The sequence below is a fragment of the Eulemur rufifrons genome, chromosome 30 (assembly GCF_041146395.1).
Source record: "Eulemur rufifrons isolate Redbay chromosome 30, OSU_ERuf_1, whole genome shotgun sequence".
NCBI classification, from domain to species: Eukaryota; Metazoa; Chordata; class Mammalia; order Primates; family Lemuridae; genus Eulemur; species Eulemur rufifrons.
In genome coordinates this window covers 63200381-63318822 of record NC_091012.1, presented here as the reverse complement: position 1 = coordinate 63318822, position 118442 = coordinate 63200381, and the positions used below count along the sequence as shown (strand labels likewise).

Genomic DNA, 118442 nt, shown 5'->3' with positions numbered 1-118442 from the left:
AGCTTATGAAACCAGACACTACCCTTGCACTTCTCAAGTGGGCCTTCCTTGGTGCAGACACTAGAACCTCAGCATCCAAGCCAATTTAGAGGGAAGGGCAGCAGGTGGGAATAATGGTTGAGAGAGGGATCTCTGGAAAGAAACTTAACAAGAGGTCATGTCTCTGCTCTGACACCAGGAACCCCAGAGCCCTTGACTGGGAGCCACTGGAGGTTGGAAGACAGGGATGCCTTGCTGACTCTGCTGTTCTGAGTGGGCAGCAGTCTAGTGTGGGCTCTGATGACCACCACCTGGCAGCCAAAGCACTTTCAGATCCACCAATTTCACTGTATCCTCCTAATACCCCAGTGAAGCAGGTCTTTTACAGCAGACAAAATGGAGGCCCAGAGTAGTTAGTAAAATCCTCCAAGTCAGAGTCTGAACATAAGCTTGGAAACTCTTCCCACAACAATGTGGGTCCAGGATTCTGGTCTCAGAAGGTATATGAGGGCCCGTTGCTCTTCATACTCCTACAGCCTCTGTGTCCCTGTCTGCCACTGGAATATGATGGCCTTTGAGAAAAACAGGGCACAGAGCTTTCCTTCATCTTAGGATGAGGCTGGCCTGGGTGATCCTCCTACCTTTGTTAATCTGGGAAGTTTCAAGGGAAGGAGTTAGTTTATCCTCAACTAGAAAAACCAGGGAATACCTGACAAAGAGCAACCATTCCCTTTGGCTGGTTGAGCAAGAAAAGGTTTGCTCTAGTTTCCTCGAAATCTTCCTGAGTCCTGCCTGGGTCCAAGGTGAACACCTTTCAGCTCACCCCATTACCTTCCCTCATAAAGTAATTTAGATTAGCCATAGACCTAGGGGATAGCGGAGGCCATTGTGTTTGTGCCCCAGCCTCATGGCTCCGACCCTTGCACAAGGAGAGATGTTTCTGCCCTCCCTCGTTCCTCTGATAATAATGTGACTCATGCTTTTTACCCCCTGGAGCCCTGGTAACCCACTGCTAGGTGATCATTAGTGGGGGACGGAAAGACTGAAACTGGTTTCTTAGTGGAAAGGCAAGTTCCAGGTTTCCAAGAGACCTTCATCCAGCCAGTCAAACTGCCATTCAAATAGCCACCTGCCAGCCTATGCTAACTGAACTCTTACTCCATGTCAGGCAACAAGCTAAGGGCTTTGAGGGTGACAAGAGTGAACAAGGTAAAGTCTGTACCTTGTTAAGAGTTGACAGCTGATCTAGGGGAGATAAGACATGCACACTTAACCATGGTACAAGGCAGAATACGCACTGTCCTGTGAGAGATAGGGGAAAAATGACGTTAAGATGTTACAGCAAGTGTTACAGCGAGTGGTCCCGAGGACAAACGGAGCGGCACACGGAGAGTCGGAGAATCAAGGTTTATTCGCCGGCGGGCTCAGAGGGGTCTCGCCACCAAATTCTGAGCCCCGTCTACCCAATTATTCCCATTTTTATTAAGTTGGGGTGATCCAAGGGGTGGGGTCTCAAGTGACTAATGCGCCAGGTAAAACAACAGGTTAGGTTAGTTTCTGCACCAGGTTTAGTGTTATGCTGATGTGCCAAATGTTAGGTTAGTGATATGCTAATGTGCCAGGTGTTAGGTTAGTATTATGCTAATGTAGGTCTTCCGTGAGGGGTGGGGGTCTCAGGTGGCTGCTGTGCTAAGTAATAGATGGCGGTTTTCCTTATCAAAGATAAGAGGTGTCAGGGGCTGAGAAAAAGAGTGTAAGTCCCCTTAAGTTCCAATCCATATGAAATGAGGGCCTGACACTAATTGAGCTTCTAGGGGAAGGATGATTGAAAGAAACTGCCTTCTGAAGCTGAAAGACTATGGGATATCGAGAAATAGGGTGGAGGGCAGTGCTAAGGAGGCAAAAGGGAACTACTGCACATCTAACCCAGAATCCTTTTGAGTTTGCCTTACAGGGCCCCTAAATGGCTCTAAGAGAGAGAGTGACACTGGGGCTCAGCCTCTCCTCCCTCATCCCCTTCCCTTGGGCAGGTCTCCAGAACTTGCTGACGGCAGCGGAGGCAGTGCCCATCTAGGTAGCCGGTAGCCTCCTGGCTCTGGCCCGGAGGAGACTCAGGCGTGGGAGAAGGGAGAGGGGACAGTAGGGGCTAGTGCTAAAAGGAAAGCAAATGAGGCCTTGCACGGTCAACTGTTCCCTCCCACTCAGCCCTAGGTCCTTGGACAAGGGATTCTTTCGTGCCTGCGGCTGCCCACTCTAGGACACAAAGGCCCCAGGCTGGGAAGCGCATGTGCTCCTCAGCTGGCTGAAGTCTGGCTTTCGCCCAGACTGGTCTCCCTGCCCAAGCGGTTCCTGGCTTTGATGAGAAATTCTGTTATCTCAAGAGGGAAAAGAACCTCAAACAGGAAGTCCAGCAGGTTATCTCTCTCTTCTGCCGTAAGAGGTGGCTCACTATATGCTGCTGCGATGTGATCACTGATAAAATATTAACAGGCTGTTATCAGGCACAGTGATAGAGGCTGTAATCTGACCACCTCCTCCCACCTACAACCCACCACTTGCCTGGGAATTGCAGCTCAGGGATTCCTGGTTAACTCTCACCTACAGTTCCCTGCTCTAGGCCTCACTGCTCCAGAAGACAAGCAGGAAGCCACCCTGCAAGGGCACATCATCAGGTCCCTTTTAGGAGGGAGCTGCTGCTTTCCTGTCCTCCTTGAAGTCCCGTTCTTCCAGAAAGGTAGCCACCTCCTGGTGACTTTGAAGAACTTTTTTTGCAAATACTCATGATTTTGTGGCGCTAACACTGGGAATGCTCACAGGCTTTTAAAAAAATAGTAGGGAGTATAATGGGATGTGAAACGAGCTGCCAAATGAGCAGTGTGGCAGGCAATGCAGCATTTGAGTGGTTGCTCCTATTCTCCAACAGCACTTTCAAAGTCTAATATTTGACAAAGTTATGTGGGGGAGAAAGGCCAGTTACACCAAAGGTACAAAGATAAGATGCTCTTTGCAGCCTCTTCACCTGAATTTATTTCTGGAATTACCTAATGGGATGCAAGAGGATAGATCAGCATCCCCACAAGGGTTGTCTGATGCTATTGTGAAGACCCTACTCCCTTGGTTTAAAGGTATGGAATGCCTTGATTAAAAAGCAAGTATGTTTTCTGGGAAGAGAAACACATTGAGCCACAGGTCAGATATTAACACCAGAATTTGCCCTAGTTTCTCAGTTTAGCCCTACAAGGAGCCAGAAGAGGAATCCAATGGCTTTAAAAAATAGAACAGTAATTCAGAAAAAATGGACCCGGGAATTTAGGGGATCAGAGGACTTCCCCGAATAACACACTCTTCAACTAAATGATTCAAAAATGGAGATGAGGTAGAAATCAAGAAAAAGGCAGACAGGATGAGAAAGGTGTGCAATCTTCCTGTTAGCAATTCCAGAGGCACCTCATATGGTTAATTTTACTCCTATGTGTATAATAATAAACCAATATGTTCTCAAGTATCACTTTTTCCCCAAGAGACTTGTCCAACTCAGCACTGTCTGGGGAGGGAGGATTCAAAGCAGCCAGTGAGAACAAACACCCTTGGGCAGAGGACAACAAGTCCAAGACCTCCTGGAGTGTAAGAATAGGATCTTGATGACTGTTTTGTTATCAGGAAAGCTGCCAAGCAACAGCCCTGAGTGAAAAACCCAGTCAAGAGGAAATGAATTTCCACGTTCTTTGGAGGGATATTTGTTACATAAGTGAACAATTTCCTGATCATGAGGGCAGTTAAACATTGTGTGGTTCATGGAACTTTCTTCCTTGGAAATTCCTATTAATGTGGGCTAGTTTTAGCATTTTCCCATCAAAAGGAAGAAGATGAGACTAATAATTTTCAAGACAGGCAATATGGTGTAATGGGCAGAGAGTTTGGGCTCTGGAGTTGGACACATCTGGGTTTGGATTTTGCCTCTGCACTCTCTAGCTGGGTGGCCTTGGGAAAGCCACTTCAATTCTCTACACTTTAGTTTTCTCATCCATAAAATGAGGATGACACCTGCCTCTCAGTGTGGTCATGGCATATAGTAGGTCCTAACAAATGATTAACTGTTATTACCTAAGTATATTGGTGATCTAAAGGATAGGGTCAAACTCACACCAAAATGTGTGCCTTTGAAGGATGGGAGCAGACAACAAAGTGTATTATATAACAGATTTGAATCTACATTAGCAAGAGATAGTCTTCCCCAGGCCAAAACGTCTCAAGATTCTTCCCAAATGTCTAAATACCTTGAAGACCTCAGATAGGCTCCCACTCCTAAGATTCTTCTAACAGAAGCCAGGGGAAAAGCAGACTTGAGATGCTGGAGAGGAAAGGGATGGTGATGGCTCTGTTGCCTTTATCCAGATCTGTGGAAATCTGGGGTGGAAGAAAACCACGATTAACCAGTTCCCATTGCTAGAGAAAAAAAGCCCAGTCTAAGGCAACTACAGACTGGGGTTAATGTCTCAAATTCAGGGACAATTGGGGAGATTTCAATAGCCACTTTCCTACTGTTAAGCAGATTTAGTATAGGCTCCATTCTGTTCCTTATGCTCCAAATTGGATAATTTACTCTTGGGTGTTCCTGTATTTACCTCTACTCACTTCTGTGACTTTGCTCACCTGGAAAACTCTTCCCACACAACTCCACCTTTCCAGTCTTTCCAGTTTCCAGGGCCTATCTGGAAGACCAGACCTTCTGGGAACACTTTCCTGAGCCTCTGCCTAAAGTCATCTTGCCTGCCCCTAACCACACAATGGGCAGATTAATAGAAAGTGTTTGGCATGTAGAAAGTATCCAAAAACATTTGCACTATTTTATCTAAAAGTGGGTTGGGGATTTCTGGTGATGAACATCAAAACTTTGGGCTTAGGGCTGGGCGCGGTGGCTCACGCCTGTAATCCTAGCACTCTGGAAGGCCGAGGCGGGTGGATCGCTCAAGGTCAGGAGTTCGAGACCAGCCTGAGCAAGAGCGAGACCCCGTCTCTACTAAAAAAAAAATAGAAAGAAATTATCTGGCCAACTAAATATATAGAAAAAATTAGCCGGGCATCGTGGCACATGCCTGTAGTCCCAGCTACTCAGGAGGCTGAGGCGGTAGGATAGCTTAAGCCCAGGAGTTTGAGGTTGCTGTGAGCTAGGCTGACGCCACGGCACTCACTCTAGCCCAGGCAACAAAGCGAGACTCTGGCTCAAAAAAAAAAAACAAAAAAACACTTTGGGCTTAGGGCTGGAGGCGAGTAACAAAATAAATTTCTTCTGCAGATTTTATTTTTCATTAGAAGATGAATGCTATTTATGTCTCAATGACTAAAGCTTTCGTATATACAAGACTATCTGATTCAGCTCTTTTTCCAATTATTTAAGTGTATTAATCCAAACATATGCCTTAAATTTTGATTTGGAAAGTATAGTTCCTGAATGTTCTCTCTGCCTAATATAAGTCATGAGTTAGGGATGTCCTTGTCATGAAGCATAAGTCATTCTTTTGGGAAAATTACACTTGACTTAGCCTGAGCTCACACCAGCACTCCTGAGTAGACCCCCATGTTTCACTCCTAATAAAGTACTACAGAAAAGGGTTTTAATTCATAGTACAGAATCCTAAAGAATTCTACCTGGAGATTGCATGTGAGAGCTAAGAGCTTGCTAATTAAGCCTCTGCCTATAAATTTTTAGCTCAGATGATTTAGCAATCACTGAACCTGGACAAGCAAATCTTCCTGTCCCCTGGGGCCACAACATGTCTGGCCTAGTCCTCTGGCAGGTGCCCATTCGTTCATCTGACAGGCATGTACTGACCTCTTAACGTATGCCCAGAACTTGTTTCCTTGAGACTTGTTTTGTCTGTCCTTTGCTTGTGGATAGCTCCTCCTTCTTCTCTTGACGTAAACTATCACCACTCTCAGAAAAAGTGAACAGAAGCTTTCTCAGAATTTTTTCTCCTTTTAGTTTTCACTCTCAAAATCTGGTCTCTACAGCCTTCTCCTGGTTACATTCTGTCATTCTATGTATTTAAAGATTGCATGCTAAAGGATGGGCACGGTGGCTCATGCCCATAATCCCAGCACTTTGGGAGGCAAAGGCAGGAGGATCACTTGAGGCCAGGAGTGTGAGACCAGCCTGGAGAACACAGCGAGATCCTACCTCTACAAAAAATGCATGCTAGGGAGCCTCATTTTGATAATATTCAGAATATGTGTAGTAAGGAATGACCATATTCCCTTTCTCCTTTGGTAGCCTTTTTAACTATTCATATCAAAGATCAGCTAAAGAGAAACACTAGGGCACTCCAGCTCACAATGATGGCCCCTTATAACCTGTAGCACTTAGTCTCAGTCTTTCATTTTCCAAGTTTAATGTCCAGGATTCTTCTATCCCTCATTCATACTGTATTTATCCAACCACTTCTATGAATAAGGCACTGTTTTAGGCTCCAGAGGTAGATGAAGATATGAACAAAACACAGTTCCCATCATTTACTCATTCATTAACAATCATTTGTTGAATACTTACTATATCCCAGGTACTATGATAAGCTCTAGAATACAGTGGTTGGCAAAAACAGGCATGACCCTTCCCCCTCATGGAACTTATTAGTGAAGGAGGCAGACAGAGAGCAAGTGTGTTGCCTTTACCACTGTATATCATACAGCACATAGTAGGTACCCAATAAATGCCTGTTAAGTGCAAATAAATGACCAAATATATAACTATAAATTGTGAAAAGTGTTATGAATTGAAAAAAACAGGAAACAGTGATAGAATGAAAGGGTATCTAGGGACAAAAGGCTGCCAGGGAAGGCCTGTATGAGGAAGGGACACTTAGACCAAGACCTGAAGGATGAGGATAGCCAGCCATGCCAAGACTGGAGATGGGAGCATTATAGGAGAGGGAGCAGTATGGGTAAAGAGTGTTCCTGGCTGGGCACTGTGGCTCACACCTGTAATCCTAGCACTCTGGGAGGCTGAGACTGGAGGATTGCTTGAGCTCAGGAGTTCGAGACCAGCCTGAGCAATGGTGAGATGTCTCTACAAAAAAATAGAAAAATTAGCTGGGTGTCATTGTGTGTGCCTGTAGTCACAGCTACTTGGGAGGCTGAGGCAGGAGGATGGCTTGAGCCCAGGAGTTTGAGGCTGCAGTGAGCTATGATGATGCCACTGCATTCTAGCCCAGACAACAGGGTGAGACTGTCTCAAAAAAAAAAAAAAAAAAAAAGTGTTCCAGGAGCAGCAACAGTAGGGGTAAAAGTTCTGAGGTAAGTAAAAGCTTGACATGTTTCAGTGGGAAAATCACAGTGAGCCAGGGGGAAAACGGTATATGATGAAGAGTCTCATGAGACAAAGTAGAAGTAGGCAGGGGTCTTGTAGGACATTGTAAGGGGTTTGGATTTTAAGAGCAACGAGAAGTCATTTAAGGGCTTTAAACAGAGGTATCACATGATCTGATTTGTATTACTTTAAAAAGTCACTGTCTGTAGTTATACAGCAATTGTGAGAACAACAGTGGGTGCAAGGACTCCAGTTAGGAGTTACAAAAATCCAGGGGAGATGATGGCAGTTTGGACTAAGGTAGCTGTGGTAAAAGTGAGTAGAATCAAGACATACTTTGGAGATAGAACTGACAGACTTGTTGACAGGCTGGATGTGGGGGAGAGAAAAGGAAAATTAAGGATGACTTCCAGATTTCTAGCTTAAGCAACTGGGTGGGTGGAGGTGCCATTTTCTAAGACAAGTAAAACTGGGGAGCGGGAGGGACAGTCCCACGGTATGTCACTGTTTAACATGTTTTATTTGAAATGCTAGTGAGACATGTAAGTGTAAATGTCAAGTAGGCAGTTGAATATCTGAACCTGGAGCTTCTAATAGGGAAGATGGTACAAGGAAGCTTGTGATAAGAGCCTTACAAATGACAAAACTTAAGTGTTGAAAGAGAAATATCATGTTTAGCTGAGTTAATCAGAGGAATTTGCAGAAAAAAGTTGGCATTTGAGCCAAAGGGAAGATGATGAGGGAAAACATTCCAGGCAAAGGGAATGAAATGGTAAAGGTGAAAGAGAAAAAAAAATATATGTTTTTAAATCTTCTGTAGAGACAGGGGGTCTTGCTATGTTGCCCAGGCTGGTCTCAATGGCTCCTCCTACCCCAGCTTCCCAAAGTGCTGGGATTACAGGCATGAGCCACCACGCCCAGCAGAAAATCTTAAAGTGTGTTCAGAAACTGAAAAATAGTTTAGTCTGGATGGAATGTGGCTTGTGCTTGGAATGTTGCAAAATGAGTCTAGAAAGGGAGGTTGAAGCCAGATCACAAAGGGCTTTGCACACCATGCTGGGGAATTTGTATCGCATTTGGTGGGCTATTGGGAACACTAGCAAGTCTTTGAGCAGAGGCATAACCTGATGAAGTTGTTAAACACCACTTAGTGACACACAGTAAGATAGATTAAGCAGGGAGAATAGGAGGGAGGGAGGCCATGAGACCATTTAATTTAAATAATTTGACTGCCACACTAGAAAAATTTTTTTTTTCCCTTGGGCACACAGTGTTTTATTATGAAAATAGAATAAAAACTTCAAAAACAAAATGATCCTTTCTAATCTAATGAAAATTTTTTTGTTTTCTGTGTTATATGCAATTAGATTGTCAGTATTAATTGTAACAAAAAGAACATCAACAAGTAAGATTTTCATTAACCAACTGCAGGGTTTTGCCCAGGGTGCCACCCATCATGTAACACGTATGCTACAGCATGGTAGCGTGAGCTGCCTGCACACCACACGATTCCCAAGGTAAAGAGGAGTATGAGTTAATATATGCTTCACGAGGCCCTGGGCTCAAAACTAGAATGAGTTAAATACAACTCACATGGCAGTTTATGTGTTCAATTTAAATAATTTTATTTAAATGATGAAGGCGTGAGGTAATAAGGGTGTAAATGTTGCTAATGGCAATAGAAAGTTCAAAGGCAAATGTGAGAGATATTTGAAAGGAGAATTACAATTATGTTAACCTAACACGAAAGCTAGGAGGAGACACCCGCTTTTTTCTTCTCAATGTCTTTTGCCTCTACACTAGATCATAAACTCTGGAAAGGCTGGGATACTTTTCAACTCTCCACAGTGGCATTTAACACTAGTCAAAGAGACCTCACGCTGGTATGGTTTCATAGTAAATAGGTAACAAAAAGGTAGCTCTGGTATTGAAGTGAATGGAGTCACACAGGTAGCTGGTGCTTGTACAAGCAATGTGGGGTCAGCACCATGGGCTGAGAGTAAGCACTAGCAAAGATAAATAAAATTTCTTCCACCTTTTTCCTTTTAAAGCCTAACTGCCTCTTCTCCTTCCTACTCTGCCCGCTTGCTCATTCAACACTCACTCACACAGGCTGAACCTTCAGTGCTCTGAAGTTTTCCCTCCACCAGACTCCCATCCATATTATCCATCTCTGTGCACAGTCCCACCCTCACGGCCCCCATCTGATGAGCTGATGAACAAGCATCAGGGAGAGAATGGATGAATATGCTCCCCTTCCCTCAGTAGTATTTACATTTAGAAAATTGGGGCCTTGACTATTGTAATCCAAATGTCTAACAAGAAAAAATTAATCATGTGACAAGCTAGAGCTGGGGGAGGTGGAGGGTAAGGGGCCAGGGGATATCGTTAAGTACTTATTCTGATGGTGAACCCTGGCTCTGGCCTCCCCTTATTCCTGCGTCTTACTGGGGTATCTGTTATGGGCCTCCTTTCAAAGGAGGTAAAGTACATCTGGAAAAGTCTTCTGGAGTAACTCTGCAAAGGAGAAACAGTATGACTGTCCGAAACATTTCCTCTGGACTAGCTAGTCCTTTTGCCATTGTTTGATCCCACCTGCCTTTTATTGTTTCTCCTCTGCTTCCTATTTTTTACTGTTGGTGTATTTTTATGTGTTCGTTGTTCAACGTCTTTTGATGAGTACCTTGAACTTGTTGGAGAGTATGTGCTACATAAATATAATAAAGCAATGAATAAATAACATGTCTCCTTTATAAGAGTATAAGTTTTACTATTTCCGATAGTATGATGTCTACCCTTCACTAGCCTGAAAAGCAGGCAGGTGTATTCTGAGGGACATCAGAGAGACGATCTTGCTCTAAAATACTTCCACTATACCCAAAATTCCACAATTTTATGATACATATTTTCAAAATTTGAGCCTTGAAGTTTTTTCTCCCAAGAATCCCTTATTAAAATGCAAATGCCAAGGGGGATGGGTGGTAGGTGGGTCATGATTTAACCTTAGTTCCCTTTACATTACCCGACCACTCCTACCAAATGCATTTTTCACATTCTGAATTTTCCCGAGCCTTTGTTTATGCTGTTCTTCCAGAGGTAATGCTAACAGTAACATAAACTACAAATATAACATTACCTTATATTTTCACAAGTCTCTCATTTGATATCCAAATCCAAGCCTACTTGGTATTTTTAAAAACATTTTATTTTTTCCAATGTAAAAAGAACAACAAGTTTATTATAGAAAATTTGAAAAAGGCAGGAAGATAGGAAGAAGAAAAAAACATCAACCATAGTCCTACCACCTAAAGAACACTCCTTTAACAGTGTGGTCATGCTCATTCTTTAAACCTCAATTTAGGTCCCATTTCTGGTGTTATGCTTTCCTTGAAATTCCCCCCACCCAAGATCTCCTATGTCATGTTTGTACCACTCACTTGTACACATCAGACACTTCTGTGTATAGTTAACTTGGTATATGTCCTGTATTTCCAATTAGATTATTAGATCTTTGAAGGCTGAAACTGTTGAGTTACACTTCTTGGTTTATCCCAAAACACCTGGTACATTGGACCCAGTATTTGCTGACTGATTTAACCTAAATGGATATAAACCATTTCAGAAAGAATATGAAATAGGCCAAGTATCTAGGTCATGAAAATTAAAGCTTTTGGGTCACCTAGCTTGGTGACTATTGCTTTTCTGTTCCTAGACTCTTGAAAGCCTATTTAACTGGTCTCTTTCTCCATACCAAAACTGAACAAGAAGCAGACTGATTAAGAGCCAGGATTTACACAAAGAATCTCTATATAAGGCATAAAGGTGAGAGAGAATCTAGAGAGAGATGTGGAGTAGGGGGGTGAAGAGGAGAGGAGAAGAGAGAAGAGGAGAGTAGGGTAGAGAAGAGAAGGGTACAGAAGAATCTATAGAGTCTGGTGCTCAGTCCAGAATGTGATTTGCCTCCAGCACTGTGTACAGGATCCCATCCACTTGTTCTGAGTCATACCCGATCTCTCGAAGCTCCAAGTGAGGGAGGACAGAAGTAAGGAGATAGCTGACGTGGATACGCAGCCGCGTAAGCTGTGCCAAAGCCCTGTATAATGGAGTGAGGGGGCAGGAGAAGAGATGACAAGAAGTCATTAGCCAACAGAATAAAATGAAGCCCCTTCAAATTAGGCCTACATCTCTCAACAATTATGTTTCCATTAGCTGGAAAGAAAGAAGGAAGCACAATGCCACCAAGCACAGGGAGACTGGCTGTAGCTTTCTAAGAAGTAATTAGTCCTTGGTGGCCTATGAATTAAGGCTTCCTCCCTTGTCTATGACTAGTAACTGGGGGTCCTAAGGGATGCTTCCCATTAGCACTCACAAGCTGATAACTAAACCCTAGTAATTAACCTTTCTAGGTCATCTCCCTCTGGGGTCCGATAGGAGACCTGGGCCTTCTGCAGCATTTCCAGGTGTGTCTCTGCCTCTTTCAGTTTCTCTTTTAATTCGTGCTTTTCCTCTTTGGTTCTATCTAGCTCAGCTTTCAGAATCTGTAATTCAGCCTGGCGATAACCCATGTGTTTCTTGCTCCAATACAAGCCTTCCGTCTCCTGGGTACTGTAGGTCACCAATTCATGTTGGACTTTCTTGAATTCAGAATGCCAGTGATTCCTCTCCTGTTCTAACTCCTCCACCTGCAGGTCAAGAAACAGAAATTCAATGACCCCACACACTACTGAAAGCTAAAGAGACTGCCAAAAACTCTTCCTAATATAATCACCCTGCGATTCCACTATACATACTCCTTTACTTATAGACCTTTTCAATCCCAAAATATGGGAAAGAAGCCTATTATGGTTCATTCCATCTGAAATACACCACAGAATAGTTCAATGAACTGTTTAAAGGCCTCAGAACATGAAATCATTAGAGCCCCAATGCCCCGGTCCCTTGGTTACAATGATCTCTTATCCCCAGTAAGGTATTGCCTTAACCTTTTGCTGAAACAAATTCCTTTCGGCCAAAACACGTTCCAATTTTTCTGTAGTTCTCTTCAATTCTTCCAGCTCTCTCTGGTTCTTCACCTCTGGTGTATTACGACCTCCACTCTCCTCATTGCCTCTTCTTTTCTCTCCAATGGCTGCAGCAGGGACTGCAGCAGAGGCCACAGAAGAATAAGGCACTGGGTTCCAGGACTCAGATGCTTCTCTTCGTCTCTCAGCAAGCCCCTCTCTGTCAACAGGGATAAGCTGAATGGGAGCTCCTGAATCTTTCACACCTTTGGCAACACCGACAATAGCTACAAAAGGTCCCCTGTTTATTTCTTGTTTGTTTATACTTGTGCTACCTCCGTTAAATTCTTCTGCTACTAATCTTGGCATCTGATCTTCTAATTCTTCAGGAAGCAAGGACCCATGGCGTTGGTCTTGGGCCCCCGGATACAGAACTGGAACATCCCTACTCTGAACCGTACTCTTGTTTGCTTCTGGGTATTCTGGGGAAAGGTATGGTGGTGTATTTCTCTCAGAACTGGATTTATCATGGCTGTTCTCCCCTTCTGGGTAGGCAACAGCTGCCTCTACCCTCTTGTAAGGACCAGGCACAGAATAATGTAAAGGAGGTATTATCAGCTCATTCTGGAGTCTTCTTTGTTTCTTCACAGGTTCCTCGCCTAGGATCCATTTGTACTTACTGCAAGAAGAGGAAATTAAATTGTAAGCTATCACAATACAGACTAATTATGTTCTTAGCCTATGGAGCCCCTCCTCAAATTTCTCATATTAAAATTGCCTCTAGATGTTACCCACAGATCATTTCAGGTTAGGAATAAAACTTTACACCCAAGCCTCAACCCCTTTGCTCATGCAATTGGCTGAGTTAGCAACTGATGTTAAGGGAGAGGTGAAGGTGAAAGGTGCGTAGGGGCCGGCATCTGGATATAGCAGGACTAGGTTTACCTTGGTAAGAATTCTAAAAATAGGATTCAAACCAACCCAAGTTAAATGTTTCCTAAATGTGCAAGTAAAGGAAGACAAACAAAACACACACAAAAGCCCCTAATTTAAGAATGAGATTAAAAGGTCATAAAAAGCCTAGTGCAGTATGCGGAGAATAGAGCCAGTTTGTTAATTTTACAGCGTCACAAAAACTTTCCAGTATCAAGGACTTAAATACACACTTTTTATATTGCAGCACAGCACCATACAATTCTTTGCCAGCCCACTGGATTGTGGCTATTGCCCATTATTCACTTGTAAAAGTTAATTAAAACACAGGGCCCTAGTCAGAAACAAAGAAAGTAAATCGGCCAATTCAAGTCACTTCCCTTTGTGACCAAAGAACTCCCAGTGCTCAGGCAGAAGCCGGCACTCTCTCTGTTCTTCAGGATAGCCCAGGATGATGGCCTCAAATCACTTTCCATTTTTGGCTGCTATACGCACTTATGGTTAAAGGAACTAACAAAATGTCACCAGAGAAATCCATAGGTAATTTTGTATTATGCAACAGGACAGGAAGGAACTCTATTTTAACCTTATAACTAACTATTCTGCCCTCTCTCTGCATTAACAAAGAAATTTCAAGGTAAAAATCAACTTTCAAATTTTCAATGAGAAAGAGTCAGGCATTTTTTTAGCCTCAAGGCTGTACCTCAAGGCTGTCCATATTTCTCTGCAATTTCTGAGAAGACAAATCAAACCTTAGCTTCTTATAATGCCCCACGTGTTCTTCAGAAATACAACTGGTCTATCTTAATACAACCTGTGTTGGCCTCAGGGGAAAAGCAAAAGGACTTAGGGGCTATGTAAGAACAAATATATTCATCTTTAAACATGTATAAGGGTACTACAGATGGTCCATTTAGCTGTGGTATCGAGGAAGATAGTAAAACAATAAGTTGGCAGGCATGAAAGAAAGGAGTATAATACTAGATATCAACAACAAAGTTTTATGAAAGGCAATTAAAGTCATATTATTTGCATTCTCTTCATTTTCCCACCTCTGAGGGTTCTGTCCTTAACAATCTTCTCTTCTGTCCCTGTATTTCTTCTCTTTGGTAATCTCATACAAACTTTTGGCTACAACCTCTGGACAACAATTCCCACTTTCTCCCAAGCCCTGACCTCCAGTACTAAATTTCTAACTGCTTGTCAACACATTTCTTCCTGGAGGTCCACTGGTATCTCAAACTCAGTATGTATAAAGCCAACCTTTCAATTTGACCTTCAAATCTGCTCCCTCTCCTATGTTTCCTATATGTGTTACAACACCAGCAAACTGTTAGCAATTTTTATACAGTTTTATATAGTAATTTTATATGCAATCAATAGTCAAATTCAAGCTCTCATTATCTCTCCTGGACTATTGCAATGGCTTCCTCCAGTCTCTGGTCTCCCCTTCTCTCACTCCAGGTCACTCACTGCCAAGTTAATTTTCCTAAAAGCATTGCTCTGATTATGGTACTCCTCGATTTGACGTTTATTGCCCCCCAAAAATAAAAGCTCATATGTCTTAGGTTGGCATTCAAACTTTTCCATGTGAAGACACAGGAAACATTTATTGAGCACTTACTGTGTGCCAGATAGCGTGAGATGTGCTTAATGTGTATTGTCTCATCTAATTCTCCCAAAAACCCTGAAGTAGGTGGTATTACTGTCTCCACTGTTTTAAGCAGATGCTCAGGAAGAGGTTAAGTAACTATCTCAATGTAGCTAGTAAGTAGCAGAGCTGGGACTTAATTTAACCCTAGTTTTATCTCTCATTATTCCCTTCACAAACACCAAACTGGATGCCCTGTGATTTCTTATGCTGCTCCTTTTGACTGGAATCCCCTTCTCCTCCCTAACACTGTATGCCTAAATTCCTGTAGCACTTCAGCAATCTCTTATGACATGCCATCACTTAGTACCCTGTGTGTGTGTGTGTGTGTGTGTGTGTGTCTTAAAGCACCTTACAAAAGTATAAAAGTATAAGGTCCTTGACGGAAGGCAGCTTAACTAACTGTGCTAGATGAGGATGAGGAAACAAAATGTTCACCTAAGAGGCAATCAAAAAACAACCATTATGTGAATGAGAGAAAATAAGCAGATTTTACTTATTGGTTCTATACATCTCCAGAGAGTCTGGCTCTTCCCTCTAAGAGCCGATTCTCATACCAGACTTGTATCCACTCATTTAGAAAAGATTAATTAGGGGTTTTAAACAATAGTAATTCTTTTTCCAACTACATAGTTTCTTCTCATTTCTTTTCGCTCTGTCATATTCCTCCATTGTCTGTCATTTTATAGGTAAGTGCATTTTGAATTTTCTCTTTTAGGTATTTTACATTTTCTCAAAACATACACATATACCATGCTTCTGCTCCTTCAAAATGCTTTTTGAGGTTTCTATATTTGACCATATCAGTTTAGTATTTCACTAACCAAGACAGAGAATGCTGTACTCAGATTAGGATATTTCATTATTTTTTTACTTGCTCATTCCACAGATGTTGTCTGCTATGTTTAAGTCAGGAATAAAGATCAAAAAACATGGTCCTTTTTAGAGTGCATAGTACTTCTTCCAGAAGATACATTTTTAAACATCTTTGTTGAGATAAAAATGACAAATTAAAGTGTACAATTCAGTGGTTTTAGTACACTCACAGAGTTGTGTAACTATCACCACAATCTGTTTAGAAAATTTGCATCATCCCTAAAGAAACCTCCTACACATTAGCAGTCACTTTCTATGCCTCCACCTACCTCTATGCAACCACTAATCTACTTTCTGTCCCTATAGATTTGTCTATTCTAGGCATTTCATATAAATGGGATCATGTAATATGTATTCTTTTGTATCTGGATTCTTTCCCTTAATATAATGTTTGCAAGGTTCATCCACGTTGTAGCATGTATCAGTATTTCGTTCCTTTCTATAGCTGAATAATATTCCATTGTACAGATATGCCACATTTTACTTACCCATTCATCAGCTAATGGACATTTAGGTTGCTTCCACTTTTTGGCTACTGTTAATAATGCTGCTATAAACATTTGTATACAAGTTTTATATGGATGTATGTTTTTAGTTTTCTTGGGTATAATCTTAGTAGTGGAACAACTGGGTCATGCAGTAACTGTTTAATGTTCTGTGGAACTGCCAGACTGTTTTCCAAAGCAGCTGCAACACTTTGCATTTATACCAGCCATGCATGAGAGTTCCAATTTTTCCACATCCTCACTGGCACTTGTTATTGTCCATCTTTTTGATTACAGCCATCCTAATGGGTGTGAAGTAGCAGCTCATTTTGGTTGATTTGCATTTCGTTAATGACTAGTGATGTTGAGCATCTTTTCATGTACTTATTGGTCATTTGTTTATCTTCTGTAAAGATATTTCTATACAGATCATTTACATATTTTTAATTGGGTTGTTTGCCTTTTTATTAGTGAGTTGTAATAGTTTCTATATATTCTGGATACCAATCCCTTATCAAATATAATATTTCCAAAGTTATTCTCCCATCCTGTGGGTGGTCTTTTCATTTTCTTGATAGTGTCCTTTGTAGCTCTAACATTTTTAATTTTTATGCAGGCCAATTTAACTTTTTTTCTTTTTTGAGACAGGTTCTTGCTCTGTTGCCCAGGCTAGAGTGCAGTGGTTGTCATCATAGCTCATTGCAAATTGAAACTCCTGGGCTCAAGTGATCCACCTGCCTCAGCCTCCCAAGGTGCTAGGATTATAGGCATGAGCCATTAACTATGCCTGGCCCAAGATATGACCCCTTGGTGTCATATCTAAGAAACTATAGCATAATCCAAGGTCACAAAGATATAATACTCCCATGTTTTTTCTAATATTTTTACAGTTCTAGCTCTTACATTTATATCTGTGAGTCATTTGGAGTTAAATTTTGTGTATAGTGTGAAGTGGGGACTCAATTTTATTTTATTGCATGTGGATATCCAGTTGTCCCAGCACCATTTACTCAAAAGACTTTTCTTGAGCCAGGCATGGAGGCTCACACCTGTAATACTAGCAACTCAGGAGGCTGAGGCACAGGGATCACTTGAGGCCAGGAGTTCAAGACCAAACTGGGCAACATAGCAAGCCCTGACTCCAAAAAAAAAAAAAAAAGAAAAGAAAAGAAAGAAAGAAAGAAAAAGAAATTTAGCTGGGAGTGGTGGTGCACACCTGCACACCTGTTGTCCCAGCTACTCAGGGGGCTAAGGCAGGAGGATCCCTTGAGCCCAGGAGTTCGACACTGACACTGTAGTGAGCTATGATCATGCCACTACACTCCAGCCTGGGAGACAAAGCAAGACCCCATCTCTAAAAAATAGAGGAAAAAAGTCTGTTCTTTTCCCCATTGACCTGTTGCCTTGGCACCTTTGCCAAAAATCCAGTGACCAAAAATACGGGTATATTTCTTGACTGTTCCATTGATATATATGTCTATTCCTTATACCAATATCATACTGTCTTGATTACTATAGCTATACTGTAGATAACTGCAGGGAAGTATTAATATAAGTCCTCCAACTTTCTTCTCTTTCAAGATTGTTTTGACTATTCTATATCCCTGACATTTTCATATGAATTTTAGGGTCAGGTTGTTGATTACTACAGAAAAGCCAGCTGGTATTTTGATAGGGACTGTATCAAATCGGTAAATCAATTTAGGAGTACTGCCATTTTAACAATATTAAATCTTCTGATCCACAAAGATGAACCATCTTTCCATTTACTTGGGTCATCTATAATTTCCTTCAACAATATTTTGTAGTTTTCAGTATAAAGGTCTTGTTTGTACCTCTATTAAATTTATTCTGAAATATTTTATTTTGAAGCTATTATAAATGGAATTGTTTAATTGTTTTCTTAAATTTTGTTTTTCTTTTCAAGGAACCAGCTTCTGGTTTTACTGATTTTCTCTATTTTTTTCCTGTCTTCCTATTTCATTTCCATTCTAATCTTTATTGTTTCCTGCTGCTTGCTTTGAGTTTGCTCTTGTTTTTGTATTTTTTTAAAGTAGGAGTTGACATCTTTCTTCAATTTTAATGTAAGCATTTATGAATACAATTTTCCCTCTGAGTACTTCTTTAGCTTCATCCCATAAGTCTTGGTATACTTTGTTTTCATTTTCATCCTTTCGAGATACTTTCTAATTCCCCTTGTGATGTTTTTCTTTTACCTACTTGTTATTTTGAAGTGTGTCATTTAATTTCCACATATTTGTGAATTTCCCAAATTTCCTTAGGTTGATTTCTTTTTTTTAATTTAATTTAATTTTTTATTATTATTTCAGCATATTGTGGGGGTACAAAAGTTTAGGTTACGTATATTGCCCTTGCCCTCCCACCCCCCACGTTTGAGTCAGAGCTTCAAACGTGTCCATCCCCTAGACAGTGCGCATCGCACTTATTATGTATATATACACTGATGATTTCTAATTTAATTCTATTGTGGTTGAAGAACATCCTTATGTGATAACAATCCTTTTAAATTTTTTAAGAGATAAGTTTTATTTTATTTGTTCTTGATCAAGATGCAATTGTGAGATTATGATTGAAAATTAAATTTTCCACTTTTATAACTTTATGCAATGTTACATCTTTTGAGGAAGCTAAGAGAAGAAAGCAGAGCAAGTACATATTTACATAGTTTCCTGTATTAACCTTCTTATTTACCATTTTTTATTGTCTTCATTTATGACTGTGGGTCTGAGTTACTCTCTGGTATCATTTCCTTACTCCAATAGAGCTTTGCTCCCATCCACCTCCTTTGTGTTGCTATTGTCAAATAGTTTACATTTGTATATAAGGCCACTGATGATATACATACATGTAATTACGCACAAATATGCATTGCTTATGTAATTATTCTTTAAATCAGTTAGGAATAGAAAGAAGAAGAAATATGCTAATATACTGTCCTTCATAATTAATTATATAGTTACCTTTATAAGCACTCGGTGCTTTTTCATGTGAATTCAGAATACTGTCCGGTATCACTTGCTTTCACCCTAAGGAACTTTCCTTAGTATTTCTTGTAAGGAAGGCCTGCTAACTACAAATTCTGTCAGCTTTTGCTTACCTGGGAATGTGTTTATTTTACCTTCTCTTCCTAAGGACAGTTTTACTGAAGTTAAGATTCTTAGTTGAGTCTTTCATTCAGTACTTTGAATATGTCATCCCACCACCTTCTGGTTTCCATTGTTTCTGATGAGAATTCAGCTTTTTATCTTATTGGGGTTCTCTTATATATGATAAATCATTTTCTCTCTCTGCTTTTAAGATCTTCTCTTCACCTTTCAATAATTTCCCTATGGTTTGTTTGGCTGTGAATCTCTCTGCATTTATACTATTTTGAGTTTGTTGAGCTTCTTAGATGTATAGATTAATGTTTTTCATCAATTCTGGAAAGTTTTCAGCATAATTTCTTTGAATATTCTTTTTACCTCTTTTTTTTTCTCTCTTTCTCTCCACCTTATACTCCTCTTATACATATTTTGGTGTACTTGATGGCATTCCATATTTCTCTGAGGCTCTGTTCATTTTTCCTCATTTTTTTTTCTGCTCTGTTCTTCAGATTGCATAATCTATAATTGATCTATCTTCAAGTTTGCTGATTCTTTCTTCTTCCAACTCTAATGTGCTGTTGAGTCCCTTTAAATAATTTATGTTTGTTATTGTACTTTTTACCCCCCAGAATTTCCATTTGGTTCTTTTTATAATTTCTGTCCCTTTATTGATATTCTCAAGCCATTGTCATCATACCTTCTTTAATTCTTCAGACATGGTCTCCTTTAGTTCTTTGCACATATTTATAATGGCTGCTTTGAAATCTTTGATAAATTCAACGTCTGTGTCTCTTCAAGAGCAGTTTCTATTGCCTGCTTCCCCCCAACCCCATGTACAGGTCGTATTCTGCTGTTCCTTTGCACGTCTCATAACTTTTTGTTTACAACTAGACATTTTATTAGATAATATAGATAATATATAGAGAATATAGATAATATAGTATAGCAATTCTAGATACTGATTCCCTCTCCCTGAGACACTGATTTTCTTGTTTGCTTGGTTGTTTATTTAGTGACTTGGCTAAATTGACTCCATGAAGTCTACTTCCCCTGCAATGTGCAGCCTCTGATGTCCTTGCTCAGATTTTTTTCTTTTTTTTTTTTTTGAGACAGAGTCTCACTCTGTTGCCCGGGCTAGAGTGAATGCCGTGGCGTCAGTCTAGCTCACAGCAACCTCAAACTCCTGGGCTTAAGCGATCCTACTGCCTCAGCCTCCCGAGTAGCTGGGACTACAGGCATGCGCCACCATGCCCGGCTAATTTTTTGTATATATATATTTTAGTTGCCCATATAATTTCTTTCTATTTTTAGTAGAGACGGGGTCTCACTCTTGCTCAGGCTGGTCTCGAACTCCTGACCTCGAGCGATCCACCCGCCTCGGCCTCCCAGAGTGCTAGGATTACAGGCGTGAGCCACCACGCCCGGCCAGATTTTTTTCTTGATTTTAATTTTTTACCTCGCAATCTAGGGTTTATCCCTGGTTCAGCATAGGCCACTTATTGGTTAAAGCCCCATCAGCCAGTTAGGTTTTTGCCCCTTACCATTAGATGCCTATGTGGCTTGGAGGCTACTATCAAAGTTCAAGGAATTTGTTTCTGCCCCATATTCAGCCAGGTATTAATAGCTTGGATTTTTCCTTTTGATCACCCCTCAGAGGACACAGCCTTGAGCATGCACACCATCTTCCACACTTCCAGGAATGTGTGTGATTTTATTTTTAAGCCTGGCTTCCCAGGAGTTGCCCCTGGTCAGAGTAGCTTGTTGTTCACCAAGTGGTTGGTCAGAGGTTGTGCTTAAGCCCCTAGTGCCAGTGAGGCTCCTGCTCTTTGTTGTTTGATCTGTATACAGCTCGGGGACTGCTTTCAAGTCCAACTTATGTCCTGCTCCAATTGCTTCTGAGTGGGTATAGCCTTGTGTTTATGAACATCCTTCCTGATACCCAAAATTGATTATTATCCCAGGAACACTCTTCCTGACTTTCTTTCCCTGATTCTCTCTGTTACCAAACTTCTGATTGCTTGGCCATTTTTCTTGCTGCAATTTGTATCATGGACATATGAGCACACTCTTAATTGTTTTTCACCAAGATTTCCATTATTTTTGACAATGCCCTTAAGCATGGAATTCTTCATGTTCTATTCCACATAAAGTCAGGGCCTTCACGTAGAGCTGTGGAGTTCTTCATCCTTAAGGACCCTCCTCCCTATAAGCAGATCCTCTGGAACACTGTACAAGAGCTGGAGACAAGGACAGTGGCACACTTCTCCCAGAGTGAAATCTCTTCTTTATGAATGGGTGCTGGTGTAGCTTTTGGCTTGCTTCATCCAGCATAAACTTCTGACCTATGATCAAGCTCAGGCTGGAGCAATAGGAGCATAGTATGTTGGCTTGCTGTTCTTGGGTGAGTGCTTCCACACTGTAAGGGAGTGCTGTTCTTGGGCTGTGTAGGGGAAGAGAAGGTTGGGTAGGAGAAGAGTCTTCTTGGGTCTGTCTGGAATAGAGCTTCTACAAAGCAGAACTGGAGTAGATGAGAAAAGCAGAGGCTTTCCCCTCCTGGGTAAAACCATGGTTCTAGATAGGAAACTAGGGGAAGAGGGAGTCCTCATTTTCTTGACCACACCCACCTAGATTAGAACTCCCTTGAGTAGTTTTCATTGAACAGAGTTTGGAGGTGGGTAGGAACAGGTTCGTGGTTCAAATGCCACTGACTCTTGCTGTTCTTTCTGATATTTAGTAGATTTTCTTGAATGAATATTTCTCCATTTTCTGTGTGCCTCTAGGACAATTTCCAGAAATGTTGATTTAAAAAAATTTTTTTCAAGTTAAATGGCTATTTGTTGGTGAGAGTCCACTGTGCTCCTCATTTTTCCATTCTAGAAGTCATGCTTCCAGATCATATTTTTAAATGTTAATAAAGGCCCCTGAATTAACCATATTTATTTGTAATACTATTCTTCTATTTCTACCCATTGTTTGTTATTTCAAACATTCCTTTAAATGTATTAGAATTCTATCCTCTTCCTTCACCATTACAGTGTAATTCAGATTTTTTTTGGTTATCCTTTGAAAACATGAACTAATTAGCCTTTAACATATAGCTTAACTCAAAATATCTAAATATCCAAATAAATTACAGCCACTAATTCTTGCCTTTGTCCATATGCTTTTGGTTACTTTAAATTTTATTTTGTATAAGAAAACTAGCATGTACTGGGGATACTCACATATAAAACTTTGACTAAGCTCCTTCATCTTTGATCTATCACTGCCCTAGAAACAGTGTCTTTCATACAGTAAGCATTCAAATACAGTCATGTGTAGGTTAATGATGGGGATACGTTCTGAGAAATGAATCATTAGGTGATTCTGTCATTGTGCGATCGTCGTAGTCTACTTACACAAACCTAGATGGTATAGCCTACTATATACTTAGGCTATATGGTATTGCCTATTGCTCTTAGGCTACAAACCTGTACGGCATGTAATTATAACACAATGGTAAGTATTTGTGTATCTAAACATAGAAAAATGTTTAGACATCTACAATAAAAATGTGGTATTGTGATCTTATAGGACTATTGTTGTACATGTGGTCTGTTGTTGACTAAAATAGTTATGTGGTGCATGACTATATATGTAGAATGAATGAACAGAAAGGGATTATTTCTTTTAACAGAAATAAGCTGTCTTCCCCTAAAAGGTCATGCCTGCTTACATACTGGCTGAACCTGTTCTTTATTGCAGGTAATCTCCTCCCCTTGCTAGATTTGTGAGACTCACAAAGCAGCTGCCAGTAACACTTCTGGAGCCCCTGCTAACTTACCCCACTAGAACTTTTAAAGTTTTCTTGGATAGTGTAGGCTTTATTTTATCTGGAGTTAGTAAGCCAACTACATGACCCAAGGATCCTTATCAGTATCAGGTTTTGATAATAACAAAGTACACCTTTATAACTCTTAATTAAACCTATTACTCCATTAACAATGTTTTTATCAGAAACTCTGTATATTTTACTGAACTCTTGAGCAACTCCATTTTCCCCCATTAAAAGGCAGACTCTCCTCAGTCAAATTGAACCCTCCATATATGTGTAGCCTGAAATGACACAATCATCATTTACTGACCTTACATAACACATGACATTAGCATCAACTGTCATGTATCTCATATCTTTCTCTTAAAGAATTTTATTCTCAATAAATTAAAATTACACAACAATGGTCAAGGTATTTCACCTGTCCTCTATAGCCAAAACCTCACTCTTGACATACAATCCACACTCATACAAACATCCCAGTAAAGACTGACAAAGTATGCCACCCAATGGACATTCTATTATACTGCACTCATAAAATGTTCATAAATTAGCACTTGCAATCCTCTTGAGGTTACCAAAAACCACTAGAGAGTTATAAAAGAAACATTGGGAAAAAAAGGAAAAGTGATCATAGTAGAAAAAGGACAATAGGCTTCAAGAGCGATGACACCTGATACTCCAGTGGTAATGATGATATATGAGCATCTCCAGGAGACCAAGGTGGAGAGGTAACAATGCTTCAAAAACACCTAGTATTTACTGTGCACCCCTCCCAACCTGCAATGGAAGTTTAAAAAGTATGGATGGGAACAGGGTAGAATTAGGCTCAAGCTCTTGAGACTAAGGTTAGACTCTATTTCTTACCCCCTTGCTACACAATTCAATCTTAGAAATTGCTCCTTCAATATGACTCAGATTCAACCATTACTTATTGAGTACCTACTATATTCCAAGGCACTGTTCTAGATGATTTCATACAAATTCTCATTTAACTCTTTTAGAGCTTTATTAGTTCTGCTCCTAAAAGCTTACTTCTTGAGACTTTTGCTCATGTTCAGGGGGTCATGGGGTTCTTCCAGTATCCATGGAGCTTAATTGTGGAAGAATCAAGGAATAGGGGACTTGCACATCTCTAAAGATGTTTATCTATGTGAGAGCCTGAAAAGATCAACCTAAGAAGCAAGAAACAGGGAGAGAATAAGTGACATTGGGGAAAGAAAACAAACTAGGAGTCATTTTACTCTATTATGTATTCCATTGACTATCCTACAATATGTTAACAAGATATCCAAACTGAAAAGTGTCATTGAAAAGTTCACATCCCATCATATAATGGTTACATTACTAACAAATGCAGAAATTTCTATTAGAAAGCATCTCTGTGCCTGTCCCATGGCTTGGCCCTACCAGAGTGAGCAGCACAGTAGAGAGGAAAAAGCAAGGAGTCATAATTAGAAGCACTGGGTTCAGTCTCATGGCAGTATAGGGGCAGTCATATCTTTCAGTTCTTTAAATACTCCTGGTATTTAAGAAAAAGAACAGCTAGGCTCCTTCTCGTTAAGAAGATTCACAAAATAACATTGATGAGGTGCTAGAAGATGAACAAATAAAGCCCAAGACTAAATGTATACTAATAATTTACTCTAGGAAACAATAAATGATAAAGCTTACCCAATGGCACAAATTTCTAATAGTTATTTTTATGTGTGGCCAACACGTGCTAAGCCTATGAGTCCCCAGACAACTTCAATATCCATAAATTTAAGAAAAGGAACAATGTTTACCTGTGTAACATTATCTTATTTGTATGGTATTTTATGCTTTTCAAAGAGTTATGCCCATTATTTCACTTTCAAAATTCCCTACAAAATGTGAACACATAATACATAAGAGTATCAGCAAATAATCACCTCAAAAAAATATACAGACTTGACACAGCAGTTGTAATGTTGAAAAGTTTGGGATATATGCAACACACAATTATATCAACCTAAAATTTTGTTTCTCCTTCTAAATATAGACATGGTACAACATAGCAACTTACTCTACAGGAAAGTGGACCTTGAAGCTTACAATTGACAAGAAACTATGTTTTCTAGTCACCTGGAAAACTGAAAAACACTGGAATCCATAGGCTTAAGTTGAAGAGGTGATCTGCTTTCTTCTCTAATGGCTGGAAGCAAATTAGGGCTATGAATTCCCTCATATCCAGCTGTCTTGGTATTCAATCCAGCCATATCTTGAACAGTAGGGATCTTTGGTGGATTACTGAATACCTAGAAAAGAAAGAAATGATTTATAAAAATCTCCAGTTCAAACTAAACGTCAAAGGATGAGTCAATCCTTTTGATGCTAGGAAAGAATGCTTGGCCAAATAAAAAGAAACTTGTTTCCTACACAAAACAAACAGCGCGCAGTAATGTACACTAGAACACTGAACCCAGGCACGTTCAGTTATCAACCTTATCAGCTGGACACCAAACAGACCTTCCCCAACTCACTTATTGGCTCCTAGAGTCATCCCACCCCCAACATTAACCCAGGCCCCCCTAATCACTGTCTAACTCTCTCTTGTGACCTAGTTTAAGGCTGAGAGTTTTCACTCCTCTGAGACATGTGATGAGGGTCAGGGTGGAGGGAAAAAGCATTGCAGCAAGTGTCTGTTCTGGTTTTGGAGAAATGCATGCGAGAGACTAACACATATTCATAGTACACACATACACACACACACACACACACACACAGAGACATGCGGCTGGATCTTGTGGGAGAGCCAGCTTATGCAGATGGTATGAATGATAAAGGTGAGGGAATATACAGGGGAGGTAAACTGAATGAGGAGAGGGCAGTCCTAGGAAATCTCCCAATCTCTACATCAGACTATTAAGCCAAAACATTAGGATACGAAACCTGATAATTCATATGCCTGGATCTTGGCAGGATATCAGAAGAAGAATTAGTATTCAATCACCTCTATCCTCACCAGTCTGACCTACCCTGATTGAGTGGGTGGAAGGTGAATCTAACATGCGACTAGCAGATCTCTCTGGGAAAGAGGGTCAAGAAGGAAATCATGCAGAAAGGCAAGGTTGGGTAGGGAAGACATATGGGTGCTACGGTGGCTGTCAGGAAAGGAGAGTCCCTGAAAGGACGGCCAACCTTATTGCACCCTTCAGCGTCCAGAGCTGGGCAACCATGTCCGAGAGACAGTGCTCCTGAAAATTCAAAACAGCAGAGAGTCTTTATAAAGCCAGCCAGCCTGAAAGCAGGGATCGGGCAGGGGCACAAAGAACCACCCCTTCTTCCCAAGAGGGAGGAGAAAGAAATCACCTGTGAATCCTGGAAGAAAAGAGACAGGAAAACCAGACACTCAACAGGAGCAGCCTAAGTGAGGATCGAACACAACTCTGAATATTCTGTGATACTAAATGTGACATTCACACTGTCCAGAGTCAGTACTGGATCCAAATATGGAAAATAAATGATTTGACTCTTCTATTTTTAGCGATCTGAACATCAGTAACAGTGGATCAAAGCTAAAGCAAAAGATCCAATGAAACAAAGACCACCAGAAGAAATGGTTTGTTATTTCTATGTAGCTTTCAAGATTGCTGCTTCCTTCAACCTGTGTCCTCTGTTGGGGAAAGTTTTGTTTGAGGAAAGGAAGGGTGTGCACTGTCTCTCACCTGTTGTCTTTCATTTTCTATAAACATCTTCTTCTTCTCAACAGTTTGATCTCTAGGAGAAGATAAAAGTGCTATTTAGTTCACTTGTGAAACTTCGCAGTTTGAAATGGATTACCAATTGTAGATTTAGGTTATTATGTTCCCTCGAAATTAGAAATACTGTGAGCCTTACTAAGTGACTAAGGGTGAGATTTCCAGTGCCCCACCAAAGAGTAGAGGGAAGGAGGGGAGGGGGAGAGAGACTAAAGATAATCACTAGTTGAGATGTTCAAGAGATGGTTAGAAGGAATAAAGAATTGGGATAGCAGAGAGGTGAGGAAGGAAATCACTAAGAAATAAAAATCATAAATAAATAAAAATCTCTCTTCTCAAAACTCCTGTCCTATTAGGAAGGGTCAGGCTCCTCTACTCTATGATATAGTAGCACCATCTCATGTATACTCAACTGTTTCTTAGCTTTGCTCAAGTACAGGTCTTCATCAATGAGTTCTTGTTCCTCTGGAACAGAGCATCTCCTGCAGTACAGAGAAGACATCATCCTTCGGAAGCAAAATGTATCCTTTGCTTTTACCCTTTACTCTCCTCACAACTATGACAGGCAGGTTAACAACCGTCTAACGTTACAGAGTTCAGATCCCACCCACGTTACAAAACCTTGTTATATGTAAATCATGAGGAAGAGAATTTTAGGAGTAAAAGCTGAAGGGAATACTAAAAAACTTATTCAATGGTCAAAAGTAACCCTAGAAACAAACAAAATTAATAACAATTGGAAACTATGTTACAACCATTTTATAAGGAGGTAAAGTGGCCAGGAAAGCTATGTCTCTTGGACTAAGAGTAAACAGAAGATAAAGTATTCAAAACTGACACTTCCAAGTACTCAGTTCCATATTCTAATCACACAATTCCATTTACTCTCCATGGAAAGGTAGCTTAGGCATATCTGGAGACTAGGAGACTAGGAGACTAGGCTTACACATTATGGACCTAGATTTTTTCTATTTGATTTCCTCCATTTTAGGCATTTCCACCCTAAAATGTGTATACATTTTAGCACTTTTTTTCTATCAGCATTTACCCTGCAAAAAAAGAATTTTAAGAAAGTCACAGCTGAATTAAAATACAATGACTTATTATTATAAAACTTTGTGATTACTGAGTCAAATTAAAAAACTATTATATTAAAGTCAATGCCCATGGATATGCCAGGCACTATTTAGATGTTGGATGCTGCATATGGTATATTAGGAAGACAAACACATACACAAACAGCACTGAATGTACAATAGTTACTACTATATAATTGATTCCATAGACATATGAAGAAAATTATTGACTCAATCTGGAATATAAATACTTTTTTCTCAAAGAGTTTACAATCTCATAAAGAACCAAAGCATACACATATGAAAAACAACTAAAAATACAAAGCAGTATGTGAACAAACATCAAGAATCAAATACCGTAAGAAGTGAGAGTAAAATCACTATAAACCATGGTCAACAGAAAAAGCATCACACAAAAGACTTAAGCTCCCCAGGTGGATATGATTGGCTAGGCAGACAGAACGTAGGTCATTGCAAGCAACAGGAAAATGCTATCAAAGTCAGGGAGGAGAGAGTAAGCATGGCATGTGTGGGGAAGTGAAGCTACAGGCCAGGCTCAAGTACAGGGTTTGTGTTAAGATACAATGAAATATGAGGCTGTATAGGTCAGGTGGGGCCAGTTAGCATAAGGGTTTGAATGCCAGGCTGAAGGGTGTGGACTTGAGATAAAAAATGTTTTAGAATATAGAGACAAATCAGGAGTTACGTTCAGGCATAATACTGAGTCCTGGAACCTTACTTGTACTGTGGATGGGAATTATAATAACAAAACCATCTTGCAGGTAATGAAGATGGATCAACGTTGCCAGGAAGCTTTCTCCATTTAAGACACTCATCACACTGTACCCATGTCTGGTCAGGAATCTTCCTGAATGAAGGAAAACAGAAGTGTGACTGTATATCCCAGCTCTGTGCTTTGTCTTAATTAGTAAGGCATAGCCTAAAAATAAAAGAACCTAATTTTCTATATAAAATGTGTCAAAAATGTTATAGTCTAGGTGCCTAAAATATATATATTTTGAACTAAACAGATATAATAATGGAACTAAATCAAATATGGATATGAAAAATAATAACAAGTATTAACATGGTGAGCTGTCATTATTCATGGAAGTCAATATTTATCCTGGAATCTCTTGCTCTAGGCAAACAATAGGATAATTTTTAACTCTAAAATTTATTAACTTGGAAAAAATTTTATGTATATGTTACTTTATTACCAAGAAATAAAACCCATAGAACTATTTTATTTACTTCTGTCCAATCATGTAACAAGTTTAAAATGCATTTATGGGAGTCATTGAAACACTGTCATTAAAACATCTCCCCCATTTCCCTGCAGAGACACCCTATTTCTCTTTACTTTTTGCCCTCTCAAAAAAACCTTTTGTTTATAATATTTCCTTTTTTTTTCTTTTTTGAGACAAGTTCTCTCACTCTGTTGCCCAGGATAGAGTGCAGTAGTGTCATCACAGCTCACAGCAACCTCAAACTTCTGGGCTCAAGCGATCCTCCTGCCTCAGCCTCCTGAGTAGCTGAGACTACAGGCATTGCCACCATGCCCAGCTGGTTTTTCTTATTTTTGTAGATATGGGGTCTTTCTGTGTTGCCCAGGCTGGTCCCAAACCCCTGGCCTCAAGCAATCCTCCCACCTTGGCCTCCCAAAGTGCTGGGATTATACGCATGAGCTACCACACTCCGCCCTGTTCATAATATTTCAATCAAAACTGTACTAGGTTGATATTCCCAAAAGTTAATCTTAAAAAGTAATATAAATTTGATTAAATTTCATAACTAAAAATGGTGGTTCCAGACCAATAATTGGGTTAAAAATTAAGATAAAACTCTTCTAGAGTTCAACTCTTAAAATGCATACCCACTCCCATCCCCCACCCCAGACAACATAACCCAGTCACATACACCTTAGAGTGAATTTGTTTCTCTGTGAAAAAAAGATGGCCTTTATATGGTAGAAGTAGTCAGTACCTAAGGTATAAATGGTAGGTTGAAGTGGGAAGGGGGAGACTAGAGAAAAGGTACACAAAGCAGGTAAAGGGGTACCTTGGCCAATTTCACTAACAGAATTTTTTAGTGTAGGATGGGTTTTGTATATGTTACATTTATACTGCTCTTATACTAGATGTCTCAATAGAGTGGTGTGGTTCTTTTATGTCTTAGTTCAATAATTTTCTTATCATCTTAAATAGTGCTTTTTTCTAAAGATAAAAGTAATATAAGCTCATTATGGAAAAACTAGAAAATACAGAAAGATATGCAGAAAAAAATAAAAGAAACTCATAATTCTACCACTCAAATACAATACTCTCTTCTTTTATAAAACTCTGTTTTAACAAAAAAAAAAAAAAAAAGCTTGTATATATTTTTGGATCTACAGCTTCCCATCTCCTAGCTCCAGGCTGCTCCTGCCTTGCAATCTCTAAGCTCTAAGCTCAGGTCTGACCTCTGGTGTCTACATATTTCTAGACAGCCACTGTTTTACTTAGAGCCAGAGCCAGCAAAAAGCTGCTTCAGTACTAGTGGCAGGGGAGAGGAAAGGTCATATTAGCTTTGGTTCTACATGCATATGCCCCGAAGAGTCTCTTGCAAATGCCAGTATTATACTCTCAGCGAGAAGCACGCTTAGAGGCAGCAATTCTTTGCTTCAAGTTACATGCAGGCCATGGTAGATCCTTCAATCCAGGCAGATAAAAGAGGCTTTTAACAACTCATGCTTGCAGTAAATAGGTAGTTGAGGAGGCTGTACTATTAGTATATTCCCTTCACTGCATCCCTCGAGAAGGTATAACAGTTAAGAACTTAGGTTTGGGGAACCTGATTGGCTATATTTGAACCTTGGCTCTACTACTTCCTACTTGTCTAAACTTGGGCAAGTTTCTTAAGTTCTCAATGTATCAGTCTCTACATCTACAAAGAAGTAATAATAATATCTATTTCATAGGGTTGTTGTGATGATTAAATAAATTACTACACGTAAAGAACTTAGAATAATGCCTGGCATATAGGTACTCAAGAAATATTAATAACCATTATTACAATTCTGCCTCCAGCACACACACTCTCTCACAGTATGTAAACAGCTGCTTCACTGCATTAATCATTGCTGATCTGAAAAGCAAAAAATGGCATGATCTTAATTTGCATTTCTTTGAAAACCATGGAGGATGGTCATGGAGCCGAGATCTTTAGAATAAGATGATGATGATATACATACAGCCATAAGGTTGCATTTGAAACAAAATTTTATATCATATATTTGTCTGATGATTTTTATTTTAAAAAAATCAGTTGCTTACCCCAAAATGAACTTTTAACACTCTAATCTTTGTCTTGAGGGTGATGTAACTGACTATATATGTGTTCTTATACATTCTAGCCTCTGTAGAATGCTCCTTTTCTGACTTACTGAGGTAGGTCATCCTGTTCTGTGTGTAATTCCCTGTCTTAGATTCGATAAATTCTATCTTTTCTATAAAATTTTAGGTTATTTATTTCTACTCTCAAATACTGGTGCAGCCCCAACACTAAAAATAAAATATAAAATATTCACTAAAAATAAAGAGAAGGAAATACAACGTCTGAACACCTACTTTATGCCAGGTACTGTGCTAAAAATGTTATGTCACCTAATTTAATATTAGGTGAAGTAACTTACTAAGCCAAGCACACCCAACTATTAAGAAACAGATCCAGATTTTCAACCCAGGAGTATCTGATTTAAATGGCCATTATCTTCCACTATATCACACTGCCCGTACTAAACTGACAGTACTAATCTCTTTACATTTATGATCCAAACCACACGATTGTTAAACCAGAATTAAGAGGTTTAGAGAATGATGCAATTAGTACCTATGAGTTCCTATTTTTAAGTCAATTAAACTTCCAAATGTGAAAAGCACCACCTTACCCTGGTTCCTTCCGTTTGATTTATGAACATTACCTCTGATACTTTCTTTTTTTTAATAGTTAGCATACTTTTTTATTATTCTTTTTTTTAATTTCAAGATATTAAGGGAGTACAAATGTTTTTGTTATAAGAATACCTTGTATAATGCTTCAGTCAGGGTTTTTAGTGTGCTCGTCACCAGAATAGTGTTCATTGTGACCAATAGGTAAGTTTCTAATAATTGAGAGCTAAACAATGGGCATACATGGGCCCTGGAACTGTCATCTTCTATATTCATTACTCACGGTATTGGTCTGGCTATGGCTGAGGTCTCAAAATTCTCTTGAGATGTTTTTTCCTTCCAGTAAACATTGAGCTTCTGGGCAAGGGCATTTATTGTCATCCTGAAAGAAAATGCAGGAAGTATGTCAAAGTTCAGCACTTAGGGAACAATTTTTCAATCTTTAAGAAGCTCCCATTTAACAGAAACCAACAATTTAGCAAATTTGGTACAGTTTTGAATATCTACACTTTAAGAAACTAAGACGGGAATCCACTGCCTTTGAAAACTACATGTCAAAATGACAAAGTCATAATGTTGAATAGTAACTTTGATTGAAAAGATGAAATGGTCACAAGTACTAAAAAGTAGAGTTCTACAAATATTCAGGGCTTATTGAATCATGGAGGGGGTAGATAAGTTGACATCACAGACTATGACAGAGGACCAAACTGCAGAGCTAGGACAGGGCCAAATACTGATAAGTTGATTGTCAAATGACTGCAGGTAAATAATTCAGGAATAAGATGAAAGTCAAAAGATCAAATACTGCACCCTATCTATTATAAATAAAATAATAACTTCAATTTGTCTATATAGTTTCTCTTCATCCAAATGCTGATCAGAGCAGTTAAAGCACCAATGGACAACAAACACTCTGCAATATTCTTAGAATATACAGCTGTTGCTGGCTCTTGCTCTTTCTCCTTTACCTCCCTTCCCAAATGAACAACAGTAGACCCAGGGTCAACAACAAATTTAATTTGTAAAAGTCAAAACCTGAATTTTACTTGTAAAAATTGCTAATTTTCTAATTACTAATTCCTATTTAATTCTACAACCCAGGATTACAACTGAATATAGAGCTATACACATCTGGAATACTGTAAACTTAGAAATTTTTTTTGAGACAGGGTCTTACTTTGTTGCCCAAACATGAGGGCAGTGTCATGATCATAGCTCACTGCAACCTCAAACTCCTGAACTCAAGTGATCCTCCTGCCTCAGCCTCCTGAGTACCTGGTACTACAGGCACGCACCACCATGCTCAGCTCATTTTTCTAGTTTTTGTAGAGATGAGGTCTCACTTATGTTGCTCAGACTGATCTGGAACTCCTGGCCTCAAGTGATCCTCCCGCCTTGGCCTCCCAAAGTACTAGGATTATAGGCATGAGCCACCGTGCTTGGCCAAGAATTTAGAATTTTTGCAATCTCTTAACCCTCTAGATTGTTCCCCAAGTATTTATGCAGAGCTCTTCTCTTTTTAAGAGGAACTCTTCCTTTCCTCCACCTTAGTTATATTAAATTAGATTCTCACTACATAGAAAAGAGTAATCATATAAGCTCCCCTATAAATTCCTATTCCCCTTCAACCTGCCAATGTTCCTACCTCTATGTTTAATGTTTATATCCTTCCCTCAAGTCAGATGAAGAAGTATTCCTTATTTTCTCTTAAACTCTACTTTAAAAAGAAGTAGGTTAGATGGGCTTCTGGGAAGACGGCAGAATAGGAGGCATGTGGAATCTGTCTCCTCACCTAGATAACAAGTGCACTGGAAAAATCTGCTTGATGTCACTATTTTGGAACTCTAGACTTGATTGAAAGCTTGCAACTTCCAAGGTAAGGCTTAGATGCTAACTTGTGGTTAATTTGGGTCGATTTCAGTTTTTAGCCCAGTAGCAGCTACCCATCCTCCACTCCCAACCCTGTGCCAGACAGCCCTGCATGTGTTCCAAGAGCAGCTTGTAGGAGCCAGGATGGGCAAAAGGGATGATGTTCTCCTCCAAATATTATAGATTTGTGCTTTGATCACTGATTGCTACTTCTGATCACAGAAGTGCAGACAAAAAGGCAAGTAGCCGTTGTATACCTCCCCATTGTTGTAAGCGTCTCCTTCTCCAGCTGAAATGAATCCAGAGGATTAAAAGGCCTGGAACATTTTTTGTCCTCCTTCATTTCTCTCTTTTTCCCCTTTTGGGAGCCATACATAGAGACTAGCACATTCAAAAGCAATCACACATATGGGGAAAATCAGAAAGTCACTATGAATGCCCAGGGAAAGGAGCAGGCTCAGAAAAGAAGTGAGAAGACCTTAAGTTTACTTCTCAGGATGATCCTCAACACAGAGATAGCCTACAACAATAAAATAAAAGCAAAAGCGAAAAATAGCAACCCCTGAGAAAGGAGGAGAATCTGATTTCCAGAGTTACCATATTATTAGATTCAACGGTCCAGTTTTCAACAAAAAAAATCACAAGGCATACTAAAGAAACAGGAAAATATGGCCCATTCAAAGGGAAAAAAGAAACCTTCCCTGAAAAAGACCCAATAATGGATCTACCAGACAAAGACTTTAAAATAACTGTCTTAAAGATGCTTAAAGAACTAAAAGAAGATGTGTAGCAACAACAAAAATAAATAAATGGGACCTGATTAAATTAAAAAGCCTCTGCACAGCCGAAGAAACTGTCATGAGAATAAATAGACAACCTACAGAATGGGAAAAAATTTTTGCATGCTACACATCCGATAAAGGACTGATAACTAGAATCTATTTAGAACTCAGGAAAATCAGCAAGAAAAAATCAAATAACCCTATCAAAAAGTGGGCAAAGGACATGAACAGAAATTTTTCAAAAGAAGACAGAAGAATGGTCAACAAACATATGAAAAAATGCTGAACATCTCTAATCATCAGGGAAATGCAAATCAAAACCACAATGAGATATCACTTAACTCCAGTGAAAATGGCCTTTATCAAAAAGTCCCATAACAATAAATGTTGGCATGGATAAGGAGAGACAGGAACACTCATACACTGCTGGTGGGACTGCAAACTAGTGCAACCTCTGTGGAAAGCAATATGGAGATACCTCTAAGAGATACAAGTAGACCTACCATTTGATCCAGCAATCCCATTACTGGGCATCTACCCAAAAGAACAAAAGACATTCTATAACAAAGACATCTGCAGCCGAATGTTTATAGCAGCACAATTCACAATTGCAAAGATGTGGAAACAACCCAAGTGCCCATCAATACATGAGTGGATTAATAAAATGTGGTATATGTATACCATGGAGTACTACTCAGCTATAAGAAATAATGGTGATATAGCACTTCTTGTATTTGCCTGGATAGAGTTGGAACCCATTCTACTAAGTGAAGTATCCCAAGAATGGAAAAATAAGCACCACATCATCAAATTGGTTTTACTGATCATCACCTAAGAGCACATTGAGGAATAACATTGATCGGGTGTTGGGCAGATGTGGGGGGGGAGAAGATGGGTGTATACATACATAATGAGTGCAATGCGCACTGTCTAGGGGATAAACACGTTTGAAGCTCTGACTCGGGGAGGGGGGGGCAAGGGCAATATACGTAACCTAAACTTTTGTACCCCCACAATATGCTGAAATAAGAATAAAAAAAGAAAAAAAATAATAAAAGAAGATGTGTAGAAAGTCAAGAAAACAATGCATGAACAAAGTAAAAATATCAATAAAGAGATAGATAACCTAAAAAGAAACCAAAAAGGAAGACTAGAGCTGAAAAGTACAAAAATGGAAATAAAAAAAAAAAATCACTATGGGAATTCCAAGGCAGATGTGATCAGGCAGAACAAACAATCAGTAAAGTAGAAGATAAGAAATGGAAATTATTGAGTCTGAGGAACAGAAAGAATAAAAATGGAAAGTGAATGGAGACTGAGGAACCTATGGGACACCATCAATGGTCCAACATATGCATTGTGGAGTGCCAGAAAGAGAAGAGAGAAAAGACAGAGAGAACACTTAAAGAAATAATGGCTAAAAACTTCCCAAATTTGACGAAAGACATGAATATAAACATCCAAGAAGCTCAACAAACTCCAAGTAGGATGAATTCAGACACATCATTATCAGAACCAAGACACATTATAATCAAACTGTCAAAAGACAAAGACAAAGAGAGAATCTTGAAAGTAGCAAGAGAGAAGCAATGTATCACATTCAAGGGATCCTTGGAGTTTGTAACTCCACTTTTTGCTTTCTACATGATGTAAGAAAATACATTTAAAAGAAAAAAATTATGAGTCTAAAAGCTAGTATTATGGTAACTTTAGTCTGTAACTCTACATTTGTTTTCTATATAATTTAAGAGACTCATGCATTAAAAATTATTTACTCATGATTTTGGACACACAATTTATAAAGATGTAATTTTGTGACATCAGCCACTGAAAGGGGGTGATGGAGCTGTTAAGCTGTTAAAGGAACGAATTTTTGTATGTATTTGAAATTAAGCTGGCATAAATTTAAATTAGAGTGTCATAACTTAAGGAAGTTAAATGTAATTCCCATCATAGCTACAAAGAAAATAGCTATAGAATATATACAAAAGTAAATGAGAAAAGAATTTAACTGTTTTGCTACAAAAAAATCAAGTAAGCATAAAAGATAACAATATAGGAAATAAGAGACAAAAAAGCTTTAAGACATATAGAAAATAACTAGCAAAATGACAAAACTCTCCTTATCAGTAATCACTATAAATGTAAATATATTAAACCCAGATTCACAAAGATATGATGTAATGAAAAGGAATGTAGCAGATTTTGGTACCTGGAAGTGGAGTGCTGCTATAATAAATATTTATTAATAAAAATATGTAAGTGGCTTTGGAACTGGCAACTGGTAGAGGCTGGAAGAATTCTGAGGAGGGTGACAGAAAAAGCCTAGACTGCCTTGAGACTGTTAGTAGAAATATGGATGTTGAACACTTCACTGGTGATGACTCAGAAAGAAGTGACAAGCATGGTAGAGAAAACACAAATTGCCTTAGAAAATACTCAAATCATCATGAACAGACTACTGGTAGAAATATGGATGTTAAAGACATTGCTAGTGAAGCCTCAGAAGGAAATGAGGAGCATGTTATTGGAAAACTTGAGAGAAGGTGATCCTTGTTACATAATGGCAGAAAGCTTAGCAGAACTGTGTCCTACAGTTATGTCGAAAGCAGAACTTGTAAATGATGCAACTGGATATTTAGCTGAGATATCCAGGTGAAGTGTTAAAGGTGTGGCCTGGTGTCTTCATGCTGCTTATGTAAAATGAAAGAGGAAAGAGATAAGTTGAGGGAAGAATCATTAAACAAAAAAGAACTAGGACTTGATGGTTTGGGAAATTCTCAGCCCCTCCAGATTACAAAAGATGCTAAAATTCAGGAAAGCATGCTCTAGAGAAAAAGAGACAGTGGGATTGGACAACCTTTTGCAAATATCTTGGAAAAATCTAAAGGTCAGAGTATTCAGTTGCACAAAAGGATCTTTGAAAAGATTAATCATGTGACTCACAGATCTCCACAGCTAACTAAGCTGAAGCCAAGAATAGATACAGAATTATCTAGGAAAGACCTGTCAAGTGCCTCTTGTTGGATGGCATGAATAATCCATTACATACCTGGGAGACCTACAAAGTTCTTGAGAATGGCACAATAACATAAAAACTTCTAGCTTGTACTAAAAGAAATGGAAAGAACCTAAAACGACAGAATGCTGTTGGAACCTCAAAATTCTATAGTAAGAAAAAGTAGGCTGATGAAACTACTCTGCTGCAAACACATGAAAAAAGAAAGATGACTTTGAGGGTGAAATCGTAAGCCCAGAGGGCAAAGCCTCAAGACTATAGGGTAGAGGCCTTGAAATTTAATGGAATTTGACTGGCTGGATTTTGAAATTGCTTGGGACTTATGACTCCTTTTTCTCTTGCATTTTCTCTCCCATTTGAACTGGAATATATATAACTAGTATTCTATGCCTGTCCCACCACTGGATTTTAGCTGCAAAAAAAAAAAAAAAAGACATATCCACAGATGGAGAAAAATTTTGCTCCAAGATGCATCATACTCAGAGTATCACTCTTACGTGATTTAGATAAGGAGATTTGGGACTTGTGAGCCAATGACATTCAGATGAAATTTTAGACTCTGAGTTGATGCTGTAATGGGTTGAGACTTTTGGAGACACTGCGATGAGGTGAACTTGTTTTGCATATGAGATGTAAGTGAATCTTAGGGGACTAGAGGGCAGACTGTGGTAGACAGAATAGTAGTCTCGCACAGATGTCTAGGTCCTCATCCCCAAAACCTATGAATATGTTAGGTTACATAGCAAAGAGTAATTAAGATGAAATTAAGATTACTCATCAGCTGACCTAAGATAACAAGATTATCCTGAATTATCCAATGTAATCACAAGGGTCCTTAAAAGTGGAAAAATGAGACAGAAGAGTCAAAATCACAGAATATGGCCCTACTCTATCCATTTAACTTGCTTTGCCTTCACTTCAATAACATCCCATTATCCCCATTCCCCAAATCCCCACTCTATAAATCTGTTCACTGATTTCAAATATTTTTTTTGGAACAAACTTCAAACTCCTTTCTTCCTTCAACATACTCAGTAACTTCAGATCCACTCATCTCTTTTCATTAAGATCAATTCTAAAGCTCTTAGTTTCACCAGAAATATTTTACCAAATGACTCCCACGTTCTTTCCATAATTTCTAAAAGTAAGGTGTGTCTCAGCTAGACTCCATATATCAAGCATCAGTAAGCTTTAACTTTAAAATGAAATAATTTTATCCCTACTCTTGGAATATAGATTCGAAGTAATTCTCAGTTAACTTATCTAACTGATTTTTTAAGATAGTTTTAGAGATTTTAGAGAGTAGAATCATATCTGAACAAACTATCAGAAGCACCTGAGGTTGGAAGTGACTCACCGGTACTCCTTGGTGTACTCAAAGTCTTGTTTGTTGTAGGTAGGTTTTAGGAAATTGCACTCAATGACTCCAATTACTCCCACACCTTCTCCACAAGTTGGCTTAGAAGAAAAATATTAATTGCAACACATACATTACTGTTGACTGCCTGGAGGCATTTCCTTTTGATTCCAAACAATAATAGAAAGGTTGCATAACGTTTATGGGTAAGAAAAGGCCATATCAAGATCTAGAGAAACATTTGGAATATACTTCAATACACTGCAAGTATTACTTTGAACTGGAAACTCTGACAAAAATCTAGGGCAGAGATTTTCAAACTATGATCCATAGATCCCTAGGATTCTTCAGGGATTAAATAGCCATCTCTACTTCACCCATACTACCTCTGCTTTAATCTGCTTTATATTCCAGGATTGGTATAAGATTTCAATTGAATAATTATACTGCTAAAAAATCAAGGTTATATATTATTGTTCTAAAGAAATGGAATAAAAACTCATCTGAAAAAATTAAGGATGCTGTGTGATCATCATATCCTATAAATTAAAATAAGCAACATTTCCATATATATAAGGCCACCAAACAACTACAAAATAGACTTGCAGTGATCATTAATTACAAGTTGATTCGAGAAGATTCTGGATTTAAAATCATTTTTTTAATTCTTTAATGGAAGAAACTAGCACACAAACACGGGTTACCTAAAGATGCTATAACAAGGAAATACAAGATAGGTTGAAAATTAGCTATCCTGGGCTTTATATAACTCTGCCTACTACGTAACATAAAGCAGTTTATCATTTTTTGTACTTTATTAATCTTATCTGTAAAGTAGGAATGAAATGGATACTTGTGGAAATTACTACTTTAAATAATCATTAAAATATTAAAGACAATGGTAACATTTGTATAGTTTGGTTTTAAAAATATTTTCAATGCCCTGAGGAAAGACCATGGAAGAACACAGCTGGAAGGCAGCTGTATACAAGCCAAGAGGAGAGGCCTTAGAAGAAATCAAACCTTGACCTTGGACTTCCAGCCTCCAGAACTAGGAGAAAATAAATTTTTGTTGTTTCAGCCATCCAAAATAATAATAAAAATATTTTCACATAACTTATCCCATTTAAATCTCTCAAACCTGTAAGCTGTGAGGTAGGTTAAACAGGTAATATTATTATTGCTGTTTCTATTTTACAGGTAAGGAAATGGAGCCTCAGATAAATTAAATGACTTATTCAAGGTTACACAGCTTGTACATGGAAAATTCAGGACCGAAATCCTGGTCTTCAACCACCAAATTTTATGCACCTTCCACTATGCCTTACTGTCTCCCCAAGAAAATGGAAAATGCTACCTAAAACACTATAGGCTGGTATACATGGTGAAGTTGCTGGTGTTCTAAATCTACTTCTTATTAACAGCTACTTAGAAAATGCATTTAGTAAAGTTCCTGGATTAACATCTGTGAAGAATGAGAGGAAGAAAGAATTTTTCAACACAAGACAGCTCACTGGTAACACAAGAGTTCCAGGATCAGAATTCAACAACCATTATAAGTTGGGAGCAGAAGCCATTAATGAGCCTATCCCCTTTGCAAATTTTAAATCCTCTTCCTATTCTTTTTAGCCTCCTCTGACAAAGAAATATTAACCACTCACCTTCACCTGGCATCCCACCTTCTCAAAAGGCTTTATGAGTCGGTTGTTATGATACATCATTATTCCAAACTGGTTACTATTCTTGCAAGAGAACCCAAAAGTGATTGTCACTTGCTTATTCTGAGAAGAAAATCATTAAGGAGACAAATACATACCAGGGGCTTCAGCAGACAAAATTTTGTACTATATTATAGCAAAAAAAAAAAAAAATCAAACACCAATGGATATAAATTGGTACAACTTTTCCAGAGGGCATTTTAAAAATCTGTAGCAATAGCTTTAAGAATATTCTTAACCTTTGACTAAGTAATTCTCTTTTAAGGAATTTATCCTACAGAAACAGGGGAGCCCACAAAGGTTTATGAGTTACAGAGATTTTCCAATTAGTTGTAATAGCAGGAAAAACATAAATAATTAACATGTTCGACATAAGGGAATGATTAAATGTTGGTATATTCACATGGTGTACTATGCAGCTCTTAAAATTATGTCCCTGAAAAAATATTTGAGAACATTAGGAAATGCTCAGATTATAATAACAAACATTATCTAAAAATATATATAAACACACATGCATAGAAAACACTATGAAAATATACCAAAAATATCATCAGTGATTAAAAATTCATAATCACAAAACATCTTAACCCTTGCTAGTTGCTCAATTTGCTGCTAAGGCTTACAGGTTCCGATCAGAATGGGAAATGGTATAATACGAATCTGCATCATTATATGCAACAAAGTAAGTCCTGCTAACCATAGAAAACATAATGAAAGCAAAAGTAACAAAACCAAAATCATTTTCAAAGATAAAGGACAATGAATAGTCCTGCAGTAATAAATTTCATAAGCTTAGATGAAATTAAGAAATTAATTATTATAAGTAAAACATGAATACAAACTAGTTTTTAACAAGTCCTACTCAATTTAAAAACCAAGGTAAGTAAGAAAGATAAAAGTGAGACAGAGAAACTGAGATTTTCATTAAAACAATTACTAAGAAACCTTCATGTCCAAATGAGTTGAATAAAAAGTTACTTTTGTTACTTATTCAAAAAATGATCTTCATTACCCCTCTAAATGACAAGTTACTGTCATCAAAACCATATGACAAATGGGCCAATATGATACAAAGGCATGATACAAGTGAGTACATAACACAGTAATGGTTGGCTCAGAACATACAATGTTCTGGGCTCCAGAGGCTCAAAGCAAATCTCAAATAAGACCTATTCCAACACAACAACAAAACAAAACACCCCCTTATAAGCAAAACAAAATTCCATACCACAAAATTAACTTTTTTTTTTTTGAGACAGAGTCTTGCTCTGTTGCCCTGGCTAGAGCACAGTGGTATCAGTGGCATCATCGTAGGTCACTGCAACCTCAAACTCCTAGGCTCAAGCAATTCTCCTGTCTCAGCCTCCCTAGTAGCTGGGACTAAAGGTATGCACATCACCATGCCCAGCTAATTTTTCCATTTTTTTGTAGAGACGGGGTCTCATTCTCGCTCAGGCTGGTCTCAACTTCTGGCCTCAAGTCGTCCACCCACCTTGGCCTTTCAAAGTGCTAGGATTATAGGTGTGAGCCACCATGTCTAGCCTGTACACTTCTAAAATTCCAAAATACGGGGTTGGGGTACATTGGGGTAGGAGAGTCCCCAAATTAGCATAAGAAGAGTGAACAAAGTAAAAAGAAGAGGACTTTGATAATTGAGAAATAAATAAGTTATCATCAATGATCGTGTTCCTCGATGACCTTGGGGGAAATTTTATTCAGAGTTTCATTTTACTCATGCCTATAGTGAATCTGTTTGGTCCAAATTGTAATCTGGGAAGGTAACTGGTTTAATGAAAGGGGACTGACAAGAGTTGAGGTACATATGGAATGCATGCAGAGGAGTTGCCCTGACAGAAACCCACAAAAGAAAGAAGCTAGAGACAGAAATATGTTATATCCTAAAACAGTAGTTGTAAAGTACTTCTTTAGACTGGCTCTGTTAAACCTACAGCACTAACATCCTAGCCTACATACAGTGATAGTATAACCAACGTACCTACAGATAGATGCTAACAATGCTAGCTCTGGCTCTGTTAAGTTGGGTTTGTTTAGGACTTTAAAAGAGTTTCCTAGTAGACAAGACATATGTTCCCCCAAAAAACAAAATTGATCTGCTCATGAGTAAAAACTATATGGCTTTTAAAAAGGGGAATAACAATTTCTCATCTTTGGTCAGAAAAAGAAACACAAAGCAAGCTAGACAGTGCCTTTGATAAAGCAAGCAGAGTGTAAACACGTTTCACTCTTGTTTCTTGGGCCAAGAGTGATGCTTAGCTACTAGGAAATAAATTAAAAGAAAATTTCTTCATAACTGCATATGAGTTCTCAGCCTACAAAGATATTTTGCCCAAAAAGCCATCAACAAAGATGTACCTAATTTCCATAGTTCATCTTAAGATTTTCTCTAGTATGTGAAATCCGTTCCCAATGCAATTGAGGGTAGAAGTGAAAACAAGTAATAGCTCCTCCAAGTAGTAGCTGCCATTATGAGAAGTACTAGGAATTTTATGTGAAACCTGTTGAAGATTCATCTCACCCTAGAAAATCAACCTTTAATTTCCACTCTCCTAATGTCAACCAATGTAAGTCTAGACCTGTTACAACAAAAATCACACTATATCCAAAAGATTACTAAGCTCTAGTCAACATTTTATTTCAATTAACATAATATATTTCAAAATTCCAATATAAACTAAATGATATGGATTGCTCCTTATGGCACAGATTTTCAAACCTGGCTGCTCATTAGAATCAGCTGAGGATTTAAAAATAAATAAATATTTCTTATTATTTAAAAAAAAAGGGATTTTAGGCAGGGTGTGACAGCTCATGCCTATAATCTTAGCACTTTGGGAGGCCAAGGTAGGAGGACTGCTTGAGGCCAGGAGTTTGAGACCAGCTTGAGCAAGAGCAAGACCATCTCTACAAAAAAAAAAAAAAAATTAGCAGGGCATGGTGGTGCATGCCTGTAGTCCCAGCACTTTGGGAGGCAGAGGCCAGAGGATCACTTGAGGCCAGTAGTTCAAGACCAGCCTGAGCAACACAGTGAGACCTCCCAGGACCCTATCTCTACAGAAAAACAGAAAAATTAGCCGGGCATGGTGGCACGCACCTGCAGTCCCAGCTACTTGGAGGCTGAGGCAGGAGGCTCCCTTGAGCCCAGGAGTTTGAGGTTGCAGTGAGCTATTGTGATGTCACGGCACTCTACCCAGGGCGACAGAGCGAGACTCTGTCTCAAAAAAAAAAAAAAATTATTTCAGAATCTACTGAACAAGAATCTCCAAAATCTCAGGACTCTGTATTATTTTAATAGTTTCCAGGTGATTTCCAATAAAACAGGTATATACATTAACATTTAAGAAATACTTCCTTAGAGTACACCATGATAGGATTTGTACCACAACACACATTTTTTAATTGGAGAAGCAAAGTTTTTATTTTTCTGTGCCAACCTGAAATGAAAAGGTCAATTTCATGTAGTTGTAAGGATACTGTGAAGGTAGGTTTATATATATCATATCCTACATTGGCCAGGCTCTTGGCAATTATCTGTGTAGTCACCTTCTTTTGACGCAGAAAAATTTTCATTCGTGGCTTCATGTATAGAATACTACAAAATGCCTATGAAAAAGTTAAGGGAAAGTTATTATGTTATATTGCCAATTCTACTGACATCCCCATAAAACAATTCGAGCAACTGATGTCCATTCTGGGCAAAGATTTGGCTCAGTTTCTAAACCTTGTTACTCTACATCAACTACCACACTGAAGTGCTGCTGACTATATTAGCTAAACTGTTTCAGCGGAGACAGTGCAAAGGAATCCTAGAAGAAGGTTAAAAGGTTGTCATCTTTATATAATTAAAATGAGATCCTGTTCTATAATACCTTCATGTTATAAGAAATCTTACCTCTCTTTGTTGAAGAAAATCCATTCTTACTCACCCGTAAAGAATATTCTGTTTCTGGTAGTTGAGAGGTAACACCACCAGTCTCTTTTTCTTCTGTGTCATAGTCTGATACCAGGATGTCATATTGATCTGTGTCAAAGTCCAACTCAGACTTTCCATCTTTATTTCTGGGTAAAAGAGACAAGGACCAATCTAACAAAACTGGCTCCAAAGGACAAAAAATGCACTAGGAACCCAAGAGAAAAGAAACAATATAAACCAAAACTCAGGTATCTATTTCTTTCCCTGACTACCAGTGCAAAGGAACTACAAACTACTTGGTTTGAGGATCACATAATATTTAAGGGTATTTCCATTCTAAACAAATTTACTATGTTTCATAGAGGTAGTGATGCCAAGTTAATAAGGAAAGAAACAGAGAAAGAATGTGCAAAGTCCGTGATCTGATAAATCAAACAGAAGTCAGCTATCCTCAAAGTAGGATCTTAAAACAGATTCCAGCTTTCCTCAGTACTGCTAAGTAAGTCACTCAACATTACTTTTCCCCACTGAATAAATAGATAAAACCTACTTCTAACTTCAGACTAATAAGATACCATGATTTCCCTAGATCTAATCTTATTTCTTAGAAGGAAAAAATTGTTATAAAACAGCACATATTTACAGTCCTCTAAAATATCATTTATAGAATTATTACTTAAACATAACAGTACTAATATTCTTTTCATAAGGACCTTTATTCTTCCCATCTTTTTGGACCACTTAGCTTTGGTCCATTCCAACACCCTGAGCTATATCACTAACCACTGCCAGGGGAAAAAGGTAAGAACCATCTTTGTTCCTGGAAAAAAACTCAAAAACAAATGATGGACTTTAGCGAAAATGTATGTATCAGAACAATAGTTACCAAAATTTTTTCTGTGAAATAGTGAAACAGTGGTCCCTCAAGATACTCTTAAACAAGAAATAAATAAAAGTTGTATAATCAAATAAAATTGAGAAACAATTCTTACCCTCAGAGTCACCTCATGTGCCAGTGATACCTTCCCCTAATACTTCAGGCTGCACAAGCTCAAAGCTGCTGTGTTGAAAATGTACTTCCTTTTTCAGGGCTGGACCAGAGCCACTATGGTATATAGCCTTAAGAAGCCCATGTCACTGTACAATATTAATAACATATTCTGGATTTTCCTGGATAATCCTGATTCTTACTACCTCACCCTACCCTAATGCATAAACCCTAAGGTTCCTTGTCCTCCTTGTCCCTGTCCCTGACCTTCCCCATCTAAGAAAAAGAAGTCTGAATAAATATGTTTAAAAATTGGGAAATATTGCACACTACACTGCTCTCTATTTTCAGTGCACATTAGTATATATATAAAAGTCTCTGGGAAGTCCTAGAGTAAAACAGCATGGTAAACTTTATTTAAACCAGCTTTTCCCAAATTTATTTGACCATGCAATCTTTTATTTATACAGGTTGAGTATCCTTTGCCTGAAACACTTGGGACCAGAAGTATTTTGGGTTTGACATATGAAAAAAATGCTCAACATCTCTAATCATCAGGGAAATGCAAATCAAAACCACAATGAGGTATCACTTAACTCCAGTGAGAATGGTCTTTATCAAAAAGTCCCAAAACAATAAATGCTGGCATGGATGTGGAGAGATAGGAACACTCATACACTGCTGGTGGGACTGCAAACTAGTGCAACCTCTGTGGAAAGCAATATGGAGATACCTTACACCGATACAAGTAGACCTACCATTTGATCCAGCAATCCCATTACTGGGCATAAAGAACAAAAGACATTCTATAAAAAAGACATCTGCACTCGAATGTTTATAGCAGCACAATTCACAATTGCAAAGATGTGGAAACAACCCAAGTGCCCATCAATACATGAGTGGATTAATAAAAGGTGGCATATGTATACCATGGAGTACTACTCGGCTATAAGAAACAATGGTGATATAGCACCTGGATAGAGCTGGAACCCATTCTACTAAGTGAAGTATCCCAAGAATGGAAAAATAAGCACCACATGTACTCACCATCAAATTGGTTTCACTGATTATCACCTAAAAGCACATTGAGGAATAACATCAGCCGGGTGTCAGGCAGATGTGTGGGGGGAGGGGATGGGTGTATACATACACAATGAGTGCGGTACGCACCATCTAGGGGATGGACACACTTGAAGCTCTGATTGGGGGGGGGAGCCAATGGCAATATACGTAACCTAAACTTTTGTACCCCCATAATATGCTGAAATAAAAAAAAAAGAAGTGTTTTGGGTTTGGGACTTTTTTTGGAGTTTGGAATATTTGCATTATACTTACCAGTTGAGCATCTGTAATCAGAAAATCGAAAACTGAAATGCTCCAATAAGCATTTACTTTGAGCTGTCATTTTGGCACTCAAAAAGTTTCAATTTTGCAGCATTTTGGATTTTAGATTTTCAGATTAGGGATACTCAACTGGAAATACCTCAGGAAAAATGATCCTTTGTAATACAAATTATGTTACTTGAGGTTTTCTCAGGACACAGGGAAGATCTTAACTACCAATGTGTGAGCCATTATACTTTTTTTCATTTTTAATTATAAGTACAGTACTCTCTATACAAATGGGGTCTCACTATGTTGTCCAGGCTGGACTCAAAGTCCTGGGCTCAAGCAATCCTCCCACCTCAGCCTCCTGAGTTGCTGGGACTTACAGGCGTGCACCAGCTTACCAGCACTATTTTTATGTAAGTTTTACCCAGCTAAGAAATGAGACTAAATACTTGACCAAAAGAGAAAAGGAAGAATGAATATATCTGACAATCTGTTTTATTAAACATACCAGTAATACATCTCTATTTTATATTAAAGGTTTTTAAGTTTTAGTGTTTAGGTTTTAATCCATTCTTAAATGTATTCCATTCCGCATGCCAAGATTAAACAAATGGCATATTATAGAGTATTTCTAGATTGTTTTATTAGTTCTAAAGACATGATCTTAAGCCAATCTCATTATAGTTAAAATTCATCTGCATCATAGATTTTTCTACTTCTAAGCCAGCTACTCTGAAAGCACTAATACAGAGGTCCTTATTTTTTATAGATCATGTTATTCATTGTTACTCTTAATTTCTCTTTTTCATACTTCATTTTCATTATCAAATAGGTAAAATAACTATCACTTACCAATCTCAAAACAATGACTATGAATATGAAATAGATATTTATAAAGGACTCTGAGTATCTTAGAATAATGTTGAACTGTCCTGATTATTTACGGCAATAGCCTCAGGATATGTGTTTCCACCTTAAACATGCCACATTTTACCAATAAGAACCATTATCTCAAACAGAACTATGGTTCTAACAGAAAGTTATGGAAAGGTATACAATGAGATAGAAATATGTATCAAAATTCATCTACTCTGTTTCTCTAGAAACATTTATTAAAATGTGCTTCATCATACTACCTTTCCTTATTAGAATCTCTCACCCTTGGAATACTATACCTGCGGATATTCCAAATGAGAACACGAGTGCCTTTTTTGCCTGGGATGGCATCAAACTGGGATAGCAGGTCATTTTCACTGTTGAAAATTGAATAGTTCAAGATGGCTTCTAGGCTGGGCAAGGAATCCTCAGTCACAATCATTTTTTGTAAAACCAAATATAGTCAAAGAAAAATTAATATTTTAGGATGTTATTGAGTATGAAGATCTACCTTTTGGGTTGCATGTTTAGACAAAACTACGGACATAAAGCATGGGCATTATTGCCAGGGAAGAAAGGAAAGGGGGAAAATGGAGAAAGGTTGTAGAGACAAACACCAAAATCAGTTACCCCTGAAGAGTATAGCTTCAAAGATACAATGCAAACAAAAGCCTGTATTTAAGACAAAGACCAAAGTCTGAATTTTAAACTCTTTGGAAGCAATGAGTTCAAACCTTGTTGCTATACTGTTCCAGTGAAGACAACCTGGTGTCTAACAGAAATAACTATACAACTGTTATTTGTTATAGTGAAATGAGCCATTTTATCAGATAAGCTGATAAATAATATGTTTCTAGGAGTATGAATGCCTATGTAACTACCCCTAGGGGGAAAAAAGGGAAGGCCCTGGGAACTTTACCATGGGGGTGGGGGTGGGGGTGGGGGAGAGATATACTATATAGATCAAGTAGCATGACAATGAAAATTTCAATATACCAAAAACATTTCTAAGCTTCTGTCAATGACCCACTTATTTTAAAAATATTTAATAGAGGACAATTCCAGTTAAATTTAAGACATTTGAATACCCCTTTATGAAAACTTTTGATAGCTACATTTGACCTGAAGTGGTTCCTATCAAAATAGATTGAACTAATTTTTAACCAACATTCTCCATTTCCAGAAAGGATATTGTTTTGCTGGTTGAATGGAACGATTGGTACAATAACTGCCTGGGCCTGGACATATTCCAGATAGGTCTGTGACAGGAGTCCAACAGTGAGAGTACTCCCATTCTTGGTGAAGACAAGAGCGTCCTTTCCTAGCCGCATGGAGCCTGATTTGAAACCATTACCAAAGACCCCGATGGGACACTGGCTCTTCCTTATTTCTTTATCTGTAAAGCCAAAGCTGTAATTACACAAGAAAAAAGAAATCAGAAAAAAGAAATCAGAAAGGTAAAAAGCATCCTAAAATAGGTGACAAGCAGAATGTTTGGCTTACAAATAAAGAACACTTATAAAAAGTCTCTCCTGTTTTATTCCTTTTGGTATTTCTGGGCAAAACTATTAAGTTAAAAACATAGGAAATTACTATGGGGTAATGAGACTGATTTTCCTGTGTGGTTTGTGTGTACATAAATAGTTCCACTACGTTAGAGTCACACTTTGTAAATGTAAAGAAGGCATCTTTTCACTGGCTAACAGAGAGCTGGAGGTGGCCTTGGGCAGCTGCCTTTCTTGTCTAGATAAAACAGCTCTGATTGCTAGAAGTTAGGGTAAGGTGAAAAAAAGTACTTATCCAGAGAGGATAACAAAAGTACCAGACAGTGGCACTGGTCAGAAGTACTAGACTAGGCAATTCCTAAACTGGTTATATCACCCTCCAGAAATCTGAAAGTCAGGGATCATATATCTTGACAATTTCAACTCTCCACCCAAAGGATACCCTTCCAATTCTTATGATCTGCTCCATCTGCTGGGACAGTTCATTGGAATAGGACCAAGGGATAAAAATAGGTAGTTCTGCCTCTGAATATCTGCAAACAGCTGCAGTATAACGTCTTTCTTGTTCTATTAAGGGCCTATCACTGAGTCACCTCAACAGTCTCTGCAGTCCTTTACGATCAGCTTAATGTGGGAGCCAGAACCTTTCCTTTTCTTATATTTTCCATTCAGATACACACCAAAAATAACAGAACCTGAAAAAAATTAAAGATATCCAATCTAGGAGATGATTATCTTCCCCTTATATCATCCCTCATCACTGAAAAAACTAATTTTAAGGATCGTTTCTCTCCAGGTTGACTAATTTTACAATGCTGTATACTACCATTCATTCAATATATATTTAAATTGAGCACTTACTATATGCCATGCATTGTGCTAATAAGCACTTAAAAGAGACACTGCACATGATTCTTGCCCTCACGGTTTCTAGTGTAAGGAAGAATTTCATATATAACAGATTATATGCTTCTCAACATCAATTAAACAGATACTCTATAGGCCACGACTTAGCAGCCTGGTCTTGACTTCTACTCTTTTCATCAGGGTAGACCATGTGTCTGATTTCTGCGTCTTAAAGGTTGTACTTTTGTGTTTACTCTCTAAGAAAGGGGACCATCTTTTAATTTTCTATTTCAAAGTGTTATACAATAATACCATGTCTTCCTAGAGTGGATACTTTATAGGAGCTTTGTGTATCCCACAAGTAAGTCTAATGACAGAGAAAGGTAATTTCTAGGGCAGTGATCCTTTGAAAAAACCAAAAGAACATTGAGATTATGCTGTCTATGGACCTTAGCATTCTAGGAAATAGACTTATAAGTTGGTAAGATTCAGGCATTCCCATTCCTCTTGTGGAAGAATTGGCTAGAAAAAAACGGTCATTATGAGGATTAAATTATATACCGCATGTAAAACATATTAATTATAAAGTAGTAATCAAACTTTAATTTTAAACTAACTCTGGAAGTCATTCTGAGAATTGTCATGTGCTATCCCCTACTCCTACTTCAGATCTAATGTCACATCTAAAATGCAGGCCTCGTCATAAATTGTAATAATCTTACCTATCATTTGAAATGAATTTGTATGGCTAATTGGACCTAAACTATTTCTCTAATACCACAAAATCTTCAATTAGATGGCCACGGGAAAGTGGTAAAAATAGGGAGATAATATTAATCCCTTAATTTCCTAGCCTCTTCTGCCACCCATTTCTTCTGCCACCTCTTTTTCCCTTTTTAAGTATTAACCTTCATTGTGTTACTTAGTTTGGGGAGACCAAATGACAATATAAGGTTGAGAAGATAAGTAGTAGGGCAGGGCCGGGACCAGAATGGAAAAGAATAAGAATAGTGAAAAGAGAAGAGGTGGAAGCTCTGGATTTTTTGGTTATTGTTATGTTTCGCTTGATTCTTCCCATATGCTCTTTTATTCTACCTAAGTTCCCATGTTAGGTATTCTATTTAACTTCAAATTAATCCCAGATACCAATCAAATAACCACCTCAGCATACATAGTAATAGACTTGTACTTTATATAATTTGATATAGCTCAATAGTTTTCCACAGAGCTATCTTGGCTTAGACGGGTGGTTTCTCTTCACTAAGTCAGTCCTGTTCTATCCTCTCCTGTAAAAGACAACATTGTTTACCCACCAAAGGGGCTTGGATACCACCTCTTTGAGTGGAATCCAAGAATACAGCAGTTTGCTCTTGAGTACCTTAAAATGTCAAGAATCTAGAGAGGTAAATTTAAATTGGGACTCTGATCAATGAAACAAACCTTAGCAAAATCCATGGACAAAATCCAGGGCAGGCACTGCTGTTTCCTAGATATAGTAGTGGTATAACATGTAATATAAGAGAATGAAAGACTGCTAAGTAAACTGTTATTCTCTGGCTGTTGTTTTAGAAGAATAGACCTACTAGGAAATGCACTTCTGAGCACAGGTAACAAAGACCTTCAAATCTGTGGCTCTGTGGCTATTGTTAATCCTCAACCTTTGAAAGAGATTTTCCACCTTGCTGAAAAAAGGCAGCTGAATACATAGACTAGCTGATTCATACACTATCCCCAGAAGCTAAAGAGAATTAGTTGTGGACTGTAAAGGAATTTAATCATAGGTTTTTCCTTTTTAATTTGATTTGCATGAGATTACATGTTTATGGAAGAATTATTTTATCAGCCTGAAAATAGAAAAGAGTAGTATGAAGAGTTGGAAAATGGAAACAGGGTAACAACAAATGTTAGAGGTCAAATGGAATTTCTGTAGGCTCAACAATTTTGTATAATTACCTCTATTACTTTTTCCAAATACAAAAGTAATATGCCCACAAATGAAAAACAGAAAAATTAATATACCTAGTAATAATTTTCAAAGCTACCTTTAAAGTTCAATTATTTAAAAAGAAATTGTGATAAGTGGAATCCTTGGTTAGAAGTTAGGATCAGACTAAATGTTCTCGTTTAAATCAATGGTATCCTCTCACTGATTCAAGTTAAGATATAATTGCAAATAAAATATAGTACATATATTAATACTACATTAAGGATTCATTAGAATAATTTTTTAAAATTAATTTTTAAATATGACAAACAACCACCCAGTTCAAATTGGTGGGAAACATTTGGTATGGTAAGGAAAATGCAAGTTTCTGCTTCTTTTGCTCCTGGGGTAGAGAACAAAAGTTTCAATGGATGATACTAATCCTTCATATTTCAACTCAAATGTCATTTCTTCAGGGTACCCTTTTTTGAGAATAGATTAGATCCCTGTGTTATATGCTCTCAAAGAAACTGTGCTCTTCCTTCATAGCATTTACCACTGGGTAGAATAGCCTATTTAGTTATATTACTAGCCAATTCTTTTCTTTTTCACTAAACTGTCAGCCATTTGAGAGCAAGGATCATGTCTGGTTCACCACTTTATCTCCAGTGCCTTGTACACAGGAGCTCAGGAAGAATTTGTTGAATGAATAAATGAATGAATTTATAACAAAAATTATTGCAATTATTTTGAAACCATCCTCCACCTCCCTCCTACCTTATAACTACTAACTTTCACAGATGTAGTTCCACAAACAAAATGGAAGGTGATCAGATTTGCTGGGCCCACTATTTGACACCCATGTCACTGGGATAAGGTGTAGGTGGAAGGAGTCATTAAGTAGATATGCAATTTTAGGGGGAAAAAACTAGTATGTACATAATTAGATATAAATATTTTTGTTCCATCCCATCTAAAATTCTATTTTTCTTAATACATAATATTAACTTTAGGAGATACAACTGATGGTGTAAGCTGAAAAATAGGGCCAATTCTCTACCTTCACCAACATACTAGTCATATTCTTGTCTCACTTCTAGAGGCTTTCCCAAAATAGTCTTCTAACTAGGAGGGTCTGAGACAAGGTAAACAGACTTCTGAGTGGTAAAACATAACCACTCACTTTGCCCAAATTTCTTTTTTTTTTTTTTTGATGGATCAAAGCTATTTCCCTACAAAACAGGGCTACTGATTTAGAATACCTACAAGGAGAACTAAAACCAAATGAACTGGTTTTCCATTTTTACAGTTCTGAGCCCTTTCCCTCCTCCACAGCACCCCCCAATGTTATTAGTGCTTCACACACTCTGGTGCAGGAAGCCACATGGAGAGTAATCAACCTCATCTGCTACAAATAGAGCAGGAAGGAGTTGAAGAAACACTCATCTTTCACTGAGTGATAAGTGAAGATGCTATACTACAAACTTACATTCTCAACTCACCCTTTTAACGTAATTAAATGAATTGAGTGGCAATAGAAATCTACCGCCAACTGCAACAGCTAGAATTTCCTAACTTTGCAATTCTACTGCAAAACCTTCAATGATTATGTGTGTGAATGCCTTCTATTTATCTTTCACGTGGCTTGATTATGCCTAGATACCTTCATGGTCTAATCCATAAATCATCCCAACTCCAATACTTCTGATTTATGAGTGAGTTTAGGTTAATATAAATCAGAGAAGGCCTCAGACTAGTGAAGGTCTTCGGGTCTTTATACTTGTTCTCTTTGCCTGAATTCTCACCCCTTGCTCCCTGTCCCTTTCTCTAGTTAAATTCTACTCACCCTTAGATCTTAGCTTACATATAATTTCACATAGGAGGCTCTTCTTAACCTCTGGGATCAGATTGGGTTCCCCTGTTGACTCATGCCATGTATCCTATACTTTCCTATCATTATGCTTACAGCTTTTTATAGATTACTTGCTTAATTGTCTGAATTGTCAGCTAGGTTGTAAATTCTGTGAGGGCAGAAATAGTGTTTATTTCATGACTAGTGCCCTGGCACATAAGAGATGCTTAATAAATATAAGTTGAATAAATAAAGGGAAAGCAAAATATTAAAGAAAACTATTATGCCTTAAATAGGGTTCATGAACTCAAGATAAGAAAATGAAGACATTTTTACCTGAGCATTCGGTGTAGTTTATGAGGTGTCATCCCACATCCATCATCAGTAAAGGTCAAACAAGATTTATTCTTGACCTCCTCAACATCTATAAAGACCGTCCTGGCCGATACATCTGGATCTACAGCATTATCTGCAAAAGGTAGAAATCTGTGATACGAGATCCCCTTTTTTTTTCAATATTCTATCAAAATTTCTAGTTCGGTGCCTCTAAGACATAGAAACTATCCTTTATTCACCTCACTTGGATGTCCCAGAAGGTGAGAATGGAGCATTAATGGCAGTGCACTTACTGAATTACAAAGAACAGATATAATGGCAGATGGGGTTACAAAGCTGATTTCTAGATTTCATATCACTAATGTGCAATCTGCCATTCTATCTTCAAACTTTAGGGTCTGTGGGAAAAGTATTCCCATATACAAAGCATTTTGCTCCATTCCTGTCTTATTACTTCCTTTTTGTTTGTTTGTTTTGAGACAAGATTGCTGGCTAGAGTGCAGTGGTGTGACCACAGCTCACTGCAACCTCAAACTCCTAGGCTCAAGCGATCCTCCTGCCTCAGCCTCCCCAGTAGCTGGACTACAGGCACACACCACCATGCCCAGCTAATTTTTTCTATTTTTAGTAGTGTCTCGCTCTTGTTTAGGCTGGTCTCGAACTCCTGACTTCAAGCAATCCTCCAGCCTTGGCCTCGCAGAGTACTAGGATTACAGGCATGAGCCACAGTGCCCAGCCATATCTCATTACTTCTTATCTTTTAGCCACTTTACTGCTCATGAATACATACAGTAAAGGGTAGCTACCGAGAAAAGTTGAACCAGCAATTTTAGTAAAAGTAGATGCATATTACACAGATTATAGTTTGTTATAATTTTATCTTCTACTTTTTTACATCATCTCCTCTATTAAAGAACACAGATACTATCACCATTCCTGTTTATAGCCTAAGAGGCATTGAAAGAGTTAGAGGTTAAAATCAAAACATTTAATTTCCTTTCTAGAGATCTCAGTGATGGTAGCAAGCATACTTAGAAGGAGTGATTTTTGCTTAGGTATTTTGTAATAGTCTTAAAGGGGAGGCAGGCTGTCCACCCTTATGAAATGAAGACCATAGAATTAAAGCAGAAAAAATATATAGAAAGGTTCACAATTTCTTCTGAATTATGTCTTCACAACGGGTTAATTATTTAAGATTCCAAAGACATCAAATATAGTCATATTCTAACTTATGTGCCATGTCCATAACTCCAGGGATGCCATTGCCTAGTGGCCACATCCTTTTGCCACAGGCACCAATTTACTGTCAATCACTAACACCTGTGGCTCATCGGTCCCAGTGGAAGAGCAGTCTGTACAATCTGTTGGCTAGATTCCTTAATCATTCCTGTCTCTTTAAGGAAAACAGAATCCTTCCCTTCCACCCCTTCCCTTTCCCTGACATTCTATACTGTTTTCCTGATGCCACATAACTGGGCTGAGAGCCAGGTAGGGTCCTGGTTGTATATTCATCCCATTACTACTGATCAAATCATGGTATTTCTCTACTGAGAACATCCCTTACAACCAACAGTATTACACATACTCAAAACATTCATTTTTTACAATACAATTAACAGTATCAGTTACAACCACTTGGATGTGTGGAATGTCCATCAAATAAAACAAGACACAGATTAATTTCAAGGGCCACAATGGTGTTGTCAGAGTCATTGATAAAACTGTCACTGATTGTAACCTGTATAAGTCTTAACAGCAGTATAGCATCACCAGTCTCAGAAGCGAGTTAAGAGGTCTGATATAGTTAAACTTTTTTTTTTTTTTCACAGAAGGTCCCAAAGGAAAGTTTATTTTATATGGGTAGCAGCCACTTCTTTTGTTTTCATTATTATTTTTAATTGACACATAATAATTGTACATATTAATGGGGTACCATGTGATATTCTGATACATGCAGACAATGTCAAATCAGTGTCATTAGCATATCTATTACTTCAATCATTTATCATTTCTTTTGTTGGGAACATTCAAATTCTACTCTTGTAGCTATTTGAAAATACACAGTAAATTGTCTTTAATTATGTTCACCCTACAGTGCTATAGAACATTAGAACTCATTTCTCCTAACTAGTTTTGTATCCATTAACCAACCTCTGGCTATTCCCCTCCCCCCACCTTTCCTAGTCTCTAGTAACCACTCTTCTACTCTCTACTATAACTTTTTTAGCTTCCACGTATGAGAACATGCAGTATTTGTCATTCTGTGCCTGGCTTATGTTGCTATGAATGACAGGATTTCATTCTTTTTATGGCTGAATAGTATTCCATTGTGTATATATACACCACATTTTCTTTATCCATTCATCTGTTGATGGATAATATAGTCAATCTTTAAGGACCAGATGGAGCCTAAGGCCTGTGGAATATGGCAAGACAAATGGGCTAACTTTTGGCAGGAGTTACAAGTCCGGCATGCAATGGCAGCTTTATCAGAAATATAGTTCTTTACTTTGTTGAGAGGCAGAAGTTTTTTTCTGTAACTGACAGAAGGATTCAGCATTGTATAGCTGCCTACATCATTTCAAGAAACTTTACTTGGCAAGCAGGCCCTGAATTGTGTTGGGATTTATCAGTCTCTCCTGCTGACAGATAGCCAAAGTCATTGTGACTGATACAACCTGTCAACTAACTGGACATCATTTATACATTGAAAACTTTGGACACAGAGGAATTTTTTCTAACACTGTAAGGACATTCACATTTCAAACATGTAACACATATCAACTGCAATTACACATTTATACAACAGTACATTCAATGAATCAGCCGGAAGGCCTTTTGCAAAATCATTTTAACCTTTTTCCTCTTTACTGCAAGTTTTTCCCAAAGTTTACTAGGTATGTTTTTACAGGAACACACCAAAGCGTTTTAACACAGGCACTTCAGGAGTTATAAGATAGCTGTCAGGAGCAGCTAGATATTTTATCTCCTTGGCTGGAAGGTCTTAGAATACAGGGGGGAGACGGCACGCAAGGGGTCAGGGTCAGCTGGAGCAGCAAGGAGAAAGAGATCAGTGACAGGTACCAGCAAGCACAGTTTTGCACTTACTTTCACAGTTTTCCGTGGCCTTTTACTTGGCCTCAACAAATTATACTAACAAGGTCGGCGTCAACATATGATAATAAGGCACCAATCCGGCAGCTGGTTTCAATCCTACTTCTTGCTACTTAACCCTCCAAAAATTTACCAACTTGTGGCATATGCTATCAGATCCCAGGAAATCTATCTTCTCCCCTAACCCAGTCCACCCAGCCTAGGAACAGAAAGGACAATGAGAGAACCCTTCCCCCTCTCCCCTCACCCACCACTCAGGTGAGAGCTGCACTGTCAGATCCTGGAGTGCCTTCATCCCCTAACCTGGCTGCACAATCCCACATATGCTACCAGATCCTAGGGAGTCTTATCTCTCCTAACCTGGCCTGTTCTATCCCTTAGTGGGAGAACCTTATCTCTACTTTCCCCTTGCCCACCACTTGGGCAAGAGCATGAGAAACCAGATCCTGGAGAATCTATCTTTATCCCCTAGTCTAGTCCACTTGACCCCTTGTCTTCTAAAAAATCATTGTAACTGATGCCTCAGACCTCAGCAGACCCTGGGAAGCAATGAGAAACGATTCCACATCAGCCTCCCAGTCAGCCTCCCGGGAGAGAGAGGATGGCAAGTGGGAGACAAGGGCTTTGAGGTAGCACTTCACAAGCTTTTTATCCTTTCCTGTTCCAGTAGGATCACAAGGCTCCCATCCTCACCTGATCTCAGAGGACAGCCTATTTGGGCCAAGCGGTTGCCCTACAGGCATCCTGCAAGTATCTAAAAGTATTCTTGCCTAAAAGGTCATTGAAGGAGCTCAGGAAATTTCACCCCAAAATACCACTCCTAGCTATAAAGAATATTTTGAACTAAAGGCCATTCAAGATAAAAAAAAAAAAAAAAAAAGCACTGGAGGGGGCTTTCCCTCTATCTGCATAAACTGGACTGACCGGATCAAAAGATCAAAGGGGCAACTGACTTCCCTTCCTCCCCCTGTTATCTCACAGTATTGCAGGAAAGAAGATCAAGAAAGCAACCAGACCTGGCAGAAATCATTTAAATATAATACCTGTCTCTTAGGTTAATTGAATTTGCAAAGAGAATCATTTACAAGTCTATCTCTTTCCCCCATCTATTCATCCTCCCTTTTGCCACTGGCTGCCCCCAAACAGAATTATCTGTACTTTTCATCTCCCCCTCCCCTCCAAAAGGTCAGGTATAAAAAAATCTGAACTTCACAGGGATATTGAGTAATCACTCTGTGATTTTGTATGGCAGAGTTGATCTTTCAGGGAACATTTTTGGGGAGAGGAAGAAAAGGGGAAGTTTCCCCTCACCCCCACATCATCAACCTCTGTCACAAGTCTATTCTTTTTCCTCTGTTCCACATCCCCACACATACACACAGCACTCAAATGACCACAAATTTGAAATTTAGAAGTCATTTTTTTTTCTCTCTCCCATACCCTATATACATCCCTTAGGCTTTCTCATACCTTGCTTTTTCTGTTCCCATTGTAATTCTCTTAGTTTACAGAGTTTATTCTTTCTCATCTGGATTATTGTGATAATCTCCTAGTAGTCCTTCAAAGCCATGTCTCTCTCTCCGGCAATCCATCTTATACACTGCTACAAGATTAACTTTCCTGAAGCACAGCTCTGATTATGACATTCCCCTGTTCAGAAAACTTTAGACTAAAAGGCCAAATACCAGAGCCTACCAGTCACATCCTGATCCCAGATCACCTTTTTAACCTCATTTCCTACTTGGTACTTGGAGTAAAAAAAAAAAACAAACCTGTGTTTTAGTCCTGGATCTGCCACTTACTACACATGTAACCTTGGAAAAGTCAATTAAATTCTCTGAACCTCTGTATCATCATCTGCAGGATGAAAAAATAGTAATACTGTTTACCTCAATGGGTAAAGTTAAAAAGGTATTTGTGAAAGGTCTTTGTAAACTTTCTAAGCACCTATAGATTTTACTATTTGTGAACTCCTTGCTCTAGTTAACCTCAACTACTCAGTGTTCTTCATGCTTTTGTTCATGCAGTTGTCCCTTGTGCCTGGAATGCCCTCCCCCCCATATCCACATGTCCCAATCCTTCAAATCTCAGCTCAAATGTCACCTCCTTCACAAAACCTTTCCTAACCCTCCTCTTCCTGATAAACTGGAAGTCATTCCTCCTTCCTCTAAACTCCCACAGCACTTGTTTATATCTTTGTTGATATATCACTTCCTATTTTGTTGTTATACAAAACATAAACCTTCTGTACGTATTTTATCTCCCCTACTAGAAGAATGAATCTGTGTTGTATTCATTTTTGTACCTACTACAGTGGACTTGCACATAATGGGTGGTCAATAAATATTTACTGAATGAATGATTCACTCGAAAATTAATGCCTAGGTAGAGAAAACTATTGAAGGAAAACCTAAAATGCAAGCTTTGGATTACCAGTTAACACTGTGCTCTCCCTTTTCCCTATTATTAACATTATCACAAATAGCTGTGATCTTATTTTAAAATCTGTATACATATGTGCATGCATGTGTATGTATAATACACATACACACTTGCACTCATATTGGACATCTTAGGCCAGGCTTAATGTAATGCTTAAGACAAAAATCACATATATTAAAAATTACAAATTGAAAACTCATTAAATCACCTATAAAGTAAGTTAAGCACAGGTACATGTGGTTTTACACAGTTCAAAGGTGAGGGAACAATATATTTGTCTCCCATCCCCCACTATGTAAACTGTTGCTTTTTCCTCTCTAGGCCTCTCCCTCTTTTTTTAAAAAATTAAAGCACATAGATTGTATTCTACTCTCCAGAGATTTGCCTGAGGCATAGTGCCAAACCTTAAAGATACAGTCCCTGTTCTCTAGGATTTAAAACACATCAACACCACTTTTCCTGCACCTTCTAAGTAAATCACACATCTTCTAAAGCATTAGGTGTTATAGTCAAACTAATTATCAAAGTTGTCTATCACCTTTTCAAATTAACTCTCCTATCTCCTGCTGCCCGCTGACTTCCTGCCCAAGACAACTCTCATGGCATGGCCACAAGCGACTGCTTAAGTAAGGACTGGGGGCTCATTTGGAAAGCTTTGAAACCATTTTCAAGATTTTGTTCTGTGCTACCTTGCCCCATAAACATTTTTTCCTCCTTTCAATTTTTGAAGTATTTACAATGTGCTCTGTATGCTGCTGCATTTTATGCAGGACTGCTTTTCTTCTTTGCTTTCCACACAGCATTTAGCACACTGCTGCTGGTGTACTTGGCTTCAAGAGATCAACCGAAAATGCTTTAAAAGCAAACACAGGTGGAGGGAGAGGTTAAGTCCTCGGTATTCATTCCAGCGGTGTGAGGGCGCTCTTGGACCACGGATCCAGCCCTCCGCAGTCGCAAGGAGCCAAATGCACTCGTGTCATCTCTTAAGAGATGTCCCATCATTCCTAGACTTTCTCGTTTCAAAAGTTAAGGAACTCCGTTTTCCAGACTCTAACCTCTAACCCGGTCCCCAGGACCCTAACCGATCCTCTAACCGTGCCCCTTTGCCAACTGGGCATCCTCCGTTGGTCGCCAGCCCCCGCGGAGCCCAGCTGCCTCGGGGCCAGGTATTTTTATGCATTTCCTTTTGATTATTAACTAAGTTATCCTAAAGTGCCCGGAACATCACGACCCAGAGAGAACAAGCACACAGGGGTCCTGACCCCTCAGACACACCATGTTTCCTCAGCTTTATTCTCGGAACCTCGTCCCTGGCGAGAGAGCCATCCCCCTCCTCCGTCTGCGGAGCCGGGCCGGTCCCAAGGCCCCCACCCCGGCCCCGACCCGCCCCCGCGCGGCTCGGCGCATTCCTCTCGCGTCCGCGGCACCACGCTGGCACCACTGCCTCGGGCGATCGCGGCCGGGCCCGCCCTCGCCACTCACCTAGCAGCTCCGCGATGGCACTGAAGGGTCGCGTGTGGCTGCTGGAGTTGCTCTGTAGGTAGCGGGGGCTCATCTGGGGGCGAGAGAAGGTCCCGTCCCGCTTGAGGCCTCGGACCGCTGGGCCCTCCCCGCGCGCCCCCCACAGCCCCGAGACCCGCGCGCGCGTCCGCCCCCTCGGGCCCCCGACCTACCGTGCTCAAGCGGATTCCGAAGGCCTGCGGGGCGCCGCCCGGCCGGGCCAGCCCGCAGCCGGACGCGCCATGGCCCCCGAGGGCCCCTCGGTGCAGCAGCATTTTTTTGGCCGCCACGATGCTCGTTTGCTGCTGCCGGACTCCTCGCCCGGCCGTCCCGGACTAGCCCTCACTCACTCTCACTCACAGCTGGCAGCGGCCGTCTGAGACTGGCCCTCGCTCGCTCCGACTCGCAGCTGGCGGAGGCGGGGCACGCTCCAGCCACCTGTCCCGGGCGGGAGGGGTGAGGCCGGCTGAGCCGAGCGGCGGCCCCGCCCTGTCAGCACCTCACCCGACCCACCGACTGCTGGGGCTGCTTCGGGGCCGTACAGAAATATGGCGACCTCCTGACTGCCGCTCCTTGATCCCCGCCCCTAATTAATTCTTGGCGTTTGCCATAGGCCAGATCGCCGAGCGGGAAAGCACGGGGGGGGGTGGGGAGCGCGTGGGAAGGGGCGGGAATGAGGCAAGAGGAGGGAGAGCGTGTATGGGATTTCTGGAACGGAGTCGCACTGAGGCTGCATGACTAACGGGCAGGATAAGACAAGTCTTTCAAGTTCTGAAGGCTGCAGTTTTGCTATCTGGGAAGATAGCAGACTCCCGTGATGGGAATATATTCTGACTACTCTAACTCAAATGCTTCCAGAAGCACCTAGAACTTTCTAGAAGCACCTAGAACTTTCTAGAAGGCAATTGGCAAACTAGCTCCAAAGTCTTGCAAGCTTGCAGGGAGACTGTTTGTAAAGATACCGGATTCACTTAAATACCACCAAGTAGGGGACTGATTAAGTTTTAGAATATCCATAAAGCAAAATACCATGCAATTCTTAAAGGCCATATCTGTAGATAAATATTTATTGATGTAGAAAAATATTCATGAAGGCATTAAGGTAATGAGAGAGTATGACATATTGTGTGACATGTGATACCTTTTTTATTGAAAAAGTATGTGTGCATATATATATACATATGAACATACATATATATATGTATGTATACACACAGTGAAAAACATTTGGTATATACCAAGATGATGTCTCTGGGTCTAGAATTACGGATTTTTTTCCTTTTTCTCTTATCTGTATCTTCTAATATTTATATTATAAACATACACTGATTATAGGAAAGTAGATTTTTAATTTTTAAAACATATAACATTCTATGGCATGGATGAACCATAATTTATTTGACCATTCCTCTATGATAATTTAGGTTGTCTTCAATTTTTTTTATTTTGACAATGCAAAAATTGCTGCCTCAGACAATCTCATGTACAAGGTCATTAATTTCTGGTACTGTTATTTCTACAGAATAAATTCCAAAAAGTGAGATTGCTGTGTCTAACAGCAAGTGCATGGTTTAATTGGAATAAATACTGTAAGATGAAGAGGATTTGACCTCCCACCAACAGTCAGCTCTTTTGCCATGTTCGTAGCACTAAATGGTTCCAATCTTTTAACTTTGTGCAAGCCTTTTGAATAAAAAATATTGTCTCCTTGTTTTTATTTGCATTTCCCTGACTGAATATCTTTTCAAATGTTTATTGTATATTTGCATCTCCTCTTCTATAAGTGACTATTTATATCCTTTGAGCATGATTTTTCCCCTATTGAGTCATTTGCATTTGTCTTTAGTTATCTTTTTTAATTTTTAAAAATACATAAAAGTACAGAGAACAATATAATGAACCCCATTTACTTATTACTCAGATGCAGTAATTAGCAAGACTTCCATACCTGCTGCAATGGACTGAACATTTGTGGCCTCCCAAAATTCATATATTGAAATCCTGCCCCCTAATGAGATAGTATTAATATTAGAAGATGAAGCCTTTTGGAGGTAAATAGGCCAACATGAAGCCCTTAAGAATGGGATTTAGTGCTATATCAAAGGGACCCCAGAGAGCTCTCTCAACCTCTTTCTGCCACATGAGGACACAAGAAGGAGCTGGCAGTCTTTAGCCTGGAAGAAAGACCCTACCAGAACCGAACCATGCTGGCTGGCATCCTGATCTCAGACCTCCAGCCTCCAGAACTGTGAGAAACACAGTTCTGTAGTTTAACACATTGACTGCTACACTAGAAAAAATTTTTTTCCTTGGGGCCACAGTGTTTTATTACGAAAATAGAATTGAAAACCTTGAAAACAAAACTACAGTAAAGAAATTAAGTGAGGTGGGGTTAATCAGGGATGATTTGCAAAGGAGGTGGGTTTATGCACTAGGTTTGAAACTACTGATGAATATGGATTAACAGATCAAAGAAAGGGCTTTCACATGTGTAGGAATGATACATTCTGAAGTCAGGGGGCTACTTCCTGGAAATAGTCAAGTGGATGGGAATAAAGTGGATGAGGTAAACAGGAGATGACAATCATTTGTAAGGGTTTATTTCTTAAACACGGTGGTAAATGAATGGGTGTTCATCATACTATTCTGTATACTTTCTATACCTGAATAGTTCATAATAAAATATTTTTAAAAGAGAGAGAGATTGGTCTTTCCAGATGGGGGAACTGTAGTAAGCGGGACATAGAAGCAGGGACAACACACGTCTATTCCGGAGATGTTTCAACCAGCACCCTCATGTCTGGATGGAGCACTCAGAGACTTCCGCAAAGTGATCCGCTGCCATTTCTTCCTCCCTAAGAAATGGCAGGGATTTGGCAGTGCATTTTGAAAGCCTTCTTAGGCCCTCACTCTTATTTGATTCAAGGCTCAGCACCTCTAGAAATGCCCATTTCCTGCCTTCTTCTAAGATGTGCTCCTGTGGTCTGTCCATCTTGCTTGCTGTCGGACACTGAATGCCGCCCTAACTATCAGCATGTTTGCTACTTGTGGGATTCGGTGTTTAAACAAAACCTTTGTGCCCTCCCAAGTGATTGGTCTCCTGACTGGCAGCTGAGGTCCGGGCCCCTCCCAGGCCATCTCCAGCTCCCCATGGCAGAGGCAACCCTGAGGGGCCAAGTGAGCTGCCGAGGTTGAGGTTCGAGGTTCGGGACTTGGCCTCCCTAGGCCTTGCGGCCAGTGCATAACAATAAACAAAAGCAGCAAATGAATCCACCCAAATCCCATCACTGTGGCTGCACAGGGCCATAAAAAGGCCATAACTTGAGGTCCCGTGTGTGTCACCACCAAACGGGGCTTCAGCAGCAGCTAGCACGTTTGTGAAGGAGGATCCCAGTGAATAGATCCTGTCAGTTGGCGCAGCCTGGGTGCCAGTTGGGACACCCTGGGTTTTGCTGCAAAATGAGGTGCAGGGAAGTGCTTCGGCAGGGTGTGGCGGAACCCTCCGCTGACCGCAGCGTGCCTCTGTCTGGGGCCAGGATTTTAGACCTCCAGGCCGGCCTTGCCCTGGGCCAGGGCCTTGGGTCTGAGGCGCTGCACAGTCTACATTATCTGTTTTATTTCAAGTTGTCCCTTCTCCTGGTCCAGGCTGAGTTCCCTTAGCTGCTCTCCCAGGCACGTGGAGGAGCCACAGAGGCGCTTGGCATTTCCTCCTGGTCAGCTAACCTGCGACAGGTAGCTCTAATTGTTTGACACACGCACATAAACATTACCATGCAGGGCGCTCCAGGGTGTGTGCGTGTGTGTGTGCGTGTGTGTGTGTGTGTGTGCACGTGTGTTCTGTTTCTCCTAGCATCTTTTGACCCATTCTTTAAGGCCACTTGTCCCAAGTTCCTGGTTGGATGTGATGGAGAGAGCCTAGGAGGTGTCCGGGTGGGAGGTCAGCCAGGTGTGGTAGGAAGGCTGAGTCAGGAGGCACAGATTCCTGTCCTGACTTCTCCACTGAATCAGCCTGTGACCTTGGGGAAGGGGCACAGGCCATGTTCCCAGGGAAGCAGACTCTGAGCAGAGCTTTGCGGGCAGGAGGTTGAAAGGGGAGCCCTCTCAGCACCGACACCTGCGACACCTGCGGGCAGTGGAGACAGCAGGACTGGGCGGAGGAGGAAGTGGAACTGCGACGCAGCCACCGCAAAGGGATCCCACGGGAAGCTCAGAGTTGTCCTGAACTGTGACAAGCCAGACATGTATGCTCCTGCATCCAGCAGTCTTTGGATGCTGGTCACCACCTGGGAAGGTTGCACCACCCTACGCATGGCAGCTCTCTTTAGGCAAGGGCAATTCCGAGACACGGACTCAGCTTTGCACCGTTGGCCACCAGCACTCCCCACAGCTGGGGAAATGATGCTCAGGTGCTAAAGGGGAGAGGTGGAGCCGGGCAGGGCCCCACAGCATCCAATTCAGCAAGTTACTTCCCCTCTCTGGGTCCCAGTTTTCTCACCTGTAAGATGAGTGACTAGGATGAGCTCTAGGATCCCTTCCAGCTGCAGGGCTGGGATTCCACCAGCCACCCTCTGCTCCTACCACCACCCCTTCCTCTTAAGCCACGCCTAGTTCAGCGTCCTGCCCTTCTTAAATGTTTGCAATGACTCCTCATTGACTACGACACAGTACACACTCCTGAAGGGACTTCAGCCTCCCTCCTCGTGACTTACCCTCCACGGTGAACATGGTGTTTCTGTCACACTCTCCCCTCCTTTCCTCTGCTCTTGCAATAAGGATGTGTCTGTTATGCACTCATGAGCAGGGTATAGCGGAAAGGGCTTTGGAACCAGACCTGGGTTGGAATCCAGGTCCAGCTCTCATGAACTATGTGACATTAGGCAGGTCACTTCAGCTCTCTGAGGCTATTTCCTCATTTGAGGAAAAAATGTAGTTATTGATGTCTTCTTCCTGTGGTTGTTGTGAGAAGTAAACGAGATAACATGGGTCAAGAGCCCAGTGCAAAGCTCACTAGAGCTTGATGAATGTTAGTTCTCTTCCCTCCTCCCTTTGTTGAAATAGCTGTACCTGAACATCATCACCCCATAACTCTGGGGCTGGGCCTGGCATTCTGTGTGTCGCCCCAGGTGATTGTGACGCTGGCTCAGGTTTGAGAACCACAGTGGATCGGGGCTCATCTTGGACCACGTGCTCTGGGGTCCCCTCCACTACCCTCTCCCCACCCGAGAAGAGGGAGGCATGACAGCAGGAGCCAGACGACTCCAGAAGAGGTTGAACTTTTGACAGGAGGCCCTGGGAGTGACCTGTGCTCTCTGGCAACTATAGGAGCCCTGGAGCAGGCTGCCGAGTTCTGCCCGGGGCCTGGCCTCACTGAACTAGAACCTCCCCCAGGTCACGGGGTGCAGCCCCTGCCTCTGCGTGGGGCCTCCCGGGACCAGAGACCCCTGAGCTTCAAGCCTACTCAGTGCAGCCCCTAAAGCAGTGGTTCACAAAGTGTGGATCTCAACAGCACCAGGACCCCCCTGGGAACATATTAGAAACACAAATTCTCAGGCCCCACACCAGACCCGCTACAGACTCAAGTTTGAGAACCACAGGCCTAGACTTTGCAAACTAGTTTAACTTCATCTGCTTTTTAAACTTTCCCATCCTCTAGCTACTTCTTCCTTACTACCCAGAAGATAAAAAAGGAAGACAAAAGCATGTTGATGGAGAGGACATATAAAGCCAGGTTTCCTAGTTAGAGGAAACGCCCTTTCGACTTCACCGTTTGCATTTATCTGTGCTGACCAGTCATTTCGAATGGGACCTGTGGCTGGTCTGTCTTGATTTGCACTCAATACCTATTTATTTCTCCAATAGTTGGTGCTACTGGTAAAAGCTTCAGCACACAAAACAGAGCATTCATAATTTAACATAAACAAGCATTGTGAACAGAGATTTAAGCCAGCCACTGGTTTAAATTTCATTGCAGCCACTGGCTTGGTGCATTTTACAGCTCTGATTTCAGTTCCAGTCGTGAAGACTCAGGAAAGGCCAACAGATTTCTGAACATAAACAAAGGAAACAAGGGGCAGAGGTGGGGGAGGTCTGCTCCCAACCGGCAGATCAATTAGAGATCTAAGTAGATCTAGGGAGTGTTAAAAGAAAAACCTTAGACAAATTATATTTAAGAGAGTTTAATTGAGCAAAGAGTAACTTACAAATCGGGCGCCCCCCTCCCCCAACCAGAACAGGTTCAAAGAGACTCCAGTGCTGCCACATGGTTGAGGAAGATTTATGGACAGAAAAAGGAAAGCGAGGTACAGAAAACGGACAGGTACAGAAACAGCTGAACTGGTTACATCTACAGCTGCATTTGCCTTATTTGAACAGGTTTGCACAGTTGGCTGCCTGTGATTGGCCGAAACTCGGTGATCGCAGGAGAGTAGGTTAGAGTCTGTTTACACATGCACTTAGGTTACAGTTCAACACGTATGGAGAGCCCTTTAGGACGAACTTAAAATATGTCAAGAGGCAGCTTTAGGCTAACTTAATTTAACAGGAGCTAAATTAGGCCATTTTATAGCGAGGGGGACCGGGGACTGTGCTAGGACATGACTGAGCTGTGGAGCCCTCACTGGGGAAGGAAGGGCTGGGGCACAACAGGGCTGGCTGAGGGCCTGCATAGGGGACACTGGGCACTGGGGGCTCTGTGGGAGAAGCCCAGGGAGCACAGCGGGGAGCGGGGGAGGGGGTCAGGCCTAAGGGCTGAGGGTGTAGACTGCTAAAGGACTTCCCTTCCCAGCCAGGGCGAGGGCTGTATCGGGGGTGGGCAAAGGTGTGCCCTGAAAACAGAGACAAGAGACTTGCTGCCAGTCCCAGGAACAAAGTGTTAAATGAGAGTCTCCTCCACCCCACTCCCAGCGCCCTTGCACCCCAACCAGCCCTGCCTGGGGCTCCTTCCCCCTGCCCAGCAGACAGGGGCCAAGCCAACCATTCTGGGCTCCAGACTGTGTTCCTCCAGCTCAATGGCAAGTGCAAGATCTCCCTAAGGAAAGCCTCTCTCCCACTTGGGTCTTGTTCGTTTTTTAAATGAACTCTCTCTTTCTCTTCCCAGGGTCTTAGTAGGGGCCCAAGTGGAGCTGCCCTGAGGACTTGGGCCTTGGCTCAGCACAGAGCATGTGGGCTCAGTGGTTTCTGTTTCCCATCTTGTCACATCTGGGCAGCTGCCTCCTGGCTCCGGCCTGACAAGGATCTCAGAGCATCTCAGGGGGAAAGAGAGGGAAGCTCCAGCCACCCCAAGGGATGAGTGAAGGGAAGGGGGCTGCTGCCGTGGGGGGAGGTGTGCCCCAGACCAGGCAGCAGGGTGCTGTTAGCATACCAAAAGCTGGCTGTCCCTGGGAATCCTTTCTCTTGGCGCCAGCCGGCCCAGGTGCTAGCCTTAGGCAGTGAGTCAAGGACATGAGTCAAGGGTATGCGGCATTCAGAGGGAAAAAGGCACTTGTCTAACCTACACACAAAGGACTAGATGAGTAGCTTGTTAGCGCACACCGGCGGCAGAGCTCATCCCAAGCGTGCACGTGTGTGTGTGTGTGTATGTGTGTTGGTTGGGGGGCCGCACCTAAATGGTATGGTACATGGTTTGTATGCATTTTTAAAAAATCATCAAATGGTACACTTAAAATTTGTGCATTTCATTGTGTGAAAATTTTACCTAAAAAATTAACTAAGAAGAAACTTTGATCTCTAATGATATACATGCTGAAGTGTTTCAAGGGAAGTGTCCTGAGGTTTGCAACTTACTTTGAAATGCATGAAAAAATTAGATGAGCTGATGGATGGATATAAGAATGAATAAATATGTGACAAAGCAAATAAAAAATGTAAATTTTAGCATCTAGTTTGTGTTTATATGGATGTTCGCTGTCCTTTTTGGAAGTTTGAAAATTTTCCAATAATGACATATTGTGGAAAATAATACTGTATTTGGCAGGGAGGTGTGGAAATTAGTATCATTCTTAAAATTCTAAGCATACAGGGCTGTTAGACCTTATCATATCTACATTCAATTCACTAATCTGACCCCTGGGGGGGGGAAATCTTCACAGACTATTGTAAACTTAACCAGGTAGAGGTCCTAAATTTCCACCACTGTGCTAGATGTGGTATATTTGGAGAGCACATTAACACAGACTCAGGTATATAGTATATAGCCATTAATTTGGTGAACGTGTTTTTTTCCATACTATTCAGGAAAGAAGATCAGAAACAGTTCAGATTCAGCTGAGACAGACAAGAATATACATTTATAGTTTTACTACATGGCTATGTTAACACTCTTGCCCTCTGTCAAAATATAGCATAAAGAGACCTGGATATCCCACAGAACATCACAACGATCCACTGTATTAATGAAATCATGCCAGCCAGACCAGATGGGCAAGAAGTGGCTTGCACATTGATAGCCTTGGCAATGCACAATCACTCACAACACGGGACACAAGCCTTATGAAGATTGAAGGGCCTGACACATCAGCACATTTTTTTAAGGAGGCCATTGTTTAGGGACATGCTGAGCAATCCCATCCAAGGTAAAAGACAAATTATTGCACCTTGCACCTCTCACCACAAAGAAGGAAAGTGCAACATGTGATAGGCCTCTTCAGGTTCTGGATGCACTGTATTTCTCACTTGGGAATACTGCTCTGACCTATGCACTGGATGATGTGAACAACTGACAGCTCTGAGTGGGACTCAAAGTAGGAAATGTTTTGCAGCAGATCTATACTACAGGGCAAGCAGGCAGGCTTCTTGGGCCATATGACCATAATACCACATGGTATTAAAGGTAGTAGTGGTGGGAAAATATTCTATGTGGAGTTTATAGCAAACCCCATGGAATAATCACAGTGCAGACTGCAAGGCCATGTCATCTTCAGAGGAGAATTATATGCTTTTGAAAAAAATCATTCCATGTGCTTTTGGGTCTTGTATAAGTGGAGCAAGCTGACAATGGGACACCATGTAAACATATGGCCACAACTGCTCATTATGTGTTCGGTTCTGTCAGACTCACCAAATCCTAAGGTCAAATGGGCCTAACAAGCAGCTGTCATAAGAAAGTGATAAAGCCAGCACAAGCTGGACCAAAGGACACAAGTAATGAACAGGTGACCCAGTCCTCCATATTATCCACCACTATTTCACCGGCACCTTTGCCTAAGCTCACATTTATGGTGTATGGGAACATCCCTCATGACCAGCATACAAAGGAGGAAAAAGCCTGAGCTTGGTTCACGGATGGATTGCCATGGCATGCCAGTGTAAGCCAAGACCAAATGACAGCTACATTATAGCCACACTCATCATGGCCTTGAAAGAAGATGACAGATAACTCTGAAAGGCTACTGTAGCTGAGACTGTGCTTTTGACCTGCATCACAGATCAATTTTTCCCTCTGCCCACTCCTGTTTCCTTCCTCTCTTTTTGGTGGGTGTTGATCCAAAAGTTACTTCTTAATTAACATCCTGTGCATTAATACCATCTCAGACTGCTTTCTACTGTGACAACGTGCATTTTTCTTTTCCTTCTCAATTTGTAAGATCTCTTTGTATGTTAGATATATTATATGTGGCACAGATATTTTCTTAGTTTGTCTTTTGTCTTTTAACTTTGTTTACAGTGTCGTTTGCAAAACAATTCATTTTTGTAATTGAATCTGTTCATCTTTCCCTACATCTACCAAAAGATAATGACTGTGATGTATAAGCATTAACCTGAAAGGAACCATAGAATATTGTTAAGAGACAAAAGCAGGTTGCAGAATAATGTATAGAGCAGCACTTATCAAACTCTTCTGATTATAGGACTAACCAAATTTCTTCTTGTAAAACTCAGATTCAATAAGCCCAGGGTGGGGCCCAGGAATCTGTATTTTAACAAATACTCAAGGCAATTCTATGATCAGATAAGTTTGTACATCAAATATCACTCCATTTTTGTAAAGAAAAAAGGAACTCTGTGTGTGTGTGTCGGTACATACTATATGAGCATAGAGCAAAGTGTGTAAGGATTCATACCAGATTAATATTGGTTACCCCAAGTAGATGGAACCAGAAGAAATGAAAAGATTATGTGTTTATTTATATACTTTTGCTATACTTATTACAAGGGGCATGGATTACTTATGACTTTTTTTTTAAATCCAGTAAATCTTTTAAGCCATTTTTAAATTGCCTTTTTTTTGTTTACAAGAATAAGATAAGAAAAAGAAGCATTCAGGAGAGTTATCTTAATTCTTGGCTAAGGGTTCCCTTCCAATTCCACCACAGCATCAGGAATTTCCCCTATATTAAGGGAGCTAAAACCTGGCCAATGGTTGATGAGTTTTACACCTATGTGACCATGAAATAGTTAACCGAGTTTCTATGTTGTTAAAATTTTGGTTCACACCAAAAATAGTTTATACAGGTTGTGTAACAGCTGCTGTTGCAATTATGTCTAATGGAAGGTTTTGATTCACACCAAAAACACTTACATGTGTTTTGAGTGGCTAAAACTTCTGGTTTCCTAGGAACTAACTACACAAGTCTCCCCTGGGGACTCTGAAATCATCCTTCTTACTCTTGCCTGGTTCACTGCCTTGGAAACATTCAAAACAGATTGCTGATCTGCTTCTAGGCACTGGGATTATGAGACTTGCTTGTCCCTTTTATTGAGAAAAATGTTGTTCTGATTATACAAGTAATTAAAAGCTCGCTGTAGAAAATTTGAAAAAAATAGAAAAGTACAAAAAGAAACAGAAGAATCACTCATAACCCTACCACTCAGAAGCAACCACTATTATTCTTTTGGCATATTACCTTCCAATTTTGTTTCCAGGCACTTTTTACAAAGTTGAGCTCATCCTTGACATATAATTTCATATTCTGCTTTTATCATGCAATGTGACAAAATAAGCAATTTTTGATAAACCATGCTCTTATAACATTCCATTTTATTAATATATAGATGCTCTCTGGTTTACTTTACTATTCCACTTTCATTCACATTTAAGTTGTTTCTTTTGGAAAAGTAACATTGAGCTTATATCTTTGGGAATAAAACTATCTGAATTTGAAAACATCTCCTGTTTCTAATGCTAGTGGTAGTGTTTCCTAACAGCTGTACTCTAATAAGGTATTCATAAATTTTCACCTTGTAATCGTCACAGTGAATTCCAGGATATCTTAGGCCCACCAACTAAGACGCAGCTCCCCTGAAATAAGGGACAAGGATACAAGTGAAATCATAGCTTCAATGACAGAAAGGACAAACATGTTATCCTAAAACCCAAATATACCGAACTTCCAGAACAGTGACAACAATGGTATGCATTATATTTAGCCAAAACTCCTATGTATCTGTTTCTGCATTGTGCTTTGTTCTTATCTGAAGTGTTCAGTCAAAAAACTTTTCCATTTTGATTGTTTTGGCAGAACTCTTTTAAAGGGAGAAGGGCCACAAGACACCTTGTCCAGCTAAGTGGTGTATTGCCATAAGAGAAATTTCACTAAAACTGAAATAGTTTTAAAAAATCATGTTGGCAATTTAATTGGGGCTAAAGACTCATGAGGTTTGGGAGGACATATACTTTCTCATTCTAATCTTACATTCCTTCAAACCTTTCTCAAAAATAAGACCATAGTTTTTGTTGTTGTTGTTGTTTTTAAGACTAGTCAAGTGCAGTAGTGAGAAGGGGAAGACCATAGTTGCTTTAAAGTACTCACGAATAAAAGATGTGGCTGTATGAAGAAATAGATAAAATTAGTAAAATGTTGCTAATTGTTGGAACTAGATGATGGGTATGGATTATACTATTCTCTCTACCCTTAAATATTTTCAAATTTTCCATAATAAAAAATTGAGAGAGAGAGAAAAAAACCTAAAAGGCATCTAAAAATTAAAAGTAAAAAAAAAAAACAAAAAACAAAACAAGCATAAGACACCCTACAAATGGTAACATTTGATCTTGTTTGGGCTAGAATATTTTCACTTGTAACTCACTTTCTTAATTAGCTAGGAAACCACACATACAGTTTTGTATGTATGTATGTATCAACATTTGATTATGTCTATTCTTCTTTTTTTCTTTTAACTCCTCATCAGTCAACTTGAAGATTATGCAGTTTCTTGCCTATAATAATTTAGCTATCTTTGACAGACAAAAATCCTGTTGGTCCCTAAATGATTGATGAACAGATATTGCATTGGCTTAGAAACTTTACTTCAATTAATGACCACTGCCTTTCACACCTTGCAGAAGGAAAAGGTAGATGAACATGACTGACTTCACAGTTTTTCAGAGGCCAACCAGCCTTACTACCATCTATTGCACACAGAAAGACAGACATTCCAGCAGCATGGCCACAGCACAGCCCTGGAGGTGCCTGTGTAAAATGGCCTCCATTTAATGCTGGCTCCCTCAGCAGAACCAGTTATTCTACACAGTTTTTCCAAGTCTCTGTCCCAGCATCAGGCATGTGATATTAAATCTCTCTACTGGTCTTTCTTGCCCTCTAGAATGCTGTTTCAAAGTCAAGGCTGTGTCTTATTCCTTTTTTGTTTTCCTAGTACCCGATGCAGTCTCTGGAAAGTGGTAGGGAACATAAATTTATGATAAATGAACAAAGGAATAAATATACAAAAGTACTGGAACTGGAGTATGCAAATGGAGGGTTAAGATCTGTTTTATATTCCTTAGTTGTTATAGTCTTAAGAAAGTTTCTTAACCTATGTGTGTCTCAGCTGCAAAATGGGAATTACAGTGCCAAACTTTCCTACTTCACAGTGTTATTTCAAGACTCAAAATCAACCTGAAGTAGTGAATATGAAAGTATTTTGGAAACCAAAAAGAGGGAAGGCCACCTGTGTTGCGTTAAGGAGCGTTAAGGAGGGAGACAGCATAGTGTGGTGTTTATGGCCCCTCCTGTTCGGTTGCTGTGAGAAAAAAATGTGGTGATGTATGTAAAATGCTTGGCAAGGTACCTGGGACAATGTAAACTTTCCAGAGATGGTAGCAGTCTCGATTATTCTCTTGTATGTGAAAGATTTCAGGCAGCTGAGGGTGATGGGATTATATGGGAGCCAGCCATATGGACCAGATGTCCTTTAAAATGACCACTTGACCTTCATGATGCCGTGGTAGGCTATTTGGAATCCTTCATCATGTCTAAATGACATTGGACTCACACACAGGCTCTCTATGACTGGCTGGTGCCCTCACTGGGCCTGAGAGTGGCCCTTCCATGTGCATATGTATGTATATGTGTATATGTTTGTGCATGTATCTGTGTATATATGTTTGTGTTTCTATGAATGTATTGTGCTGGGCCTGAGGATGTCCCCAACTGAAGTGCACATATCCCTGTGTTTGCCTGTGTATATATGTGTATCTTAGTATGTTAGGGCTGCTATAACAAAATACCTTAGGTAATTTATTTATTTATTTATTTTTTTGAGACAGAGTCTCGCTCTGTTGCCCGGGCTAGAGTGAGTGCCGTGGCGTCAGCCTAGCTCACAGCAACCTCAAACTCCTGGGCTCAAGCAATCCTCCTGCCTCAGCCTCCCGAGGAGCTGGGACTACAGGCATGCGCCACCATGCCTGGCTAATTTTTTCTATATATATTTTAGTTGGCCAGATAATTTCTTTCTATTTTTTTTTAGTAGAGACAGGGTCTTGCTCTTGCTCAGGCTGGTCTCGAACTCCTGACCCTGAGCGATCCACCCGCCTCAGCCTCCCAGAGTGCTAGGATTACAGGCGTGAGCCACCGTGCCTGGCCTACTTTAGGTAATTTATAAACAATAGACATTTATTTCTCACAGTTCTGGAGGCTGGGAAGTCTAAGGTCAAGGCCTCAGCAGATTTAGTGTCTGGTGCAGACCTGTTCCTCATAAATGGCGCCTTCTATAAAATATGTCCTCACAGGGTAAAAGGGCTAACAATCTCCCTCAGGCTTAGTAATCTTATTCATGAGAGGTCCATTCTAATGACCTAATCACTCCCCCAAAGCCCCACCCTTTGATACAATCACCTTGGTGATTAGGTTTTGTCTTAATCTGTTTAGTGTTACTATAACAGAATACCTGAGACTGGGTAGTTTGTAAAGAAAAGGAGTTTATTTGGCTCATGTTTCAGGTGGTTGGAATGTTTAAGATTGGGCATCTGCCTCTGGTGAGGGCCTCAGGCTGCTTCCACTCATGGTGGAAGGCCTTCATGGAGCTGGCTTGTGCAGAGATCACATGGTGAGAAAGGAGGAGAAAGGGGGCAGGTGCCAGGCTCTTTCTAACAACCAGCTCTCCTGGGAACTAATAGAGTGAGCATTCACCCCAAAGGGAGGGCATTAATCTATTTATGAGAGATCTGACCCCATGATCCAAACACCTCCCACCAGGCCCCACCTTCCAGCATTCCCACATTGGTGATCAAATTTCAACATGAGGTTTAGAAGGGACAAACATTCAAATCATAGCATTATGCCCCTGGCCTTACAAAACTCAAGCCCTTCCTTCACATGCAAAATACAATCATTCCATCCCAATAGTCCCAAAAGTCTTAACTAGTTTTAGCATTAACTCAAAAGTCCAAAGTCTCATCTGAGACTCAAGTTAAGTTCCTTTCAATGATGACCCTGTGAAATCAAGACCAAATTATTTACTTCTAAGATACAATGGTTGTACAGGCATTGGGTAAACATTCCCATTCCCAAAGGGAGAAATTGGCCAAAAGAAAGGGGTAGCAGGTCCCACACAAGTCCTAAATCAAGCAGGGCAGACATTGAGGCTTAAAGCTCCAAAATAATCTCCTTTGACTCCATCTCCCACATCCTGGGCACACTGGTGCGAGGGGTGAGCTTCCAAGGCCTCAGGCATCCCTGTTCCCATGGCTTTCCTGGGTATAGCCCACATGGCTGCTCTCTCAGGTTTGGAGTCTAATGCCAGCAGCTTTTCCAGGCTGAGCTGGCATGCTACCAGTGGTTCTACCATTCTGGGATCCAGACAGCGGCCCCATCCTTGTGGCTCCATTAGGCATTGCTTCAGTGGAGACTCTTAGTGGTGGCTCCACCCCTGGGTCAGGCTTCTGCCTGGTCACCTGGGCTTTCCGTAACATTTCCTGAAATCTTGGTGGAGGAAGCTACGCCTCTGTAGCTCTTACATTCTACAGGCCTGCAGAATTAACACCACGTGGACTCCACCAAGGCTTAGGGCTTGTGCCCTTCAGAGCAGCAGCGTGAGTACTTGTCTTTTGAAACCATCCAGTCCTCCTAAGTCTCTGGGTCTGTAATGGGAGGGGCAGCCTCAAAGAAAACAGGCCTTAGGGTTGTTTTCCCATTGTCTTGACTATTAGCACCTGGCTCTATTTTAGTCATGCTAATCTCTTTAATAAAGTGTCTCTCATAGCTGCACCCTTGGATTTCTCTCCTGAAAATACTCATTCATTCTCTATCACGTGGCTACCTGACTATTTTAAAGTCAGTCTCTCATATCCTCCTTTGAATCTGCTTTATCATCATGCTGGTTCCCTCAATAATTTGAATAAACCTTTGCACATGCCCACTACTTTTTAAAAAAAGGCATCGATTAGATAATACTGGGTATGTGGATTAACTTGACCTCTCTGGAACATGAATGTATGAACATCTGTTCTGCAGGCATATAACTTTAGTAAATTATTATGAAAATGTTAAGTTACAGAAAAAGCTGTAGATGTAGTAATTTGTATACACTTAAAAATTTGTTAGGTTACCAACTGTATACTTTGGAAAAGGCTTGCATATTCTCTCAGAACATGCCAAATACAGTAGACTTTTAAAAGGGAAGCCTCAGTCGAGTTTTTGAGCTAAAATATTCCAGTTGAGTCACTGAAATGTTTTGTCTGTAACTCAGTTATATACAGAGGTAAGAATTGGAGGTCTAGGCAATTGTTAGTAAGTTTGATAAATGTAGTCACCAAACAACATCAGGTTTTCTTTAATTGGAATATCTGTCTGTGAATTATTAAAACTATTCCCTTTGTGAACTAAAATAAAATCTTAAACCCCCTAGCTGACTGAATGGACCCCTCTTGGCCAAGGGGACCTCAGAAAACCCTAAAGCTGAGTTGCAAGCCATGAGAAGGGAGCCTTGTTATGCCCCCCTCCCTTCTTGGAGATATTCTTTGTAACTCATTAATAGGCCTAAGGCTATACAAGACAAAGCTTAAGCCTGGGCAATAGCAATGGAGTCTCTACAAAAAATTAAAAAATTAGCCAAGCATGGTGGTGTATGCCTATAGTCCCACCTACTTGGGAGGCTGAGGCAGGAGGATCACTGGAGCCCAGAATTTGGAGGCTGCAGTGAGCTATGATGATGCCACTGCACTCTAGCCCAGACAACAGAGCAAGACCCTGTCTCAAAACAAAAACAAAAACAAAAAAAGCTTAAACCACACCTGCAGGCCATCACTTTACTCACAGTTTACTCAAGAGATCACTCAAGTTTTGGTAAATGTTCAGTGGCTTGTCTCTGATTAACAGACATCCTTAAGTTAAAACATTCCAAGCCTTTAGACAAAGCTTCATTTCTTTAACCAATTACAAATCAAAGAATCTTTAAACTCACCTATAACCTGTAAGCACCCCCCACCACCACCTTTGAGATGTCCCACTTTTTTTTGGCCAAACAAATGTACACTCTCCACTTACTGACTTAGGGTCTTATGTATAGTTCCTGTCTCCATGAATGTATAAAACCAGACTATAACCAGCTACCGCAGGCACATTTTCTCAAAACCTCTTGAGGCCATGTGCTCCAGGCCTGTCACACATATTCAGCTCAGAATAAACCTCTTTAAATTATTTTACAGAGTTTGGGTCTTTTTTCCATTAATACCTTCAATGTTTTGGGGGAAAAGAATGAATTTGGACCCCTACCTCACACCATATACAAAAATGAACTCAAATGGGCCTAACATCTAAATGTAAGCATTAATTTTTGCAGAAAACATAAGAGTAACCTTCATGACCTTGGATTAGGCAATGTTAGATACAGCACCATAAGCACAACTGACAAAAGAATAGATAAATTGGACATCATTAAAATTAAAACATTAAAATTAAAACAAAGGACACCATCAAGAAAATGAAAAGAAAATCCACAGAATGGGAGAAAATTTTTGTAAACTATATATCTATAAGGAATGTATACCCAGAATATATAAAGAACTCTTACAATTCAATAATAAAAAGACAAATTACCCAATTTTAAATGGTCAAAGGATTATTTGCTAGTTCTCCAGATAAGATCTACAAATGGCCAATAAGCACATGAAAAGATGGTCAATACCATCAGTTATTAGGAAAATGCAAATCAAAACCACAATGAACCATTTCACATCCACTAGTGAGACTATAATCAAAAAGGCAGACAATGACAAGTGTGAATGAAGATGTGGAGAAATTGAAACTGTCAGACATTGCCGTGGGGATATAAAATGGTACAGCCACATTTGTAAAGAGTTTGGCAGTTCCTCAAAAAGTTAAACGGAAAGTTATCATTTGATACAGCAATTACACTTCTAGGCATATACTCAAGAGAAATGAAAACATATATACAAAAAATTGTACATGAATGTTCATAAGAGCCAAAAGTTGAAACAAACAAATGTCCATCAACTGATGAATGCATAAACAAAATGTGGTATATATCCATATAATGGAATATTATTCAGCCATAAAAAGGAATGAAATATTGATACATGCTATAACATGGATAAATCTTGAAAATATTATTCTAAGAGAAAGAAGCCAGACATAAAAGGCTACACATTGTATTATTCCATTTATATGAAATATCCAGAATAGGCAAATTTATATTGAGACAGAAAGTAGTTGGTTACATAGGAGTGGGTGGTCATAATGGGAGAAAAAGTGAACTGACTGCTAATGGGTATAGGGTTTCTTTTAGGGAGGATAAAAATGTTCTAAAATTACTAATACATTGTGATGATAGTTGTTCAACCCAGTGAATACACTAAAAACATTGACTTGCACACTTTAATTGCATTATTTTTAATGTGAAATATAGCTCAAGAAACTATTTTAACAAACAGTTTGATGTTGAAATGATCCTGAGACTAATGGAACAAGTCATAACCATTATTATGTGACTACAGATACGTGTTAAAATAAAATGAATATTCTCTCCTGGTTTATAAGAGAGGCAACTTATTGTATTAATTCAGTGTTCGCCCTCCCATCCATGCACAGTGGGTGTCGGGCAGATGGGAAGGGGCAGGAGGAGATGGGTATATACACACCTAATGGGTGCAGTGCTCACCGTCTGGGGGATGGACACGCTTGAAGCTCTGACCTGGGTGGGGCAAGGGAAATATATGTAACCTAAACATTTTTATCCCCATAATATGCTTAAATAAAAAAGAATAAAAATAAAAATAAAAATGCAAAGCACAGTCAAATAGTTAGGTAACACAGATCATAATTGGGTCTTGAAAAGTTGTTTGCCCTAATGAGCCTGGTACTCTCTGGGAATAAGAAGGCCCTTGAATTTCCCCTATGTCACACTTTAAAGGGTGTATAAGTTCAAGTACAAATAGTTGTGGTAATTTGTGTGTACTTTATCAGCTATTTTTCAGAGCTATTTTTGCCTTTTATTACAGTGGGGAAAATGGAGCCCAATAATGCATGCTATTTATAAGGCACCCTTTTCTTTCCCTAATGGTCATTACTGTTTTCTGCTTTTGCACTCTACACTTGCTCCACTTCACTATCTTACTCTGTAACCTTCCTCTAATCTTTCCACAATCATGTTATGTTATAAGAACACTTAACAATGACCTTGGATCGAGAATTGTGCCCCTTGAGCTCTTTGGCTATTTTCAAGCACATCAGTGAACTGCTGTAGTCAAATAGTCTTGATTTCTTTTTTCTACCTCCTTTGCCATATGTTTAATGCTAATTGGTTTATGCCTTATAATTAAAACCCTCCTTGGTTGAATTCACAGCCTCTGCACCTCCTTGAGCAGTACCTTCTTTCTGATACCTTGAAAGTGATTCTCCTTGATCTGTAAGTCTCTTATCATTCCTAAATTTTGATTCTCAAAAACTTCTTTCAGGCCCATCAGGTGGGAGCTGGAAGGGCAAATGCTATGATATTTTCCCAGAACAACATCAAGCCTGGGGTCTCTAATGGGATAGGGAAACTATATGTTCATTTCTTTTAGTAATAACAGGGATAAAATGCTAGTTAAAATATTGTTGTCATAATAACAATAGCCACCAATATAGGACAGGATCCCCATGGGCAACCCTTGCTGTTGCTCCAGGTCCACTAGTGCATCCCCTAAATAAATGCAATCCAGGCAAAGAGTTTATATTATGCATCTTTATGAAACTTCATAAAGATAGTTGTCAAACATCTCTGTTTTTCAATGAAGAATTCTTCTCACCCAATAGCAATCCTTTCTCTCTTCTCCTTCTTCATGAAAACTATTATATTTCTCAAGATTAGCCCAATTTTCCAAAGATAACCTACTTTTACCTTCATCTTGGCACTCCACTTAGCAAAAGAAAAAGCCTAGTGATCAGTGAAGAAGCAACAATCTACTCTTAATAGTCATGCCTCATGAGAATCTTTCCCAAGATTATTCTCACCTATCTTACACATCATTTTATGGAAATATTACTGTAGTGATAAGCCTTTTATATACATTTACAATATTCACATGTTCAATTTTAGCAGAGACTGCCAAAAGGTTTTCCAAAGTGATTATATCAATTTTCATTTTTACCAGCAATATATGAGAGTTCCTGTTGCTCTATATCCTCATCATTTGCTATTGTCACTCTAATTTCCACATTCTGGTGGATGTGTAGTGGTTTATCATTGTAGCTTTAATTTGAGCTTCCTAATGATTAATGGCATTGGACACTTTTTAATGTTTATTGGCTATTTGTGTATCTTCTTTTATTAAGTGCCTCTTCAAGCCTTTTGCCCATTTTTTATAGCATTATCTGCTTTTTTCCTACTGATTTATAGGAGGTGTTTATTTTGTACTGTATAGCAGTCCTTTGTCAGTAATGTATTTGCAAATATCTTCTACTCTGTGGCTTGCTTTTTCACCTGTTAATGGTATGATTTGATAGTTGGAAGTTCTTAAGTTTAATATATTCCAATTTATTAAACTTTTCCTTTAATGGCTAGTGTTATTTTTGTTTCACATTTAAAAAATATTTGCTACTGCAAAGTAAAAAATATATTCTATTATGTTATATTCTAGAAGTTTCACATGTAGATCTACAACCCACCTTGAAATGATTTTTGTAGAGGTGTGATGTTGGGGCCAAGATTCATTTCTTCCTTCATTCCTTCCATTGACACAGCACAATTATTTTAAAAGAATTTCTTTTCCCAATTTTCTGCAGTGTTATCTTTGTTATAAATCAGATGTCCATATGGTGTGGACCTATCTCTGGACTCTCCTCTGTTTTATTGGTCTATTTATTTATCATTTTGAAAAGGCCACACTTTCTTTATTAGTGTAGTTTTATAAGTATTACTATATGATTGTGTTAATTTTCCATTTGTTCTTTTACTTTAGGATTGCCTTGGCTATTCTTGGCTCTTTGCATTGTTTTGTAAATTTTTGAGTTAGCCTGTCAATTTCAACCAAAAAATATAACATGCCAATTTTGATTGGATTATATTAAATCTATAAATCAATTTGGGTAAAATTGACATCTTTACAATACTGAGTCCTTCAATCCATGAATTTAGTAAATGCCTCCATTTATTTACATCTGCTTGAACCTCTCTCATTAATATTTTATAGGTTCTTGCGTAGAGGTCTTGTAAGATTAGTTCCTAGATATTTTATGTTATTGTAAACGGTATCTTTTAAAATTTTTCATTTATAGTTGCTTATTGCTAGTATATTAAAATAAGATTGATTTTTTGTGTATTGACTTTTTATTCAGTGAAATTGCCAAATTCACTTATTAATTATAATATTTATCTGTAGATTATACATACATATTCATGCAGTCAATACATTTTTTTCATGAATGTGTGTATGTGTATATGTATGTAATACAAATGTCCACTGGGAGACTGTAGCCAAGGGATGCCTCTCATATGACTACAAACTAATCTATCCACTGTAGTTACCACTGAGCATTCACTCTGTTCCTTCTTCCTTTTCTGAATCCCATTGTCTGCATTTGCTGCCTGTCAAGCTACTCAGAAAAGCATCACCACTGACACCACCTCTAGTGTCAAGTAGACTGTCTCTGCATGCTTCAAAAATGCCCAATCTTTAGGGTATCAGACCTGTACTGGGTCCTATGAAGAGGCAAAGAAAAGGGTTTCCCTATTCTGTGTTACACTGTGTTGCCTCAGATCTAAAGCTAACCTGCGTGTGCCCAGAATTTCAGAGCCTTTCTTGAATACTCCCTGCAGCTCTGGCTCTCTCATCCTCTAACAACAAGGGGTAACTCAGTCCACAGGGCTGGGGACAAATCCTCTATCATCACCTCTATCTTCTTTCTTCATCTCTTTTGATTCCATTCCCCAGAATAAAAACAAAACAAAACAAAACAAAACGGAAAAAAAACCTTCTCATAGTTTATGAATGGAAGCAAATGGATACTATTAATAGCATGTGGAGGGTGGAGAGTAGACAGGGAGCTCCTTACACTAGCTGCAGCCAACATAAGTTCCCATTATACTTTAGCAATAGTAAAATCTTTGCAGTCTCTTAATTTAATTGATCCTTCCCTAAAATGGTGTGTGTTTTGGGTGGAGTTGCAGTCACAAATACAGGCATACCTCAGAGATATTGCAGGTTTGGCTCCAGGCCACCTCAGTAAAGCAAGTCATAAATTTTTTGGTTTCTCAGTGCATATAAAAGTTATGTTTACACTATACTGTAGGCTATTAAATGTACAGTAGCATTATGTCTAAAAAATGTACATATCTTAATTAAAAATACTTTATTGCTAAAAATGCTAATGATTATCTGAGCCTTCAGTGAGTTGTAATCTTTTTACTGGTGGAGGGTCTTGCCTTGATGTTGACGGCTGCTGAGTGATCAGGGTGGTAGTTGCTGAAGGCTGGGGTGGCTGTGGCAATTTCTCTTTCTTCTTTTCTTTCCTTTCCTCTTTCCTTTCCTTTCCTTTCCTTTCCTTTCCTTTCCTTTCCTATTTCCTTTCCTTTCCTTTCCTATTTCCTTTCCTTTCCTTTCTTTTCTTTCTTTCTCTTTCTTTCCTTCTTTCCTTCCTTCCTTTCTTCTCTTCTTTTTTTCTTTTTCTTTCTTGCTTTCTTTTCTTTCTTGCTTTGTTCCTTTTTCTTTCTTTCTTTTTTAAGACAGTGTCTCACTATGTTGTGCAGGCTGGAGTGCAGTGGTGCAATCACAGCCCACTACAGCCTCAAGTTCCACACCTGGCTAGATTTTTTAACTAGATACGGGGTCTCGCCATGTTACCCAGGCTGATCTTCAACGTCTGGGCTCAGGCGATCTTTCTGCCTCAGCTTCCTGCAGTGCTAGGATTACAGGCGTGAGCCACTGTGCTCGGCAGCAATTTCTTAAAATAAGACAACAATGAAATTTGCCACATCAATTGACTCTTCCTTTCATGAAAGATTTCTCTGTAGCATGCAATGCTGTTTGATAGCATTTTCTCCACAATAAAACTTCTTTCAAAATTGAAGTCAATCTTCTCAAATCCTGCTGTTGCTTTATCAACTAAGTTTATGTCATACTCTAAATCCTTTGCTGTCATTTCAACAATGTTCACAGCACCTTCACCGGGAGTAGTTTCCATCTTAAGAAACCACCTTATTTGCTCATCCATAAGAAGCAACTCTTCATCCATGAAAGTTTTATCACGAAATTGCAGCAATTCAGTCACATCTTCAGGCTCCACTTCTAATTCTAGTTCTCTTATTATTTCTGTCACATCTGCAGTTATTTTCTCCACTGAAGTCATGAACCCCTCAAAGTCATCCATGAGGATTGGAATCAACTTTTTCCAAAATCCTGTTAATATTGATATTATGACCTCCTCCCATAAATCACTAATGTTCTTAATAGCATCTAGAATGGTGAATCTTTTCCAGAAGGTTTTCAATTTACTCTGCCCAGATCCATCAGAGGAATCAATATCTATGGCAGCTATAACCTTATGAAATGTATTTCTTAAAAAATAAGACTTGAGGCCAGGTGTGGTGGCTCACACCACTAATCCCAGCACTTTGAGAGGCTGAGGCAGGAGGTTCAATTGAGGTCAGGAGTTTGAGACCAGCCTGGGCAACACAGCAAGACCCCATCTCTAAAAAAAAAAAAATTAGCCAGGCATGGTGGTGTACACCTGTAGTCCTAGCTACTATGGAAGCTGGGGTGGAAGGATCAATTGAACCTAGGTGTTGGAAGTTACAATGTGCCATGATCACTGTACTCCAGCCTGAGAGACAGAATGAGACCCTGTTTCTTTAAAAAAAAAAAAGTAAGACTTGAAAGTCAAAATTACTCCTTGATCCATGAGCTGCAGAATGGATGTTGTGTTAGCAGGCATGAGAACAATATTAATCTCCATGTTCATCTCCATCAGAACTCTTGGGTGACCAGGTGCATTGTCAACGAGTAGTAATATTTTGAAAAGAATCTCAAGAGTGGGATTTAAAAAATATCCAGTAAATTGTGCTGTCATCCAGGCTTTGTTGTTCCATTTCTAGAGCACAGGAAGACTAGATTTAGCATAATTCTTAAGGGTCCTAGGATTTTTGGAATGGTACATGAGCATTGGCTTCAATAAGTCACCAGCTGCATTAGCCCCTGACAAGAGAATCAGTCTGTCCTTTGAAGCTTTGAAGCCAGGAATTGACTTCTCCTCTCTAAGTGTGGTAGTCCCAGATGGCACCTTCTTCCAATAGAAGGCTGTTTCATCTCCATTGAAAATCTATTGTTTAGTGTAGCCACCTTCATCAATGATCTTAGCTAGATCTTATGGATAACCTTCTGAGGCTTCTACATCACCACTTGCTGCTTCACCTTGCAGTTTTATGTTTTGAGATGGTTTCTTTCCTTAAATTTCATGAACCAACTTCTGCTAGCTTCAAATTTTTTTCTGCAGTTTCCTCATTTCTCTCAGCCTTTACAGAATTGAAGAGAGTTAAGGCCTTGCTCTGGTTTAGATTTTGACTTAAGGGAATGTTGTGGCTGGTTTGATCTTCTATTCAGACCACTAAATCTTTCTCCATGTAAGCAATAAGGCTGTTTCTTGTTCTTATCATTCATATGTTCACTGGACTAGCACTTTTCATTTCCTTCAAGAACTTTTCCTTTGCAGTCACAGCATGGCTAACTGTGGGCTGCAAGGGACCTAGCTTTTGGCCTTTCTCAGTTTTTGACATGCTGTCCTCACTAAGCTTAATCATTTTAGCTTTTGATTTAAAGTGAGAGACATTCAACTCTTCCTTTCACTTGAATACAGAGGCCATTTTAGAGTTATTAATTGGCCTAATTTCAATATTGTGTCTTGGGAAATAGGGAGGGTCGAGGAGAGGGAGAGAGACAGGGGAACACTATTTCATGGAACAGTCAGAACACACACTACATGTATAGATTAAGTTCAACACCTTATATGGTAACCCAAAACAATTAAGACAGTAACATCAAAGATCACTGATCACAGATTACCAAAACAGATATAACAATGAAAATGTTTGAAATATTGTGAGAATTACCAAAATGTGACATAGAGACATGAAGTGAGAACATGCTTTTGGAAAAATGCCACCAATAGAGGCAGGGTTGCCACAAACCATCAATTTGTAAAAAACACAGTATCTATGAAATGCAATAAAGTGAAGTACAATGAAACAAGGTATGACTGTACACAGAAAGTAGGGTAACAGAAGAGGGTATTTGACATGCAGCTGTAAACAGACTACAGAGACCGGGACTCTTTTGGCATACTAACTCATAGGAGTTGTTTTCAAATGTTAGACTGATGGAAGTGGCTTCCCTTCATTCCATACTCCATCCTCATGGATTTAAAGCCCTTTCCATCTTCAATGAAAGAACTAGATGGAACAGATAACAAACAATCTGAGTCAAAGACTAAAGCAAAGAAAATGTAGGAGGTCAGAAGAAGAAAACAGAGGGGTTTAAGAGCAGGAGGGGGCTGTGGAAGGATAAATGAAGAGATAATGACTCCAAGAGGGAAGAGGTTCCCTAGGAGAAAGATAACTACCTAGGGTTATCTACGTGGGTGGCCCCAAGAATCAAGACAAAGATTCAACACACCTGTTAGAAAGCAGGCAGGTAGTGCAGAAAATCTACTTCTAGTTCTCCTGGAAGGAGAACTCTTCCCTGCACATTCTTCTGTGCTCTGGGCATGTGACTAATCTGCTAACAGTAAGGTTTGTCTTTTTGGGAATGTATCTTATTGTGCTCTGTGGGAGTACTCAGAACATAGTAAGGAGGTTACGCCCACCAACTCTAAGAGTGTTTGACTTGGAATGGCTTCCAGTGAATCTGCTGTGTTGGCAATGTTCTTCACTGACTGCAGAAAGTAGAAGTTTCACATGTGACTCTGATGCCCTTAGCCATCTTCAGCCCTAGTTAGGTCCTATGTCCATAATTTTCCCTGCCCAAATGGCTAATACCATCTTGTAAAACTCTCAAAACCATGGGACTAGCATTCCTGAGGTATAATCAATTGTATCTGTTGCCTTTGCACATGATATGATGTAATATACCATTAATCAGTACCCATTTATGCTATTCTTCAAGCAAAATATTTATTCTTCTGGTGATAGCTTATATAATTTCTCCTAGGAGGCTTTGGTTTTTTCTATTAATCAGCTACATTAGCTTGCATTCTATCCATTGTCCTTTCCTCTGGGTCTCACTTCTAGTTGGAACACTGACAAGTTGCCATGACAACAGTTAATCCCCACCATAGACCCAGTCTTTGGAGGCAGCTCCAAGCTTTCTGCTATTTTCCACTCAGAAAAGTGTCTTACACTTTTTTTTTGAGACAGAGTCTCTCTCTGTTGCCCTGGCTAGAGTGCAGTGGCATCATCATAGCTCACTGCAACTTCAAACTCCTGGGCTCAAGAGAGCCTCCTGCCTCAGCCTCCTCCCGAGTAGCTGGGACTACAGGCATGCACCACCACACCTGGCTAATTTTTTCTACTTTTTGGTAGAGGTGGGGGTCTTGCTCTTGCTCAGGCTGCTCTTGAACTACTGACCTCAAGAAATCCTCCTACCTCGGCCTCCTAGATTGCTAGGATTACAGGTGTGAGCCGCTGCACCTGGCCCGTGTCCTACACTTTCGGAGCTACAGATGGCCCTGAATCCTTCATTGAAGATAGCTTGTAGTTTTGCCTTGTGAAAGACAGCATCAACATCTTAGTCTTGAGCCCAGATCTATAGAAAATATCATATTGAATCATAAAATTAACATGTTAGCACTACTGCTAATAGCACCTATCTTGGCATTGGTAAGTACACAGATAGGCAGTACATATGAAAAGGCACATAATAAAATATTCTATGTAAGAACTCATTTTAAAGTGAAGAACAATATTTTGCAAATAAGATATTGAGTCTCACCTTCAGACAGACTTATACTGGTAATAGCTACATGTATTCTCTCTTCATAATTGTCCTAATAAACCACAATCCTAACATAAAAAAAATGGTAAATACAAGGTTTGGTGAGGTCAAAAAATAGTAGGACAGAAGCCTAAGCAGGTCGCCAACACCTGAAGTATTTATCTATAAGCCTTTTCTGGCCAATTCTTAAAGGGGTAGGATGACCTGCCTACCCTATATCTGATCATTGAACTTACCCCATTTTTACTCTGTTAACTATAATTCAGTTCATAAAAAGGTTTCACAAGTCTATAGTGCCCAATGAACCCCAAGAAGATCCTTAATTTCCTATAATTGGTGAATAGGGCCAATTGATAAGAGTGAAAATTTTTTAAAAAATCTGTGATTGTCTGAAGTTGTGGTATAATATGCCCTACATAATCCAGAACTGGTAGAATTGGCATTTGACAATGGATATTTTCAGGCTTGCATTTTTTTTCAAGGGGTTCCATATTAGAAGTAGTCCTCCAAGTTCCTGGCAAATATGGTTATGTCACTTAAATAAACTAAAATTTCCAGATAATTCAAATTATCAATCATTTTTCCATCAACTGCTGGACTATAGTAGCCCCTTCCCCAGGATAACTTGGGGCAGCCTTACAGACAGGTAAAATCCCACAGGATAGATGAAAGCTTTCTTTTCATTGTTCACTTTATCCATAGGAATTTATTAATACTTACACCTCCAGTCCAACAAATATTAATTCATTACAACCCTAAATGGTAGTTGCTATTATCCCCTTTTACAGATGAGGAAACTGAGGCACATAGAGTTTAAGTGATTAGCCCAAGCTCACACCCTAGTTAATAGTGAAGCTGAGATTTGAACCCAGATCCAGAGTCTGCATTCTTAATCTCTACTTTTCAGTCTTGCTAGATAGTTTCTTAAATGAGTAAAGACCCCTGCAACTTCATCTTATGCTTGTCACCTTGAGTACAGCCCACATTCCATTGACAGAGGGAGAAAACCCTATTCTTGGCTCAGAACTTTCTCTTCAGTCTTACCATCCTCTCTTCAGATGTCAGTGAGTTTCCCCAATTAAAACTCCATGGATTTAATTAACCTAGGGGGCCACAAAGCGTTCTCCTCCAGGATAGAAATATGGGTTGGGGAAATGGGACAATGCCAAAAGAGAATTTTAAAAACCATCACTACACTCAAGCCAAAATGAGAAAGGGTACAAATCTACATATCATTATCATAGCCATTGGCATGTAGGCTCTGCTAAGTCTACTGCCTGGTTTGCAAATGCAGTGGAATTGATAAAAGAACCATTGAGAAGTTTGTGAAGGCAGTAGCTAAGATGGGAAAAAATCCTTCAAAGAAACCTGGGACTTGGATAATTGAAAGTTAAACATGAAAGTGGTGGCATCACCAATATCTTTCTGTGGAAATTTAAGACCATGAAATCCTATGTGATCATCACTGGTGTTTCAAGACACAATTTTTTTCCTTAAGTATAATATTTACATAAACACTTTAGACTGATGGAACTGACTAATGTGAAACAACAGAGTGCCAGTTTTAACAACACAAATCCCACTGAAATACTCCACAACCACGAAATATATGAGGAAATTATCAAATGATCCAATCCTTACTTTTCAAAAACTGGCTACAACCCAGACACTATAGCATTGTTCTAATTTCTAATTGGATTGGGAGAAATATGCTGGAGTTGAGCTCTAACATGACTCATCAAATGGGTGAAAATTAATATACAAGGATAACATTGCTCGAATTACACTGCTTGAAGTTTTGGGTTCCATCCTGGAGGAGGAAACATCTCAACATTGTCTAATTTAGCAATGGAAGTTTAAGTATAAGACTAATTAATGATAACAATGCATTGTAAAAGCTTTAGATGGAAAGAAATATTTTGTGGATCATTTATTCTATGGAAGTTTGTAACAGACTATGTCAATTTCCCATCCAACAATTACTAGTCCCATTCCCTTGCTGGTGGTGGTATCATCAATAATATATAGGCCAAAACACCTATATAGGAAAAATTATTCATTCCAATCAATACCTACGCTTTGGGGAAAATACCTTTATTCTTTGCTGGAGGTGTTCATATCTGCATGTGATAGGTGAAACTACTGTAGCAATTTTGCAATCATGAAGGGTGATTGTCACTGATATACTGAGAATGGCAAAACTTAAAGAACACCTGAGTCTCTGATGGCATCAGCTGCTGCACCAACTCAGGAACCATCATGCATCTTTACTTATTACATAAGATGATAAATGCATTTATTATTTAAATTGCTTTAGGTTGGGCATTATGCTATTCCCTGTTATGGGCTAAATTAGGTCCTCCCCAAATATTACTACATATATTGATGTCTTAACCCCTGGAACCTTGGAATGTGGCTGTATTTGTAGATAGGGACTTGAAGGAGGTAATTAAGTTAAGATGAGGTCTTTAGGTGGGCCCTAATCCAATATGACTGGTATGCTTATAAGAAGAGGAAATTTCAACGCAGACAGGCACAAAGGGAAGAGGGAATACCATGTGAAGACACAGGGAGAAAACATCATCTGCAAGCCAAGGAAAGAGGCCTCAGAAGAAACCCATCCTCTGGACACCTTGATCTCAGTGTTAGGGTGGAAAGCTAGTGTGGAGCTGGTGCACACGGGTTTGAGAAAAATTTCTCCAGGCAAAGATTAGGATAAAAGGAAGAAATTTATTTTACTTTCCCCAAAGTGGGAATGGGCTGAACATGAGGGAAAAAAATGGAAAAGTGTGTGGGCCTAGAAAACCGGCTACTCAGACCACTTGTGTGGAAATGTAAATGAAGGGATGAAAGGTAATTTATGGTTGTAATCAAATTAGCAAGGTGTTGTGAGCTGCCCTACCCACTCCTCTCTTCTTAATTGCAAGCAAATAATAGAATGGGCTGTGTGAAACTGCCCTATCCATTCTTTTTCTTTAGCAGTAGACAACAGGATTGGCTGTTAGAGATCTTGTCTGCGACCTTGCCCTCAAGATATGATTTTGGGCAGGGTTTGATGTCTGGAGTTTGTCCCCCATGCTGTCATCCAAGAGCGTCTCAGGAAGTACCCCAAGCTATGGAAATAGATGCTAAAAGGCGGTTTTAGTCAATAGGTCTAGCAACTGTAAACAGAAAAAAATTTACATTTCCTTTTTGTCTGCTAGGCTCCTGTTAGATGTGAAAACAGAGCTCCCCAGGGTGCCTTACCTGGGAGAAGAGGCGGTGAGAGAGCAGAGAGACAGCAGAGAGAGATTAGAGAGCTGATTTATTTCGCTTGCTAGACCCACCGTCCTTTCACTCAGACTTCTAGTGTCTAGAAATGTGAGAAAATAAATTTCTGTTGTTTAAGCCACCCAATCTGTGGTACTGTGTCAGCAGCCCTGGAAAACTAACACATTGCCCCCCAAAGCACCATAACCAAAACATAATTTAGTTATTAGTTTATAAGATTGGTACTTTAAAAATGGAAATAACTTGACCAAAAGTTGCCACAGTTTGGGGAAACAATTTAAACAAAGTTAATGTAAAAACAAAACACAAACAAACAAAAGATTAGGTGGTGGGCGTCTGGCCAGATTTACCATTCCACTTTAAACAGCTATAAAGCAGGACAATACAAAATAATGGATTTCAGACATTGTACAAAGGGGAAGTGCAAGACAGTTATATCCAAGAGAAAGAAAAAGAAAGAGGAAAGCTCTAAAATTTCCCAGCTTACTGTCTGGTAATTATCCCTGAGTTGAGGAAACAGAATTCAAGGAGACCAAGACACCTAGGATTTGAAAGGCACAGTACTGGAGATGAGACAGGTGAAGGAGGTAAGGAGAGGAGAGGGAAAGAAAAATGAGGAGGAGGTAGAGGAAAAAGGGAACAGAGTAGGAAAGAGGAAGGGGGGGGGGAGAGAGAGAGAGAGCGAGAGAGCGTGCAAATGCCCATGAGCATGAGCCAAAGTGTGAGCATGTGAGCACTCCAGAGATCTGCAGAGGTTTCCTTAAATCTTTATCTGAGCACTGATCATGCATGTGAGGAAACTACCTGAGGCTAAGGGGAAGAGGAAGGATGCAAAGGAGTAGGAAGAGCAATTACTCAGCGCTCATATGGGATGAGGAATATTTTATATTCTCACCAGCCAGAATGGAAAACTCCATAATTCTAGGGCATCAGGAACCACAAAGGCATTACCTCAGCAGTGGGGATGAACTAGCTCTAGACTAAAAGCTGCTCTGGTCTTACCTAACAAAGTTTAAAAGTAAGCCTCAGAAGTATCACAGGACTTCCAAGTAATTTAACACCACACTAGACAAAACACAAAAAAATTACGGAAATTTAAAAATTCCATCACTCATCAACAAAATATTCAAAATGGCTGACATTCAATAAAACATTACCAGGCATGCAAAGAAGCATGAAAATTCAACCCATACTGAGAATAAAAGTGAATCCATAAGGTCAGGAATGGTGGCTCATGCCTGTAATCCTAGCACTTTGGGAGGCTGAGGCGGGAGGATCACGTGAAGCCAGGAGTTTGAAACCAGCCTGGGAAACACAGCAACATGCTGTCTGTATAAAAAAAATTTTTGTAACTTGCTAAATATTTTTACTTTTTTAAAGGTTTTTAAAAAAAATTCAATGTATTATGGGGGTACAAATATTTTTGGTTACATGGATCACTTTTGTAATGCTTGAGTCATGGTTATAAGCATGTGCATCACCCAGATAGTGTTCACTGTACCTATTAGGCAGGTTTTCAACCATCCCCTCCTACCTCTTCCCCCTGCTTAATTTCTGTTAAATTTTACTTCCCTCTATGCACGTGTGTGCTCATCAGTTAGTTCCAATTTATTTAATAATAGTGAGTACACGTGGTGTTTGTTTTTCCATTCTTTAGATGCTTCACTTAGGATAATGGTCTCCAGTTCCATCCAAATTGTTGCAAAAGGCATTAAGTCATCCTTATTCATGGCTGAGTAGTACTCCATGGTATACATATATCACATTTTGTTAATCCACTCATGAATTGATGGGTACTTGGATTGATTCCACATCTGTGCAACTGTGAATTGTGCTGCAATAAACATTTGAGTACAGGTGTCTTTTTTATAAAATGACTTCTTTTCCTTTGGGTAAGTACCCAGTAGTGGGATTGCTAGATCAAATGGTAGGTGTATTTTTAGTTTTCAGGCTCACCTGTCTTGGAACCCCTCAGTTTTCTCCTGTCAGTTCTGTTCATGTGGGCCTCCTCTCCACCAGAGTCTAGCTCCCAGACCTCTGCCCTGTGTCCTCAGTAACCTACTCAAGTCTGGGGGGCACGGGGTCTGGCCTGCTTGTCTGACCTGCTGGTGTGCGATCCCGAAAAATGCCAGTGGGCAGGGAGCTCCCTAATTAGGCACCCGGGGTCCACTATAGGCCTGCAAGTAGAAAGGTGCAGGACCCTCACTCTGTGGGAACCTTGGCCTGCAGTACACGCCCACTTGAGGGGAAGCTGCTGCTCACCAAATTCTTGGCTCAAACTGTACTCCCAGTTGGGGTGGTTGGGTGAGGGGCAGGGGTAGAAGTGTCTGAGGGGAAGAAAGCTGGCTTTCCAGCCTCTCATGACACTCTCCTTGGAGGGGAGCCACACATGGAATGACCAAGCTCTGGGATCACGCAACTTCTCCCCACTATTCCATGTTGCCACCTTGCCCGGGCCCATGGGGGAGGAAAAGCCTCCAAGAAACTTGGTAGCCTGATGGTTGGTGAAGGCTCATGGATGGGAGAGAGGGATCCCTCCTTACCCTTTCTCTGGGCTCTGAGCCTCCCTGGGTTTGATCCTCATGACACCTTTTTTTCTTTATCTTCTTCCTTCTCTGCTTAACAATTTTCCTCTGTGAGGTCCCTGGCAGGCTCCAGCACCTCTCTCTATGATCTACACCTGATCTGTGTTTATTCTCCCCTCTCCTGTATCTGAAACCCAATCTTCCCTCTGGGATGGTCTGGCAAGCAATGTCACTAGTCAGCCATCTTGGCCCCTGATAAATTAAAAAAAAAAATTAACTAGGCCTTGTATAGTCTCAACTTGAGCCCAGAAGTTGGAGGTTCCAGTAAGCTATGATTGCACCACTGCACACCAGCCTGTCTCAAGAAAAAAAAAAAAAAAAAAAAGAAAGAAACATTATAGAATTACTAGGCACCAACATTAAAACAGCTATTATAATATTTGACCTGTCATTAAAAAAAAACAAAAACAAAAACAAAAAAAAAAACAGCTATTATAACTATACTCCATATATTCAAAAAGGTAAAGGAAAATGTGAACACATGAAGAAGAGAAACTGACGACTCAAAGTAAACTTCATCAGAAAAACACAATTTCTAGGAGGAAAAATACCCTCAGTGGGAATAACAGCAGATTAGATATTACAGAAGAAAGTTTAATGAACTTGAAGACATAGCAAAAGAAAAATACTTAATGAAATACAGAGAAAAAAGATAATAATTTTTTTTGTTGTTGACGCTGGAAGTCTGAGTGAAAGGATGGTGGGTCTAGTGAGGGAAATAAATCAGCTTTCTGCTGTCTCTGCTCTCTCCCCGCCTCTTCTCCTAGGTAAGGCGCCCTGGGGAGTTCTCTTTCACAACATCAAAAAGGAGCCCAGCAGACAAAAAGGAAATGTAAATTTTTTTCTGTTTACAGTTTTCTGTTTACAGTTTCTGTCTGCAATTGACTAAAACTATTGCCTTTTAGCATCTGTTGTTTTTTTTTTCAGACAGACTCTCACTCTGTTGCCCAGACTAGAGTGCCCTGGCGTCAGCCTAGCTCACAGCAACCTCAAACTCCTGGGCTCAAGCAATCCAACTGCCTCAGCCTCCTGAGAAGCTGGGACTACAGGCATGCGCCACCATGCCTGGCTAATTTTTCTATATATGTTTTTAGCTGTCCATATAATTTCTTTCTATTTTTAGTAGAGATGGGATCTCACTCTTGCTCAGGCTGGTCTCAAACTCCTGAGTTCAAGCGATCCTCCCGCCTTGGCTTCCCAGAGTGCTAGGATTACAGGTGTGAGACACCGTGCCCAGCTCTAGACTAAAAAATTAACAGAGCATCATTGAGCTCTGTGGGACAACTTAAAGCAGTCTAACATATATGTAATTAAAGTTCAAGGGAAGAGAAAAATATTTGAAGAAACAATGGCAGAAACTATATGATAAAATCTATAAATCCACAAATCCTAAAAGTTCAATGAATCTCAAGCACAAGAAATATGAAGAAAAATATACCAAGGCATATCTTAAACTGCTTAAAACCAGTGATAAAGAGAAAATCTTAAAAGCAGCCAGAGAACGCATTACATTCAGAGACATATTACTTACAGAAGAACAAAGATAAGAATGACAGTAGATTTCTCATTGAAAACAAGGCAAGCTAGAAGAGGGAGCAGCAATACATTGAAAGTACTGGGAAAAATACACTGTCAACTTATACCTAAGAAAAAGATCTTTCAAAATGAAAGTAAAATTAAAAATTTTGCAAACATACAGGAGCTCAAAGAATATATCACCAGTCAATCATCAGTTCAAGAAATGTTAAAGGGAATCTTACAGATGTGAGCAAAATGACAGAGCAGGCAGCTCCAAATACCTGCATATTCACAGAAATATTTAATAACCAAAAAAAAAAAAAACCCCAAAAACAGAGCTGTCAGAACCAACTTTGTGAGAACTCTGGAAAACAGTCAAATGTTTACAGCAACCAGGCCCTTTTTGCTGTTTTTACTTACCCTTGTCCCACCCCTTCCTGGTTTAACAGCAGTCTTGATGGAAGCAGCTTATGTTCCCATGCACATGCCAAGGACAGGACCATGCTTACAAAAGAGCTGACAAGACCCTGTTTTCATCATTGGCTGGTCTATAGGCTCAGTGTAAGTTAGAATTGAAGGCTGAGGCAGAATTATAAATGGACTAGCTAAGTGTTAAAGAAGGTTTCAGCACAGAATCAATCCATGACTGGAAAAAATTCTTATTTTTGTTTTTTGTGCTTTTTAAAAAGTTCCTGGCATTCAAGGAAATCTCAGTCAAAACACTGTTTGAACACAAGCTAAACCTTCGACAACCAAGAACAAACCCTGAGGAGGAAAGAGAGAATCTGATTTCCAGATTTATCACATTATAATATTTGAATGCTCAGTTTTGAACCAAAAGAATCACAAATCATACAAAGAAACAGGAATGTATCTGCCCTATTCAAAGAAAAAAATAATTTGACAGAAACTGTCCCTTAGGAAGCCCAGACATTGGGCTTTGTCTTAGTCCCTTTGTGCTGCTTTAGCAAAATACCACAGATTGAGTAATTTGTAAACAACAGAAATTTATTTCTCACAGTTCTAGAGGCTGAAATGCCAAGATCAAGGTGCTGGCAGGGTTGGTGTCTGGCGAGGGCCTGGTCTCTACTTCTAAGATGGCATGTTATTGCTGCATCCTCCAGAGGGGAGGAACACTGTGCCCTCATGTGGCAGAAGCACGTAAGAGAGTGAACCCACTTTCTCAAGCCCTTTTATATGGGCCCTAATCCTATCCAAGAGGGATCTGCCCTTATGACTTAATCACCTCTTAAAGGCCCCACCTCTTAATGCTATACCATTGGTGATTAAGCTTCAACATATGAATTTGGGGGGAGATATCATCATTTAAACCATAGAAGGCTTACTAGACAATGGCTTTATTTTTTATTATTTAAATTGACAAATAAAAATTGTCTTTATTTGTGGTGTACAACCTGTTGCTTTAAAATATGTATACATTGTGGAATGGCTAAATAAAATTAATCAACATATGTGTTATCTCACATATTCATCTTTTTTGTGGTGGGAACACTTAAAATTTACACTCTTAGCAATTTTCAAGTATAAAATACATTGTTATTAACTATAGTTACCATGGTGTACAATAATAGATCTCTTGAACTTATTCCTCCAATCTAACTGAAGTGTTATATCCTTTGTCGAACATCTCTCTAGTCCCCCCAGCTCCAGCTTTTGGTAACTACCATTCTCCTCTCTTCTTCTATGAGTTTGTCTATTTTAGATTTCACAAATAAGTGAGATTATGTGGTATTTGCCTTTCTGTGTCTGGCTTATTTCAGTTAACATAATGTCCTCCAGGTTGATCCATGTTGTCACAAATGACAGGATTTCCTTGACAAAGAATTTAAATCAACTGTTTTAAATATTCTCAAAGGGCTAAGGGAAACCATAGGAAAAAAAAAAAAAAGAAAACCAGGGAAACAATATATGAACAAAACAAAAATATCAATAAAGAGATAGAAAATAATAAAAGGAACAAAATAGAAATTCTGGAGCTAAAAAGTACAATAACTGAAATTAAAAATTCACTAGAGAGGTGGAACAGATAATTTGAGCAGACAGAAGAAAGAATCGGTGAACTTTGAGATAAGGTGATTGATTGAAATACCCAGTCTGAGAAACAGAAACAAAAAGAATGAAGAAAAATGAACAGAGCCTGAGAATCCCGTGGAATACCATCAAGTGGGCCAACACACGCATGATGGACAAAGAAGAGAAAGAAAAGTAGACAGACAATATTTGAAGAAATAATGGCAGATGAATGCTTTCCAAATTTTATGAAAGACATGAATCTATACATTCAGGAAGCTCAACAGACTCCCAGCTGAAAAACCCAGAGATCCATTCCAAGACACATTGTACTCAAATTTGCCACAGGCCAACAACAAAAAGAGAATCCTGAAAGCATCTAGAACATCTTGAAAACAGCAAGAGAGGAACAACCTTTACATACAAGAGATCCTCAATAACAGTAATAGTTAATTTCTTATCAAATTATGAAGGTCATAAGGCAGTGGAATGACATATTTAATGTGCTAAAAGAAAAAAAAGTCAACCTAAAATTATATATCCAGCAAAACTATCTTTGAATAATGAAGGAGAAAATAACAGTAAAACAAAACCTAAAGGAGTTTATTACTAGTAGATCTGCCATATAAGTGAAAAGGAGTCCTTTAGACTTAAATGATAGGATACTACACAATAACTTAAAACCATATGAAGAAATAAAGAACACTAGTAAAGGTTTCTACATAGATAAATATAAAAGCTAGTATTACTGTACTTTTAGTTTGTAATTTCTCTTTTTTTCTATATTATTTAAAAGACAAATACATAAAACAATACTGATAAATATACACTGATGGGCACACATTGTATAAAGATATAATCTGTGACAGTAATAATATGAGGGAAAGAAATGGAAATGTATAGGAATGGAGTATTTGTATACTCTTGGAACTAAGTTGGTATTATTTAAACTATGTTGTTACAAATTTAGGATATCAGATGGGGAGGTGGGGGTGAGGGATTAAAAACTTACCTATTGGGTACAATGAACACTATTCTGGTGACAGGCATACCAAAAGCCCTGACTTAAGCATTATACAAGGTATCCATGTAACAAAAACATTTGTATCCCCTTAATATTTTGAAATAAAAATAAATAATAAATAAATAAATTTAGGCTATTTTCTGTAATTTCCAAGATAACCACTAAGAAAATAACTTAAATATACACAGAAAAAGGAAAGAAAAAGGAATCAAAATAGTAGACTACAAAAAAATCAACTAAATATGAAAAAAGTCAATAATGGAGGAATTCAGGACAAAAAGGATATAAGACATACTGAATGCAAATAGCTAAATAAGAGAAGTAAATCTTTCCTTATCAGTAATTATTTTAAATGTAAATGGATTCAGCTCTCCATTAAAAGAAAAAGATTGGAAGATTGAATAGAAATCTGTTTCATGTATACACTTTCTAAAAGAGACTCACTTTAGATATAAAACCACAAAGAGTTTGAAACTAAAAGAATGGGAAATGATATAACATGTAAATATTTAATAGTAAGCATAAGAAAGCTAGGGCATCTATACTATTATCAGACAAAATGCAATTTAAGTCATAAAAGATTACAAGAGACAAAGAATTGTATATTGATAAAAGTTTCAATGATTCAAGAAAATATAACAATTATAAACATACATGTACCTAAAAATGGAGCCCCACTAATGAAGCAAAAAATTGGCAGAATTGAAGAGAGAAATAGACAGTCTACCATAATAGTTGGAGACATCAATAATCCCTCTCAATAATGAATAGAACAATGAGACAGAAAAACAATTTAAAAATAGAAGACTTGAATACTATTAACCAATAATATCTAACAAACATATAAAGAACATTCCATCCAATAAAAGCAAAATGCACATTCTTGTGAACTTCACATGTAACATTCTCCATAATATACTATATGTCAAGCTACAAAAAAGTCTTAATAAATTTAAAAATATTGAGATTATAGAAAGTATATTTTCCAACCACATTGGAATGAAGCTAGAAATCAATAATAGAAAGAAAATTGAAAATCTCATAAATATGTAGAAATAACACACTCTTACAAACAGTAGGTCAAAGAAGAAATCACAAGAGAAATGGGAAAATATTTTTGAAATTTAAATAGCCATAAACATCTACATTAAAAATTAAGAAAGATCTCAAATTAATAACCCAATTTTACATCTTAAGGAACTAGAAAAAGAAGAGCAAACTAAACCCAAAACTAGCAGAAGGAAGAAAATAATAAAGATTAGACAGGGAAAAATGAAATAAAAATAGAAAAACAAGGCTGGGCGGTGGCTCATGCCTGTAATCCTAGCACTCTGGGAGGCCGAGGCTGGTGGATCGTTTGAACTCAGAAGTTGGAGACCAGCCTGAGCAAGAGCGAGACCCCCATCTCTACTAAAAATAGAAAGAAATGATCTGGACAACTAAAAATATATATAGAAAAAATTAGCTGGGCATGGTGGCACATGCCTGTATTCCCAGCTATTTGAAAGGCTGAGGCAGGAGGATGGCTTGACCCCAGGAGTTTGAGGTTGCTGTGAGCTAGACTGAAGCCATGGCACTCTAGCCTGGGCAACAGAATGAGACTCTGTCTCAAAAAACAAAAAATAGAAAAACAATAGAGAAAATCAACAAAATGAAAAGTTGGTTTTTTAAAAAATAAAATTGACAAGTTTTTAGCTAGATTGACTAAAAAAAAGAGAGAAGAATCAAATTATTACAATCAGAAATGAGAGTGGGGATATTACTACCAAATTTACAGAAATAAAAGTACTATAACAGACTACTATAAACAGGTGTACAACAACAAATAAGATAACCTACAGATATGGACAAATTCCTAGAAACACAAACTGTCAACCTGACTGAAGAAATAGAAAATCTGAATAGAACTATAACAAGTACAGAGATTGTATCAGTAATTAAAAACCTCCCCAAACAGAAAATTCCAGGACCAGATGACTTCACCGGTGAATTCCACAAAGTATGTAAAGAAGAATTAACACCAATCCTTCTCAAACACTTCAAAAATATTGGAAAAGAAGGAACATTCCTAACTCATTCTATGATGCCAGCAGTGTCTATCCTGCTACCAAAGCCAGAAAAATACACCACAAGACATGAAAACTACAGACCAATATCCCTTATGAATATGGATATGCATATCTTCAAGAAAATACTGGCAAACTGAACTGAACAATATATAAAAGGATGACACACCATGACTAAATGGTATTTATCCCAAGAATGCCAGGGTCATTCAACATAAGAAAATCAATGTAATAAATCACATTAATAGAAAAAAGAAAAAAAACACATGATCATCTCAATTGAAAAAGTCATTTGACAAAATCTAATACCCTTGCATGATGAAAACACACAGCAAAATAGGAATAGAAGGGAATTTCCTCAACATGATAAAGGGCATTTATGAAAAGCCCACAGCTAACATCACGCTTAATGGTGAAAGACTGAAAGCTTTCCCCCTAAGATCAGGTACAAGACTAGGATGCCTGTTTCTGCAACTTCTATTTAACATTGTACTAAAAGTTCTAGCCAAAGCAATTAAGCAGGAAATAAAAAGGCATTCAAAGTGGAACAGAAGAAGTTAAACTATATCTATTTGCAAATGGCATGATCTTATATCTAGAAACCCCTAAAGTAGTGGTCCCCAACCTTTGGCACCAGGGAACAATTTCATGGAAGACAATTTTTCCACGGGGTGTGGGTGGTGGTGGTGAGGAGGCAGAGCTCAGGTGATGATGCCAATGATGGGAAGCAGCTATAAATATATACGAAGCTTCACTCGCTTGCTGCTTGCCTCCTGCTGTGCATCCGGTTCCTAAGTTTCATGGAAGACAATTTTTCTGTGGATGGCGTGGGTGGGGATGGGTGGGTTGGAGCTCAGGAGGTGGTGTGAGGCTCGGTTCCTAACAGGCCAAAGACTGTACGGGGTGGCAGCCCAGGGGTTGGAGACTGCAGCCCTAAAGAATCCACAAAAAAAAAACTGTTAGAACTAATAAATTAATTCAGCAAATTTTTAGGATTCAAAATCAACACACAAAAAGTTCAGTTGTATTTATATACAACAGCAATAAACAATCCAAAAAGGAAATTAAGAAAACAATTCTATTTATTACAGCATCAAAAAGAATAAAATATTTAGGAATAAATTTAATCAAGGAGGTACAAGACTTGTACACTAAAACTATAAAACATTGCTGAAAGACAATAAAGAAGATATAAATAAATGAAAAGGCATTCTATGTTCGTGGATTAGAAGACTTAATATTGCTAAGGTGACAATAGTACCCAAAGTGATATACAGATTTAATGAAATGCCTATCAAAATCCCAATGACATTTTTTACAGAAATGAAAAAAATCATCCCAAAATTCATATGGAATTTCAAGGAACTCACAATAGTCAAAAGAATCTTGAATAAGAGAACATAGTTGGAAGCCTCACATGTCCCAATTTTAAAACATATTATTAATACAAAGCTACAGTAATCAAAACCATATGGTAGTGGCAAAAGGCTAGGCATATAGACCAATGGAATAGAATAGAGAGCCCAGAAATAGATTCTCACATCTATGGTGAATTGATTTTTGACAATGATGCCAAGACCATTCAATGGGAAAAGAACAGTCTCTTCAAGAAATGGTGCTGGTTATACACGCCCAAAAGAATGAAGTTGGACTCAAAAATTGACTCAAAATGGATCAAAGACCTAAATTTAAGAGTTAAAACTATAAAAATACTTATAAGAAACCACAGGAGTAGATGTGCATGATTTTGGATTTGGCAATAACCCAGCAAATCTAATATCTCTCTCTATGTATCTATATATTTATAGATATAGATATAGATATGTATGTATATACCAAATAATTGAAAACAGGGACTTAGATACTTGTGCGCCAATGTTTATAGCAACATTATTCACAATAGCCAAAGAGTGGAATCAACCCAAGTGTCCATCAACAGATGAATGGATAAGTTTTATATATATATGTGTGTGTGTGTCTGTGTGTATCACTATATATATATATACACACACACACACACATATATATGAATGAGTGAGGTTCTTATGCATGCTACAACATGGATAAACTTTAAAAACATTCATTATGATAAGTGAAATAACTCATTGTATTTTTTTTCTAATTTGATCTTGAGGTCTCCCTCACAAGATGGGCTATAAATTCTAGCCCTACCCTGACAGGGATCCAGGGATTTGCTTATGGGTATTTACAATGTGCCTTTCATGGTATACTTGTTTATCCTGGTAGACGATCTAATGCCTAAGTGTCAACCTGTGACCAAGTGTCCCTCTCACAGGAAACTTGTTTATACTGGCAGATGCCCTGAGGCTCTTGTCTGACCTGTGTCCAGTTTATTCCTACCCAGATAGCCACTCGGTAGGACAGCCCTGACTGGGAAAGAAGTTAGGTTTGGGTGTATTGGCTAGGTGAGACGCAGAGGAGGCAATTCAACAAAACACATGAAATAACAGAAGCAGTTTATTACTTAAGATCCTAGAGAGAAAAGGGCAGCATGCCACATAGGGCCAGCGGGAAGCTGGGAAGTCTGGGACACACACACTCAACTAGCTGGTGGGGAGTCAGAGAGAGAGGGGGAGAGAGAGAGAGAGAGACCTGTGGGCTGAAGCCCTTATTGGGGTCCAAGGCATTACTCAAACAGATTTCCCATGGGGATTTCTAATTGGTAGATTTAGAGCAAGCAGGCATGAGTTTCACAGAGTCACACTGTGACCAGAAAGGTGCTAACTGCGGCATATCTGCACAGTGTAGGGGTCAGTGGGGCAAATCAAGTAGGTTGCATTTAGCTGTACCATAGGAAAGTGGTCACCAAGAGGTGGTTGTATAAGGCACATATGTGGATTGAATATACTAAGGAAATGGGGGGAGGTGGAGAACTGGAATCTGTGTTAAGGGTGACTAAGCCCTGCTTTTGGGTATGAGAAAGTCCAACTTATATTTAAAATGGATGCCAAGGAAACATAAAATTATAAGAATTCACCACAGTCAGACAAAAAAGAACAAATATTGTATGATTTCACTTACATGAAATATTTAGAATTGGCATATTCATAAACAGAAAGTATATTAGTATGTACTATGTGCACGGGAGGGGGAAATGTAGAGTTATTGCTTAATGGGTACAGAGTTTCTGTTTGAAGTGATAAAAAATCTTGGAAACAGTGGTGATGTTTGCAAAACATTATAAATGTAATTAATGACGCCGAATTATACAATTAAGAATAGTTAAAATGACACAAAAATTGAACTATACCCTTATAAAAAAGAAGTTCTTCAGGTAAAAGGAATATAATTCAAAGCGGAAGTCTGGATCTACCCAAAGAAATGAAAAATACAAAAAAGAGAAAATATAAGTCTGTAAAAGATGAATATTTTAATGCAAAATTAATAAGAATGAATTATGGGCTTTAAGCACAATTTATGCTAACAATAGCACAAAGGCTAGAAGAAGGGTAATAGAAGTATACTTGCTGTAAATGTCAAGTGAACTAATATTTGCATTAAGATACATTGTGATAAGTTAAATATGTATATATAAACCCTAAGGTAACCACTAAAATAAAAAGTTATGGCTAATAACCCAAAAAAGGAGATAAAAAGGAATCATAAAAATATCCAATTGATCCAAAGGAAGGTAGAAAAGAGGGAAGAGAAAATAAAGAACAGACAGGACCAATAGAAAACAGATAGCAAAATAGTAGCCTTAAACCTAATAATATCAATAATCACATTAAATGTAAGTGTCTAAAGCCCTAATGAAAAACAGATATTGTCAGAATGCATAAAAAGCAAGATCCAGCTATAAGAAACCACTTGAAATAAAAAAGACATAAATAGGTTAAATAATTTTAATTCTTATAATTGAGTGGAAAAAAGATATTCCATTTTAATATTAATCAAAGGAAAGCTGGAGTAGTTATAATACTATCATACAAAACAGATTTCAGAGCAAACACTATTACCAGGGATAAAGTGGATCATTTCAAAATGAAAAAGGGGACAATTCTTTAAGAGGACATAATGTTTATGTGTCTAACAACAGAGCTTCAGAATTCATGAAGCAAAAACTGATAGAACTGAAAGGAAAGACAGACAACTGCAAATTTATAGTCAGAGATTTCAATATCCCTCTCTCAATAAATGATGGAATACATATATATATATATATATATATATATATATACAGAAAGTCAGTAAGGATATAGAAGACTTGAACAACATTATCAACCACTTTGACCTAATTTACATTTATAAACTACTGTACCCAATGACAGCAGAGTGCTCATTCTTTTCAAGTGCACACAGAACATTAACCAAAATATGCCATATTCTGGGTCATAAAACAAGTCTCAATAAAGTTTAAAGTATTGAAAATGCACAAAGTATGTTCTCTGACCACAATGGAATTAAATTAGAAACCAATAATAGATTTGAAAATTCTCAAATATTTACAAACCAAATAAGACACTTCTACATAACCTATATGTCAAAGAAGACATCAGAAGGGAAAATAAAAAGCATTTTGAACTAAAGCATTTTGAACAACATATCAAAATTTGTGAGATGAACCTAAAGCAGTGCTTAGAGGAAAGTTTATAGCATCAAATACTTATATTAGAAAATAAGAAAAGTTTCAATAATCTAAGCTTCTATTCTAAGAAACTAGGAAAAAAAGAGCAAACTAAACCCAAAGTAAGCCCAAGAACAGAAATAATAAAGGTCAAGGCAGAAATAACACTGTCTGGGGGATGGACACGCTTGAAGCACTGACTTGGGTGGGGCACAGGCAATATATGTAACCTAAACATTTCTACCCCCATAATATAAAATAAAATATATATATATAAAAGAAATAACTAAATAGAAAATAGAAAAAATACATGAAAATAAAAGCTGATTCTTTACGAAGATACACAAAATTGATAAAACTCTAGCCAAAATGATCAGGAACAAAAGACAGAAGACAGAAATGATTGATATCAGGAAGGAGAGTAGGAGCATCACTACAGAGGGGGCATGACTACAGGTTAAAGGAATAATAAGGGAATATTATGAACAACTTTATTGCAATAAATTCAATGACTTAGATGAATGGGAAAGTTTTTAAAATTACACAAACTGCTAAAATTCACTCAAGAATAAATAGATAACTTGCGTAGCCCTATATTTATTAGAGAAATTGAGTTCGTCAATTAAAACCTTCCTACAAAGAAAACTCCGAGGCCAGAAGGCTTCACTGGTGAATTCTACAAAACATTTAAAGAAGAATTAACATCAATTTCTACACAATATTTGTTAGAAAACAGAAGAGGAAAGAGCATTTCTCAATTTATTTTATGAGGCCAACATTACCCTCATACCAAAATCAAAGAGATGGTGTAAAAAAGGGAAAACTAAAAATCAATACCATTACAAACATAAATGCAAATATTTTAACAAAATTTTAGTATATTGAATTTAATAATACACATAGAGGATAGCACATCACGACCAACTAGAGTTTAGCCCATGAATGCAAGTTTGGTTTAACATTAAAAAATAAGTCAATTTAATTCACTGTATTAGTAAATTAAAAAAGAAAAATCTTATGACCATTTCAATAGATGCAGAAAAAGCATTCAACAAAGTCCAATACTCATTTTGATAAAATTCTAAGCAAAATAGAAACAGAAGGAAAGTTTCTAAACATATAAATAAACCTACAGATAACATTATACTTGCTGGTGAAAACCTGAATGCTTTCCTCTGAAGATCAGGGACAAGAAAAGAATGTCCACTCTCATTGCACCAGAGGTCCTCCGAAGCACAATAAGGCAAGCAAAAGAAATAACAAGCACATAGATTGAAAATGAAGACATAAAACCACTTCTATTTGCAGACAGCCTTATCATCTAAATGGAAAATCCCCAGGAATCTACAAAAACAAAACAAAACAAAACAAAACAAAAAAACCAAAAAACCTCCTAGAACTGATAAATGAGTTTAGCAAGGTCCAGGATAAAAGGTTAATATACAAAACTAAAGTTTATTTCTATATAGGATAAATAAACAATTGGAAATAAAAATAATCTATCCTACACAATAGAAAGAAACATAAAATAAGTAGGTATTAGTCCAACAAAATGTGTACAGGATTTACATGCTGAGAACTATATAACACCTTTATTTACATTATGCTAAATTTAACTCAAAATGGATCCATAGATCTTAATGTAAAATGTAAAGCTATAAAACTTTAGAAGAAACTATAGTAGGACTTTATAACCTGGGGCTGGGCAAAAAGTTCTTAGACATGATAGCAAAAGTAAAATCTATAAGAGAAAATATTAATACACTGGACTTCATCAAAATGAAAGATAATGTAAGGAAAATAAAAAGATCAGCTAAAGAGAAAAATATTTGCAAATCACATATCTGACAAAGGACTTGTATAGAGAATATATAAAATCTTGTCAAAACTCAAGAGGAAGATGATCAAGATTAGCATCAACATTGATAAGTCATGCTGATGGTATATACCCTTGATGTGACACGATGAAATGGCACTTTACTTCTGTGGTCTTTCTCCCAAGAACTCCAGTCTAATCATGAGAAGAACATCAGAAAAACCTAGGGGACATTCTACAAAACACCTGACCAGTACTCCTCAAAACTGTCAAGGTCGGCCGGGCGCGGTGGCTCACGCCTGTAATCCTAGCACTCTGGGAGGCCGAGGCGGGTGGATCGCTCAAGGTCAGGAGTTGGAGACCAGCCTGAGCAAGAGCGAGACCACCGTCTCTACTAAAAATAGAAAGAAATTATATGGACAACTAAAAATCTATATAGAAAAAATTAGCCAGGCATAGTGGTGCATGCCTGTAGTCCCAGCTACTCGGGAGGCTGAGGCAGAAGGATCGCTTAAGCCGAGGAGACTGAGGTTGCTGTGAGCTAAGCTGACACCATGGCACTCACTCTAGCCCGGGCAACAAAGTGAGACTCTGTCTCAAAAAAAAAAAAACAAAAACAAAAACCAAACCTGTCAAGGTCATCAAAAATGTCTAAGAAACTGTCACAACCACGAGGAACCTAAGGAGACATGATAAATAAATGTAAAGTGGTAACCCGGATGGTATCCTGGAACAGCAAAAGGACATTAAGTAAAAACTAAGGAAATCCGAATAAAGTGTGAACTTGATGTACCAACATTGGTTCATTAATTGTAGCAAATGTACCAAACTAATGAAGGTGTTAATAATAACAAAAAAACTAGATGTGGGATATATGGGAACTCACTGTATTATCTTTACATTTGTTCTGTAAATCTAGTCTAAAATTTAAGTTTGTTAAAATATAAAATAAAAATAAAATGAAAGCCACAACAGGAAGAAGACTAACAATCCAATTTTATAAATGCCCTCCCTCCAAATAAACCTCAACAAACACTTCACCAAAGAGGATGTATGAATGACAACTAAGTACATGAAAAGATGCTTAGGCCAAGCCCGGTGTCTCATGCTTGTAATTCTAGCACTCTGGGAGGCCGAGGTGGGAGGATTGCTTGAGCTCAGGAGTTCGAGACCAGCCTGAGCAAGAGCGAGACCCCGTCTCTACTAAAAATAAAGAAAAAAAAATAGAAAAATTAGCCGGGTGTCGTGGTGTGCACCTGCAGTCTCAGCTACTTGGGAGGCTGAGGCAGGAGGATCCTTTGAGCTCAGGAGTTTGAGGTTGCTGTGAGCTACAATGATGCCACTGCACTCTGCCCAGATGACAGAGAGAGACCCTGTCAAAAAAAAAAAAAAAAAAAGAAAAGAAAAGATGCTCAACATCACTAGTAATTAGGAGAACAAAAATTAAAATCATAATGAGATACCATGATATACCTATAAGGATGGCCAAACCCCCCCCCCATAAAAACCCTGATAATACCAAATGCTGGCAAAGACGCTGGAACTTTCATATTATGCTGATGGGAATGCAAAATGGTATAGCCACTCTGGAAAAACTCTCTAGCATTTTCTTATAAATTGAAGCATACACTTACCATATGACCCAACAACTCCACTCCTAGGTATTTACTATAGAGAAACAAAAAATTTATGTTCACTCTAAAACCTGTATATGAATATTCATATAATAGCAACTCTAATTATAATCACCAAAAAACTGTAAACAACACAAAAGCCCTTAAAGTGGCTAAATGGATAAATAAACTTTGAAATCCATACAATTGAATATTACTCAGCAATAAAAAGGGACAAACTATTGATACTTGCAACAGCCTGGATGAATCCTAAAAGCATTATGCTGAGTGAAGAAAGCCAATCTCAGAAGGTTACATACTTTATGATTCCATTCATATTACAGTCAGGGAAAGACAAAGCTAAAGTGATTGAAAACAAAACAGTGGTTATGAGTGGGGTTGCAGTTTGACTACAAAAGGATAGCACAAGATAATTTTGGAGGGTGATGGAACTGTTCTATATCCTGATTGTGGTGGTGGTTACATGAATCTATACATATGTTACAATTCATAGTACTGTACAACAAAAAAGCAAAGTCAATTTTTACCATATTTTCATTTTAAAAATAAAATAAAAACAAAACCAAAATGAGTTACAGGAATTATTTTTAAAAGGTTACATACTGTATGATTCCATTTATATCATATATGGAAAGGCAAAATTATAGAAACAAAAAAATAGATCAGTGGTTGCCAGGACATGGGGGTGGAGGGAGGGATTGATTCAAAAAGGCAGCATGAGGGGACTGTTTTGGCGTTGGTGGAACTTTTCTGTATCTTGATTGTGGTGGTGGTGGTCACACAAGTTGCATGCATTTATTTAAACTCATAGAACTATACTCCCCAAAAGAATGATTTTTACTGTATGTAAAATTTAGAATATGGAAAAAATACACTTTTATGAAATGAAAATGCAAGTCACAGTCTGATAAAAAAATTTGCAAAGCATATCCATCAAAGGACTTCTTTCTAGAATATATGAAGTCTTACAATTTAATAATAGGGAAAAACAACTCAATTTAAAAATGGGCAAATAATGTGGATAGACATTTAACTCAAAAGATATACAGTTGGGTGATAAAAATATTATGGCATTATATAGCGGTGATGTTTGCAAAACTTTGTAAATATTTAAATATTTGTGTACTTCAAAAGGGCAAATTGTATAGTTTGTAAATTATATCTCAATAAAAAAGAAAATATTCAGATGCGATATAAGCACATGAAAAAATGCTCAACATCATTAGTCATTTAGGAAATGAAGATTAAAATCACAGTGAGATACCACTTCAAACCGATTAGGATGACTAAAATTAAAAGGACTTGGGGGAGGGGTCGGAAAATAAAAAAAAAAATAAAAGGACTGATATCACCACGTATTGGTAAGAATGTACAGCAAGTGGAAATCTCATACATTGCTGGTAAAAATGTAAAACTACTTGGAAAAACTGTTCAGCAGTTTCTTAAATAGTTAAATATATACTTATCATATGATCCAGCCATTCCACCCCTTAGGTGCTGGAATGCTGCCTACAGGATTGGACAAGCCATGCTTCGCATATTAGCTGGGCCAGGCATAAAACTGCTAATGTTTCTACTAATCTTTCAGGAAATTTCAGCCTTAAAATAATATAATTGAGATTTGTGTATCCTTCTGGACACAAAATACATAGTTCCCAGTTTAGTCAATTGGATATTGGAGGACAACCACCACTCTCTGACAAACTTATTTTCCAACCTTTCCAGGATGTTTTTCGACATTGATATATCACGTTCAGAATATATCAGCTGCATGTAACAGAAAGAATGGAACAAATTGCCTTAAATAATGAAGATAATTTACTGTCTCTTGTAATCAAAAGGTCCAAAGTTAGGTGAGGTTTCAAGTGAGGCCTAATTTAACAGCTCAATGGTGTCACCAAAGACCCAGCATGTTTTCATCTTTATTTTCTGTCTTTCATCCACTTCATTTTAAGGCTGGTTATCTTTCCATGTGGTCACAGACTGACTTCTGGGGACTTTTTTTTCCTCATTCACATCCAGAAGAAAATGGACATCTTCTCCAGATAGCTTTCACCAAGGAAGTTTCTTATACAGAAGCCCCAGCAGCTATCTGTTTGTCTCCTTAGACCAAATTAGCTTGAGTCAATCTAGACCTGAATCTGGGAGTGGAATCATTTCCCTTAAAGCACATGGGCTGTGTTGGGGAAGAAGGGATAGCTACCTGAATGAAAATCAGGATATTCTTACCAAAGGGATAGGGAAATGGATTCTAGGTAGCTAAAAACAGAAAATGTTCACTACAATTGGGAAAAATACAGATGGGATTTCATGGTCATAGTCCTTACACATATGCTCTCTCCTGACTCTTATCTATAAAATGTTAGCAGGCCAGCTTACTGTGTGGCATCCTTGTACCACTTAATCCAGTGGTCTTCCCTTTGAGGAATTATAAGAAGCCATACATCTTTTTTTTTTCTTTTTCTAGTTTGAGACAGAGTCTCACTCTGTTGCCTGGGCTAGAGTGCTGAGGCATTGGCCTAGCTCACAGCAACCTCAAACTCCTGGCCTCAAGGGATCCTCTGGCCTCAGCCTCCAGAGTAGCTGGGACTACAGGCTCAAGCCACCATGCCTGGCTAATTTTTTCAATTCTTAGTTGCCCAGCTAATTTTTTTTTTCCTATTTTTAGTTGAGATGGAGGTCTCACTCTTGCTCAGGCTGGTCTCGAACTCCTGAGCTTGAGTGATCCTCCCGCCTTGGCCTCCCAGAGTGCAAGGATTAGCACTATAAGAGCCACCATGCCTATAAGAAAAAGCTCACACCTTCTTTTCCTTTGACCTTTTCATCATTTGTACCAGTCTCTATAGTCACTTTAGTTTCTGGATTTCTTTTTTTGACTGGCTTAGAACCTTAGCATTTTCACTCTCTCTTTTCCACATCATGTGTAACATGGGAAGGAGCAAGGGGTCTGTCCTTAGGTAGAAAGCTAGAGCTTTGGCTGCATGCCTCTCGGGATAGCCTCTGCCTTTACTAGCTTGAGCTTATCAATTGCTCTCTTTTTTGACTGTCTTGAATAAGCATTTCCAGCCTTTCCCCCCATACTCTGCTAAGTAGGAAGGAGTGTACGCCACACATCCCTGTGGCTCTCAACATTGCCAAATGTCAACTCATGAGTCTTCAAATTTTTGGTCTTTCTAACTGAAGCTTTGCTTCCCTGGAGAATATGAATTACTTTAGGTTGTTTTCATCATTGTCCTTCTTGTTTCTACATCTGGTATATGCTACTCTTGCTGCAGCTCAGCTGCATGTCCCACTCAAGAGTTTGTATATTTCTTCCCTTTGCTGGCATCCGGCTCCCTGAGAACACCCTCAGTTCTTCCTTGCTCACGGTCAAGAAGAGGCTAAATTGTTTTCCCAAACTGTCCACCAACTGGACTAATTTTTCATGTGAAATGACTAGAGCTTGGGTTGTAGAGGTATTTTTATACCCAGGAAATCTGGGCACATCCAATAACCTCTGTCTCTTCCTCTCTAGGCAAAGATTCAGTCGTCTTTACAGGAAAGACTAAAAAAAATTTTTTGAGACCTGGAGAGGAGCCTAAAATAATACATGTCATGTACTCCACTCTCCCCTTTTCTTTTTCTGGTATCTCCCAGGGCTTGCTGAATAATGCCCTCGTGAAATGCTAGTAAGGCCACATTCACACACTCTTCTTCCCTTTTGAATAATTATTTAATATTTGGCACTATATATTTGCTGACTAAATGAATGTGTGAATTAATGGAAATATAGCAATTACATTATCAAGTAAAAAAATCCAGTTATAAAACATGTAATATTATTCCTCCCCTGTAAAAATCACATATATTTGAATATGCTTATATGTATAGAAAATTCTGGAATTATATATAAAAGATTGAATAGTTTGCTCCTGAGAATGGGGTGAAAATTTTTAAAATTTCTTTACTTTTGACATTTATTCTTTATTGTTTCCTTCTTTCCTTTTCTTCTTTTCCTTCTTTATTCTTTCTTTCATTAATTTTTTTCTTTCTGCTACAATCATGTTTCAAATTTTTTAATAAACTTTTAATTTTGGAACAATTTTAGATTTACAGGAAAGTTGCAAAGATAGTTACGTGGTTTCAGTTTCTCTTTATGTTATCATCTTACATTATTGTGGCATACTTGTTAAAACTAAGAAATCAACACTGGTGCATTATTAACTCAACTCCAGACTTTAATCAGATTTTACCAGCTTTTCCATTAATTTCCTTTTTACTTTCCAGAATCCAACCCACTTGCATTTAGTTGTCGTGCTTCCTTAGTCTGCTCTGGTCTGTGACAGTTCCTTTCCTTGTTTTTTATGACCTCGACAGTTTTGAGGAGTACTAGTCAGGTATTTTGTAGAATGTCCCTCAATTTGTTTTTATTGGTTATTTTTATCATGATTAGACAGGGGATGAGTATTGGAAAAAATACCATAGACATGATGTATCCTCTTTGCATCATATTAGGAGTACATGATATCAACATGACTTATCACTTCTAATGTTAACTTTGATCACTTGGTTAAGGTGGTATTTGCCAAGTGTCTTCACATTACAGTTACTATTTCCCCTTTTCCAGCATGTATTAATTTTATAATAAAATAACTAATAACATATTTTTAAAAGTAGGAAAATTATGCCAAGGACCACATGGCTCCCTGCAGATCAGTGGCTTCCCAGCATGTCCAGAGCCTTTCTCAGGAGAGTCAGATATCGAAAATATTCTTATTTCCCAGAGAACAGAAGAATGATGACCTGCTGGAAATTTCTTTTTTATTTACTTTCCTCACAAAATTAAATTTCACTCATATCCTTTCCATTCTTCCCTTCAGGACTTACTTTGTTGAAGCAGTTTGAGTGGTAAAGGAAAAAGAAAGTTTCCACTTTGTTTTACATCGGTCTGGAAAGGAGTAAGTTGCTTCTTGGAAGTAGCTTGAGGTGTCCTAGGAGGATCCTAGACTACAGCTGTGCTGAATGCACCCTTACATTTAGGGTATGATATCATAGAATGTTTCTCTGTTACCTTAACAACTGGAATGACATATCAAGGTTTCATTCTGGTTGAAGTTTAAATTTAAATAATTAATGCCTTTGTGGAGAAATTCTCCTGCGTCCCTAAATCAATATAAAAAAGTGGCATTGTTGCTCAGGTACTGCAATCCTTTAATTTCAATCATGGAAAAAAATGACGATCTGGTTTTTGCCAAAGAATACTATGTAGTAGTTAAAAGCATAAGCTTTTTTCTGGATCCATAATTTACTATCTGTGTAGGTCCCTTAATTGTTCTGACACTTAGATTCCTCATCTAAAAAATTGGAATGATAAAAAAGAAATACTACCTACTTCATAGTATGAGAACCATTGTCTTCCTGTTAAATTGACCCTTTTATCATTATGAAATGTGCCTCTTTTATCTCCAATAATACTTCTTGCCCGAAAGACTAGTTTGTCTGACATTAATATAACCATGAAAGCTTTGTTGTCATTGTTTTTGTTGCTAGTGTTGGTGTTTGCATGGTATATTGTACTTTCAATCTATCTGTATCTTTATACATAATGTGTCTCTTGTAAATGGCATATAGTTGTATCTAGAATAGATTTTATTCTGTCAGACAATCTTTGTCTTTTAGTTGAGGTATTAATATTTAGTTCATTTACATTAATGTAATTAATGATATACAGTCATGCATTGCTTAACAACAGGGATATATTCTGAGAAATGTGTTGTTAGGTGATCTTGTCATTGTGTGAACATCATAGAGCGTACTTACACAAACCTAGGTGGTGTAACCTACTACACTCCTAGGCTATATGATATAGTCTATTGCTCTTAGGCTTAAAACCTGTACAGCATGCTACTATTTACACTAGCATCACCATAAACACGTGAGTAATGTGTTGCATTATGACATTAGGACAGCTACATCACTAGGCGATAGGGATTTTTCAGCTCGATTATGATCTTATGGGACCACTGTCATATTTGCGGTTCCTTGTTGATGGAAATGTTATGTGGTGCATGACTGTAGTTGCATTTAAGTTCACCATCTTGCTATTGTTTTGTATTTGTCTAATCTGTCCATTGTTTCTTTGTTCCTCTTATGCTCTCTTATTTTGGATCGATTCAGTTTTTCATTATTACTACTCCATTTTGAGTCCTCCATTAGCATTTTATTTATACCACTTTCCAATGTTTTTAGTGGTTATTCTAGAACAATAGTTTCCCAAACAGGAGTGATTTTGTCACTCAGGGGACATTTGGCAATGTCTGGAGATATTTTTGGTTGGCATACTTTGGGGTAGGAGCTACTGCCATCTACTGGGTAGAGGCCAGGGATACTGCTAAACATCTTTTTTTTTTTTTTTTTTTGACAGTCTCACTCTGTTGCCTGGGGCTAGAGTGCTGTGGCGTCAGCCTGGCTCACAGCAACCTCAAACTCCTGGGCTCAAGCGATCCTCCTGCCTCAGCCTCCCGAGTAGCTGGGACTACAGGCATGTGCCACCATGCTCGGCTAATTTTTTCTATATATATTTTTAGCTGTCCGTATAATTTCTTTCTATTTTTAGTAGAGACAGGGTCTCGTTCTTGCTCAGGCTGGTCTCGAACTCCTGAGCTCAAACAATCCACCCACCTCGGCCTCCCAAAGTGCTAGGATTACAGGCGTGAGCCACCACACCCAGCCTTAAACATCTTAAAATACATATGATAACCATCCACAACAAAGAATTATCCAGCTCCAAAAGTCAATGGTGACAAGGTTGAGAAACTCTGCTCTAGAAACCCTGTATCCTTAATTTATTACAATCGACCTTAAATTAGTACTTTACCACCTCATAATAAATGCAAAAAACTATACAACAGTAAAAGTCCATTTATCTGATCCCATTCTTTGTGCTATTATCATATTTTTAATTTCAACACATAACTCTACAAGGCATTGTTAATATTGTTACTTCAAATAATAGATAATCTTTTATATTTATCTACATATATACCCTTTTTGGTGCTCTTCATTCCTTCCTAAAGATCTGTTCTTCAGCGTAGTATTATTTTCCTTCAGCCAGAAGGAAATAGTATTGTTGGCAGTGAAGACTCTCAACTTTTGTCTGTCCAAAAAATATTTCTTTCACCTTCATTTTTTAAAGGATTTTCACTAGGCACAAAATTATAGATTGGTGGTTTTATCATATAGTTTTTTATTTTATTTTATTTTATTTTATTATTTTTTTTTGAGACAGAGTCTCTCTCTGTTGCCCAGGCTAGAGTGAGTGCCGTGGCGTCAGCCTAGCTCACAGCAACCTCAAACTCCTGGGCTCAAGCGATCCTCCTGTCTCAGCCTCCCGAGTAGCTGGGACTACAGGCATGCACCACGATGCCCGGCTAATTTTTTCTATATATATTTTTAGCTGTCCATATAATTTCTTTCTATTTTTAGTAGAGGTGGGGTCTCGCTCTTGCTCAGGGTGGTCTCGAACTCCTGAGCTCAAACAATCCGCCCACCTCGGCCTCCCAGAGAGCTAGGATTACAGGCGTGAGCCACCGCGCCTGGCCCATATAGTTTTTTAAATATGTGATTACATTACATTCTGGCATCCATGGATTGTGCTGTGCTGAAGGGGTTGTTGTTAGTCTTATTTTCACTTCAATGAAGGTAACTTGCCTTTTTCCCCCTTGGCTAGTTTTAAGTTTTACTCTTTATCCTTGGTTCCGAAGTTGGACTATGATGTGCCTAGGTATGGTATTCTTGTGCTTTCTTGCTTGGTGTTTACTGAAATTCTTGGATCTATGGGTTGATGTCTGTCATTACTTTTGGGAAGTTATCAGCCATTATCTCTTCAAATGGTTTTTTCTGCTTCATTCTCTTGCTCTCTTCCGAGATTTTAATTACACATGTATTAGACTGGCTGACTATATATCTCTCATCCTTTTTTCTCTTCTTTCCATTATTTTTTTGCTATATGCTTTAATTGGATAGTTTCTATTGAACTGTCTTTGAGTTCACTATTCCTCTCTTCGGTTATGTTCAGTCTACTATTAAACCCATTCATGGAGTTCTTTTAAATTAAAATGAAATACACAAACATAAAATTAATCATTTTATTTATTTTTTGTTTGTTTGTTTGTTTTTGAGACAAGGTCTTGCTCTCTCACCCAGGCTGAGTATAGTGACACGATTGTAGCTCACTGTAACCTCAAACTCCTGGGCTCAAGCAATCCTCCAATCAGCTTCCCAAGTAGCTAAGACTACAGGCGTGTACCACCATGCCCATATGATTAAAAAAAATTTTTTTTGTAGAGATGAGGTCTCACTATGTTGCACAGGTTGGTCTCGAACTCCTGGGGCTGAATTGATCCTCCTGCCTTGGCCTCCCAAAGTGCTGGGATTACAGGTGTGAGCCACCATGCCCAGCCAAAATTAATCATTTTAAAGTACACACCACCACCTCTACTTCTAAAACATTTTAATTACCCCCCAAATAAACCCCATACCAATTAAGTAGTCACTCCCTATTCCCTTCTCCCCATAGACCTTGGCAACCATCAACCTGCTTTCTGTCTCTATGAATTTATCTATTATGGGTATTGCATATAGGTGGAATCAAACAATATATGACCTTTCGTGCCTGGCTTATTTCACTTAGCATAATGTTTTTGAGGTAAAATCACATTGTATCATGTATCAGCACATCCAACATCTGGATCATTAGTGGGTCTATTACTGATTATTTTCCTTTTGATTATGGGTCACACTTTCATGTTTCTTCATATGTCTTATAATCTTTTTGTATGTTGACAATTGTTCATAAAATGACTATAGAGTCTGATGTCAATGTTTACTTTCCTCTTGGAGAGGGGATGCTCTTTTCTTTGTCAGGAAAATGGGTGAGGAGCTAATGACCTCAAACCAATTAGGAATTGAGCTAGGTTGGCACTGGGTTTAGTTCCACTCTGTTCTAACTAAAACTCTAGAGGGCAAAATTTGAAAATACATTTTTCCCTTTTGGTAGAGAACCTTTTCTCTGCCTAGACTTTGTCTCCTATAAATCATGAAAATGGAAGTGATTTATCTCTGATTTTCCAACCCAGACTCTTAGCCTCCAATGCCACTCCAGTGGTCAAGAAAAGTCCATGGGAAGAAACCAAGGTGAGCCCTACTGTGAGTTTGAGTCTCCTCCAAATTCTGATCTCTCATGTCAGCCCACGAGGTTGTCAAAAGTTCTGCTACTTTTATCCCCTTAGCAGACATGAAGTTGTCAGAAGTTCTTCTACTTCTATCCCCTTAGCAGAGTCTGTCTGTCTATGGCAAAAGCAATCTTAAGCCCATACCCAGACTGGGCAGATGCCCCACAGGAGGAAAGTGGTTGCTAATCTTCGTTTTCATAGAGAGGACTCTTCTTTCTCTCCCTCTTCCTCTGTATCTCTCTCTACATACATATACACATACATACATACATATATATTTTTCTAGTTGTTACAGTAGAGGGAAAGTCTGTTCCTACCTTCTATATCCTGTAGATCCATCAGATCAGGTGGAAAGGATTTATGAGAATTATATTAATTAATTTTATTAATTTATTCAACTAATATTTATTTTTCACTTTCTATGTGCTAGGGATTGTTCTAAGCTCTAGAGATATTTCAATGTTTAGCAGCTGTGTGAATAGCTGTACCATTTAAGTGGATATAACATTAGGGATGGGATCAGTTTTTGAATAGGAAGTGTATCAAGAGTTCTGTTTTGGACAAGCTCAGTTTGACATGCCTAGTAGGCATTCAAGTGGAGGTGTCATGTAGGCAGCTAAATATACAAGTCTAGAATTCAGGGGAGAGACCCAATGTGGATAAATTAAGGGGGTCATCAACATATGGATGGGATTCAAAGCCATGGGTCTGAATGAGATCATCTAGGAAATAAGTACAGATAGAGAAGTGTTCTATAGTACTGAGCCCTGAGGAAACCCAGTATTAAAAGATAA

The 118442-nt window shown here is 38.9% G+C and overlaps 1 protein-coding gene across 2 annotated transcripts; it reads right to left on the bottom strand.

Moving 5' to 3' along the window:
* Positions 1-10471: 10471 nt before the first annotated feature.
* MORC4 (MORC family CW-type zinc finger 4) lies at positions 10472-61787 on the bottom strand. Of its 2 annotated transcripts, none has more exons than XM_069463064.1 (17): positions 61443-61787; positions 61252-61324; positions 54214-54346; positions 48943-49160; positions 48050-48197; positions 44568-44700; positions 44116-44244; positions 40564-40683; positions 38903-39003; positions 32156-32254; positions 28683-28811; positions 27281-27349; positions 26835-26886; positions 25252-25424; positions 12265-12961; positions 11681-11964; positions 10472-11375 (listed from the first exon to the last, which is right to left on the bottom strand). In XM_069463064.1, exons 1-17 carry the CDS (start codon positions 61542-61544, stop codon positions 11222-11224), a joined length of 2814 nt encoding a protein of 937 aa, XP_069319165.1. In that variant the 5' UTR covers positions 61545-61787; the 3' UTR covers positions 10472-11221. The 2 variants fall into 2 exon arrangements, with proteins under 2 accessions (XP_069319165.1, XP_069319166.1); XM_069463065.1 differs by having other exon boundaries at positions 11719-11964.
* Between the last annotated feature and the right edge of the window lie 56655 nt (positions 61788-118442).

What these genes read in the sequence shown, in the direction of transcription:
- MORC4 (XM_069463064.1), bottom strand. Translation starts at nt 61,544, where the DNA reads ATGCTGCTGCACCGAGGGGCCCTCGGGGGCCATGGCGCGTCCGGCTGC. An exon ending in TCGGAATCCGCTTGAGCACG is followed by an intron (nt 61,325 to 61,442) that starts GTAGGTCGGGGG and finishes TCTCGCCCCCAG; the next exon opens with ATGAGCCCCCGCTACCTACA. An exon ending in AGTGTTTTTCAGTTTTCCAG is followed by an intron (nt 12,962 to 25,251) that starts GTGACTAGAAAA and finishes CTCTTCTTGCAG; the next exon opens with TAAGTACAAATGGATCCTAG.